The 144,179-nt window shown below is 41.1% G+C and overlaps 1 protein-coding gene, 1 non-coding gene and 1 pseudogene across 2 annotated transcripts in view; all 3 read right to left on the bottom strand.

The window, feature by feature from the left end:
- The window catches only part of SLC28A3 (solute carrier family 28 member 3), a 55,404-nt gene extending 12,296 nt beyond the window's left edge, over window positions 1-43,108 (bottom strand). The window contains exons 1-11 of the mRNA XM_047830531.1: window positions 42,957-43,108; window positions 20,616-20,699; window positions 15,707-15,789; window positions 12,510-12,601; window positions 10,900-11,089; window positions 9,667-9,811; window positions 8,319-8,432; window positions 7,156-7,233; window positions 4,679-4,759; window positions 3,119-3,199; window positions 1,043-1,168 (exon numbers count right to left, since the gene is read on the bottom strand). Of these exons, the coding sequence (XP_047686487.1) occupies window positions 1,043-1,168; window positions 3,119-3,199; window positions 4,679-4,759; window positions 7,156-7,233; window positions 8,319-8,432; window positions 9,667-9,811; window positions 10,900-11,089; window positions 12,510-12,601; window positions 15,707-15,789; window positions 20,616-20,699; window positions 42,957-43,034 (1,152 nt within the window). The 5' untranslated portion in view covers window positions 43,035-43,108. The remainder of the gene's footprint in view (window positions 1-1,042; window positions 1,169-3,118; window positions 3,200-4,678; window positions 4,760-7,155; window positions 7,234-8,318; window positions 8,433-9,666; window positions 9,812-10,899; window positions 11,090-12,509; window positions 12,602-15,706; window positions 15,790-20,615; window positions 20,700-42,956) is intronic.
- Window positions 18,705-18,809, bottom strand: LOC125151026 (U6 spliceosomal RNA). Its single transcript, XR_007146587.1, has one exon. It is a non-coding gene; the product is annotated as a U6 spliceosomal RNA (small nuclear RNA).
- An 8,672-nt stretch (window positions 43,109-51,780) lies between the features above and the next one.
- On the bottom strand, window positions 51,781-134,871 carry LOC125149882 (dual specificity protein phosphatase 5-like; annotated as a pseudogene).
- Window positions 134,872-144,179: the final 9,308 nt, after the last annotated feature.

Here is a 144,179-nt window from a genome sequence, read left to right as displayed (position 1 = left end):
TCCTGCACATTTTTGCTGGCAGCATTCCTACGGTTGTGGCAGAGTGGACCATCCAGGGATTCAGTAGAACTGCTATTCTAAGATCACTTTCACCCTTTTTCTCTTCCCTGTCCCTGTTGGTTGGCTCTCTGAGGCCTGGATGAAATTGAGGAAAAAAAGCCCATCTATCTTATAAGAAGTATAAGTCACCTGGGTCACAAAGCTGCATGTTCTTCCATTTCTCCACTTATAAGCCACATGGCTTATAAGCTCTGTGCTTGGGACACATGCATCAGTTGTGTTCTGCAGCCCTATGCCACAGACCACCAGCTCTCAAACTGGCTGTCAATAATATAATATATATTAATAATTAATAATTATATTAATTATTATATTAATATTAATTATATTAATTAATATATTAATATATTAATACATATTAAGAGATTCTGGTTTAATTACTCTGTGGTATGGGCCTGGGCATCAGATGGTTCTAATGTGCAGAAAGGTTTGAGACCCACTGCACTAGCCACAGGTCAGAAAACTTTCTCTATGAAGGGCCAGAGAGTAAACATTTTTGGCTTTTTCAGGCCACAGCTACTCAACTCTGTAGCATGAAAGCTGCCAAAGAGAAGTGAAGAGAAGTAGCTGGTTTCCTGTCAAACTTTAGTTACCAAAAAAGGGAGCAATTGAGTTTGTCCCAGGGGCCATACCTTGCTGACCTCTGGTCTACACTGCCTTTACTAGAGACAGTAATAGGGTTTTTTTTTGTTGTTGTTTTTACATATTTGAATGTTCAGCCAAAATAAGCTCATAATATGATTTCATTCTGCCACATTCGGATATAATGCATGTTTAGGTGGCAGGGTTTTGAAAGTGAAGCCACAAAGCTCCTCAGGGTCTCTCCATTCAAATGCCAAAGGAACCACGACCAAATATTCAGCAAAAAGGACACTCTTTTGGCCTCCTTATCCAGCAGCAGTGGTAGAGAAAACACAGAAACAACAGCAGCAAAGAAAGAAGAGGTTGAATTTTCCATAAATTTATCTTCAAACATTCTTACCCCGAAAGAAATGTATGCACCTAACACACTTCCAGCAATGGTAGAGAACCCAGCGGTCATGATTGCATGGAGTTCAGACTTGGTGATGTGTGGTAAGTAGGGTCGGACCAGCAGTGGAGACTCCGTCTGGAACAAAGTGAGACCAGGTTAAATGTCCCCTTTTAAATCTTAGGAAGGTGTTCCAATCTACTCAAGATTCCATTTTCTAAAGCAGTATTTCTAAGAGTGAACCACAGACCAGCTCCATCAACATCACCTGGGAACTTGTCAGACATGCAAATTCTCAGACTCAATCGCTTCAGCAACGCTGAGAATGGGACGAGCAATCGTGTGTGAACAAGCCTTCCAGGTGGTTCTGAGGCATGCTCATTTGAGAACCCATACCATCGATGTCTGGGTCATTGAACTCTGTCAGTGTGCATATAGAGTTATGTGTGAGGTTTGCAAAGTTTGCAAGGCCAATTCATATACGGCCCCCACCAACCTAGGATTGGAGTCTGATGGCCAGGTACATTTTTCTAAGGTTGGAACACTATTGCCCAAGTAACTGTGCCCTGCTCTTGTGAACTGGTGATTTCCACGTTACTGTGATCTCCCATCTTCCAGCTTCATTATGACAGACCATAAACCTCTTTGCTTAAACCACAGGGAAGTAGAGACACAAGTATAAAAAAAATACGAGCAATAGCAAGGGCAGGTGCCCAGAGGCGCTTTCCTAGTTGAAATTCAGAGGCCCCACGCTTCCCCATGGGTGGAAAGGAATTAGAGAGGGTGTAGTTGTAAAGGCTTGAATCCCATTAAGGAGGACAGACAGCCCACAATGTAGGGCTCTCCATAAATAATAGCTGTACTTTTAGCATATTAAGTATAACATTGAGCACCACAGAAGCATGTGTGCAATTTTACAATTTTCCCCTCATTATTTGTAATTGTTCTGTAAGATTGAATGTATTGAGCTTCACTTCATGGACTAAATAGAAACTCAGTACATGAGTCCTGTGACCCCGCAGGTAGGAGTAATCAAGTCAAGATGGTGTTCTAATTAGTCCTGAGAGATTTTATGACTATAATTATAATAATTTCAACTCCTGGGGAAGGAAGTCTGGGCCCTGCCCTAAAGACTATACTCCAGGCTAGCATGCTGGGCTTACCAATAAGGCTCAGCCTGCCTGGAACAATTCTAAGCCTCAGACTTGGAGCCATGTGCTTCTCTGGGTGACTTGCTTTTTGCTTCAAATCCAATTTCCTTGGGTAGCTGTGCTGGCAAGCATTCATACTTTGGTTCCTGGGTGTGTGATTCCATTTTTCCCAAAGCCACATACCCTGAGCATTGAGGATGATTACCATATCTTACTTATTCTCCCCATAGGAATGCTGCTGTTTTGAAGGACACCCCCTAGCAGCATACTTCCTTGCTTAAATGGGCTTCAGGCAAAACACTTATCCATGTGATGGATCAGAAGGATGAGAATGCTTTTGCTCATCAGCATTTTTCTTCAGGCCCAGCCAAGACAGACTGTTGGCCAGTTCAGACAAGTTGAGAATAAACTCAAGTATTTATACGGCTGCAGGGTTATTGGTGAAAAGTCTTTCTTGGTCTCTTTCATTACCACAAGCATTATACCACAGAATGTGAGGCTCCCTGTTACATGTTTGCAGCTTCAGAATAAGTGGTGAACTCCACAGGAGTGGGTGACCTGTTAGCCTCTGAAGGGTGGATCAGAGACCTCAACAATTCAATTAATTCAGAAAAGATTGGTTGAGAATGGGAGGAGCCCAGTGCTTTGCTAATTCGATAAAATGATTTTCCGTCTTTCTTCTCCATACACTTTCAAGAACCCAAATTTTACACTAGTGCACTGGGACACTTGGAAGGGATCATTCTCGTACACTCTTTTTTCTCGCTGGAATCTGGACATTGTCAATGCTGAGGGCTCCTTATTTTGACACCCTTCTGCTGACACATAAAAAAAAAATAACACCAGTATATTTATAATGTTATATTTCTTACTCTAATTTCTGGTAAGAGTATCCATTTCAACAGGTGTTTTATTTTGTTTTGAGATTACAACTTACCTGTCCAACAAATATATTGCCAGCAGCAACTACAGATTCAATAGGAGATGATCCCATAGTAACTAGCATTACCCATCCAACCTGAAAAGAGATAAGGGACAAAGTCAGTGAAGAGTTGTTTGTATACACAAAACTTCAAAGTAGGGATGAAAATCTTTGGAGGAAAATGCCTTCAACAATTGTTGGCAGGCCAGTGATGGTGCTAAGTGTGAGTATATCTTATCTAGAGTTTACAGAGTAGGCCCATCAAATCCTCCTATTTGAGTGGTAAGGCTGAGTCATTGTATTTGCCTTGAATTTATACATTCACTATAGAAACAAATCTGTACTGAAACACTGTATGAGAATAATAAATTCTAATAATTGCTTACATTCTTGACAGGCTTTACTGCATTCCAAGCACTGTTTTAAGCTCTTGATCCATGTAATGCATTTAATTATCATAATACCCCTTTGATGGAGGTCCTATAATTATGGCCATTTTATAGAAAAGGAATCTGAGGCATAGAACAGTTTAGTTGTTTTGTCTAAGATCACCCAGTTAATAAGTAGTGGGATGAGGTTTGGCCCTTTCTACTTAACTCTCAAATGAACATGGTTTATGGTCCTGCTTCTCTACTGGCCCTTCCAACTAGAGACTGTGGTGCCCACCTCAGGATGGAAACTTCCTGTTGCATTCTCTCCTTCCTTTCTGCTTAGACATGAGCACAATAATGCTGCGTGTTCAGGTCAGCAATCAGAAAATCACGGGTCCTGGCACACTCTTGCTGACATTCTGGATTCTGCTGGTGTTCTGTTGTTTTCTCTCTCTCTCTCTCTCTCTCTCTCTCTCTCTCTCTCTCTCTCTTTCTCCCTTCTTACCTCCCTCTCTTTTATTTATTTACAAGGATCAAAGGAGGGCAATGGCTGTGCCCAAACTCTGTATGCACTGCCCCGTTTGTGTGTGTGCATTTGAACTAACTTGCAAATTTCCTCATGTTGCAATTTAACACAAGTGTAGAACTGACGCTGGGGTGGCAGAAATGAGATGAAATTTTCAGACCTTGTGTGTGTGTGTGTGTGTGTGTGTGTGTGTGTGTGTGTGTGCGTGTGTGTGCTTATAAAACTTCCTCAGAAACAAAAAGTAGCTTCTCTCTTCTTCCTTTGATCCTGTAGCCACTCCTAGACCAGGAGTCTCCACTTTTGCAACGTCCTGAGGATAAGTAGGGATTCTGTGTAAGGCACAGGGTAGACAGCCAGGACGAAGGAAGGATGCTGTTCTCTCCACAGGTGTCAGCTCTGCTGGAGTCAATTATTTGGCTAAAGAAGTAATTACTGAGGTTTTATGAAGATAGCCGGTAACCACTGGCTGCAAGTCAAAGCCCCATTAGAAATCCCCAAGATAAAATTCCCTCTGTGGCTACATGTAAGATTTTTTGGTTTGAGTCTAATACCTTGGGGTGGAGGGGTGGTGGTGGTGGATCTTGGCACAAACAGAAAGGCACTTTGGAAAATCCTGGATAAAAGGCATCTAAGACTTTGTCCCTGAAAGAAGCAGCCAGTCCCTTCAAGACCCAGTACCTTTCTAATGATCCACTGCATCAACCCGAGGTAGTAGAGCATGGACATGACCGTGCTGAAGAAAACCACGATTGGCAGGACCTGGGGGTGAGATGGGGGTTTGAGAGCAATCCAGGGTTGATGTTGCCTCAGTTGTGTTAGTTAAGTTTCAGATCAGGTCTCTTTTCTGCCTCCCTCTCCCCAACCCTGCCCCACCTGGAAACATCATAAAACTACTAGAAACTCCTCTTGAACTTTTGACTAAATGAACTAAATGACACTTGAATGAACTAAATGACACATTTAGTTCACTCCTCTTGAACTAAATGACACTTTTCTCAGGCAGCTTCCCCATCTACAATCTTTTATTTGAATTTGCTCTGGATCAGCTTGAGGATATTTTATAGGAAGCATGACTTGTTTGTTTGTTTGTTTGTTTCTTGGCAATGATAAGCTGCTGTTACTTCAGTTTCTCAGAGAAGGAATGAAGTTCGATGAGGGGGTAGTTTGTAATAACTAGATCCACACACTGAGGGCCACTGGCAGATATTCTTGAAGTTCTGATATTAAATAGCCTCATTAGCAGAGAATCCTGGTCAAAACAGAGTGTGAGCAGCCTCAGATCTTTATTTGTAGAAGTTGTAGAAGTTGCACAGACCAGATACAGCATGGTGGGTGCTTACCCAAACTGCCTCCCGTAGGGTAAGCATTCATTCACTTAGCTCTGAAGAGAATAATTATTGTACTCATGGAGTTTTTGAACCGCTAAAAAATAAACTTTGGAAATAGTTTATTGCGTGATATCACAAGCGTCTTTTTCTGAACCCTATTTCCCTGAAGCTCTTTGGGTGCCTTCAAGATAGCCTGTTTCTACAGTGAGCAGTTTCCACCCTGCAGAGAACACACAGAGCTGTGGGCTGGGTCCCCCCACACTCCTACCCCTCTGTAACCCTTCTCCTCTGTTCCCCAGCTAAATGGCCAGGGACATACTGCCACCAGAGGCACAGAATGACTGAGGACAATTTGTACAGGATCTGGTCTAGAAAAATTTATTAATAATATATATCAAAAGACATTTTGTGCCATTATGCAGAGCTCAGTCACTTCTGTGCTTTTATTGGCTTTAATGGGCAAGCAGTGCCTTCCTGAAAGCTTCGGGGAATTCAAGGAGCTTATCTCTTGAATGTTCCCACAGGGATTCTGCTTTGGCTGGGAGGACAGAGGCCACCTCTCTGGGGGAGAGGGAGGTGGTGGGTGCGTGGGTGGGTAGGTAAAGTCTAAAGACACTGGTGTAGTCTGGGCATCAAGGTATGCCTTCCTTGTGACTTTCTTTTTCCAATTCTGGGTTCAATTCATGATATGAGCATATTTCTGTCTCAGTTTGTAAACACTGGGCCTTTGGGAGATGGCTTTGTCATCTTAGCAACCAAAGCGTCAAATCAGCATTTAAAAAAAACAAAACTCAGCAATTAAAAAAAAAGATTCAGGGGGCGCCTGGGTGGCGCAGTCGGTTAAGCGTCCGACTTCAGCCAGGTGACGATCTCGCGGTCTGTGAGTTCGAGCCCCGCGTCAGGCTCTGGGCTGATGGCTCAGAGCCTGGAGCCTGTTTCCGGTTCTATGTCTCCCTCTCTCTCTGCCCCTCCCCCGTTCATGCTCTGTCTCTCTCTGTCCCAAAAATAAATAAACGTTGAAAAAAAAAATTTAAAAAAAAGATTCAGCATAAAAGTTGGCCTAACTGAAGATGGGGTAGTTTGGAGGTAAACTTAGAGACCCTAAGTGAGAAAACAATTTAGATGTGTAGGAACAATAACACCACAACAAAGAATGCTGAAGGCAAAGCCAAATTTATCTTTCTGACTCATCAACAAGTATTTGTAGGGGCTTCGCTGGGGACAGTGAGCTTCCTGGGACTTGTGGGAGCACTGGCAGGCCAGGTTGCCTTTCCCTTGGAGAATAATGTCCCTCCTTTGGTTGGGAGAAGGCCCAGCCTCCAGGCTTGCAGTACTGAAGGAAAGACACAAAAGGTTTAGCACGGAGATGGCTCTGGAAGAACAGAGGTTGATACGAGTGAGCAACTGTCTCTTTTTGGGAAACGGGGTTCCAGAGCACAAGGCTGTCTCTGATCCCTGGCCTGGAAGCTATCAGTGGCCATATGCCTGTTCATTGCCAGGTACCAAATGTTCTTTTCCCTGATGCTTCAGATGCTGTTACCCCATATGATTTCTCAAAAGTATCTCAGGCAATGCTATGAGCCCCCTCAAAAGTTTTTGTATATTTCTAGATGTTTCCCTCACTGCTATAGTAACAAAGTAAAATGTTTACAATCCACTGACTTCAGATAAAATCAGATAAATCAAAAAAGGTGGTGATGTGCTATCCATGTAGGACATGCCCAGCAGGTATATATCTGGTTTCGGGTCAGATTCTATTGGAACATCTACAAAGATTGAGAAGCTATTGACAAGGAAGTAATACTTAGAAAAGGGGTTTAGCTTTACCTTAAATGCAAAGAAGTGGTCTGCATATGTCTCACCAAAGACAAATTCAGCCCCAGCGTTAGTATACTCCAAGAAGGTCTGAGTTAAAGAAAGGAAAAAGGCACATGATCATTACAACCATGGAACTGGTGGCTACAGTCCACAGGACCTCCCAGGCTCTGCAGAAGGGGAGCCCAGCAAACTTGCTGGATAGAGGTGGAAAGTAAATTTTTACAAACTTTCTCCCCCTCCAGTGGATGGCATGGAAGTGTATTTTTTTTTAATGTTTAAAAAATAAAATAAAGTAAAAGGGGCACCTGGGTGGCTCAGTCGGTTAAGCATCCGACTTTGGCTCCGGTCATGATCTCGCGGTTCATGGGTTCGAGCCCCACATTGGGCTCTGTGCTGACAGCACAGAGCCTACAGCCTGCTTTGGATTCTGTCTCCCTCTCTCTCTGCCCCTCCCCTGCTCATGGTCTGTCTCTTTCTGTCTCAAAAATAAATAAACATTAAAAAAATTAAAAAAAATAAAATGTTTATATATTTGTTTTTGAGAGAGAGAGAGAGAGAGAGAGAGAGAGAGAGAGAGAGAGAGAGCCAGCAGGGTGGGGGGCAGAGAGAGAGAGGGAGAATCCCAAGCAGGCTCTGTGTTGTTGAGATAGAGCCTGACGCGGGGCTCAAACTCATGAACTGTGAGATCATGACCTGAGCCGAAACCTAGAGTCGGATGCTTACGTGACTGAGCCACCCAGGTGTCCTAGGAAGTGTATTTTTGAACTATACCTGCATACAGATTTCCTGTCACTTGTGACATTTAATCTGACTCCAGGATACTCAAAGGAACCAGGTGTGGCAATTTGTTCCAGCAAGTCATAGATGGGACATAGGTGGCACTAGCTATCACTCCATGCAAAGAAAGCTTGTTTCTCTATTTGTGGAACCATCTTAGAAGTGTGACACCCCTGGGCCAGGATGAAGGGGCAATCAGGATGGGGAGTGATGTAATGGATGATTGGGCGAGGGACAACTGTAATATTAATAAACTAGACAGATTAACATATTCTACACAAAAATGTGGGTCAACTAATGCAGACAAATAAACCTATTTCTGACATGTCTTGAGGATTATATCCAAATGTTAAAAAAGAATTTACAAGCAAGGTGTTCATTTAAACCCAACTTACTTGAACTTGTTTACCCAACCAATCGAAAGCCATAAATCCAGGTTCAGTTCTTAGGATTAAGAGCCCAAGAAGAAACTGTAACCCAATTCCCCAAAAGACAGGCCTCCAGTAAACCTATACAGAAAGATGAAGAGATAGGTGTCACTAGAAAATGAATGGCTAAGCTCAGCATAAACACCCAGAGGATTACTATTTCCTCGGAAGCTTCTCACACATGGCCTGTGATCCATCTTTGAGAGGCCAAAGCACTTGTGAGCAGAGAATCACGGCCCCAAATCTTGGCGCTGCATTCCATCATCCCAATCCTGAGTTCGAAGACTTCAGTCTCCGGAAGGTATGCAATTATCATTATATCACAACAAAATGACTTAGACACAAAGAGTAGTCTTAGAAGGACAATCAAAGGAGGAAGGAAGGATCTGGCCCTCTTAGTTGTGCTGTAAATGTGAGAGACATATAATTATTTCCCCTGTCTGGAAAATGGAAAGGCAGAGCATGACTTCTCTGTGTGCCCAAGGTTTGTTCATCTGACAATTTGTAAGTGAATTAAGTGAAATTCCTCCCTGTTGAGGGGCTCTCATTTCACTGTAAAAGGAACCAATTAACTCTAATGCAGACCCAGGGAGTACAGCAGTAATGGACAATCATCTGCCTTCATTTTTGGTGCAGAGACGAGTGGGCTGCCGAGAACTGAAGAACTGGAGGCAGACCAATCAGCAGCGATGCTGACCCTAGCAGGGCAAGGACTTTGGATCTTATTACGTGACCTTCTTCTTGGGCCAACCTTTCAGCCAGTAAAGTCTTCCAGAGTTTGCCATTCTGAGTCATGTGTGAAAGCCTGGATGTCTCCAAATTCTTGCCCATTTAACAGGTTACAGGCTGTCAGAATGAGGATAGGGATTGAATTCAGTGGGAACAAATCTGGTCTGTTTAAGGACAGATTTTTGCAGTAAAATAACCTAAATTGCAAGTGGAAATATGATAAACTACAGAATCCAATGGTAGAATATTAGATTATTTACTGGTCCGGGGAGATCGGGATCAAAACAGATGAATTTTCTTAGCATGTTTGAAGGAGGGAGGTGGAGGACATGAGTAGAAATTAGACTTGACAGGAGAGAACCCCTCACTGGTGATGTAACTGGAAAATTACTGAGAATGAAAAATGAGAGAGTACTAGTACTAAGCAAGTTCGGGAAGGAAGGTGCCCTAGCCACTTAAAAGAGCATAACAAGGTAAGACTAATATTGAGTAACAGTGAAATTCTCTCACACTCATTATTTTGAGCAATTTAGACATGAGGGAAAAAAAGAGGGAAAAAGCTGAAAAAGATTGATTTCATACTTACTTTGGTTGGGTGCTTGGAAAATATAAATACCAGGATAATGTACATTATGAGCCCACCAAAGGACACCAGCTGCTGTTGGCCCAGTTTGGCGGTGTCCAAGATGAGCCAGAATATAACACCCAGAATCAGTAAGCTCCAAATCACCCTAAGAAAATTGGAAAGGGGGCATCAACATCGTTTGCGCTGCTAACTTGAAAATCTTAAAATCAGACTTAAACTAATAAACAAAAAATTTATTAAGAGTAACACCCTGGCACCAGGAAGTTATGCTTCTAGACATGGCACAAACCCTCTTTGGTTGTGGCTATCAAGGCAGATAGCCAAAAATTAAGCACTGGATTAAGCACATTCCAAAACTCTTGGGCTCTTCATTCGTTCAGGATCATACAAAGGGGCCAGAGATGAGAAAGGGTGTTTAGAGAGGGAAGTCTAGTGGTTTCTTTGGGAGATCTTCTGTGAGTTCTCATGTCCATTTTGGGAGATGGGAGAGATGTAACCTTCTGCCCTTTAAGGGAGAACTTGAAATGTGCTCTCTGAAGTTGGAGGACTACAGCTGAGCCTCACAGAGTAAGTTAGACTTCAGGAAGGGTTATGACTCCTTGGAAGATCTAGTGGGCATGACAAGTTTGACTCACAGCTTGGATGGCAGAGCCAGAAAGTGTGCTGTGTTGGGATTGAACAATCCTACATTGTTAGGTCAAGGATATGTGAACTTTCCAGGTACATCCCTTGAGTGCCATTCTGGGGAGAACCTGTCTTGTGTCTAATCCACTAGGGTCACCTGGAGGAAGAGGAGGTCCCATAGAAAAAGGCTGAAAGAAAAGCTCTGAGCAGTCACTCATCGGATATGGATATGGGGTCTTATAGGAAAGAGTCAACTTTTATATTCACAGGGTCTTACTTTCAAAGAGGCCAGCTTCAGGCCCAGATCAGAAAGCCACCTCCCCAAGTAAGAACTGTCCTTTCTTTTGGGCAATATTTTATCATTTAGTGGCACTTGGAATTAAAGCAGTTTGCAGGGACATTTGAACATATCTTGAACGAGTCATTGCCCTATCTAGGCTTTGATTTCCTGTTTGTAAAATGAAGGTATTATAGCAGATTATTCCCCAGGTTATTTCTAGTTTCAATAGCCTGTAAATGAGGGACCAATTTCAGAACACGTTTTTGGAAACAGTTTTGGAAAAGACTAACATTTCTCTCAAATGCAACAAGGGAACGGAGTGAGTTTACCACTTCATCCAGAACCAATGGCTGTTTAGGAGCCTTTTGCCAGGAGATAGGCACTCATTGATTCGATGCTCATATTTGGTCATAAAGTAATCCCAGACAACAAAGAAGATGACAGCCACGGTGATCACGAAAAGGGGAAGGGCTCTATGAAAGTTCAGCGCACAAGCTGCAATCACCATTGCCAGGTAACCTGTCGAGAAAGCAAGCACAGACAGGGGGCATCACCAATACCAGGTGCAGACCAGCCTCTAGCACTGATGGGGCTCAGCCAAGGAGAGGTTCAATCAAGAAACCACTGAATGCAGGATTGCTCTTGATAGGGCTATTGACTCATGTAATTATCTGTACTATATATTTTTAGGATTTTGTTTTTTTCACAAGTAATTCCCTAACAGTCTCACCATGAATGCAGGAAGGACAGAGTGCTAGGTCTGTTTTCTCATAGAACCTCAAGTTCTTGAATCTTGATGCTTGATTGTTGGGTCTCTCAGTACTAACTCCTATTTTTGGGTATTCAAACTCAGCAGGGGAGTTTCTATCAGAGAAAGACTAGGTGTTGAAGCAACCACTGGCAAAAAGGTATTGATTCTCCTGGTTTGCAGCTCAGATTTGGCCTATGCTTCAGTGAGAAAATAGGCCTTCCAACCATCTCTGAGTTCCAAAGAATCTCTAAAGAAAGGGGTGAGGGATAATTACCAAGGTGGCTGCTTTTGAAGAGGAGATTCTAGGATAAGAACAGGGTGTCCTAGAAAGGTCAGCCAACATGGTCTGCAGGTTAAATTGGGCCTACCACTTATCTTTGTAGGTTGCAAGTACAGTTGTGTTTGTATACTTGTGTCTGAATCTACAAATAAAATTGCATGGAAACACCATCACGCCTGTCTGTTTACTTTTGTTTTAGAAGGACAGAGTTGTGTGGCTTTCACCGCATGGCCTGAAAAGCCTAAAATACTACCTGGCCCAGTGTAGAGGAAGCTTTAAACCCTGCTTTTCCTTGTTTCAGATATCTGAGCACCAACAAAGCCACTGACCTTGGAGGTGCAAGAGTCTTGGGTTAACGTCTATGGACTTGGGTGCAACGGTTCACATTTTATAGACAGGGGTGTTATTCAAAATGGGCTGCAGAACTCTTTGCTTTGGAGGGAGTAAAAATAGGGGACCTGCTCATCTATGAAGATAGTGTGGTCTTGCTTTCAGGCAGGAGGGGTGACCTGCATGACCCTAGGCTCCTGCTCATATTGCATTTGCATGAAGTATTAATTGCTTATATTGTCCCCTGTGATTAGGTCCCCATCTTGTGTTTATCACCATGTTTTCTAGTTTTCTGTTTTCTGGATTTGCATGAACTAGCCCTTAAATCCATATCACAACAACCAAGGCTGTAGGAGTAGGGAACCTAATTAGATGCTAGCTACATAAACCAAACAGGGAAACAATCTGCATAGGCAACCACAGTTGAGACCCACCACTCAGGAACTTCTGGATTAACTTCTCTGGATTCACCAAGGTCCAGGGGGAACAGAAAGATTTATTTTTTTTTCTATAGAAAGCTACTATTTGGAATATTCTCAAACAAAGACATTGGCATCCACCCCCCTTTTGTTATTTACCTACTATTAAGATGCCCCAGAGGATGTACTGAAGGGTGGTTTTGTGTTTCTTATAAAAATCACAAACTGTATCATACTTCCTTTCCAGATACCTGTAACAACACAAGAGCAAAAAGGCAGGCAGAAGGTAACATCAAAAACATGAAATAAACTGATATACTAAGCTAGATGAGGCTTTGTAAATCAAGCAAGCAAACAAACAGATGGATGAAGTGGATGTCCTACAAAATAGAAATGGGATACTCATATCCTTTTAGACTATAATCAGCCATAGCTTGGATCAGTGTTTGCTGCGTGGATGTGCCAAGCTCTGAGGGCTTACAGAGATGCAGAAAACATGCTTCTGAAAACAGAGCAGGGGAGATGGATAACTAACCAAAAGCTGGAAATAAATGGTAGGAGAAGACTGTTTCTCACGGGACTATGTGGGCCTCTGATAGCTTTTAAGCCACGGATATGAAACGTTGATTTAAGGAATTGTCATCCCTTTTGGCCTCACAAAGTTTGAGTAAGTTGGTGGTTCCCTGTCCTGGCTCACCATGTTTTTTAGTGGGAGACTGACAGATTTCACTGGGTGCTTGAAATATAAAGGAGGATTTTGTGGATTTCAGAGCTATTAGCCAGCAAGTTGTAAGGTAGCTTTCTCAAAAGTTCTGGCATTGTTGGCACATCTTTGTTCCTGTCCAGAGCTTTGTTAGGGGGTGGTGGGTAGTGAGTGAGCAATATGGGGATCTGGGCACTTGTGCTGGGGGGATGGTGGCCATCAGCAAGTGACTTTGGAGGGGCCCAGGCCCATACCCACAATGACCATGCTCTGCTTCTCCCAGGGTTCTCCTGGTTCCCTCCGTGCCTCCCCTGAGGTCTGGCTTCATACATTTGCCTCTTTTCTCACTGCCCCTTCTAACAGAGACCTCTTCTCCCAATGGAGGAAGGAATTTATTCACACAATCATTGCCACTTCTAGGTCACTTCTAGTCCTATGTAGGAGATTCCTCATCTCTGGGATTCCAAAGGACTCACTTGCTAATGCCTCCACTTGTCCATTTTGCAGCAGCTGTGCATCCATGTCCAAGTCTCGGCCCCTGTGCAAGTTTCAGGGCACAGCCCAAGCCTCTTGCTCCTACAACACCTTCTTGCATCTCCTTGAACAGAGTCATTCCTCTGTGCTTTACTCCTACTGTCTCCTTTGATTTCATTTTGTGATAGAGGCTTGACTGGCTAACTTCCTGGAGAGAGATGTGAGCCCAATGGCACTAGGACCTTGGACATTAGTGTGCTTGATGGGCATTTGTTGCATTACTAGATAAATGAAGTGGGAGTGTGTGTTGCTTATTTGGAATAGCATGCTACAGCTGTGGGTTAGGACCCATTAGTGGGTTGCGAAGGCACAGTGTGTGACACTCATCTTTATTTTATTTTATTTTTTATTAAAAAAAATTTTTTAAACATTTATTTATTTTTGAGACAGAGAGAGACAGAGCATGAACAGGGGAGGGGAAGAGAGAGAGGGAGACACAGAATCTGAAATAGGTTCCAGGCTCTGAGCTGTCAGCACAGAGCCTGACGTGGGGCTCGAACTCACGGACCGTGAGATCATGACCTGAGCCGAAGTCGGCTGCTTAACCAACTGAGCCACCCAGGTGCCCCTTATTTTATTTTTTAAATAGATGTACAGCTTTTATTATTTTTTAAAGTTTATTTATTTATTTTTAGAGAGAAAGGGAGGAGCAGGGGCAGAGAGGGGAGGGTGGAGGGAGAGCGAGAGCGGGAGCGAGAGCGAGCGAGAGAGAGAGAGAGAGAGAGAGAGAGAATACCAAGCAGGGATTCTCCACACTGACAGTGCAGAGCCCAACACAGGGCTTGAATCCATGAGCCATGAGATCATGACCTGAGCAGAGATCAAGAGTCAGACGCTTAACTGACTGAGCCACCCAGATGCCCTGACACCCATCTTTAATAAGAAAGAATAGGACTGATAAGAGCATATCACTCACAGTAATGATGTCTTATTTCATGAAAACTTTGGTGTTGTGTATGTGTGTGAATACATGTACTGAGAATTGGAAACACTGATCCAGAAGATCAGTAAAGACTAAATTTTCATCGTCTAATTTAGGAAAGGTTGATGATGCATCATCTTCAGTTTCTGATAGTGTTTCAAAGTGGCAGCGGTGGAGGGCGACATTTCATTGGACACATTCATATACTTTGGGTTGGACTGATCAGATTCTTTAATTGCAGGGAATATGTGTGGTCCATGACAACTCACACTGCATAAAATAAAGTAGCTAGAAATAGAGGCTTCGGCCATTTGGTTATCATGGCTAGGCAACTCCCAGCCTCTTGGTGATTGCTTCCATCCCATTAACAGTAGTGAAACCTGACCACCCAAGAGAATTACTCAGCCCCTGGAGTCAGAGGTCCGTAAAGCATAATGAAAGATGGAACAAAGCTCAGGTTTCTGAGGTAGTAAATATTTTTGATGATGTAAATGTGACAAGAGCTTTTAATCTTAATTCTGACCAACTCCAGAGATATCTTCTGATGCATAAAAATAAAGTTCCTCAGAGACATAGAAATTTAAACAAAATTTAAATAGGAATTTAGAAACTTGATAAATACTTGAGTGTTATGACAGAGTACCAGACAATCTTGGGCTAGGAATCAGAAGCTGACATTAAGTTATCTTTGTTCCTCTCTAGCTAACCTTGATTAAGTCACTTTTCTGAGCTTCATTTTCCTGGTCAAAAAAATAAAATAATTTGCCTCTCTTACCTCATGGGCAGTAAGAACTTGGAATACCTTCAGGATACTACAGTCAGAGCAAGTTTGTTGGGACTTAATGTGGATTGGGTTTTGAGAAATCAATTGCTTATTGATTGACACTGAGAAGATGAATTAACTACTTTTGCAGGGACTGGAGCAATTAGTTAGTAATTTATGCCTTTAATTAGAAGACTGTCCTGGATATTGGGTTCCCAGGACATTAGCAGTTTGAATTTACCATGGTGATTATCATAGAGATCCATTAATTTTTCTGGAAATGGTGTTGGGCGGGTAGTGGGGAAGGGAAATGGGTGGTAGTGGTGGTAATATCCAATAAATAATAATAAATGTTTAAAATTAGATGAAGATAAAACAAAGTGGCAAAACCAAAAAGGAGGTCAGTATGGTTATTTCTCCGTTTAAACCTGTACCCTTTTTGATGTGCCTCTGGATCATCCTCCACATCTTCTTTGTTTCTTAAAGAATCCTGCTCAATGGTGACCTGCTCTTCGTCCTGGAAATCAAACATTGCAGCAGAGATGGAATAATGAGAATTCTGGGCATAATGAACCCTGATCTCTTTTTGCTTAGAATTTTGGCAAAGGACTTTTTTTATGGACTGCATTTTATTTTATTTTATTTTATTAATTTTTAAATATTTATTTATTTTAATATAATTTATTGTCAAATTGGCTAACATACAGTGTGTAAAGTGTGCTCTTGGTTTTGGGTAGATTCCCATGGTTCATCGCTTCCATAACAACACCTAGTGTTCAACCCAACAAGTGCCCTCCTCAATGCCCATCACCCATTTTCCCCTATCCCCCAACCCCCAGCCCTATCAACCCTCAGTCTGTTCTCTGTATTTAAGAGTCTCTTATGGTTTGCCTCCCTCCCTCTCTGTTTGTCACTATTTTTTTCCTTTCCCTTCCCCCATGGTCTTCTGTTAAATTTCTCAAGATCCACATGAGTGAAAACATATGATATCTGTCTTTCTCTGACTTATTTCACTCAGCATAATATCTTCCAGTTCCATTCACGTTGCTGCAAATGGCATGATTTCATTCTTTTTCATTGGCAAAGGACTTTCTAAAGGTCTTTTAAAATTATTATGCAAGAAGATAGCTCCTATTATCTACTTGCGCATTTTCCCCTTTACACAAAACCTACAGGATCACACTTCTCTCTCCTTTTTCTTCCAAAGGAGCTGTTGGTATTTTCTTCTTTCCTTTAGGGAATAGGCTCATATCTATGCTTTTTGCTCCTTTCTCTACTGTAATCATTCAACCCCTGCTCTGTTCTCAGGCAAGTGCTAAATGAAGTTTATATCAGAAGCTGTATAAATCTCCTTTTAAACTCTGTCAACCCTGTTTCCCAAAGGACTGAGACCAAGGCTGGCTTTATTTTCCTGACAGCCCAAAGCTTGGCCTGCAGATGTGACCACTAGCCTAGTATCATCAAGAGCTGATTAACTTTCCCTTGGGAACTAGGGTCCTATCAGTTGGGCTAAAGGGAAGTATTTCCCTTTGTTAGCTAACCCTTGCTCTAATTAATGAAGTATATACCTGGGCTATCTTTCTAGATACTGTTTGAACTCAAAAAAATTTTTTTTCAATGTTTATTTATTTTTGAGAAACAGAGAGAGAGAGACAGAGTGCGAGTGGGGGAGGAGGAGAGAGAGAGAGAGAAAGAGAGGGAGACACAGAATCCAAAGCAGGCTCCAGGCTCTGAGTTGCCAGCACAGAGCCCGACATGGGGCTTGAACTCACGAGCTGCGAGATCATGACCAGAGCCAAAGTTGGACACTTAACCGACTGAACCACCCGGTGCCACCCCCGCCCCCCACTGTTTGAACTTTTAAATATCCATGACCCGTCCTGTTCTCAGCATAGCATAGAGGATTTCCTGCCTTCCGCCACTTTGCAATAATATCTCAAATAGGTCCAGCTACCATAAGCAATGGTAAGGGAAAGTGGCAAAGAAGTATGCAAATGCAGAGTGGTTTGAATGTGCTGTAAGACAGATAAAGTCATATCTCAGCTTTTATTTTCTGTCATAGCCCAGGTGGCCATTGATTGATCTGGACTGTAAGAGAATTCCTCGAAATAAGTCACAAGCATGTCTCTGAGCTGAAAGGATTCTCAAAGATCATAGAGTCCTTTGCTGCCAAACTCCATTATACTTTACATTTAGACTAACTTCATTTTCTGGTGAAGGATAACAGAAGGAGAGACCAGTGGGGTCCAAGCTGCAGCTGCTGAGGATAGGGGTAGAGATAAGCCTTATTCATTTCATTCCCATCTAACACCTAGCTTAGCCAGTAGTTAAAGTTTGACAATTATTTGACTTAAATAATCATGATTATTATTTTCTTACAGTGAAATTGTCTCAAGTTACCTACTATCAATGGAATGCCTGGCATTAACTATTCTCTTTTATTCCCACACCCATTCCCATCTTTATTTGTTTGTTTAATTAATGTTTACCTATCAGACTGGTAAAGATTTTTTCTTTTTCAAAAATCGTAATTCCAGTATAATTAACACACAGTGTTATATTAATTTCAGGTGTATAATATAGTGATTCAACAATTCCAGTGCTCATCATGATAAGTGTAGTCTTAATTCCCTTCACCTATTTCACCCATGCCTCACCCACCTCCCCTCTGGTAACTACCAGTTCTCTATAGTTAAGAGCATGTTTTTTGGCTTGTCTCTTTTTTTTTTGTTCATTTCTTTTGCTTGCTAAATTTCACATATGAATGAAATCATATGGTATTTGTCTTTCTCTGGCTGACTTATTTCAGTTGGCATTATACTCTCTAGATCCACCCATGTTGCTGCAAATGACAAGATTTCATTCTTTTTATGGCTGAGTAATATTCCATTATATATCTATGTATCTGTGTATCTATCTATCTCACCTCTTCTTCAACCGTTCTTCTATCAGTGGACACGTGGGCTGCTCCCATAGTTTGGCTTTGTAAATAATGCTGCAATAAACATAGAGGTGTATGTATCCCTTTGATTTAGCGTTTTCATATTCTTTGGGCAAATACCCAGTAGTGTAATTACTGGATCATATGGTAATTCTATTTTTAAGTGTTTGAGGAAGCTCCATACTGTTTTCCAGAGTGGCTGCACCAGTTTCCATTCCTACCAACAGTGCATGAGGGTTCCTTTTTCTCCACATCTTCGCCAACACTTGTTGTTTTTTGTGTTTTTAATTTTAGCCATTCTGACAGGTGTGAGGTGATATCTCATTGTGGTTTTATTTGCATTTCCCTGATGGTGAGTGATGTTGAGTGTCTTTTCATATGTTCATTGGCCATCTGTGTCTTTAGAGAAATGTCTGTTCATGTCTTCTGCCCATTTTTTAGTTGTCTTTTTTTTTTTTGTGGGATTTGTGTGTGTGTGTGTTTGTGTGTGTTAAAAATATGGGAGCTTCATGAATTTGCATGTCATCCTTGTGCAGGGGCCTGCCGGTCTTCTTCCTGTCATTCCAATTATATATGTGTGCTGCCACAGTGAGCACCCATCCTCATCTTTAAAACAAACCAAAAACAACAACAACAAAATCTCCTTGACCCCATAGTCATAGGACATCTACCCTCCCTCCTTCTCTTCACAGCCAAACTGCTGGAGAGAGTTGCCTTTACTTTTAGTGACCCTCACATCCTACTCACTCAGTCCATTGTGATCAGGCTTCTATTGAGATGGCCTCTGCCGAGATCACCCAAGGACCATTGGTGCCCAATGTGGCGGATCCTCCTCAGTCTTTATGTTCTTGTGTATAACAGTAAATTATCTAAATTTTTTTGTTTTTGATTGTTTTGTGAAACAATAAAAAAAGACTTCATTTTTTTAAAGAGCAGTTTCAGGTTCACAGCAAAATTGAATGATAAGAAGTTCCCCATACACCTGTGCCCCCACTCATGCATAGCCTCCCCCATGATCACTGCCTCTTGTTGCAATTGATGAACCTACAGTGACACATTATCACCCAAAATGTATAGTTTACATTAGGGATCCCTCTTGGTGTTGTCCATCTTATGGGTTTGGACAAATGCATAATGACATGTATCCACCATAATAGTATCACATAGAGTAGTTTCACTGCCCCCCAAATCCTCTGTGCTTTGCCCATATATGCCACCCTCTCCTCTTGGTAAACACTGGTCTTTTTACTGTCTCCACAGTCTTCCCTTTTCCTTTGTCATATATTTGGGATCATACAGTATGTAGTCATTTCAGACTGCCTCTTTTAATGAGTAATACATATTTGATGTTCCTCCATGTCTTTTCATGGCTTGGGGGTTCATCATATCTTTTTAGTGCTGAAGAATATTCCATTGTCTGGATGAACCACAGTTCATTTATCTATTCACCTGTTGAAGAACATCTTGACTGCTTCCAAGTTTTGGCAATTATGAATAATGTTACTATAAACTTCTATGTGCAGGTTTTATATGGACAGAAGTATTGTTTTCTCTTGTTTTGTTGCATAAATAGGGAAATGGACACTTTTTTATAATATATTAAGTAAAATAGACAGTAAGAATATGGATAGCATGATCCCAATATAAGTGGCATGTGCATGGCAGTGTATATTTGCACTAAAAGGCCACATTTTAAGATGTTAGGCACTGATTTTTTCCTGGAATTATACAGGTCACTTTTTCTGTCTTCCAAATTTTGCCGCAATAATTTCCCACATATTCTACTTTAAACAAGTTATTCTTTTTATCATGAGAATAACTCCCTCCAATAGATGGCTTGATATTAGGCACCCAGAATTACCCAAAAAAGGATGATCTACATGAATAATCTGCTTGATTTTTAGCAACAGAAGCCTTTCTCCAAATGAGAGCCTACCCAGAATTCAATATATAAAAGAAATAAAAGTAGCCTTGTGACAGAGTGCCTCAGCCTGCTGTAAGCTTAGGCATCACTGAGGAACTCGAGAGGCTTGATGGATAGTGTTAGAACCACATCTTAGAACCTTCTTCATCTGCCTCACTTACTTTAAAATCGAGATGCTTTGGTTTAAGCCAGTGCTTTTTGCTTTGCGATGGGAGTTTGGCATCTGTAATAGTGACGTGTCTGAGAAAGCCTATGTACTCTCGCCAGCAGAAAACTCTGGGGACAGGTGTACAAACACAAAATCTCTTTGTTTGAGCACGTGTGTTTTCTTCACGACTCTGCCTTACACATTCTAATTACCAGTTAATTCATTCCTCCGAGTGCCAGCTGAGCACATGCATTCTGTCCCCACAGCTGTCCGTCCCTGTTGCACAGCAGTTACTATGGTAATAGATTCACTCAACCATCGCCGCCCTACCTGCTGGGTGTTTTGCACAGCTCTACACCTTAGTGAGTTGTTGTTTCCTGATGTGTTCTGTTTTTCATCGAAGTCATCTTCATTCTAAGGAAAAAGTACAGATTGCAAAAATACAATTTCAGAATCAAGAAACTCAAATGTTCTTTTTATAAAATGGTACCAAAAGAATTTTGAGGGATGGGACAGCAGAGAGGAGGTGTTTAGATGAGTCAGCTGAAAAAAGAAAGGACCAGTGAATCTCAGGCTTATAAAGAAACAGATGATCTCTATTCTGTTCTGATGGAAGGAATGATGTGGTCCAGCTTGAGGAAGAGAGAAAGGAGGACCAGGTGCCTCCATCTAAGTCATGTGACTTTATAATAAGCAGAGAAGAGGCTAGGGGGCATCACATACCACAGGTTTCCAACTTATAAGATAAAGAAAAATGTAGGCCAGGTAGTTTTCTTCTTAGATGTTAGATTTTTGAAATGCTAAAATGTGTTTTGTTTAGCTTAAAGCAATCTCTCCTAGTAATGAGAATCAGAAAATGCCTTCTTTTGTCAAGCTGTCTTGATTTTACATTTTGGATGGGAGTCAGCTGTTCTCTTGGAGGAGTGTCCTTACCCCTGAGCTGCAGTTTTGACATATGACTGACACCCCCTGCTCATTGCTCTTTTACCTGTTTTGAGGGGGTCCAATCTTTCTCCCATCTCATCCCAACTTGCCTTCATAAGGTAATTCATTCCACGTTAAGGCAACAAGGTAGATAAACCGTGTCAGGTAGGTCCCCATAGCTTTTCAGGAAATGTATCCTGCTTGGCCTGTCGGGTGTGATCTTGTCTTTGAAAGAAGAACAAGTGTATGACTTTGATATTAACTTTAGATCTGTCTGGCCCCAAGGATCTATAAAAATTACAATTCCAACTCGTGTTGCATTTTCCACCTATTAAAATACAAGAGTGTATAAAATGTGGATAAAATCTAACTTGCAGCGTACATGTGATTTATGCATAAAAGCCTGGTTGCCACAGTGCCTTTTTGTGTCACAGCTGCATATCTTACTTTAGCCCAGTGCCTCCCACACATCATTAGTTGCTGTTGCTAATGATTAGTTGTTGAATGAATGAACCACAGAAATTTTGATGTTGCATTAACTGGTACGGCATAATACATCTGAGTATTTGGTAAAAAATATAGTAGGGGCTCTGGGTATGGTATGGAAAGATGACAAAGCTTGCTGATTGGGGTGGACTGGTGGGCACTCAGGGACTCATTTTACTATTCTCACTTTCATGGATGCTGAAAATTTTAAAATAAAAATGAATACATAAATAAAGCTGAAAAGTTACAAGTACAGCAAAACCTTGGTTTGTGAGCATAATTCTGGAAACATGCTTGTAATCCAAAGCAGTTGTATATCAAAGCAAATTTCAAGAACCATTGGCTCAGTTGTGATCATGTGACGTTTGGCATCACATACTACTTTTATTGCAAGACATCACTCGTTTATCAAGGTAAAATTTATTAGAAATATTTGCTCATTTGTGGAACACCCACGAAAAAAGCTACTCACAATCCAAGGTTTTGCTATAAAACCCAGTGTAAGTTGGTAGAAATACAGGGCACAGGTAACAGAGGGTGTTGGTCCTTGGGGTCCCTAATTCCATGTGTGATGCTTTGCAGCCTCAGTTTACCCATCTATACCACAGTTTTGATTCAGTGTTCTTATGATCCCTTCCAGAATTGTGACATTTTCTGGGACCTTCTTGGTAATTCCTGCTAATTCTTGATTACTCCTGCCACCTGGTGGCGGGATCTGAAACTTGTGGAACTCAAGGATGAAATAGGAAGTGGTGTGTGTGTGTGTGTGTGTGTGTGTGTGTGTGTTGTGTTTGGGGGTGGGGCAGAGTAGATGTAAGTGTTGAGAAGGGCACCTGTGGACGTATTCTGTAACATGTAATGGATTGTTTTACCTCTGGTAGAGTGTGCGCCTTGGCTTTTTAACGTTTTCAGGAAGAACAATGTCTATCATTTGAGGATTTCCAACAGAAACGATGGGGGTGTTGTGGGTGTTGATTGGAGCTAGAAAAATAATCCTTAAGACATTGCTTTGCTTTGTCTTATTGCTTCTTGTCAAATTGGAGTCATAGGGCCTGAATGGGTGGTCGGTCCATAATTACTTCTTGGCCTGTTGTTTTTGACCATCTACTTAGCAATTCAGATTACTAGATACATTAGTATAGATTACTAGATATCTTAGTACACTGAACTACAATGAATATTGTGTTCTAAATGCAAGCTTGTCACTCCACTGAATGGGTGACAATATTGTGGTGTTGTGTATGAGTATTTGTAAGCAGCTTACAACATGCCATGTAATTTCTCTTGTTAGTGTTAGTTGCTGGGTGTACTCCATTCTGGCTTGAGATGCTCTGAATGGCAGATCCTTGAGCCTGGGGTTCCATCCTGAACTTTCCATGCTGTTCGAACAACTATAGGTCCACAGTGGGTGTTGCAGTGAATACAGATGGAGAGAGGTGTTTAAAATTATTTATTTATTTATTTATTTATTTATTTATTTATTTATTTATTCCTTTCAGTTTCTAAACCATTCAACCTCTAAAACATGAGAAATCACTGAAACCATTTCCTCCCCATCTACTTAAGGTATTTCCCTTCTATAGAATTATAGCTGAACATGTAGCCACCCAGAAAAATGGTGACATTTCCACTTATAATTAGATTCTGGCCAATGAAGTACAAATAGATGTGGTGCCCTGAGTGGGGCAGCTCAGGAATATGCCTTAAGAGATGGCTGGCAGGTGCTCTTTGTCCCTTACATTTTTTCCTACACCATGCTGCCTTGTGTGTGGATGGCTCCAGCCAGGCCATGAACATGAACACAAGAGCCCCATCCTGGGGATGTTAGAGCAGTGAGTGAGTTGTAGGGCTCTTGGGTTCCTAAAACCCAGAGTAGTGCTTCCACTCCAGCTCTATACTACCTACTTTCCGACCTTTATCTGCAGGATACAAGCTTCTCCCTTGTTACTTTTGGTTTTGCTTTTATTTGCACCTGGATTGATATAATACATAGTAGGTACACAACACAAGGTTAAACTCTTTGAAGTCCTGTGATCCAATGATCTCCATTTTTACAGATGAAGAAACTAAGGCAAACGTAAGTGCATTGCATGACTCAGGTTATATAACCAGGATAGCCAAGATGGGATCTGAACTCAGACCGTCCAACCCCAGACTATCATGCCTGTAGAGTTTAGACCTCAGGGCAGGACCCTTTGGTCTTGGGAATGTCTAAAGAGATAGTGGTAAACCTTAGAGGAGAAAGCAGGAAAAAACCTCTCTGACCTCAGCTGCAGCAATTTCTTACTTGACACATCCCCAAAGGCAAGGGAATTAAAAGCAAAAATGAACTACTGGGACCTCATGAAGATAAAAAGCTTCTGCACAGCAAAGGAAACAATCAACAAAACTAAAAGGCAACCGACGGAATGGGAAAAGATATTTGCAAATGACATATCAGACAAAGGGCTGGTATCCAAAATCTATAAAGAACTCATCAAACTCCACACCCGAAAAACAAATAATCCAGTGAAGAAATGGGCAGAAAACATGAATAGACACTTCTGTAAAGAAGACATCCAGATGGCCAACAGGCACATGAAAAGATGCTCAATGTCACTCCTCATCAGGGAAATACAAATCAAAACCACACTCAGATATCACCTCACGCCAGTCAGAGTGAACAAATCAGGAGACTATAGATGCTGGCGAGGATGTGGAGAAATGGGAACCCTCTTGCACTGTTGGTGGGAATGCGAACTGGTGCAGCCACTCTGGAAAACAGTGTGGACGTTCCTCAAAAAATTAAAAATAGATCTCCCCTATGATGCAGCAATAGCACTGCTAGGAATTTACCCAAGGGATACAGGAGTGCTGATGCATAGGGGCACTTGTACCCCAATGTTTATAGCGGCACTCTCAACAATAGCCAAATTATGGAAAGAGCCTAAATGTCCATCAACTGATGAATGGATAAAGAAATTGTGGTTTATATACACAATGGAATACTACGCAGCAATGAGAAAGAATGAAATATGGCCTTTTGTAGCAATGCGGATGGAACCGGAGAGTGTTATGCTAAGTGAAATAAGTCATACAGAGAAAGACAGATACCATATGTTTTCACTCTTATGTGGATCCTGAGAAAGTTAACAGAAGTCCATGGGGGAGGGGAAGAAAAAAAAAGAGATTAGAGAGGGAGGGAGCCAAAGCATAAGAGACTCTTAAAAACAGAACAAACTGAGGGTTGATGGGGAGTGGGAGGTAGGGGAGGGTGGGTGATGGGTATTGAGGGGGCACCTGTTGGGATGAGCACTGGGTGTTGTATGGAAACCAATTTGACAATAAATTTCATATTAAAAAAAAAGAGATAGTGGTGTACCTACAGATGAAAGTACCCTTCCACGAAGAAGGCCTGATTTGAACTATAGATATCAAAAGACCAGTCAGAATGGCTAGAATGAAAAGATAAGAAATAACAAGTGTTGGTGAGGATGTGGAGAAAAAGGAATCCTTGTGCACTGTTGGTGGAAATATAAGTTGGTGCAGCCACTATGAAAAATAGGTAGAAGTTCCTCAAAAAATTAAAAGCAGAACTATCTTAAGATCTAGCAATTCCACTTCTGGATATTTATCTGAAGAAAACAAAAACACTAACTCAAAAAGATATATGCACCCTTATGTTTATTGCAGCATTATTTACAATAGTCAAGACATGGAAGCAATCTAAGTGTCCATCGGTAGACAAATGGATAAGGAAGACGTCATCTATATCTATAGCCAACAGAATATTATGCAGCCATAAAAAGGATGAGATCATGCCATTTGGGACAACATGAATGGACCTACAGGGTAGTATGCTAAGTGAGATAAGCCAGACAGAGAAAGAGAAACTGTATGATTTCACTTATATGTGGACTCTAAAAAACAAAACAAATGAATAAGTAAATAAACAAAAAGCAGAATCAAACCCATAAATACAGAGAACAAACCGATGGTTGCCAGAGGGGAGCGGAGTGGGGGGTTGGGCAAATGGGTGAAGAGGAATGGTGGATGCAGGCTTCCAGTTATGGAATGAATAAGTCATGTGCATAAAGGTACAGCATACAGTCAATGGTAGTATAATAGTATTGAATGGTGACAGATGGTAGTTACACTTGTGAGCATAGCATAATATAGAAACTTGTAGAATCACTATGTTGTATACCTGAAACTTATGTAACATTGTGTATTATTGTGTAACATTGTGTATACTCAAAAAAAAAAAAAAGAAAAGAAAAGAAAAGAAAAGAAAAGACCAGGTAGACTTGACAGAGGTGCTGAAAGATTCCTGAAATGCTCGTGGCCACTTTTAAACTATATTTAGACTTTGGTGGTCATTTCCCAACCCAGGATAGTGGGCCTCTCACCCTATAGACTGCTTTTAAGTAGATGCTATTCTTTAAAGACACAAGCGGGCACTTCTGCATTTGTGGACATGTCTGTCTCCGTGATTAGTCTGACGCTTTCTCTTGCAACGATGTCTGCTTTGCTTACTTGGTCTCTCCCTCCCACTGTGGCCCTGATTGCACAATGTGGCTTCCATTTCTCAGTTTTTGTGGCAGGGGTTTCTCTGCTGCAGACTGAACATCACTCTGCCAGGGGAGACTTTCTTCAACCTTCTTTCCAGAAACTACTCTGGCCTGGTGTGCTCTGACAGTATGGTTGGTCTTGCTGAGGGGGGCACTGATGGGCTTGAGCCTGGGGCAAGAACAGACACCTTCATCCCTGGAGAGACTTTCATCCTGAGTTCTGGTGGGACATACATCATGTTGGTTAATGACAGATGGGAATGGCTCATCAGGCAAATATGATGTTGATAAGGACCCCGAGGATTCACTAGGAAGATATTTTTTTTTGTTTATTTATTTATTTTGAGTCGGGGTGCAGAGAGAGAGAAAGAGAATCACAAGCACTTGTCAGCACAGAGTCCGACTCAGGGCTCTGCGAGATCATGATCTGAGCTGAAATCAAGAGTTGGATGCTTCACCTACTGAGCCACCCAGGCACCCCACTATGAAGAGCCTTAACTGGTTCTAGAGCTTGACACTTCACAGCAAGTTTTGTAAAGTGTTTGCTAAAATACCTTGGTTGGAAGGCTTTATACTATCAGAACAGATTTAGGTTGGTGACCAGATTTGCTTATTTTGTTATGTGTGTATGTGTGTGTGCCTATCTATCTACCTACCTACCTATCTATCTACCTACCTACCTATCATCTATCCATCCATCCTACCTATCTCCCCATCTCTGTACATCTTTAAAGCAATCTTCCTAAGAAACAGTCAATGTGATACTTTCTGAGGAGTGATGCCTTAAAATATTGCTATGGATGTCATTTGGAAAACTTGGAACTGTGTAAATATGTAAAAATCTATATTATACCCATTGGACTTTAAGCTGAGAAGCCGGATTCTCTGTCCCCTGTTCTCTGCTGAATACCATGTATATAACACAATGGCAGCACAGAAGTGCTTGGTGACTGTTTTTCAGTGGAAAGGTATTCCTACAGGCTTATTATAGTGAAGCTATAATTGTGTCTGTACAACTAAGTAGAGAAAAAATGGTATGGGACTGCTTTCTCTACTTCTCCAAGAAGGTTACTGTATGTTCTAATATTCTATGCCTGAGATGCCTGAATGAAGGTACCAGAAATACACCTCCAATTTTTTTTTTTTTTGAGTTTCAAGTGACTGATTTAACTTTTCTGTCTCCATTTCTATGAATATGGAATGGGACTAGCTGGAGCAACTGTTTCAAATAGTAACTTAAAATTCCAAAATGCAACATAAATAGATCATAGGAAGTGGCTCACCAAAAACCTGAAGATGACTGCTTTCAGGAATATTGACAAATTATCTATACTAATTGGTGCTGTATTGTGATAAAGGCTTGGGTTCCATCGCCATTTCTGGGTTCAACTCCAAGCTTAATGTCTTGAAGCCATATTCATCACCATATAGGAGTGTAACATTCATTACCTACCTAGTGCCATATATGGCAATTGACTTTTGTCAATTGACTTTTATATTAGTTTTACTGTTGAGTTTGCTACCTACTTGCTTCTCTGGGGCATTTATAGTCACTTTGCTCTCTATGGTTGAAATTCGGCATATAAAAGTCAACATCTGTTTCATGAATCTAATCTCTTCGCATTGTTTGGGAATATAGCTCCCCTTTATTTACGTTTTACTTAATGTCAAACATTTTAAGGCCATTTACTCTATAATGTTCCCTCTAAATTGCATGGGCTTTGCCTTGGAATGATGGCATTTTCCAAGGTGGTATTCCAGAAGCCTTTGATCTTATTGTATGGCATGTGACCCTTTTGGCTCAGGTAGCCTTGTGCCTCAAGTCTCTGGTTTACAGAATCCTTAATGTAGTTCATGGGCATTAGCTAGACCATTCCTTCCTGAGATGTTCCTGTTTTTCTCACCAGCCTGTGTGGGTTTATGGACTGGATTAAGGAGCACCAGTACGGCGAGAGGGGAAATGCCTGCTCAGCCTGTAGTTCGTCATCACATTTCCCTGGCATAATTCTCTGTCACTTCTGAATGATCTGAAGGGAGCTTTGAACTGGGTGCAAGGAAGCAGGACCACAGAACATTGATAACATTCTCCCTTTGTGATCTTTGTGAGCCAGGAGCTAGTGAAACCCCTGAGTACAGGAAAGTAGGGAAAAGCAGGGCTCTGTACCCAAATGAGAAAAATTAAGAAGGTTTAGAATGATGAGATTTATAAAAATAAATTTAAGCCTGCAAGTACTCCTAGAAATGGCTTCCATGGTTTTCTTAGAGAAACGTCTAGGGGAGAAACTTCAGCCAAACAAAAGATTAATGAAAAATTATGGCAAAAGGAGTGACAGTATGTTGTGAATCTATTTAATGAATTAAAACCTTAATCCAGGGATTAAGATTCCAGAAGAAATTATATACATTTTAACCCCTCACAGTGTAGAAAAGATACTCAGAACACTTAGCTGAAGAAAGAAAATAAAAGAAAAGGTAGAAGATAGGGTGAACAGGCCAATCTTCTTATCTTTTAATTTCTGAGAGCTGAACGACATTATAAGCAGCAGTGTTTGGGAAAGGTAAATGCTAAAATATATATATTCCGCTAAAAGCAAGTGGTAGAAGAGAAGGAAAAAAAAACCCCAGAAATTAGAAAAATATACTAATTTTGTGATTACTTATAATGTTAAGCTCATTATAAAAGGAACCATTAAGATAACAACAAAAAAATACATCTTCAGAAGAAAACGAACAAAAATAAAGAATATGCAAACCATATGTGAAAAGATTTTTACAAAGCACAACATAAAATATGATGAGAGGAGCTAAGAACAAATACACCCATCTGGCAGATCAATGGATTCGATGGAGTCAGAGGGGGTAATAAGGACACGTAACCACACACAGACACCTTCTGATGTCTTTGAGTTTTATGATGGTGCGTAAGAGACATGCATTTACTACAGTACAAACTGTACATTGAACTTTAAATTTTGACCTCCTCTGGGGCTAGCAATATGCAGTATGATCCTCACACGTGATGCTCGGCATTGCCTAGTCAGCCATGAGATCACTAGCGTCCACAATCAATTCTGTGCCCATTCAACCACTGTTTCTCACTTCACAGTATTCAATGCATTACAGGAGATATTCAACACTTTGTTATAAAATAGGCTTCGTATTAGATGATTTTGCCCAACTCTGGGCTAACATAAGGATTCTGAGCACATTTAAGGTAGGCTAAGCTATGTTTGGTGGATGAAGTGTATTAAATGCATTCATGACATACAATATTTTCAATTTATGATGGATTTATTGGGACATAATCCCATCATAAACTGAGGAGATTCTGTCCTGGAAATGACTCAGGGACTCAGAAAGATAAAACGTGGAGTGGTCAGGATTGTAATTGACCAAGGCTGAGTACAGGATTAAAAAAAGCAATTCAGGTGTTCCAAAAGAAACAATGGTCAGAGTACAATCTAATGCTCTGAGAAGCCTGGCTATCTGTGTACAAATGGTGTAGATTAATGTAAAGGGAACCGAGGAAGAAATATTTAGAAACACATTTTGAAAGAGGTTGATAGAACTCTTTCAGTCTATGACAGATCAAATGGGCAAAAGTAAGAATAAGGAAGACCAAGATGACAATAAATAATATGAACCTGATTAGCATCTATTGAATCATATAACTCCAATAGAAAATATATTGTGGCCAAGACTGCTAGGTGTCCATGATATCTATCTTTCTCTATTTCCTTTAAATATAGGGCTCTGAATTTTAGCTGGGCCTGAGATTTCACAGAATAGAGGTACATTTCTGACCTCTCTGTGGCTCTCGTTGAATTCTGCCACTGTGATTGAAGCTACATGCAGCTTCTCAGAAGTGTCCCAAAGCAGGACAGTTGATGGAGCCTGTGGACTCCTTTATTATATTAATTAAATATAATATTAAAAATGAAATACTTTAATGAAATCTAGTTATTAAAGTATTAAAATTAATTTGTGATAGTGCATATACATCTTTTTCAACACTTTAAAAAACAACAAAAAAAAACCCAACAAGGTCCTGTGGCAAGTGTGAATGACTGACTTAATTGCAATGCCATGGATGTAAGTTATATTTGGAGATATTTGAAACAGATATCAATTCTTTTTTTCTATTTGTATATATTAACTCAATGTAGTGACAGTTCTTTTGCACCTTTCGCATTCATTTCAAACAAGCGGTTCTACCTCCTCTTGGTCTGTGTGATGGAGCATATTCTTCTCTGTCAGGACCACGGAGAAGGCATCCCCACTCATCTTCCACCTTGTGGATCTCTTAGTTATGAAGCAACCATAAGTACATCTGGGAGAATATGGACCTTTATTCTTACTTGCACTTGGATATCTTGGTTTTACTTCTGGGTCTGTCCCTATTATCGTCCAGAAAATCTACCAGTGGGGGAAATCAAATAATACCCAGGAATAAAGGCTTGAAATAAGCTTTGCTTTGAAATAAGCAGCAAATGAATGATGTTTAAGTATCCTGCTTAACTGGGGCTGATGTCATATGCTTTTCTAAAAGTAGTCGTTTTTCTATCAGAATTCATTAGAGTCTTGGGTTATGTTTAGAAGATGAAATGCAGATTAGCTTCCAATGTAATTCTGGTGTCAGACCAGACACGTTCATGTAGGCCAGACACTAGCAGTTGCTGCATGAAATGTCCACTGGGTGGAGCCCCTTAAGGCTGTAAGATACAGGTACCATGAAGGCCAACGCTTGGCCCCACTTCTAATTCTGGCCATCTGTTAAAAGCATTCATATGCTAAAACATGGCCACAATTTTATATACTACAAATGTTTACTTCATATATTGTCTAGAATGGTTGTATGTAATAAATAAATTGAATCCTTATCAAAAAGCATTCTGTGATCACTGGCCAAGTTTAGGACAAGTTGAGCACTAAAAACTGGAAAATATGAATAATGTCTGCAACTTACATGTGTCAAAAAATAAGATGGACTAATGGGGGGATAGAGGGTAGATGAAAAAATACATGAGAAAGCAAGTATGGTAAAATATTAATTATGGACTGTAGTTGGCAGATATATAGGTGTTCGCTATGAAATCACTTCAACTTTCCTATATGTTTAAAAATCTTCATTATATAATGTTGCAAGAAGCAAAAAATGTTGGTAATTGATTATAAAATATGTAATAAAAGAAAGGGAATGTTAATCCAGATAGACAAATATGATCAAAGATAAGTCTATTCTTTTCAGAAGAATGTCAGGGAAGGAATATTGAAGAAATGAAAACTCCCATTTTGCAATTCCCTAGTACTAATTGATTCAGGAAAGGGTCATCCATGGATGCGAAAACCATTGGGTGAAATGTGTTGGGAACCTGGATATTCACATAGCCTTAAATGTCATCCCGCCTCCCTACCCCCCACCAACAGATTACTTACTAATTAATAAAGAGGGAAACATGCCTTGGTAATGGAGTGCTGTGCTCATCACCATCCTAACCAGGTCATCACCACAACAGTGGAGTTAAATTTCTACAAATGCATTATGTATATTTTTAATTTCTTTTTTTACATGCAGTATTTCCAGAGCTGAAGCTACCTAAAAGTCATATAAAGATAGAACTGTACATTCCAAGACACCACTGACCTCCTGCCTGGTTGCCTTTCACTCTTATTGTAGCTTTGATATTTGTGTTGATAATTTGTGTTTGGTAAATGTGTGATTTCAGCCCGGACAAGCTGTTCTTAGAGCAATAATATAACAATGCCTGGACTCCTTCCTTACTGGGCCAGGCACAGTGCTCTGCACTTCCTCACACACTGCCATACTTAACCCTTGCTTCTCTGGTATTTGCATCTCTATCAATTCATAGATAAGCATCCTTTCTCCTTCTACTAAAAACCAGTCTTCCATCTGCACTTGCTGGCTGCTATGGTCAATGTTTGTGTGCCCCTAAAATTCACCATGTTGAAATTCTAACCTCCAAAGATGATGGTTTTAGGAGATGATGCCTGTCAGGGCTAGGAGATGGTGTTTAAGTCATGAGAGTGGAGCCTTCATGAATGGGAGTAGTGCCCTTAGAAATGAGGTCTCACAGAGATCCCTGACCCCTTCTACCATATGAGGACACTGTGAGAAGGCATTGGTTATGAACTGGGAAGAGGGGCCTCACTAGAATGAGCCCATGATGGTGCCTTGATCTTGGACTTCTAGCCTTCAGAACTGTGAGAAATAAATGTTTGTTGTTTATAAGCTTCCCAGCTTGTGGTATTTTGTTATAGCAGCCCAGATAAAGGCACTAGTTCCATTTTCTTGCCACATTTTGTCTCCCACTCATTCCAATATGTATTCCATTCCTACCACTCCATGGAAATCACCCTTGCCCAAGTCTTTGATGGCTTTCATGTGCTTAAATCCAGTTTTCATCATCCACAAGGGATTATTTCCTCCTTAAAATACTCTTGTCCAACTTGTGATATCACACATTGCTAGTTTCCTCTTGTCACCCAGACTCTTCTCTATTTCCTGTACCATATCAGCCTTTCAACTCAACCCTTAATGTTACATATAGTTCCTTGGGGCTCTGTCTTAGGCATTCTCATTCACTCCTCTAACAAATATTTTTTGTGTACCTACTATGAACTAGGCAATAGTTCCTATGCTGGTTGCTGGTCTCTGTTCTCAGGGAATTTAGAAGATGCCAGCCATAATAATAACACAATTAATTATTTTCTTACAATCATGATAAAGACTTAAAAAGTTCAAGTCCTGCACCTTATAACGCTTTTACAGATTGATTAGAATGAACTTGTCTGTGTCTGAAATTCCAAAGATGCATGAGGGAAACAGAAACGCTCTTAACAGCAAAACATCTTCCTATAGTTGAGAAAAAAAATAAAGAAACAAAGATATAATCTCTTTGACTCTGTCAATTGAAACTAAAATTCTTCTCATTCTCATTTCCTTCTCTGATTTGTTTTTCATAGGTAAATCGCCAGTCTGCTTAAAGGGATCAAAGGTTATTATAGATTTTTTTTTTTAAATGAAAATGCATTTCATGCCAAAGCCTAAATCACCTGCAGGATGAAGTCTTATTTGCTCGGGCTTGCCTTATTCTTGTGTTATTTTGGGAAGTCATGGTCACTTCCTAAGTATTGGTCTCATCAGACCATTATCAGACTTACCAAACTGTTTCATGCCACAATAGTTAATAGTGAGGCATGAAAGAGGATACATGCACCATGGACATTTGAATTTGCTTACGTTTGGAAAAACATTGCTTCTTAGCGACTCCTAAAATCACCTTGGTCATCAAGCACCTTTTCCCAAAGAGCACTGACTAAATAAATATAAATTAATTATAAATACATGGATAGAGCCCATACAATTTTTTTTAAGAGATGCATTTGAGTAAGTAAGATATGGATCATAATGAACCAAAGTATTTGAAAAATAACTTTATAAAAGTCCTTTGGAAGAGACACAGATGCTGGGAGGGAGCCAAGGTCTCTCAGTCTGGCAGGGAACCAAGGGGCTTGACGTTTATATTTGACAGCCATTAAAACAATTCAGAGTTGCCTGTTGGTGTCTTCCATAGTTATCCATCAGTAGATCCCAGTATCTACTATACAAAGAGGCGGCCTTCATAGATGGGTTTCAAATTTTGGTTTGGCCCCTGCACCAAAATAGCATCCCCAACTAAATGGTTTGGTTAATGGTTGCTGATACTTGAGCATTTGCTAGGTGCTAGTGCCTTCCACTAATCTCCCCTTAGTCCTTTGATACAGTGTGTTATGGACCTATTTTTGAATGGGGAAGTAGATGCAGAAGTTAGGTAACTGCCTAATGGCAGTCTGGTTCTGAAGCCTCAACTCTTCACCCAAAGAATTTATGTTTTACTCTCCTCATAATGATTCACTATGTGACTTTTAACCTGTGCCCTGCTAACCCCCACCCCTTCCCAGTCTGACTTTTCTCAGAAGCTCACCTCTCTCTTTCCTCTCCACTTCCTCCTTAAGAAGGGGCCCCTTGTTATCTTCACCCAAGATCAAAGTCACATGCAGTACAGTCAGTTCTTGGACCATGATAGACCACGTCTTCTTCCACGTGTGCTTTCAAAATGCTTCCACTCTTACTTCTTTCTTCCCTCTTCTCTGACCTCAAGACCTCATGTTCTACAGGGAAACAAGGAAGTAGCCATCTGAGTCAACAGGAAGCCTAATGTTTTCTGGCTCCTGGAAATGTCTCTGTTGGCTTTGTGTGTGTCTTTGTCTCTTTTTCCCTTCCTTGCTGGATCCAGCATACCATGTAACAAGACCTTTGCTCCCACCTGCTCTATCTGCATGGGTCTGGCCCTTAATTAAGTAACTTACATTTCAAATCCTCCCCCTGCACAAGTTAGGCCACTGCCCTCTAATCAGCTTCCTCCTTGCAAAATGTTTTCTGAAGCAACGGATTCAGGTGTATGAGAAACTAGGACACAGTAATTTGAAAGTAGAAAAATAAAAACTTTAAAAGCTAGACATGTTGTAAGAAGTGATATAATCCAAAGGGAGGGACACTGAGAGGCAAGTAGGACCCACTGGGGGACAGCTGCATAACTTTATAGATTGTGCTGTTTGGAACTATGTTATATTCCCACAGTTGAGCAGGTGGAGGGAGTAAGGCAGCTGGAGAGTCCACAGGGAAGCAGGTATGCCTATCCTGGCTTCTGTTTAACTATGACTGACACTTTCTTATGGTGCAAAAAGCCTCACCTCACATTAATGGGCTATTTTCTGACCATGTTTCATGGAGGAGTTTATACCATTACTTTGCTTACAACCCCTTATCATCTGTCTGGCTAGTTTACTGTAGAATGTTCCCGAATCTGCAGAGAATAGAAATTCAGTTTTAAACCTAAACTTATCATTGGTTTCGGATTCTTGGGACCAAGATTTTGAAATCAGTGAAGAGTCTTGAGGTGAATCAGAACTGGCCTCTATTCCTGTCTGTCTCTCTTTACTACTTTTCTGTTTCCCTGTACATATGTTGCATACCTTCTCATCTGGGGCCTTGACTTCTCCACATAGTGCCATATGGAAAAAAGTAATTTTTGATATGGTAGCTTGTGGAATTATTTGTGTCTTACTGGTTATTTTCCTTATGCCTAGCACCCATTGAGTTGGTGCTCACTATATATTTGTTGAATGAATTAATGAATTAAAGCCTGGAAGTGTTCACTGGGAACATTTGGGAAATATTCCCCAACTCCCTGTCTAGATGAGACCAACATCTTGTGTCATGAGTAACACTTTTTATAAACTGTGTTGTGCTGATTTGCCATTGTGAACTAATTTTAACCAAATGGTAGCTATTTCCTGCTTTTTGCATAATGCCTGGCACACTGTCAATAAATTTTCATTGAGTCAATAAATGTCATGCTTTATGTCAATGGGTTTTGGCTTTTGGAGGAAAAGCAAGCAAAGCCTTGAAATCACAGAACTAGGGGATTGAAAGGAACATTGAGAAGTCTTCAGTTACATTTCCCTGTTTCTCAACTGAACCATTCCTGGTAATCATCTACTTTGTTCCTGAACACCCACAGGAAGCTCTCTAACCGTGTGACTCATAGTGTTTTCCTAAGAAACTTGTCTTTATTTACTTCCAGAAGACACAAGGCATGCATGTCATCTTTCTCTTTTCTTTCTTTCTTTCTTTTTTAACTTTTTTTCCTTTCCAGGAAAAAGAAGGAACAATTGGGCACGCCAAGGCTCTAAGTGGCTTCTGGGTCAAATACCTTTGCCCACGTGTGGAGTAGAATTAGATGCCTCCAAATCTAGATCCCGGCTTTGAGTGAAAATCATCTACTACATCTGCCTACATCTACAATCTGAGGACACAGTTCTAAACTTCTGTAGCATGATAGAAACTTGGGGCTCCTGCTCACAATAATCTGTTCTCTATAAAAGTCCAAATACTCCCACTTCTGATTTTTTTTTCAGTTTGACACATGACAGTTCAGCTCGTGTCCAGGGCCAGCTTCTCATCAACATCAACAATGTCTAGATGAGATGGGTCAGTTGGTGCCACCACCTTCATTTTAAGTTAAGACACCGTGAAAAATAATAAATTCAGGGACTGTGGAAGAAACCAAATCCCTAAATCTTTCCCCTCTAAGATGTCATGGAAGTGCCTTGAGTTCCTAGTCATCTAGGCTGTTAGAAATAAGTCTAGGTATGACCTGATTTGAGGATAGAGGAGAGAATTTTTTTTTAACCTTCTTCACAAAGACAATTATTGTCATGTGTTTTCTGTGTTTTAACTCACCTGTGGAAGAAACACATCTAGATAGTTGTAGCCAAACTTGTCCTGAATTAGTGGAAACCCCTCATCCACCTGGTGTGATTCATGTTGACCTCCCTCAGGGGATTAGAGAGAAACAATGCTCTTCCTCTTTACTTTGCATAATCGCCACCAACCTTGAATTTCTCTATTCAAATTATTAGGCCAAACATTCTTGGACTTAAATGACCTCCCAAATTTTGACCTCCATTTAACAAACTCTTTAAACCCCACTGACTCACCAGGCATTTTCTGGAATAGGTCAGCTTTTCTCTGTGTGTGTGTGTGCAGAGTGGAGACGTATTTCCCATCTAGTCCTGTCTTGAACTTTCATAAGTGGGTCCACACCCAGCTGGCTTAAGAGTGAGCATGGGTTCTGTGGCTCTGAGGGCCACATGTGGTACAATCGATACTTACTCATAGGCAGAAGGAAACTTCATTTGGGATTCTAAGAAACATCATTTAGTAAAAGTATTCTTTCAAAAATTGCCTGAATTTTCACCCTTAGAAATTCTGAGCTTTATTTGGACTCTCTTGCTTTCCTCTTTTCCTCTTCTCTGGATCCTTCTCCTTCCTTTGACTTTGCAAAAATCTTTTGGTTGTCCTATTCTAAAAAGACTTACCCTAAATATGGACACACGATAAATGTGGTATTTGTCAAGTGGGGAAAATATATATTTTTTAAAGCAACACTGAAATAATTGGATACCCATGTAGAGAAAACAAACTTTTTTTTGCTTTTAAAGATTTTATTTTTTTAAGTAATCTCTATACCCAGTGTGGGGCTTGAACTCATAACTCCAAGATCAAGAGTCACATGCACCACTGAGTGAGCCAGCTAGGCACCCCCAAAAACAAAAACTTGATGCCTGCCTCACACTATACATAAAAACTAACTTCAGGGAGAGTAGAGTCCTCAATGTAGAAGGAAAATAACAAGCTTTTGGAAAATATGGGAGGGTATCCTTACGATCTTGCAGAGTAGAAAAAGATGTCTTAAACAGGATATATAAAACAGACACACCTGATAAATGGACCCCAAATAATTAGCTTTTGTGCATCTAAATATTAAAGAGTGAAAGACAGGGGCACCTGGGTGGCGCAGTCGGTTAAGCATCCGACTTCAGCCAGGTCACGATCTCGCGCTCCGTGAGTTCGAGCCCCGCGTCAGGCTCTGGGCTGATGGCTCGGAGCCTGGAGCCTGTTTCCGATTCTGTGTCTCCCTCTCCCTCTGCCCCTCCCCCGTTCATGCTCTGTCTCTCTCTGTCCCAAAAATAAATAAACGTTGAAAAAAAATTAAAAAAAAAATAAAGAGTGAAAGACAGTTTCAGTGGTTGAAGGCATTTGTAAACCATATAATTGGAAAAGGGCTTATATTCAGAACATTTAAAGAACTCTTTCAAATCAGTAGGAAAAAGACAGAATCCAGTAGAGAAAACGGGCAAGAGACATGAACAAGCATTTCACAAAGTTGGCATCTAGTGGCCAATAACATAGGAAAATTAAAATGAAATCTCAATGTTACACTACTCACTACACATCTACCAGAATCACTGAAATTAAGAAGCCAGATAACTATAGGTGAGGCTATGGAGTAATAGGCACTCACACTCTGTGGATGGAAATATAAATTAGCAAAACCACTTAAGAAACCAGTTTGGCATTATTACTAAAGTTGAAAATATATATGCATTCTCCATGACCTAGCAATTCCACTCCTAAATGTAACCCCAAATAAATTTGTTACATATGCGCCAGGAGACATGTCTAAGAGTATTCATAGTTGCATTTGTTTCTAGAAGCTCCTAAAAGCTCCAAGGATAATGGCACAAATGTCTACCAACAGGAAAACAGATAAATTGTGTAATGTTTATGGAGAACACCATATATCAGTGAAATTGGATGAACTCCACTTACATGCAACAGTATGGCTAAGTCTCAATAATACAAAACTGAGCAAAAGAAGTCAGGTACAAAATGATTTGTCTTGCCTAGTTCTATATAAATGTTTAAAATTTTTTTTCAACGTTTTTTATTTATTTTTGGGACAGAGCGAGACAGAGCATGAACGGGGGAGGGGCAGAAAGAGAGGGAGACACAGAATCGGAAACAGGCTCCAGGCTCTGAGCCATCAGCCCAGAGCCCGACGCGGGGCTCGAACCCATGGACCGCGAGATCGTGACCTGGCTGAAGCCGGACACTTAACCGACTGCGCCACCCAGGCGCCCCTATAAATGTTTTAAAATAAGCAAAGAATTTTCCTGTAACTTTCTATTTATATGAAGTTCAAAAATAGGCAAAAACAGTCCTTGGGGATTCGTAACTACACGTTAAGGTATAAAGCAAAGCAGGGTAGTAATTACCATAAGGTTGGGGTCATTGTCACCCCTGTGGGCAGGGGCAGTTGTGACAGACGTGCAGGATTGGTGTGTCAGAGCTGAGGGATGGCAATGTCCTATTTCTTGATCTGGATGGCACTTTATAATAAGCTGTCTAGTTGGCTTTGTGTGTTTTTCTGCATGTTATATTTCACAATGAATTTTTAAAAAATAAAAAAGCCCCCTGCCTGCAGCCCCAATCTTGCCTCTTCTGAGCCTCTCTTCCCTGCTCTTCTCTCCACCAGGGGAACTTCCTCTCTGACTTCATTTTCCCCAGTTTCCCAGCTCCCACTCATCACACAAACTGCCCCCCATCCCACCCCTGGTCACCAGTGACCTCCTGGTTGAAAAATCACATGAACTGTCTTTGCTGCTAACCTTGTAATTCTCTTTTCCCTTGGCTTCCCCAGACCCTTCCCTCTCCTGGTGCTGCTTCCATTTCCCTCCTTGTGGCTTCTCTGCTCCAACCTCTGACTGCCCTAACCTTCCAGCTCCTGAAGTACCGGGGCTTCCTGGGTTTCCTTCCTCCTGGTGTCATCCATGCCACTGGCTCATTGTTGTGTGATCAGCCCCCAAATGCATGATGTTCCCTTCTAGACTCCAGGTGCCTTTATCCCTAGAGCTTCCTGCCTCCTCTCCATTTTCTTCTAGGGGTATTAAATCACCCTAATTTCAACCAACAACCTCAAAATGAACTCATGGTCTTCCTTGCTCCAGCCCTATTTCTGTCTTTCCAGTCTACATAAAGAAAATCACTTCTAAGTTGAGATCTCAGGCTAGAAATGTTGACTCTCTTTAATCTGCCCCAGCACTGAGACATACTATTATTTATGTTCACACTGCATGCTAGGCACTTGCTATGGTCTGAATGTGTCCCCTTACCTACCCTCCCACCCCCTGCCAAATTCCTGTTTGGAAAATCTAATGCACAATGTGACAGTATTAGGTGGTGGGGCCTTTGAGGTGATTAGGTCATGAGGGCAGAGCCCTCATGAATGGGATCAGTGCCCTTATAAAAGAGACTCCAGAGATCTCCCTTGCACCTTCTGCCATGTGAGGACCCAGCAAGAAGATGGCTGTCCATGAGGAAGTGTGCCCTTGCCAGACACTGTTCTGCTGGTGTCACAATCTTGGATTTCCAGGCTCCAGAATAATGAGAAACAAATTTCTGTTTATAAGCCACGCAGTCTGTGGTATTTTGTCATAGCAGCCTGAATGAACAGTAGTTTTTTAAAACATATGTTACATACTTAAAAAAAATGTATTAACTCACTTAATTCTCTCAACACCAGGATATGGTATTATTATCCTACTTTAGAGAGGAGAAAATGGAAATATTCATTGCCAGAGCATCTCTTAACTCACCCTGACTCAATGCTAATTGCATGGCCAAGGGGGCCTCCTACGAGTATTGGTACTTCTGTCCAGTGCTGGTTGTTACCACCTCTAAGCTACAATCTGATTATCATACCAACCTCCTAAATGGCGTCCCAACCACACATAAATCTCTTTCCATTTTGTCCACCTTCAATGGGGGTATCAATAATTTGATAGTGTAAATTCTTTTATTATTTTTTTTAAGTAGGTTCCGTGTTGGGCCCCATGCCCGTCTTGGGCTTCAACTCATGACCCTGAGATCAAGACCTGAGCTGAGATCAAGAGCCCGATGCTTAACCGACTGAACCATCCAGGCACCCCTTGATAGTGTGAATTCTGATCTATTCTTTCCTGATGCCTTAGCCATTTGGAGGCCCCGTGATCTGGGGCCAGCCTGTCCCCTGTACCTTCCCTGGAGCCCCTGCTCCTCATCTCCTCTATCCCCAGCATACATATTCTTTCAGGCCCCTGGGCCTGTGCAGACAGTTCTCTTTGCTTGCAGTGCTCTACTGACACCCCTCCCTGTTCAACCAGGAAATCCCTGCCCACCTCAGAGACTCCCCAGTCAACCCAGCTCCACCTGCTTATTTATTTATAATGTACTTGGTGCCAACTTCCAGCATTGTTTTTTGTTTTTGTTTTACATCACACGTAATTGCTTATTGGTTTCTGCCTGCCTTGTTCCTGGAGGGCAAGAATAGTGTATTATTCCTTCTTGAATTGGTATCCTTTTCCAGCAGTGGTCTTATCTAGGGGGCAGTTAATGGTTTTGCTGAGTAAATATGTGTCTCTGGAAATTCTTGTCAAGCAGCAGGCATTGGAAGAAATAACCTTGTTTCTGCTTGTTGGTGGTGGTATGTGGTATTCTGCTGGGTTTGAGATACCGTGTTCTGCACCCTAAGACCTAGAGGTACTTTTTTCTTTCCTTTCCTTTTCTCTTCTTTTCTTTTTCCTTTCCTTTCCTTTCTTTTCCTTTCCTTTCCTTTCCTTTCCTTTCCTTTCCTTTCCTTTCTTTTCCTTTTCTTTTCATGGAAGAGAATGAGGGATAGAAAAGAGGACTATCTTTGGTGGATGTGTGTCCTCCTCACTGACTGGGCTACCAGTTGCTGGTGACATGGACCTGCCTCCCTTGCAGACATCTTTGTCTTGCTGTCATACTCACTTTGACTCTATTCCATTCTAGCCCTTCTATTCTTTTGAGCCATAAAAGGCCCTCTGCTTTATGATTTTTCTCATTTAACCCTTATGAGGGGAATCAGAACATGCTGCCCCCAAATCTACCACTTTGGCATGAGAATTATCTTGAGCTGAAGGCAACTGAGAAAAAACAAACACAGAAAGAGCTCTTCATTTTTCCTCTCTCTATCTAGAGCAGGGACGAACTTTCCCTTGTGTAGGTGTCCCATAACAGGCAGAGGAGAACAACACTTGTCACTGGAAACAGAGATGGTGCTAAGATTGCATAAACCTCACTGCCAAACCTTATCTCCCATTAGCTGCCCCCATGTCTTTCCTCATCACTTTCCCATAATTTCTTGGCCCTAAGAGCTTAACCTCTCTTTTTTTGGTCTAATCACTGCTCCACAATTTTTTGTCCTTTGTTAAAATGGTACATAAGACCCTGAGTCTTAATATTTCTTTGAATTTTTCATTTATTTTCTGTGAGGCTGCATGAATATAAAATGAAGAATATTAATAAAATTTGTATAGCTTTCTCTGGTTAATCTGCCATTTCTCAGTTTAATTTGCAGATCTCAGGTGCTGAATCTAAGAGGGTAGAGGAAAAGACTTCTCCTCCCTTACACTTATGATCTATGAGATGAAGTTCAGTGTGACCACTGTGTAGACAACTGAACTGAAGCTCAAGGAAGTTACAGTCACATGTGGGTAAAAGATTTAGGACTTGGGCCAAAGCTCTTTTACCTTCCTTGTTCCCTCCTTTGTTAGTGCCTAAAAGTTTGTTTTGCCTTTTTAGGTGATTCTGAATCCCAACAGATTGCTGACACCTGTTTGTGTGGGCGCCCAAGTCAGCTTAGGAAAGGAAGCACAGCTAGGGACATCCCTGAAAAACTCTCATCCCAGAGCCAGTCAGAACAGGCTGGTGTTTCCCTGTGACAGGACTCTTTCTAGGCCTCTGCAGCACCCAGTTCCAAGTTAAGCAGCATTAATCACTCAGTGAGTTTTGGTTGATGACATGAGACTGGTTTGCATAACCCGGCTGCACTGGGATGGGCACCCAGGCTCCCATCTGACAGGTGCTTTGGGAGGTGGTGTAAGAGAAAGAAAGCCTGAAGTGCTCCCTACATCCAGGATCTGGAGTCTCTCCATTCTTTCCTTCTTACCAGCTCTTTGGAAAATATTGGCAGGGCTTGTGAACCTGAAACAAAAGCCTGAGAAGACAATCTTGTTTCTAAGTGACAGGGCAAGTTAGGGATCAAAACAAGTTGTACTAAAAGAGACTTTTCAGGTTTGTCAGCCCAAAAGGAAAAAATCATAGGTTTAAAGAGTGTCATGAAAAACTCTTATTGTGTTCCAAGAACCCCACTGGTTTTGTCTGGGAATTTGCCAAGGTTGCGAGAAATGAGCACTGTGTCCATTTACTTGGTCTCAAACACAAGATAAAACTTCCGCTCACCTGGAAGCCAGTGTTGCTGTAGCCCTCCGCTCTGGCGGCCGTCCTACTCTTCAGCTCCACGAAGTCTTCGCTGCTCATGGCATTGGTTGGGCTCTGAATTCTTTTCAGGTGTCTGGTCTAGAGTTTCCTCCGTACCTGAAGGAACATCAGCCTCTGCTGATGTCAGAATGCCACCTGCTGTTGTAGGAACCTGGGCACGGCTTACATTTGAAAACTTAAGAATCTGTGGGGCGGAGCAGGAGTGATAGGTGGGTGGGGTGTGGCCTCCAGTTCAGGTCCACCCACCTCATTAATCTTCCCGTTTAGGATTGCTGGCCCATTTTTACTTTGGAAAACTCAGTACACAGAGCAGAAAAAGACACTTTCTCAACAGTCACGAGTGAAATAATCTATTTCCTGTGGGTGGTATTGGGGACTAGGAATGGTGTGGGGTGGCAAGGAACATAAGGGCTGGCTGCTACCAATTGACCACTATTCTCTGCTAGGTCCGTGCTCAGTACTTTGTATACGGTTGTTTTGGTTTATCTTCAGGACAAGCAAAAACTGAGATGTGATAAACTAAAGTCAACAATTTGCTCAGGGTCATTTGGCTAATAAAGGGACAGTGAGAAGTCAAATCAAAGTCTTTTTACTACATCCCTGTCTACAGATCGGTTTGCTTTTAAAAAACCAATTCCTAGAAATGCAAATATGCAGCAGATAAATGGAACGTGACCAACTGCTCACTTAATAAAAGGATTCTTCACTTTAGGAAATTATTAGCTATAAGATTCTTTCAAATAGCAGTTTCCCCTAGTACATTTAAAATGAATATAGTTGTGTGGCCTCTGAGGAAATGTGAAAAATGCTAATGATAAGTGAAAAACTAGAATTAATAAATGGAATACTGCATACAGTAGATAAAAGAATAGAAGAAAATATCAAATGTAATTATGATTATTTCTGGGTTGTGGTTTTTATGCCTGGTTTTTATTTGCTCTTTCTTTGCTGAGTTTTCTATAAAGACCATGATTTATTATTATTATCATGATATAGACTATATAATAATTAAAAGCTCACTGGAACCACATTGCCTGGGTTCAAATCCTGGCTCTACAACTTACCACAGCTCAAGAGCTAAACCCAGCCAGCTGTTTATTTTTAGTTTTTATTTTTAAAAAATTTTTTTAATATTTATTTTTTGAGAGAGAGACAGAGACAGAGACAGAGACAGAGCATAAGTGGGGGGAGGGCAGAGGCAGAGGCAGACACAGAATCCATAGCAGGCTTCAGGCTCTGAGCTGTCAGCACAGAGCCCCGGCACAGCAGGGCCAGAACTCATGAACCAGGAGATCATGACCTGAGCCGAAGTCGGACGCTTAACCGACTGAACCACCAGGTGCCCCGCCAGTGACATATTGTTAAACATAAAGCCCAAGAGCTAAGAATGGCTTTTAGATTTTTAAGTGGTTGGGAAAATTCGAAAGAACGAATATTTCATGACACATGCAAACTATACAACACATGCAAATTGCAGGCCCCAGAAATAAAATTTTGTTGGAACACGAACATGCCTATCCCCTTGTGTATCATTTATGGCTGCTGTTGCCCCACAAGAGTAGAGCTGGGTGATTGTTACAGAGACTGCATGGCTGGAAGTCCAAGATATTCACTACCTGGCTCTTTACAGAAAATCTGTGTGGATCCCTGACTTACTAACCACGTTGAATTTGGGCAAGGTACTGTGTTCTCTGTGCCTCAATACCTCATCTATAAAATGGACATAATAGTTCTGTTTCACACTATATATATCACTGAGATGACAAAATGGGATAATAGACTTAAAAACACATGGAATGGTGCCTGGCACATAATAAAATTGTGATAAGGTAATGCTTATCTTAAAACGTTAAAAAGAAAAGGCACAATGATCTCTGAACAGTAGTGGGTATGTGCTTTAGGTACAGGCTTTCTCCCTGAGGCCAGGTACACCTGTTGTTGAGCAGGTGATATATTGCACCCTACATAGGAAGGCATAGCACCCTCACCAGACTGGTGGTCAGGTCAGTCTCTCCCCAAATCCCCACCATATTGGCAGCATGGAAAAGGTGATCTCTGACTTCTCACTGTGTGCTTGTGGAACCCTGGTCGAAGTCCTCACCATTTATCAACACCATCGGAGCTTTCTTTATGCTTTCCTTCTTTAATGATTCTCACTGATGAATGGAGACTTAGGAATTTTTACCAGTTCTCCCCCATAATTGTGATATGCTGTAATAAGTTGTTGCCATGTAACCCAATGCAAAAAGTCCCATTGGAAGTGATCAAGAGGGGTGCAGATAAACAGAAAGTAGATAACATGGGAAGCTTTCTTTAAAAATTCTTTTTTAATGCTTATTTATTTTTGAGAGAAAGAGAGAGAGAGCAGGGGAAGGGCAGAGATAGAGGGAGACAGAGAATCTGAAGCAGGCTCCAGGCTCCAAGCTGTCAGCATAGAGCCTGATGTGGGTCTCGGACCCACGGACTGCAAGATCATGACCTGAGCTGAGGTTGGATGCTTATCCGACTGAGCCATCCAGGTGCCCCGATATGGGAAACTTTCATTGTAAAGTTGTTGGAAAAAGCCAGTTGCTGCAGTTAGATATCAAGAACTGTCGTGAACTCAAAGACTCAATCTGGTTCAGGTTTACAGAAGATTTTTACTCTCTGGAGGGGAAAAAAAGCCCACCCGTTTATTGTCACTTACGGTTATAAGTGCAGAAGCTTGGCTCAAATACCTGAAATTCCTGCCGATACGCTTTTATGAACCTTTTAAAATGCACAAACCAGTGTTTTCTCTGTCCCTAGGCTGTTAAGCCCGTTAGTTTGAAGAGTGCAAGAGTATTTGAGAACACGTCACTGTGCAAGCAAGAGCACTGTATAGTGTTGATTAAAAGACACAGTGACCTGCCCCTTCCATACTCCATCTACACCAGTGAAAAGGAAACATGGAGACCTACTTAGAATAAATTATACATACAACTGTGATGCTAAAACATAAAAATGATGGTCAGTTACAGGGAAGTTTGGACTTAAAATGCTATCTATCTGAAACCTATAGTTAAGATCTTTAAGAACTAATGAAAATTCAGACTTTCTTTGCAGCCTAAGAATTAACTTGAGTTATGGGGCTATCGCTTAAAATGATTGCTACCTTGGTAGAAGTGATGGCTCATTTTTCCCAATTTGGACATAGAAATCATGATCAGAAAATGAGGTGAAGGACCCTTTCAACTTTACAAGACTACATTTTAAATCATTCCCCAGTCATGCAGAATCATTATTTGTAAGGAATAAGTTGTGCCAAAGGCCGAAGGAATGATCCCTTAACTCTTCTGAGTCTCAGCTGTTTTCGTAGTGTCCCTCAAACTCAATTTTAAACTTTGAAATCATTGTGTAGCGACCAAATTACTGGGATTTTTAATCAAATAATTTCTATATTCCATTCCCCAAGAGTTGGCTTCCGAAGACTGAAAACCCACGGGTTGTGTGGACAAGCTCATTCAAGAAAAGCAAATGAAAATAACCTCAAGCTCCTCCAAATTTATTAAAAATATGAACGTAAAATGGGGTGCCTGGGTGGCTCAGTTGGTTAAGTGTCCGACTTCAGCTCAGGTCATGATCTCGCAGTCTGTGAGTTCGAGCCTTATGTTGGGCTCTATGCTGACAGCTCAGAGCCTGGAGCCTGCTTTAGATTCTGATTCTCCCACTCTCTTTGCCCCTCCTCTGCTCATGCTCTGTCTCTCTCTCTCAAAAATAAATATTTCTTAAAAATTAAAAAAAAAATGAAAGTAAAAAGAAAATGAAATACATGACAGTGTATCTTGCCTTGTGCATGAAATTCTATACTAAGGTCACTCTTTTGGTGACAGTGCTTCCAAAAGGAGTAAAATTAATTGTTAAAAATCGTGTGTAACATTTGTCCCATGTTAAGAATGATGTATAATATGTTATAGCATGAGTTTTATCTGCTCCCTGCTGTTCTCCCCCAAGGAACATTTCATGTATTACAGATTAACATTTGTTTATACATTTTATAGTTTAATAAACCAAAAATGTAATCCTGGGATGCTTACAAAGCTTAACCTAATTAACCAACTCTAACTATTCAGATCATTCATGAGAAAAAAACCCAAAACAATAACGTATACTTGAGATAAGAAATACTTCGGGACATTTTCCAACAAAAAAATCCCTTTTGCTTTTCAACACTCCCACTGTTCGGGGTACTAGAAGAGGCCAGCCATAGCATTTATAGTAGTCAGAGATCGGTCAGAAGATATGCAACCTGAGTAATACTTGTGACTTAAGATTGTTTGGCTGTCTATATCACTTTATTTTTTAATTTATATTTGTATTTGTATTTTATTTTTTAATGTTTATTTATTCTTGAGACAAAGAGAGACAGGAAGAGAGACATAGAGAGCATGAATGGGGGAGAGGCACACAGAGAGGGGGACAGAGGATCTGAACTGGGCTACTGACAGTAGCGAGCCCATGTGGGGCTTGAACTCATGAAGCATGAGATCATGACCTGAGCCAAAGTAGGAGGCTCAACTGATTGAGTCACCCAACCAGGCACCCTATTTTTATTTTTTTAACTAATCTCTATGCCCAATGAGGGGCTCAAACTCATGACCCCAAGATCAAGAGTCACATGGTCTCCTGACTGAGCCAGCCAGGTGCCCATGTCTGTACCACTTTAGTTAAAATCCTGGGAAGGATGACCTTGGCCCAAGTGCAGACCAATAAAGAAAGGGAGAGAACTAGTGTCTGTGGAGCACTGCCATGTGCCTTTTAAGTACTTATGTTGTTTCCATTTTGTCTTCAGAACAACTCTGCAAATGAGGTATTAACATCCCCATTTCACAGATGAAACACCTGAGGCTCAGGGACACAAATTGATTTTTCCAAGAACATTAATAAGTGGCAAAGTCTAATTCGAGCCCATGCCTCTATTGAGAGTTCTAAGTTCTGTAAAGAAATAAAACTCAGGGGAAGCACAACCGAGTTAATACCCAAAAGTGCTCATTCTATCAGTGGGGAAAGCAAACCACAACCATGCTAAATGCAAAAAAGTGAATAAAATGGAAAAATGATACGGTTGTCATGATAGCAGAGTTTCATCCATCTGTGTACTTTGAAATCCTCAAAAAATGTGCCAATGCTTAGTTGAGGAGATTTGTTAGAAGGCCCAAGTATTGGTCTGCCATATTGATTCCACTGGAAATGAATGTTTGGGCTACAAGCTATGGGAGGGCTTTAGCCATCTTAGTCCCTGCTCTCTCTTCAGTGCTCTGGGACAGAATAGGCTCAAGGCTAAATAGCTTGTCCATTGCTCAAAGGAAGAAAACTGAAATCTTTACATTCCGTGTAGCCCAGAGATACTTGTGAGTTGCACAATGAGTTGTCAGTGAGATGAGTTCACACTGGCCAGCTCTCCCCAAGAACCAGGGCTGGGAGGGGGGTGAGGTAAACAAAGAGCCTAGGGTACAAAGTTTAACAAGCCACTCCTCTCAGTGCCTTGCAAGTGTAGGATCAACACCTGAGAGTAGTGACAGCCTTCTTAAATTTGGCATCCTAGGCACCTTGCTCAGCTCACCCTGCTTCTGGCCCCACCAAGAACAATCTATGAGTTTATTTTGGACTAGTATAACATAGGAGTTAAGGGTACAGACTCTGGGTGTGCCTGGGTGGCTCAGTTGGTTAAGCATCTGACTTTGGCTGAGGTCATGATCTCATGGCTCGTGAGTTCGAGCTCCGCATCAGGCTCTGTGCTGACAGCTCAGAGCCTGGAGCCTGCTTTGGATTCTGTGTGTGTGTCTCTTTCTCTTCCCCTCCCCACTTGTGCTCTGTGTCTCTCTGTCTCTCAAAATAATAATAATACAACATTAAAAAAAATAGAGTGCAGACTCTGGACTCAGTTCAGCTTCCAATCAAGACTTTGACTCTTACTAATACTAACTAGCTAGAAGTTCAGGCAAGTTACTTACCAGTAATCTCTCTAAACGTCTGTGGTTACCTGAAAAATGAGGTTTATAGTTCTATCTATCTTACAACAGGCCTGCTGTGGAAAGTGGTTCACATTGGAGAGTAAGAGTGTACATTCTCAAGATTCCAAGGAAAACTTGCCAGTCGCTTCCCAGAAAGCAACTCAGAGTGGACCTCTAGAGCCTGCTAAGTGTCTAGTAGGGTAAGTGGTTAAATAAGGTTAACTAAGAGAGTGACGAAGAAGCAGTGATTTTTGCCTGGGTTATGGTAATGGCAACGTAGCCCTTGCGGATGACCAACGGCTCTCCAGGAAGCCCATTCTTGAGTCTAGGATTCTTGAGTCTTGAGATTTCCAGAGATAAACATCTTCCCGTTTATTCTGTTTGTTCAGAGAAAGACACAGCTGTGTGAGTGGTCTGCAGAAAAGCTTCATACTGGGCTGGGTCTGTGTGTAAAATTTCCCCAGTTCTCATCCATAAGAGTGGTTGGTGGTAGTGCCAGCTGCATTCTTTTGATGTGATCAGGTGAGTTGATCTTGTGTGATTTAAAGGTCCATGGAGCCAGCCCAAGGTTTGAACACTTAGGTATCACTCTCTAAGGACCACAGTGCTGGTCATTCTCTTGTGGGAAACACTCACTGTCCCTTTTCACAGATGAGAAAACAAGACACAGTTCATGAGGGAATGGTGGGTGGTTTGGGATGGTTAGCTAAACAAGGCTGTTATGGGGGGGGGGTGGAAACATTGCAATTTCTGGAAAAGAAAACACTCAAAAGTGTTTTCTTTATCATTTTGTAACCATGATGGCAAGAATCATGAACAGGTGTTAAACCTAGCTGGAAAATTTTGATGAGAAGAGCATTTATAATGTTGAAATTTAATAATTGTGACACCTGAAAGATGCCATCTTAACCAAATGGTCATCAAGAATGGGACAAAGCAAAAAAAAAAAAAAAAAGAATGGGACAAAGCTACATCACGTGCCTCCTGATAGGCTGCACAGAAGACAGATCACTTCTGTGATACTTCTGCCCCAAATGTATAACTTGAATCTAATAATAAGGATGTTATAATCAATCACAGGATATTTTACAAAATAACTGGCCTGTATTTTTAAAAATTGTTAAGGTCTTGGGAGGCAACGAAGGCAGAGAGGCCATTTCACATTATAGGATACCAAAGATACAGGGTGAATAAATGCAACATATCATCCTAGAGTGGGTCCTAGACCAGTGTTAGAAAGGACAATACAGGGACAAATTGACCATGTTTGAATTTTGGTCACAACATGTGTCAGTGTTAAATTTCTTTATCTTCATAACTATATTGTGTCATGTAAGAGAATGTCTTTAGGTAGACATTGGATCTTTAGGAATAGAAGGGCACGATTTCTGTAATTTATTCCTGAATGGGCTTAGGAAAAAAAGCAATGACAGGTAAACGTATATGAGTATATGAGAAAATTTAAAAAAGCATATTAGACAATGTGTTAATGGTGAATCTGATTAAGTTATGGGAGTTTTTGTTATTCTTGCAACTTTTCTGTAAGTTTGAGATGAGTAGTAAAAAGTTATAAAAAATAGATGTTTTATGAATTATTCATACATACAAATGTATAAATTTAGCCTCAGTTATGTATGTAGACAGTGAAATGGTTAATTATATATATGTGTGTGTGTGTGTGTATATATATATATATATATATATGTATATATATATATTTCCTCTTTTACTAGTTTTATTTTGCATATGGAAAACAAAAACCAATAACAGTGCTTTTCTTCCCATTCATATGGATTTTAGGAAATGACTGCCTTTTCCCCTGGAGAAATAGCCCACAGACAAAAAAGTAGCACCACACTGTGAGATCTGTGAGTGCTGGAGTCGGTAGCTTGAAGATGACCCCCAGGGGCAGGGAAGAAAGCAAGTGTGTCACAGGAGATGGGACAAGCACATCAGGACCATAAGCTGGGGAAACCTGTCATTTCTGTCTTCAACACCACTGACCCGGAATACACAGTAGGTACCCTTTTTCTCTTGGCATCCACCGCCGCCACCTCAAAGGGATCGTTTTTGGTCTATGGTCTGAAGAATGCTTTTCAAATGACACAAGAGTGTCTTTGAGGAGTCGTGCAAAGAGAAATGCCCAAATGTGAATAAGAACTATGCCAAAGTTCAAGTTCAGGAAAGAGCCTCTAAGGAAAAGGAAACTCAGCATGTCAATGTCTTGCTACTTCAACCAACTGCCTCTGTTGGACTCAAGAGGGAATCTCAAAAAATTTGAGGGGTCAAATCAGCATATATATGATGTCCCTATAAACCCTGTAGGATTACTTTCTTGGATGGTGATCATGTTATGTCCTGAAGCAACAGAGACTGATACCGAGGCTGCCAAATTTGAAAACTAAGATTGAAATTATGCTTCCTTCAGAATGAATTGTTCTTGTGACTGTTTTTTTTCTCCTGGTCTAGCAACTGCTTTATTCCCTGTTGCTGCAGGTATTTGCTACCTTATGCTTGGAGTGAGAAGGTAACTTTAGGTGCAGAGATTAGGCAGCCCTGAGAATGCAGGGGGCTGGAAGAACAGGAATCAGTGCTCACTGTGCTCTTATAGCGACTTGGCCCTTCCTTCAGCCTTGAGGACCTATCCCTGAGGTTAGTCTGAAGTTTGACTGCAAGCCTGGTGACTGCTTACTATCCCACTGGGGCAGGGGAACAGAGTGAGGTCTTTAGTATTGCACAGGTATGAAATGTACATGAGTGAGAAAGAAAATCACAGTTGCTCTTGAGGCTGGGCTGGTCCCCCCATCCTAGCTTTAGCAGGATGTGTCTGTGCCCATGGACTCCCATTGAGTGGGTGGGCACTGCTGGAGCACCGAGGTAGGGTGTGTGTGGTAGGAACTCTGCACATCAGGGCTCAGTGACTGCAAACGGTCTATAAATGAAGAGCCAGCTCTCTCCCCTTGGCTGGAGGGAGCCTGGGGTGGCTGTGGAAGGCAGGATCCCAGATTCATACTGCAGGACCTGGCCCATGAGGCCAAAGTTGGGTGAGATCATACTTCTCTGCTTGATATAATGTAAGGCCTCCTTCAGGCAAGTTACTTGGTCTTCGGGAGATAACCCATGCAGAGTTGAGTGAACAGGAGATCCTGGCATTGCAATGGACACGAACCTTGCCTCCCTTTCCCCAAACACAGTCCAATGAAGTCTATGCTTCTTGAAAGTGAGAACTAACGTCAACCACATAGCTGTCTTCCTCAGGGATCCATTTGTAGTGTAGGTGGACCATGCTGGCCTCAGGGCTCTGTTGTGAGACATTCAGTAAGACTGTGATGTGGGGGATGGTGTGGACCTTGCACTTGGAGGCATGGTAGTCAGGTTAGTGTGGACCTTGTACTTGGATGCATGCTAAGCAGGTTGGTGAGAACCTTGCCCTTGGATGCATTGGTAGGTACTTTTGAGGTTGAGGAAAAGGCAAGAGTGCAAGTAGGCTGCCCTTCAGCTGATGTTGACCACACTGGCTGATGAGGTCTCTCTTGTTGCAATCTTCTCTTGTGAAATGGGTTGGACATCCACGTAACACTGAGGATATTCTGAGTAAAAGGTCTCACATCCCACTTTGAGGAAGTCCTCAGGGCTGCAGCCAGTGGATGGAGTTCAGTGCTGCCTGGCATATTCAGCTACAGGATGTGGTGCCTGGCTGGCTCAGTCAGCAGAGCACACCACACTTGATCTCAAGGTCATGAGTTTGGGCCCCACGTTGTGGGTAGAGATTACTAAAAAATAATAAGGAAACACCAAGGAGACTTGACATGTTCAGCTACTGACTAGCTGCTCACCACACCTAGAAGCCCTGATCTATATATTTTAAGACTTTGAATCTATACATTATCCTGCATATTTCTTCCTATGTGGTTAAATGCAGATTCCATGCAAATTTTATCATTCTAGTTCAGAGTTGGAATAGACATATTAATGACAACATCAAAAATTCAGTTATTAATGGAGGTTAAGATTTTTGGTATGGGGTTTCCTCTTACATAAAATATCCCTGAAATGGTAATATTTGTCATTACTTGGTCAAGTGGTATGGCTCATAATTCTAGAAATGCCAACAGTGACATTAAATTTCAAGTTGGTGGCATTGAATTTAAAGAACTTAAGGGGGTAGCCCAAATGCAAGTTGTTCTAACATTTTCTCTCAGTGTAAAAGTAAATGTTTAAATCACATCTTGAGCTCAATTACATTTTCAGCCATACCTATCACTACCCAATTATTTCATGTATTGGCAAAGCTTGAGATAGTATTGGAGCTCTTAAACCAGGTAGTAGAACATCTGAAGTTGTATTATTATTTGGGGACACTGTGAAATATTGATATTTTATTCTATTTGACCTGCTGTGCTAGAAACAATGTATGAGCAGAAAAGGACTATATTCTACATATGCATTGAAACCATCACAATCACAAATTGCCAGAACTATGTAAACTCAGGCGAGAAAACCTCGGTTTCTGAGTTTTTCTGTTAACTTTAGTCTGTTACTTATAATGTGCTTTGTTAACATTCATTAGCAGGATCCAGAACTTATCAGAAATTCCAGGTAACTTCTACTCATTCATTCGGTGTAGATTTTAATGACTAAACTGAAACAAAAGTAATCCTATTCCCTGCTTCCTCTTCTGAGGATTGCACACACTGAGATATTGTTCACCACTGTTTTCCGCTGGTGGAGGAACAGGGCAGAAACGCCTGGGCCTTGACTTGTCCTTGTTCTATTCTCATCCTTGCTTACAAATCTTCCAGGCCCTCTGGACTCTGTTCTGGTCTTGGAGCATTTTCACCTGAACTTGGACTGGTTCTTTCACATTGCTGGGTCCTCAGCTCCCCAGTGGGCTGTCTTAGACCTCTGAGTCCTCTAGGTAGCCCACCTCTAGTTGAGGACTCAGACCGTCTTTTGCACTATAGAATCCCCTGTCTGGGCACCCAGCCTGGGGGCAGCAGAGAGGAGCTATATAGCAGCTCTGAAGGCCTGGATCTTGACTCCTTATGTTATCCCCCTGAAAGGAACCTGACAGGTGCACCTAAAACTTGTGCTGGAAACAAGGAAGCTTTTAAGCCTGGCTGATGGTGTGGCTAAAGGAGTGATCTGCAAAGGGTTCCAAAAAAGTCAAGTCAAGGCGATTTTAACACCAAAAAGAGCAATGTTTATAGTGGAAAGACATCAAATACGTGAAAATTCATGAGTCCATAATGATTCTTTAAAAAGAAAACTCTAGAAAACACCTCTCATATTTGCTGTGACTTAAGCGGGATTAATTCCTTACTGTGAAAGTAGTTAAGGGGAAAAGGAAGGCTTTATATTGTCTGGTAGGAATTGCATTTCAAGGTAAGTAACCAAATGCCCAGTTGAGCTATACTTTACATAACAATGCAGGCATCATATATAAGAGGAATGGTAAGATTCAAAAGGTGTGATTTGGAGATTCCTTGAGTAAGGATGATCAGTTGGCATTAAATTATTTGGTGGATAGTTGGTGAAGTGCTGGACATTGTATGGAGCCAAAGTCTCGACGTGCAGGTGACATAGTGGCACAGGGGACCATGAAGTAGCAGAATAGAGCTCAGGCCAGTTTTTTTTTTTTAAATCAATGTTTATTTATTTTTGAGAGGCAGAGAGAGACAGAGCATGAGCAAGAGAGGGTCAGAGAGACAGGGAGACACAGAATCTGAAGCAAGCTCCAGGCTCTGAGCTGTCAGCACAGAGCCTGACACAGGGCTTGAACTCATGAACCATGAGATCATGACCTGAGTCGAAGTCAGACACCTAACCGACTGAGCCACCCAGGTGCCCCGAGCTCAGGCCAGTTTTGATGCAAATGGGTCAATCATTTTTTTAAGTGGGTCTGCCAGCTATTATGAGCCTTTGATGTGGGATAGTGTGAAGTGTGTATTATCACTTCTCTTTTTGCATATGTATTTTTTTTGCATTTTTTTTGCATTTGCATTTGCATACGGTTTCTTTTTTTCTCAAGAGCTCTGAAATGAGACTGCCTGGTTTTTCTCCTGATGCTCTCACTTCTGGGTTGGGATCTTGAGCAATTTATGCAACATCTCAGAGCCTCAGTTTCCTAGACTTCATAGGGTTTTGTGAAGATCTAATAAGAATATTTATGAAAGAGTGCCTGGGTGGATCAGTCAGTTAAGCATCCAACTCTTGATTTCGGCTCAGGTCATGATCTCATGGTTTTTGAGTTCGACCCCTGCATAGGGCTCTGTGCTGACAGGGCGGAGCCTGCCTCAGATTTCTCTCCCTCTCTCTCTCTGCCCATCCCCTGCTGGCACATGTGCTCTATCTCTCTCCCTCTCTCTCAAATTAAATAAATATACTTAAAAAAAAGGATATTTGTGGAATTGTTGGACTAGGGCTGGACCCTACAACACTCAATAAATTAGCTTTATTATTATTGTAAATAATTATTTCCTGAATAAGTGAATACTGTAGCCATATGTACCTATGTACCTATGTACCTATGTACCTATGTACCTCCCCTCTCCCTTCACCCAACCCTGTCCAGCCCATGAGATTCTAGACTTCTAGCAGGGGATACTTTGAGAACCTATGAATGTGTCAGAACCCAGGCTCCATATTCTTTCATCACTAACCCACCTGCAGAACCTGAGTGAGTCACTCAGTTTCCTCATCATGAGCCTAGAAAAGAGGTGGGCAGAGTGGACGATGTGTCGAGCATGTGGCATGTGAGGGAGAAAGAAGACGCAAACCTGGTAGGAAGGTATTATTCAGCATGACCCAGGGGACAACGTATATAAGATAAAATGTAATGTTTCCCCCACTCAAGGGACAGCACACTGACCTTACTTTTCTTAAAATTTCCAAAATAAAACTGAGGGCTGCCTTGATTCTATCCCTTCCAGGATTGAGTGAACAAATATTTGTTTACTAAATTCTTTAAATTTGGGGCGCTTGTGTGGCTCAGTTGGTTGGTCGTCCGACTTCAGCTCGGGTCATGATCTCACAGTTCGTGGGTTTGAGCCCCGCATCGGGCTCTGTGCTCTCAGCTTGGAGCCTGCTTCGGATTCTGTGTCTCCCTCTCTCTCTGCCCCTCCTCGACTCGCACTGTGTCTCTCTCTTTCAATAATAAAATAAACATTAGAAAAATCCTTTAAATTTTTAATGATAATTCTTATTCCAGAATAAAAATTCCCTTGCCCTTATCCCCTTATACAACAGTACAAGGACTACATTGATTGCCTGCTTCTCCTACTACACTGTAACCTCCACGAAGGCAGAGATCTTTATTTTGCTGGCTCATACATCCCCATACCTACAGCGGTACCTGGTGTATAGGTAATCCTTTGCGTATATTATCTTAGTTGTTCACAAATCCTTACTAAGTGATTAGCATGGGTATTGATTGCTCTTATAACATATGGGGCTTATGTCTGCAGCCTGTCAAATGGGTATATTCACTTGTCTCCACCCAAGACTGTTTTGAGTCAGGGAAACAACAGAGCTGTTTAAGAGTGTGGGTGAGGCCTGATGTAAGTTATGTGTAATACGTGTCACACCACAAAGCAGGTTGGGTTTTGCCCAGACAACCCAACTCAGGCTGTCTGCCTTGAAGACTTGGGCTTTTCCTGCTGTTCCCTGTCTTCCTTTGGCATCTCCAACTCCCTAACGAATATTTACTCAGAACTTATCATGAGTTACTCACCATTCTAGACCCCTGGCAGTCATCAGCGAGCAAAACAAAGAAAGATCTCTGACCTGAACTGTGGGACATGGACTTTGAGACAAAGAGCTGAAAGGTCATGCAGAAAATTTTGCCTGAGCTCCTGAATGGAGTCACAGTTGCCTGAGATGGGGAAGTCTGTGGCGGGCAGCCTTCAGGGCAGAGACGGGAGTCCAGCTCTTTAAACATCTGTAGAAGGACTCCTTGCTTTCCCCCTGTCCCACCAGAATGTTCTACCACACAATCTGCCTCACCATTAAAAGCTGTTCTCCAGATGGAGCCTTATCTATCAGTCCTTGTACTTCAGTTCGATCTCAATCTTTGCTTCAAGAATGGCTCTCATTTTTGGTTGGTTCAAATGCAATCCCAAGTGCAGGAGTTTTGAGTGGGAGGGGTTGCAGTGTAGTGGTCTTTAAGCAATAGACAGGCAGCAGTCAGGTGAAAATAAAGGGGACCATTTCACCTGTAAGTTCCCGTGGCACCACTACCAATCAGATTGGAAGAATATGAATTAAATTTGTGGCAATAAGTGCAGAGCACGAGAAGGAAGGATGGGTCCGTGGCCAAGGGGTCCTTGACAACAGAATTGTTTGTGTGTTCAATTCTTCCTTTCTTCCTTCCTTTCTATTTTTTTTTTTGTTTCTTTATTTATGAGAGATAGAGACAGCATGAGTGGGGGAGGGGCAGAGAGAGAGGGATACACACAATCCGAAGGAGGCTCCAGGCTCTGAGCTGTCAGCACAGAGCCCAGTTCAGGGCTTGAACTCACAAACTGTGAGATCATGACCTGAGCCAAAGTTGGACGCTTAACCGACTGAACCACCCAGGCACCCCACTGTTTGGGTTCTTTAGAAAAGGAATGTTATAGTACCAACTGGCTTAAATGTTAGTAGCCAGTTCTGGCTGGTGGGAACACGGGTGTTTATTATTTTACTTTTGCACTTTCTGTGTGGTAAGCATATAGATTAGAACAGGAGGTAGTGGTTAAGAACAGATTACCTGGGTTCAGTTCCAGTTCTGTTACTTATTAGCTGTGTGACCTTGGCCAGTGACTCAGCCAGTCTCTCCTTTTTCATGTTATAAAGATTGGGCTGAGGTTATACGGAAAGTGCCCAGATGAATGCTTGGCACATAACTAAGGGCTATTGAAGTGTTAGCTGTTATTGTTCCTAGAATTAAGAATGTAGTTATAAGTAGGGGCCCCTCCGTGGCTCAGTCGGTTCAGCGTCTGACTTGGGCTCAGGTCTCGATCTCAGGGTTTGTGAGTTGGAGCCCTGCATGGGGCTGGCTCTGCGCTGTCAGATCGGAGTCTGCTTCAGATCTTCTGTCTCCCTCCCTCTCTGCCCCTCACCTGCTTGCGCATGCACACTCTCATTCTCTCTTCCTCTCTTTCTCAAAAATAAACATTAAAAATTTTTAAAAAAGAATATAGTTATAAGTCATTATAAATTAATCAACAAAAGATTCATAGGATTTTATAATTGCAAAGAAATCTTGCAGTCTTGATCAAAGGAGTTCTGCTGTGTTCCCAAGACTCCCTCAACGTGGGCCCATGTGTGGAGTGTACTGTGAGACCATGAGCAAGAAGGAGTACAGGGGAGACCTGCTGTGTGGATGCGCACAGTGTTCACATGATTCTCTCAGTGACATCCCAGAAAAAAAAGAGCCCTTCCTTGCAGTTCTAGGAAGAATTAATAATTTATATGCGGGAAGCTTGAATTCCAGGAAGCAAGACACAGGCTTTTTCACACCTTTCTATACAGTAAGTTCCCTTTCTTCCTTCCTTCCTTCCTTCCTTCCTCTTTCTTTTTTCTCTTTTTCTTTTCCCTTTCTTTCTTTCTTTCTTTCTTTCTTTCTTTCTTTCTTTCTTTCTTTCTTTCATTGTTTCCTTGCTGCCCTTATCCATCTTTCAGTAATCACCCTTGCCATCTATGTATGCAAGGATGATTAGTGGATTAGCCTCACTACAGATGTGGATTATTTAAATGAGTGTGTATCTTAAAAAATTTTTTTAATGTTTTTATTTATTTTTGAGAGAGAGAGACAGACAGAGTGTGAGCAGGGGAGGGACAGAGAGAGAGAGAGGGAGAGAGAGAAGCCCAAGCCAACTCCAGGATCTGAGCTGTCAGTACAGAGCCCAATGCGGGGCTTGAGCTCATGAACCCTGAGATCATGACCTGAGTCAAAGTCAGATGCTTAACCTACTGAGCCACCCAGGTGCGTCTACATGAGTGTGTATCTTGAAGCTGTTTTTTCCTCCTTCAATTAGTTTGTAAACCAAATGTGTTTCTACTATGTTTGCTGAGAGGAAATTACATCTTATTTGTATATTGTCTCTGAAGTTCAATGACACCTCCAAGCATGTTTATTCATTTCTGATTTCACATTTAGAACAGGAAAGCAAAGAGCTCAGCTTTTAGTCTTTAGAGGGAAAATACTCATGAATGCACATAGACTGAGTCATAATTCCCTCTGTGACTCATATCTCTTTGTACCTTTTGTTTTTCTTCTCCACTCACTGCTCTCTGTTTCCTCACTATTTCTTCAAAGTATTCTCACTTTAAACCTGACTTTCATTTCCTAAGGGGCTTGAACTGTTGAAATTAACATTGGTTACCGGTCATGTGTTGCCGGTGGAAGCAGTTAGTGTGCAGGGTGCTCTGTGCCGTTCTGTGAATAATGACCTCAGATCTAATCAGACGCCAGCTGAGAGAAGAGTCTACACTCACTAAACCCACTTCATCTGCAGGTCACTTCTTAGTTCTTTGTGCCTCATCACTTTACAGAATCTTTACCAATGTCCCCAGCGACTTCTCCTTGCAAATCTGTGAAGCCTTGGCCCTCCCCGGCCTGATACTGGCTCTCTGCCCTCCCTGGCCCAGTTGCCCTGCACTTTGGCCACCCTTCCCTCGGTCCTCCTCCCTCACCACTCCCTCTTAGTTGCGTTTGTGACTCCCCTTCCCCTACCCGCCCTTGGGGTGTCCCTAGGGCTGGGTTCCTTTTACTCTGCCATCGGTGTGTGACTCAATTTCTTAGATGAGATCAATGCATGGTATCTCCTGAAATCATCCAAACATTTGCATGCATGCTGTGATAAAAATGAAAATAAAAATGCATCTGGTCTTTGTTCCTATTCTTGGCACAGAGCTCTTGAAACCTGTGTAAATTTCTAAGTGATAAGGGCACTAGGACTATCTTTTGTTCTATGGAGGTGACTCTGGGTGGGCTCCTGGATGGCTCCTGGATGGGGCCAGTCACCAGAAAGACCTGCCATGATTAGAAGCTTGGGATTTTCATCTCCAACTCCCATTCTCCAGAGAGGGAGAGGGGCTGGAAATGGAGTAATTCATCAGTCCTGCATATGATCATGCCTCCATAAAAACACCAATATTATGGGGTTCAGAAGGCTTCTGGGCTGGTGTACACATAGACATACACGGAGAGTGGTGTGCATGGGGAGGGCGTGGAAGCATTGCACCCCTTCCCACATACCTTGTTCTATGCCTCTCTTCTTTCTGGATGTTCACCTGTATCTATTATCATATCATTTCCTAATTAACTGGCAAATAGTAAGTAAACTGTTTTCCCGAGTTCTGTGAACCTTCTGGCAAATTAATTGAACCTGGGGAGGGGGTCGTGGAAACCTCTGGTTTAGAGTCTATTGGTCAGAAGCACAGACGACAAACTGGACCTGTGACCGGCATCTGAGGTGTGTCTGTGGGGGGCAGTCTTGTGGGACTGAGCCCTTCACCTGTGGGATCTGACACTATCTCCAGGTAGATGGTGTCAGAATTGAGTTAAATTGTAGGACACCCAGCTGGTGTCACGGGATTGCTTGGTGTGGGGGAAAAGCCCCCAGATCCAGTGTCAGCAGTGTTGTGAGCTGATAGTTTTGTGAGTCAAGGGGAAGCACAGGCAGAGAACAGGTGTCTCTTCTGCGTGTGTCTGACTGATGTGTTTTCCTGGGGAAAGGGTCTCGAACTCTCATCATTCTTAGGAATCGATAAGAAGTGGGGTGGGGAGGGAGGAAATGAGGGAAGGACACAGGTGGAGCCCAAATTTGCAGGTGGCAGGCGCTCCACACCCATATTAGGAAACTGCCCCTTGGACATCTCCACCTGATGATCCCACAGGCACCTCCAACAATGTGACTAAAACGGAAATCAACCCCCCAAACAGGTTCGGGTTCCTATTTTTTTTCACCTGTGCCTGGCATTGCCATTCACTCTGCTTCCCAAGTCAGAGCCTGGAGGGAGAGTTTAGCTTGTTAATTTGCTCTCACATCTCATACCCAACCAATCACCAGTTTTCCCTCTCTGTCCCCTGTTTTCTTTCCACCCTTCAGCACCTGCCCAGTTCAGATACTCACCTAAACCATAGCCAGAGTTTCTTTGCCAACATCTTGCCTCTCATTTGTCTAGTTATCTTCACGTGGCTGCCCAAGAAGTATTTCATACATGGACATTCATTCCTGTCATTCTCATGTCCAATATTCTTCAGGGTCTTGCCATTGCTCACAGAAAAAGACACTTGAGCCAGCTAAGGAAGGCCTTGGCCCTTGCCTACCACTTTCCATTATCTTCCATTCTCCAGCATGATTTGGTCAGCAATGCTGAACTCCTTGTGGCCTCCAGAACATGCTAAGCTTTCCTGCTCTGCTTTGCACATGGAATTTCTGTCGGGAACATCACCTCCATCTTCTTACTTCCTCCTTCATTTTCTATATCCAATCCAGGCAAAGTTCCCCTCCGCCCCCACCTTTGGAGCCTCCCCTTCAAGGGATGTGTCTTCTGTTATACATCCTGGCTTTCCCAGGTGAATTAAGCCAGGATCCTGGGATCTGCCCACTTCCCAGGTAGGCCCACCTAGGTACCCACTCCAAGTTTCACACCCCTCTTATACTGCATTTTCCTTTTATACTGGAGTGAGGCTCTACATCCTTAAATGATTTACATAGGGCAGCACTCTGGCTCTACGTATAAAGAACTGAAGCAAGATTAATAGAAGGATCAAAAAGAGAGCTGATATGCAGAGGTCTGGGCATCCACATCTTCCCAAGCTAAAAGGGAGTGAAGGGGGTGTGTGGCGAAATTTATAATTCACAGGTGGTATTCACTCATTTTATTTCATCTGTATCATCCATTGCACTGTTACATATTGAGATTTATTTATTTGTTACATGTTGAAATCCCCCGTTGCTTGTTTAATCCCCTGGATTAATCCCCTGGATTAAACAAGATAGCAAAGTGGTTTTCTACCCAGATCTTCCTTAGAGCACAGCACTAACTAGGAGGAAAACTCCAGAAGTTCTCCATCAGTGAAGAAAGAATTCTTAACAACAGGCAAACTAGGTAATACCTTTCTATTGTTAAGAATTCAGTACTTTATTTATTTTTTCTTTTTCAACAACTGGAAGCCTGCATCTCCTACTCTCCTTCAGGCATTTTGCCCACTCCCACCCCTCCCCAACTCTGGCAACTACTAGTTTGTTTTCTGTATGTATGGGTCTGTTTCTGCTTTTTGTTTGTTGATGTATTTGTTTCATTTTTTAGAGTCCACATATAAGTGAAAGCATATGGCATTTGTCTTTCTCTGTTTTATTTTACTTAGCATCATAAAGAATTCAATACATTTTTTGAATGAATGTGCAAAATAAGGAACCAAAAAGAAGACATTTTCTACTAAGTCGTATAAAGATGATTAATTCATCATGCCTTTGAGTAAGTAAGGTGCCCGTCAGGCACTAGCTTCTCTCCTAACAGCTGGAGACAGAATGGCGAGTGACCGCAAACACTTTCGTGGTGCTGTGTGCCAGGCATGGCTCTAAATGCCACCGCCTACTGGATCCTTACAATAGTTGGCGGTGCTGTTCATTATCCCATTTCATGGCAGCTGAAGTACAGGCGGGTTAGATTGCTTGCTTGTTCTCTGTTAGAGCGGGATTCAAACCCAGACAGACATGATCCAGAGTCTGTGCTCTGAGCGCCTGCACCACACTGCCTTTCCATCCAGTCCCCGGTATCCACCACCTCCAGCTTTGGTTCATCTATGAACAGGGTTCTCGTAAGCTCACCGCGTATATTAACACCTGTAATCCTCGCAATAACCCTGAGGCCGGTTCTATTACTTTCCTCTCCCCTCAGCCCTGCTGGTTGTGGGCGTGGCCCAGAGAGGGTGTGCCCGGTGGGCGTGGTCTGTGTGGGTGGCCGGGATGGGCGGGACCTGAGCCGCAAGTGGAAAAGCTCTGGAGGTCCTGGATACCACTTTACACCCTTGCTAGAGGGTGGGGAAGACTATAGCCAACTCAACACTTTTGGAGTTGGGATCTTCTGAGTTAGTTCAGGGGACACACGCGGCATCCTGTGTTGAGGGAACACTGTGGTTCAGAAGAGGCTTCAGGCTCTCACCAGCTGTGTGATGGATGGGGGGGGGGGGGGTGGGGTCCTTGACCTGTCTGTCTCAGGGCTGGCTGAGAGGGCTGGAGGGGTAAACAGCCAGTAAACCGTACCCGTTTCTACGTTGGCGATCTCAGACACATCCTTGGGAAGAATTCAGACCAGACCACTCTACCGAAAACCCTCCTGGCCACTTGGAAGCGTCTTTGGTCAGGTGTTGTTCTTCTCCCGCTCCTGGCTCCTCTGCTGACGCGGCTCTTGGCCGGGTTCTCTTCGTTCCCTGCAGAGCTCCTCTTCCCCTCCAGACCCTGGAGGGCGCTGCTCCTCTCCACGTTGTCTCTCTCAGGGCGAACCGTCCCTCCGCCACCAGGGGGCTTTCCAAATCGCTCCTCCGAGCTCTGTTTTGATCTCCAGTTCTGCCTGGCCGTTTTTGTTCCAAAGTTTTCTTCTCGGGTTACAAAGCACAATGGACCACATGCTCTCTAATACTTGAGGTTAGGGCAGCTAGACCAATAACAGATGAACATTTAAAATGCGCTTTTCATATACTTTCCAGCATTCCACTTGTGGAATCTTACAGAAATACTTAAGTCCTCAGGGACACATGTACAGAGATGTGCACCGTAGTATTAATAAAAGAAAAACATTAGAACAGCTTATAGGGGAAATGGTGAATTATGGTACACTCCTACCAGGAGAGAGTAAGCTACAGAAAGAATAAAGCACATCTATAAGGACCATAAAAGGATTCTGCAAAAAGTAAGTTGAAGAACAGTATTTGGACTGTGATCCCATTTGTGGGTGTGTTTGAAGGCATGTGTGTGAAATATAAATCAAGGGGCGCCTGGGTGGCTCAGTGGGTTAAGTGTCTGACTCTTGATTTTGGCTCAGGTTATGATCTCACGGTTTGTGAGATCGAGTCTCTCTATGCTGACAGCACTTGGAGCCTGCTTGGGATTCTCTCTCTTTCCCTGTATCTCTGCCGCTCCCCTGCTCTCTCTCTCAAAATAAATAAACATTAAAAAAAAAAGAAATATAAATCAAGGTTTATTTTAAACCCTATTTTAGGGTTTTTAAATAGGGTTTCCAAATTAAAATGTCTTTGTAACTAGGCTGAAAGCTATAATGAATATCAGAGCCTAAGAACAAATGACATTAAATTGCAAAAACTTTCAAGATTAGTCTCATGTTGTATGTCTATGGATGTGGAGGAGATAAAGATCCTGACACAGGATGGAATCCGGAACCTTCGAGGCCCTTGTGTCTAGAGCGGCAGAAAATGAAGCCAGAGTCTGAGGTGTCCCCTTAAAACCTCTAAGCAGTATGGTTCTGAGTCATTCTGGGAGGTTTTGAGTGAAGGAGAATGGATCTGGTAAAGGGGACAGACTGGAAGCTGGGATACCAATCGGAAAGATTTTGTGAGGCCAGCAATTTTGGTGACTGGGGCAAAGGGTAGTGGGAATGTGGAAAAAATATGGAGTCTTTAAAGGTCATCTGGAAATCTTTTACTTAGATAAGTAATCTTAGAGATTAGCAGTTTGATGAGGTGGACTGGGCAGGACATGGAGAGTCCTGGGAATATTTAGGGTTCTCGCAGGGGATCTGAGAAGTAGAGGAGGAAGTTTGAGTTAGTTCGGGCTTGCCCTTAGATGCCAAGCTGGAGATGGAAACATGAACTCACAGCAGGTAGACACGTCGAGTGAACAGGAGACAATGGTCCAGGATTAATCCCAAGAGCTCTGTCATTTCATTGAGGATTACATGATACCACACGTTAAAAACCCCCAACATAGGGCCTGGAGTGGAGCACATGCTCAGTAAATGTCAGTTTCCCTTCCCTGAAGAAACATTTGTTCAATGAGCCCATAGTCAACAATTAATCCCAAACCAGGCTGACCTTTAAGGATAAACATGCAAAGAAGGTCATGAGGCTGATTTAGAATATGAGCCATCACACACTTGTTGAGTTACACAAAGAAAACCATTTCAGGGAAGGAAGTTTTGTTCTCTGTATCACCACTGGAGCCACAGAAGGTCTTTACACTTTCTGGAGCCTCCTCGCCAGTGGGTCTGCCTGGAAGGCCAGATGCCAGGTTTGCTCCCCAGCTCACCTATGACAATGACTTCTACCCTCTGAGAATGCCTTTTATGAGTCTTGCTGGCTAGGTGTGGATAAGCCCATTTTAAAGGATCTGTTTGTTTTCACCCTCCCGTCTGCCCCACACATCCTGAATTGGCCCACCTGAGGGTAGACCTCAAAAGGATGGGCAGTATGAATTTTCGACTCTGGGTATACATTCATCCCTAGTAATTACTAAGGGAAGTTTCTGGTTCTGGAAATTCTCTGTAGAGGCTCACCCTAGCAATTCTAATACTTTTGTGCTCCTTTCAAAAGTAAAAAGTCGGGGCGCCTGGGTGGCGCAGTCGGTTAAGCGTCCGACTTCAGCCAGGTCACGATCTCGCGGTCCGGGAGTTTGAGCCCTGCGTCAGGCTCTGGGCTGATGGCTCAGAGCCTGGAGCCTGCTTCTGATTCTGTGTCTCCCTCTCTCTCTGCCCCTCCCCCGTTCATGCTCTGTCTCTCTCTGTCCCAAAAATAAACATTGAAAAAAAAAAGTAAAAAGTCAATTTGCCTTTTCTGGGGGACATCTGGCTTGTTATTTTTTCCTGAAGCTTATTGACTAGAGACTTTCAGGTGCTGTTCTGCAGGTGGTCCTGAACTTCTGGCGATGTGAGGGGGAGACTGGGAGAGGAGCTAGTGTTTTTTCCTGGTCCTCATATTGAGATGCCTACTGGATGCCCATTGTGAAGGGGTCAAGGAGGCAACTGAATTTATGAGGCTGCAACTAGTGCGAAGTTAGAGCTGAAGATTGAAATTTAAGATTATTACTTAAATCAAGAGTGATTCACTTTTTTTATGCCGTTGGACCCCTTTGGCAGTCTAGTGAAGCCACTAGACTTTTATCAGAATGATATTTTTAAATGTGTAAAATAAAATGCATAAGATTACACAGGAAACCATATTAAATACAAACAAGTTTTTAAAAATTGTGATACAGTAATATAATGTGCTCCTGTATTAATACATTAAATAACAGATCTAGTAGGATGATGTGTTAAATTAACAACCCGAGGTCTGAGAAATTAATGACCATAATTTAAGGTACTAAAAAAGTAAGTGATATCTTTGATATCTGGAACAACTCTAATGTAATATGAAAATGTTTGTGATTTCTATTGGTGACAAATTCACAGTTATTTGTAACACTGTGTGCTCAGCTCCTTTATTCATGAATTAAAAAATGTTAAATTTCAATTAGGGATTAGTGAAAATAGGATATTTTCCCCGTCCAGTTCATGGATCCCCTGACTGCTATTTAAAGCCACAGAACACAGTGAAACCAACTAGCATATAAATAAAGAAGAACAAGTTTCTTAAGACGAATACCTGGGAAATTCTGACATTAGGAGGTTGAGCAAAGGAGGAGCTCAAAAGACACTGAGAAAGTGCAGGCAGTGAGGTAGGAGAGGAGGCAAGAGAGGGTAGAATCCAGAAGCCAAGAGAAGAAAATGTCTCTGGGGGAGCCTTGTTTATAATCCTGTGATTGTAAATTGGGATTTACTGTGTACAACAACATTTTAGACTCTTCTCTACTGGACTATTCCCAGTATTCATCCATCCATCCATCCATCCATCCATCCATCCATCCATCCATCCATTTTTGTCAACTCCAACAACATAGCAAGCAAGGTGTTCTAAGGCTGGGAATACAGAAGCAATGGCCACTTACTCTGTGACAGACCCTCAGTATTTATACTTTTAATTATTACAGCAACTCTTTTATTGTTACTCCTGTGCAGTAGATGAAATTGAGGCAGGAGAGGTTAAATAGTCTATCCAGGGGAAGGGATATTAGCCTGAATTTAGACCTGGCTCCTGAGCCCTAGATCTGTTTTGTTTGTTTGTTTGTTTGTTTGTTTGTTTGTTTTTAAGGATCTGAAAGGTTGTTCATCATTCTTTTAAAATTCTTTTTACCTCTGCTTTTTTGAGATATAATTCACATATAACATTGTATAAGTTTACATGATGATTTGATATATGTATATATTGTGAAAATATTACCACAATGAAGTTAGTTAACAACATCTATCACCTCATAGAGTTTTGTGTGTATGTGGTAAGAATATTTAAGATCTAATCTCTTTGCCAATTTCAAGTATACAATATGGTGTTGTTAATTATAGTCACCAGGAGGTACATTAAATCTCCAAAACTTATTCCTCTTATAACTGGAAATTTATACACTTTGACCAACGTCTCACATTTCCCCCACCCAGCCTTGGCAATCATGAAATCTACTCTTTGCTTCTATGAGTTCAACGTTTTTAGATTCCACACATAAGTGATATCATACTTTATTTATCTTTCTCTGGCTTCTTTAACTTAGCAGAATGCCCTCGGGCTTCATTCATGTTGTCACAAATGGCAGGATTTTCTTCTTTTCCTTTTTTTTTAATAGCTGACTAATATCCCATTGTCTACATACACCACATTTTATCTGACCATTCACCTGTTGAAGGACACATAGGTTGTTTCCATGCCTTGGCTGTTGTGAATAATATTGCAGTGAACATGGGGGTGCAGATGTATCTCTTCAAGATATTGGTTTCATTTCCTTTGGACACATACCCAGCAGTAGGATTACTGGGTTATATGGTAGTTCTATTTTTAATTTTTTTGAGGAGCCTAGATACTGTTTTCCACAGTGATTGCACCAGTTTACATTCCCATCAAAGTGCATGAGAGTTTCCTTTTCTCCACATCCTCCCCAACATTTGTTATCTGTTGTCTTTTTGATAGTAGTCATGCTAACAGGTGAGGTGCTATCTCACTGTGGTTCTGATTTGCATTATCCTGAGGATGAGTCATGTTGAGCACCTTTTCATGTACCTGTTGGCTATTTGTATGTCTTCTTTGGAAAAATATCTATTTAAGTCCTTTGCCCATTTTTAATCAGATTTTTAAAAAAAGTTGTCTGAGTTTCTTATATATTTTAGATATTACCCCCTTATCAGAAATATGATTTGCAGATATTTTCTCCCATTCCTTAGGTTGCCTCTTCATTTTGTTCATTTTTTATTTTGCTCTGCAGAAGCTTTTTTGTTTGATACAGCCCCACTTGTTTCTTTTTGCTCTTGTTGCCTTTGTTTTTAGTGTCAGTTCACATTTTATCTCTTCTCTCTCTCTCAACTTCCACTTCACTTTTTGAAGCACCTTCTTCTGGTTTCTATGACTCAACACTCTCTTGGTTTCCTTCCAACTCACTGCTCTTTCTCTCCTATGCTCTGTATGAATAATAATTATCAAATTTAGCCTGCATCAGAATCATATAAATGTTTTTGTTAACTAAGAAAAAAAAAGATGACTGGGTTCTGGCATACACATTCGGAGTCAGAATGGGGGCAGGAGGTGCCCATGTCCCACTGTGTTTCAAATAAATGGCACAAGTGATTTTGGCATAGACCAAAGTTTGAAACCTAGCACTAGCTAGGATTTAAAAACTACTTTTTCAGGAGTGCCTAGGTGGCTCAGTCGGTTAAGCATTGACTTCAGCTCAGGTCGTGGTCTCACAGTTCATGAGTTCAAGCCCCGCGTTGGGCTCCGCACTGAGTTCGAGCCCTGATTCGGGCTCTGTGCTGACTGCTTAGAGCTCGGAGCCTGCTTTTGATTCTGTGTCTCCCTCTCTCTCTGCTCCTCTCCCATTTGCACTCTGTCTCTCTTTCAAAAATAAATAAAAACATTAAGAAGAAATCTTTTTAAAAAATTACTTTTTCATACATTAGTTTTAATAAAATCAATAAAGTACTCCTTTCATAGTTTCGGTGTTACGATAATTCCATTTCTAAAATGAGGTCATTTGGTGATATCAGTCCAGTTATCAAGGATGGAAGGAAGGACACATTCTAAAAATCAATCATAAAGATAAATTCTCTTGTTTCCATAATATGCCTAAAGATAGAAGCATCAGCAACACTGGATATGGGGTTAGAAGACCCAAGTTCAAGTCCATTTTACAGATGTGATTTTCCGGTCCTGGACGAGTCATTTAAACTTTTTAGACCTTAGTTTTGCCTCATTCACAATATGAGGATTGCCATAATTCCCATCTAGACATGATTCATTCCATTGGCTTTCCTCCTTTCCCACGTTAGAATACTTTGTTGTTTCAGAATTCCCGAATGACTGTTGCAAATATATCCAATCATCAGTTTCTATTCCTGGAGGAGTCAGAATCTTAATCTAGACACTGTTTGATACCTATAGTTGTCTGGTGTGGTTATTTGAATATACTGAAGGATTACTTTGATAAAAGATGAAAGGCCAGATCATAGTTTTATTGTTTTGGGGCCCAGACTTTTTGCAAGACTAGATAATGAATAGATAAAATGCAAACTGAAAAAATTATGAATATGAGAGAAAAGCAAGATGAGGATTCATCTCTCAGTAATAGGTCTAACAGATCCCCAAATCCTATGCTCTTGTTCTTTTGTTCCATTTTTCTTTGTGTAATAAAACTTCTCTGCAAGATTCTGATTATGGTGTAGCATGTGGCTGGATGGAAACAGGTACATAAATAGTGAGCCCCTTTCTAAAAACAGGGGAAGAAGGGCGCCTGGGTGGCTCAGTTGGCTGAGCACCCGACTTTGGCTCAGATCATGATCTCATGGTTCATGAGTTTGAGTCCCTGTACTGGGCTTGCTAATGTCAGCACAGAGCCTACTTCAGATCCTCTGTTTAAAAATAAAATAAAAAAATAAAAACAGGGGAAGGAAAAGGGTCTGGACAGATCTGGTTGGAGTGGTTTTATTTTTACTTCTTTTCAGTCTATAAAACAAATATTTGGTAGCAAGGTGCCATAAACTCAGCTTGTACAATTTGTTTGGCACCTTTTAAATACTTAAAATTATTTTAATGTTTATTTATTTTTGAAGGAGAGGGAGACACAGTGTGAGCAGTGGAGGGGCAGAGAGAGAGGGTGACACAGGATGTGAAGCAGACTTTAGGCTATGAGCCATCAGCACAGAGCCTGATGTGGGGCTTGAACTCAACAAACCGTGAAATCATGACCTGAGCCAAAGTCTGACACTTGGCTGAGCCAACCAGGTGCCACAACTTGTTTGGAACCTTAATGAAGTCTCAGCTTTCTCTCTTTGTAGACGCTCTGGCCACCACCTTCCATGAAGGATTTATTCAAGGCAGATATGATATATTCTAGAGCTGTGTGCTCCAATGTGATAGTTGGTTTTTTGTTGTTGTTGTTGTTTTACAGATTTGATAGAGGTTTATTAAGCTCTCCTTTGCAGAGAGAGGGCCAAAGTGCCTCCTTTTTACACATATGATATGTTAATTTAAATCTCAAAGTTCAAGTTCTTTTTTTTTTTCTGGGTAGGGATTTTTTTCACTATTTTTTTTTAATTTTTAAAAATTTTAAAATTTACATCCAAATTAGTTACCATATAGTGCAACAATGATTTCAGGAGTAGATTCCTTAATTCCCCTTACCCATTTAGCCCATCTGCTCTCCCACAACCCCTCCAGTAACCCTCTGTTTGTTCTTCATATTTAAGAGTCTATTATGTTTCATCCCCCTCCCTGTTTTTATACTATTTTTGCTTCCCTTCCCTTGTGTTCATCTGTTCTGTGTCTTAAAGTCCTCATATGAGTGAAGTCATATGATATTTGTCTTTCTGACTAATTTCGCTTAGCTGTAATACCCTCTAGTTCCATCCACATAGTTGCAAATGGCAAGATTTCATTCTTTTTGATTGCCGAGTAATACTCCATTATATGTATATATAATATATACACACACACACACACACACACACCACATCTTCTTTATCCACTCATCCATCGATGGACATTTGGGCTCTTTCCATACTTTGGCTATTGTTGATAGTGAGCTACAAACATTGGGGTGCATATGTCCCTTCAAAACAGCATACCTGTATCCCTTGGATAAATACCTACTAGTGCAGTTGCTGGGTCATAGGGTAGTTCTATTTTTAATTTTTTGAGGAACCTCCCTACTTTTTCCAGAGTGGCTGCCCAGTTTGCATTCCCACTAACAGTGCAAAAGAGATCCTCTTTCTCCACATCCTCACCAACATCTGTTGTTGCTTGAGTTGTTAATGTTAGCCATTATGAAAGGTGTGAGGTGGTATCTCATTGTGGTTTTGATTTGTATTTCTCTGATGATGAGTGATGTTGAGCATTTTTTTCCTGTGTCTGTTGGCCATCTGGATGTCTTCCTTGGAGAAGTGTCTATTCATGTCTTTTGCCCATTTCTTCACTGGATTATTTGTTTTTTGGGTGTTGAGTGTGATAAGTTCTTTATAGTTTTTGGATACTAACCTTTTATCTGATATGTCATTTGCAGATATCTTCTCCCATTCCATCGGTTGCCTTTTAGTTTTGCTGATTGTTTCCTTCGCTGTGCAGAAGCTTTTTATTTTGATGAGGTCCCAATAGTTCATTTTTGCTTTTGTTTCCCTTGCCTCTGGAGACGGGTTGAGTAAGAAGTTGCTGTGGTCAAGGTCAAAGAGGTTTTTACCTGCTTTCTCCTCGAGGATTTTGATGGCTTCCTGTCTTACATTTAGGTCTTTCATCCATTTTGAGTTTGTTTTTGTGTATGGTATAAGAAAATGGTCCAGGTTCACTTTCCTGCATGTCGCTGTCCAGTTTTCCCAGCACCACTTGCTGAAGAGACTGTCTTTATTCCATTGGATATTCTTTCCTGATTTGTCAAAGATTAGTTGGCCATATGTTTGTGGGACTGTTTCTGGGTTTTCTATTCTGTTCCATTGATCGGAGTGTCTGTTTTTGTGCCAGTACCATACTGTCTTGATGATTACAGCTTTGTAGTACAGCTTGAAGTCTGGGATTGTGATGCCTCCTGCTTTGGTTTTCTTTTTCAAGATTGCTTTGGCTATTTGGGGTCTTTTCTGGTTTCATACAAATTTTAGGGTTGTTTATTCTAGCTCTGTGGAAAATGCTCGTGTTATTTTGAAAGGGATTGCATTGAATATGTAGATTGCATTGTAGTATTACAAAGCAATCCAGTATACTACAAAGCAATCTAGTAGCATTCAATCTGTAGTATTCATTGTAGTATTGAAATTTTAACAACATTTGTTCTTCCTATCCAGGAGCATGGAATATTTTTCCTTTTTTTGGTATCTTCTTCAATTTCTTTCATAAGCTTTCTATAGTTTTCAGTGTATAAATTTTTCACCTCTTTGGTTAGGTTTATTCCTAGGTATTTTGTGGTTTTGGTGCAATTGTAAATGGGATCAATTCCTTGATTTCTTTTTCTGTTGCGTCACTGTTGGTGTATAGGAATGCAACTGATTTCTGTGCATTGATTTTATATCCTGCAACTTTGCTGAATTCATGAATCAGTTCTAGCAGCTTTTTGGTGGAATCTTTTGGGTTTTCCATATAGAGTATCGTGTCATCTGCGAAGAGTGAAAGTTTGACTTCCTTCTGGCTGATTTGGATGTCTTTTATTTCTTTGTGTTGTCTGATTGCTGAGGCTAAGATTTCCAATACTATGTTGAATAACAGTGGTGAGAGTGGACATAACCTGTCTTGTTCCTGACCTTAGGGGGAAAACTCTCAGTTTTTCCCTATTGAGGATAATATTAACGTTGGGTCTTTCGTATACAGCTTTTATGATCTCAAGGTATGATGCTTCTATCCCTACTTTCTTGAGAGTTTTTATCAAGAAAGGATGCTGTATTTTGTTGAATGCTTTCTCTACATCTATTGAGAGGATCATATGGTTCTTGTCCTTTCTTTTATTGATGTGATGAGTTATATTGATTGTTTTGCAGATATTGAACCAGCCCTGCATCCCAGGTATAAATCCCCCTTGGTCGTGGTGAATGATTTTTTTGATGTATTGTTGGATCCGGTTGGCTAATACCTTGTTGAGGATTTTTGCATCCATGTTCATCAGGGAAATTGGTCTATAGCTCTCCTTTTTAGTGGGGTCTCTGTCTGGTTTTGGAACCAAGGTAATGCTGAATTCATAAAAGGAGTTTGGAAGTTTTCCTTCCATTTCTATATTTTGGAATAGCTTTAAGAGAATAGGTGTTAACTCTTCCTTCAATGTTTGATAGAATTGCCCTGGAAAGCGAGCTGGCCCTGGACTCTCGTTTTTTGGGAGATTTTTGATTACTCATTCGATTTCTTTACTGGTTATGGGTTTGTTCAAATTTTGTTTCTTCCTGTTTCAGTTTTGTTAGTATATATGTTTCTAGGTATTTGTCCATTTCTTCCAGATTGCCCATTTCATTGGCATATAATTGCTTATAATGTTCTTTTATTGTTGTTTTTGTTTCTGCTGTGTTGGTTGTGATCTCTCCTCTTTCATTCTTGATTTTATTTATTTGGGTCCTTTCCTTTTTCTTTTTGATCAAACTAGCTACTGGTTTATCAATTTTGTTAATTCTTTCAAAGAACCAGCTTCTGGTTTCATTGATTTGTTCTACTGTTTTTTGTGTGTTTTTTTTTTCTCAAAGCATTAATTTCTGCTCTAATCTTTATTATTTCCTGTCTTCTGCTGGTTTGGGGTTTTATTTGCTGTTCTTTTTCCAGCTCTTTAAGGTGTAAGGTTAGGTTGTGTATCTGAGACCTTTCTTCCTTCTCTAAGAAGTCCTGGATTGCTATATACTTTCCTCTTATAACCACCTTTGCTGCATCCAAGAGGTTTTGGGTTGTGGTGTTATCAATTTCATTGGATTCCATGTACTCTCTAATTTTATCTTTAACTTCTTGGTTAGCCCATTCATTCTTTAGTAGGATGTTCTTCAGTCTCCAAGTATTACCTTTCCAAATTTTTTCTTGTGGTTGATTTCAAGTTTCAAAGCGTTGTGGTCTGAAAATATGCATGTTATGATATTGATCTTTTTGTACTTGCTGAGGGCTGATTTGTGTCCCAGTATGTGGTCTATTCTGGAGAATGTTCCATGTGCACTGGAGAAGAATGTATATTCTGGTGCTCTAGGATGAAATGTTCTGAATATATCTGTTAAGTCCATCTGGTCCAGTGTGTCATTCAAAGCCACTGTTTCCTTGTTGATTTTTTGATTAGATAATCTGTCCATTGTTGTAAGTAGAATGTTGAAGTCCCCTACTATTATGGTATTATTATCAATGATAATAATGTATGTATATGATTAATTGGTTTATATATTTGCATTCTTCCACATTTGGAGTGCACATGTTTACAATTGTTCGGTCTTCTTGGTGGATAGACCCCTTAATTATGATATAATGCCCTTCTGCATCTCTTGATACAGTCTTTATTTTAAAGTCTAGATTGTCTGATATAAGTATGGCTACTCTGGTTTTCTTTTGTTGACCATTAGCATGATAGATGGTTCTCCATCTCCTTACTTTCAATCTGAAGGTGTCTTTAGGTCTAAAGTGGGTCTCTTGTAAACAGCAGAATGATGGATCTTGTTTTCTTATTCATTCTTTTACCCTATGTTTTTTGATTGGAGCATTTAGTCCATTGACATTTAGAGTGAGTACTGAAAGATATGAATTTATTGCCATTATGTTACTTGTAGAGTTGGAGTTTCTGGTGGTGTTTCTGGTCCTTTCTAGTCTCTGTTGCTTTTGTTATGTATGTATGTATGTATGTACTTATTTTTTCATCTTTCTCCCCTCAGAGAGTCCCCCTAAACATTTCTTGCAGGGCTGGTTTAGTGGTCACAAACTCCTTTAATTTTTGTTTGTCTGGGAAACTTTTAATCTCTCCTTCTAGTTTGAATGACAGTCTTGCTGGATAAAGAGTTCTTGGCTGCATATTTTTCTGATTCAGCACATTGAATATATCCTGCCACTCCTTTCTGGCCTGCCAAGTTTCTGTGGATAGATCTGCTGGAAACCTGATCTGTCTTCCCTTGTAAGTTGAGGACTTTTTTTCCCTTGCTGCTTTCATGATTCTTTCCTTGCCTGAGTATTTTGTGAATTTGACTATGATATGCCTTGTTGATGGTCAGTTTTTGTTGAATCTACTGGGATTCCTCTGTGCTTCCTGGATTTTGATGTCTGTATCTTTCCCCAGGTTAGGAAAGTTTTCTGCTATGATTTGCTCACATCACCCTTCTACTCCTTTTCCTCTCTTCATCCTCTAGGACCCCTATGATTCTGATGTTGTTCCTTTTTAATGAGTCACTGATTTCTCTAATTCTTAAATTGTGCTCTTTTGCCTTTGTTCCCTCCTTTTTTGTGCTTCATTATTTTCCATAAGTTTGTCTTCTGTATCGCTGATTGTTCTGTCTCATCCATCCTTGCTGCCGTGGCATCCACTGGAGATGGCAGCTCAGTCATAACATTTTTTTTTTCATCCTGACTAGCTTTTCTTTCTTTTATCTCTGCAGCAAGGGGTTCTAATCTGTTTTCGACTCCAGGTAGTATTATTATTATCATGATTCTAAATTCTGGTTCAGACATCTTGCTTGTATCTGTGTTGGGTAAGTCCCTGTCTGTCGTTTCTTCCTGCTCTTTCTTTTAGTGTGAATTCCCTCATTTTGTCATTTAAAAAAAAATTTTTTAAATTTATTTTTAATGTTTATTTATTTTTGACACAGAGAGAAAGACAGAGCATGAGTGGGGGAGGGGCAGAGAGAGAGGGAGACACAGAATCCGCAGCAGGCTCCAGGCTCTGACTTGTCAGCACAGAGCCCGACGTGGGGCTCTAACTCACCGACCACGAGATCATGACCTGAGCCCAAGTTGGATGCTCGACTGAGCCACCCAGGCTCCCCCTTCATTTTGTCATTTTGAAGGGAGAAAAGGAATGAATAAGGTAAAAAAGATATAAAAGTTAAAGTTGAAAAAATTAAAATTAAAAAAAATTAAAATTAAAAAATTGAAGCAATCACACAGACACAAAATCGAATAAATGATGCTAGATTCTAGGTGTGTTTTGGTCTGGGTGTTGAAAGGGTTTTGACTGGGGCGCCTGGGTGGTGCAGTCGGTTAAGCGTCCGACTTCAGCCAGGTCACGATCTTGCGGTCCGTGACAGCAGTACTTGACAGCAAGTTTGCTCCCTCAAGAATATTTGGTAATACCTGGAGATGTTTTTGGTTGTTAAAAGAGAGGGTTGGGTGCAGGGTGCTGCTGGTAATCCTACAGTGCTTAGGATGATCTTCCACAAAAAAAGAATTATGTGGACCAAAATAACAGCAGTGCCAATGTTGAGAGACTAGGCTATAAAGGTAGGATTCTGTTACACTGTTGGTTGACATCAGGTAACCAGCACACTCTGAGATTATGGTGGGATTTAGCTTAGGACATTGTCCCTAAGATCACAAGTGACAGATCTCCCTGGATCCTTTTATTCTGTTTGGGCTATATTGATTGGGTGGAGTCACTGAAATATTTGAACCAATTTACATATCCTGAATACCATTACTTTCCCTAAGTAAAAGCTCATTTTAAACACCTCTTATGCTGATTACCAAAGCTAGTAACTTCAGCAATGAAAATCTATCTGTGACATTCATTATGCTGAACATAATAGCTCTCCTATGGCCAAGAAACCTTTGGACTGGGACCTTTCTAATAATAAGTGGCTGACTACTTATCCCTGAACCTTGGCTCAACCTTGGCTGCCTAAGTAAAAGTGTTCTTTAATGACTTCAGTTTGGTATCCAATTCTTAACTCTCTTCTTGGATAAAACCAGCCGGAAGAACATAGCTTTTGCAAAACCTGCCACCTTAAATTATAATGATTTTTCAAAGTATGCAAACATGAGTATATCACACACCAAAACACTCAATGTAGGGATATCTGGTGGTCTCCATCTTTCTGCTACTTCTTTCTCTTCTTTGACCCCAAAGCCCAGGGCCCTAGTTCCTCAAGCACACAAAAGTACCCAGCCAGGGTGATTCATTACCCTGTACAGCACTGCCTGCAATGGGTATCTTGTCTTATTTAACTGGACCAAGGCCAATTATGCATTCTGTCCACCTTCTCTGCAGCTCCTCCCATATCCTAGTGTCTTTAGACTGACTTCAGTACTACTGGCTCTCCCATAATGAGACTTGTGATACCCTTGATTTTAGGACTTTGTTTCCTTTGTCTTATAAAAAGAAAGGGGTCAGCCTGGTAATCCTTTATCTCCCTTTTAGTTCCAGCTTTCTGTAGCTCTCTACACTATTGACTTCATAGCAACCTTCCATTTACACTAAAATCAGAGAAGTTCAGGTGATTTTGCTGTCTCCTTAAAGCTCCTTACAATGGATTTTAATACAACTGAAGTAATTAAAGATGAAGTCTTGATGTTCGGAAGTTCTCAGACAAAAAATTATAAGGGAGAAGAAAGCAAGTAGCAAAATGTCAGTGAATCTAGGTGAAGGATATATAGGTATGCATTGTCAGATTCTTGCAACATGTATGAGGAGTGACTTTTTTTTAAATAAAAAATTAAAATAAAAACAATATTAAGTGAGTTTCTAACTCTCAGTGTGGCTGTCCAAAGGGATTTTTTTGCTCCCTACTAAAGTCAAATTCAGAAATGTCTCAACTATCCTAAGAAACATATTGTGTCTTTACAGGAGCTGTTGACACATGTGAATGAAAAGACCAGGCACAATGCCCCACACTGGAGAATGCTATGGTCCAATCCTTAGATTTTTCTTTTTAACAAAAAAAGAATACAACACTTATCTTCTTCCCCTCAAACTTGAAGATATGGACATAAGACTTTTAAAACATCTTGAATTACAGCTTTGAACATGATGAAAACACATGAGGGTTTTACTGTTGACCCTTGAACAATGTGAGTTTGAACTGCATGGGCCCACTTATATTTGAATTTTGTTTCAATAAATACAGTACAGAACTGTACTGCAAGTGTGTTCTCCTTATGATTTAATTTTTTAAATAAGTGTTTGTTTATATTCTAGTTAGTTAACATACAGTATAATATTAGTTTAAGGTGTACAATTTAGTGATTCAACACTTGCATACAACACCCAGTGCTTAATCCCCATCGTATATTTAACTCATCCTCCCATCTACCTCCCCTCTGGTAACCATCAGTTTGTTTTCTATAGTTAAGCATCTGTTTCTTGGTTTGTCTCCCTTTTTTCCCCATGATTGTTTTGTTTCTTAAATTCCACATATGAGTGAAATAATATAGTATTTGTCTTTCTCTGACTGACTTATTTTACTTAGCATAATACTCTCTAGCTCCATCCATGTCATTACAAATGGCAAGATCTCATTCTTTTCTATGGCTGAGTAATATTCTATTGTATATATATACCACATCTTTATCCATTCATCAGTTGATGGACATTTGGGCTCTTTCCATAATCTGGCTATTGTTTATAATACTGCTACTATAAACTTTAGGGTGCATGTATCCCTTTGAATTAGTATTTTTGTATTATTCTTTGGGGAAATATCTAGTAGTGCAATTGCCGGATCATAAGGCAGTTCTATTTTTAACTTTTTGAGGAAACGCCATACTTTTTTCCAGAGTAACTTCACCAGTTTACATTTCCACAGTGTAAGAGGGTTCCCCTTTCTTGACATCCTCACCATCACCTGCTGTTTCTTGTGTTGATGATTTTATTTATTTATTTATTTATTTATTTATTTATTTATTATCAAGCAAATAACCCTGTTTTATACAGTGAAGTGGAAGAGCCAAGGCTCAAATCCAAAATTTCTTTTTTTTTTAAATGAAATTTATTGTCAAATTGGTTTCCATACAACACCCAGTGCTCAATCCCAACAGGTACCCTCCTCAATGCCTATCACCCACTCACCCTCCTCAGTTTATTCTCAGTTTTTAAGAGTCTCTTATGGTTTGCCTCCTTCCCTCTCTGTAACTTTTTCCCCCCCTCCCCCTCCCCCATGGTCTTCTGTTAAGTTTCTCAGGATCCACATAACAGTGAAAACATATGGTACCTGTCTCTCTCTGTATGACTTATTTCACTTAGCATAATACACTCCAGTTCTATCCACGTTGCTGCAAAAGGCCATATTTCATTCTTTCTCATTGCCAAATAGTATTCCATTGTGTATATAAACCACAATTTCTTTATCCATTCATCAGTTGATGGACGTTTAGGCTCTTTCCATAATTTGGCCATTGTTGAAAGTGATACTGTAAACATTGGGGTACAAGTGCCCCTATGCATCAGCACTCCTGTATCCCTTGGGTAAATTCCTAGCAGTGCTATTGATGGGTCATAGGGTAGATCTATTTTTAATTTTTTGAGGAACCTCCACACCATTTTCCAGAGTGGCTGCACCAGTTTGCATTCCCACCAACAGTGCAAGAGGGTTCCCATTTCTCCACATCCTCGCCAGCATCTATAGCCTCCTGATTTGTTCATTTTAGCCACTCTGACTGGCGTGAGGTGATATCTGAGTGTGGTTTTGATTTGTATTTCCCTGATGAGGAGTGACATTGAGCATCTTTTCACGTGCCTGTTGGCCATCTGGATGTCTTCTTTACAGAAGTGTCTATTCACGTCTTCTGCCCATTTCTTGACTGGATTATTTGTTTTTTGGGTGTGGAGTTTGGTGAGTTCTTTATAGATTGTGGATACTAGCCCTTTGTCTGATATGTCATTTGCAAATATCTTTTCCCATTCCATCAGCTGCCTTTTAGTTTTGTTGATTGTTTCCTTTTCAGTGCAGAAGCTTTTTATCTTCATGAGGTCCCCGTAGTTCATTTTTGCTTTTAATTCCCTTCCCTTTGGAGATGTGTCAAGTAAGAAATTGCTGTGGCTGAGGTCAGAGAGGTTTTTTCCTGCTTTCTCCTCTAGGGTTTTGATGGTTTCCTATATCACATTCAGGTCCTTCATCCATTTTGAGTTTATTTTTGTGAATGGTGTAAGAAAGTGGTCTAGTTTCATTCTTCTGCATGTTGCTGTCCAGTTCTCCCAGCACCATTTGTTAAAGAGACTGTCTTTTTTCCATTGGATAGTCTTTCCTGCTTTGTCAAAGATTAATTGGCCATTCTTTTGTGGGTCCAGTTCTGGAGTCTCTATTCCATTCCATTGGTCTATTGTATTGCTGATTTTAACCATTCTGACAAGTGTGAGGTGATATCTCATTATAGTTTTTTTTTAACGCTTATTTTATTTTAAGAGAGAGCGTGGCAGGGGGAGAGGGGCAGAGGGAGAGAGAGAGAAAATCCCAATCAGGCTCCACACTCAGCATGGAGCCCAATGCAGTGTTCAGTCGCACCACTGTGAGATCATGACCTGAGTGAAACCAAGGGTTGGATGCTTAACTAACTGAGCCACCCAGGTGCCCCTCTCATTGTAATTTTGATTTGTATTTCCCTGATTATGAGTGATGTTGACCATCTTTCCATGTGTGCATTGGCTATCTGTATGTCTTATTTGGTAAAAGGTCTATTCATGTCTTCTATTGTTTAATTTGATTATTTGTTTTTTGGGTGTTGAGTTTCATAAGTTCTTTATATATTTTGGGTACTAACCCTTTATCTGATATGTCATTTGCAAATATATTCTCCCATTTTGTATGTTGCCTTTTAGTTTTGTTGATTGTTTCCTTTGCTGTATGGAAACTTTTTATTTTGACGGCATCCCCTTGCCTCAGAAAACATATCTAGTAAGAAGTTGCTATGGTTGATGTCAGAGAGATTACTGCTTGTGTTCTCCTCTAGAATTTTAATGGTTTCCAATCTCACATTTAGGTCTTTAATCCATCTTGAATTTATTTTTGTGTTTGGTGTAAGGAAGTGGTCCGGTTTTGTTCTTTTGCACGTAGCTGACCAGTTTTCCCAACACCATTTTTTGAAGACACTGTCTTTTTCCCATTGAATATTCTTTCCTGCTTTGTCAAAGATTAGTTGACCATGTAGATGTGGGTTCATTTCTTGGTTTTCTCTTCTGTCCCATTGATCTATGGGTCTACTTTTGTGCCAATAACATACTCTCTTGATCATTATAGCTTTGTACTATAACTTGAAGTCTGGAATTGTGATGTCTCCAGCTTTGCTTTTCTTTTTCAAGGTTGCCTTGGCTATTCAGGGTCTTTTGTGATTCTATACAACTTTTAGGATTGTTTATTCTAGTTGTCTGAAAAATGATGTTGGTATTTTGATAAGGATTGCATTAAATGTATAGATTGCTTTGGCTAATATAGACATTTTAATGATATTTGTTCTGCCAATCCATGAATATGGAATGTTTTTCCATTTCTTTGTGTCCCCTTCAATTTCTTTCATCAGAGTTTTATAGTTTTCAGAGTACAAATCTTTTTACCTCTTTGGTTAGGTTTATTCCTAGATATCTTACTGTTTTTGATGCAGTTGTAAATGGGATTGATTCCTTAATTTCTCTTTCTGCTGCTTTATTATTGGTGTATAGAAATGCAACAGATTTCTGTACATTGATTTTATATCCTATGATTTTACCAATGTCATGTATCAGTTCTAGCATTTTTTTTGGTGGAGTTTTTTGGATTTTGTATATATAGTATCATGCCACCATTTAGTGAAAGTTTTACTTCTTCCTTGCCAATTTGGATGCTTTTTATTTCTCTTTGTTGTCTGACTGCTGTGGCTAGGACTTCCGACACTATGTTTAATAACAGTGGTAAGAATGGATATCCCTGTCTTATTCTCGAACTTAGAAGAAAAGCTGTCTTTCCCCATTGAGGATGATATTAGCTGTGGGTTTTTCATATATGGTCTTTATTAAGTTGAAGTATGTTACCTCTATGCCTACTTTGTTGAGAGTTTTTATCATGAATGGATGTTGTACTTTGTCAGATGATTTTCTGCATCTATTGAAAGTATCATATGGCTCTTATCCTTTCTTTTATCAATGTGGTATATCACGTTGATTTGAGAATATCCAATCACCTTGCAACCCAGGAATAAATGTCGCTTGATTGTGGTGAATGATTCTCTTAATGTACTGTTGGATTCAGTTTGCTAGTATTTTATTGAGAAATTTTTTTTATTTTTTTTAACGTTTATTTATTTTTGAGACAGAGAGAGACAGAGCATGAATGGGGGAGGGTCAGAGAGAGGGAGATACAGAATCTGAAACAGGCTCCGGGCTCTGAGCTGTCAGCACAGAGCCTGACGTGGGGCTCAAACTCACGGACCGCGAGATCATGACCTGAACTGAAGTCGGCCGCTTAACCGACTGAGCCACTCAGGCGCCCCGAGAATTTTTGCATCCATGTTCATCAGGGATATAGGCCTGTAATAATAATAATAATAATAATAATAATAATAATAATAATAATAATTCTTCTAGTGGAGTCTCTATCTGTTTTTGGTATCAGGGTAATGGTGACCTCATACAATGAATTTGGAAGTTTTCCTTCCTTTTCTACTTTTTGGAATAGTTCCAGAAGAATAAGTACTAACTCTTCTTTAAATGTTTGGTAAAATTCACCTGTGAAGCCATCTGGCCTCTGACTTTTGTTCATTGAGAGATTTTTATTACTGATTCAACTTCTTTGCTAGTTATTGGTCTGCTTAAGTTTTCTGTTTCTTCCTGTTTCAGTTTTTTTTTAATGTTTATTTATTTTTGAGAAAGAGAGAGAGAGAGAGAGAGAGCAAGCAGGGGAGGGGCAGAGAGAGAGGGAGACACAGAATCCGAAGCAGGCTCCAAGGTCTGAGCTGTCAGTACAGAGTCCAGCTGGGGGGTCGAACCCACGAGCGGTGAGATCATGACTTGAGCTGAAATCTGACACTTAACTGACTGAGCCACAAGGTGCCCCTTCCTGTTTCAGTTTTGGTACTTTATATGTTTCTGTTTTGGTACTTTATATGTTTCTAGGAATTTATCCATTTCTTCCAAGTTGTCCAGTTTGTTGGCATGTAGATTTTTATAATATTCTCTTATAATTGTTTGTATTTCTGTTGTGTTGGTTGTTATTTCTCCTCTCTCATTTGTGATTTTACTTATTTGCATCCTTTCTCTTTTCTTTTTGATAAGTCTGACTAGGGGTTTATAAATTTTATTGATTTTTTCAAATAACTTTCTCCTGATTTCATTGATCTGTTCTATTGTTTTTTAGTTTCCATATCATTTATTTCTGCTCTAATCTTTATTATTTACTTCCTTCTTCTGGCTTCAGACTTCATTTGTTGTCCTTTTGCTAGCTTCTTCAGGTGTAAAGTTAGGCTGTTTGAGATTTTTCTTGCTTCCTGAGGTAAGCCTGTATTGTATATACTTCCCTTTAGGACCACTTCTGTTGCATCCCAAAGGTTTGTGACTATTGTGTTTTTTTCACTTGTTTTGTTTTCATTTTTTTCCATTTATTTTTAAATTTTCTTCTTTGATTTCCTGGTTGACCCATTCATTGTTTAGTAGCATGTTGTTCAACCTCCATGTTTTGTGGTCTTTTCAAATTTTTTCTTATGGTTGACTTCAAGTTTTCATAGCATTGTGGCTAGGAAATATGCATGATATGATCTCAGTCTTTTTGTACTTCTTGAGGCCTGATTTGTGACCTAGTTCTTCTTTATGATTTTCTTAATAGAATATTCTCTGTAGCTTACTTTATTATAGGAACACATTATATAATACATATAATGTACAAAATGTATATGTTCAGCTATTTATGTTATGGGTACGGCTTCTGGTCAACAGTAGGCTATTAGTAGTTGTTTCTGGGCACTTGGAAGTTATACTTGGATTTTCAACTGCACAGGGGTGTCAGTGCTTCAACCCTCTGCACCACTCAAGGGTCAACAGTACTTTGGCTCTTATTTAGAAACAAACAAACAAACAAACAAACAAACAGCAATACTTTTATTAGTATAAATGTCATTTATTCATCCCACAATATTTATTGAGAACCAACTATATGCTATGCACTGTTCTGGGGGTAAACCAAGGAATAACAAAAATTCTTGTCTTTGTGTTCTTACACTCTAGGAGGTGCAAATAGAAGAGAAAGAACAAATATAACACAGTATGTTCATTATATTATGCTAGACAGTGATCAGTGGTATGGAAAAAAAAGGAAAGCTTAAGTAGAGTAGGGGGCATTGGAATACTAGGGGGCAGGAGGGCTGGCTTCAGTCTTCACAGGGTGGCCTCACTGCGAATGGTGTGAGGAGGTGTCTGGCAGAAGAGTGGTCAAGGTACTGACTCTATGGCAGGAGTGTGAAATTTTGTCAGGAGATCTGCAGATTGGCCAAGGTGGTGGATCTGTGCAGAAGAGGGTTGAAGGTGAGGTGAGAAGGTGAAGGGGGACTGAGGAGGGTCCTGTAGGGTGTGATATGATTTGATTTACTTTTTAAAAGAAATCAGTGTGGCTGCTGTGGAGAGTAGACTAACTGAACCCATCCTCTCTGGGTTGATGTGCTTCTAGGGCCACCTTCTGCTTTTGATTAGGTTCAGCAAATCTAATGAGTTCTAAATACTGGCCCTGTCTGGCCTGGTTATAGGTGATGTCAGATCTTTATTCTTCCATGGTAGCTGCCATTTATCTTTATTTTTACTCCTGTCACCCTCAGCTCTAAACTTGGCCTTTCTGGTAATTTCCAGTTAAGGCTTGTTGTTTTCAGAAAACTTTCACTCAATTAGTTACAGTACATCTGTTTCTTATTAAAAATGGATTTCATGCATCTTTAAATCTTTGAAAATATGACTTTGCCCTATGTTCTCTTCCACCCCTGTAAGTCTGATAAATGCCTTAGAAAAACTGCATTCTGACGGCATAATTGAGGCATACTTTTATTGTGTTTTCTTAACCTCTGCCACTCAAAGAGGAAGCAAAGTAGAATTGATGTGGCTGGAAGAACGAAGTGGCAGTGATTTATTTATTATGTCAAGATGGAGGAGGATATTAGTATTTAGTGGAATAAAAAGGAAAGACAGTAAATAGTCTTCTAATGAGAACCTGGTTAGCATCATGCACGTGGGAAGGTAGGGTAGTGACTGGCAGTGCGCTGGAGTTGCTTCTAATTCAAATACAAGGGATAAAGTGTCAAGAGGAATAATTATGTAGGAAAAAGAAAGCTTTCTCTTACTTAGCACAGGCTGGTTGCTGAACTCCTGGGCTGGATCCAGGAGCTAATGCCCTGTATATGGAATCATGGCTAAATTCCTAACTACATTCTTCTTTGTCCTCTACTCCCTTTGCAGACTGACCTTGGGAAGTAGGGCATGCTTCAAGCATCTTGGAATCCCCCTAACTAGCCTCTGTACCCTCTCCAAGTTGTTGCCTTTTCCTGAGTCCTAAGTCTCTAATTTTGTCAAAGTTATTCATCCTGGAATGCCCAAGAAGTAATGAATTCATTCATTCATTCATTCATTCATTACTTCACTATATTCCCATAGCACTTTGTAATGATGAGAACGCTTCCCCTATCAGGTGCCCACAAGTGCACCACGCATGGAAGCATACTCTCTACATGTATGTTTCATTTGTTCCTCTTATTGACAAGAGAAGTATAAGTTTTATTCCATTTTTCAGGTAAGAAGAGGGACACCCCGAAAGACTAAGTCACATGCTAATGTTTATACAGAAAGACTCTTTGCCTTCAAGCTTCTCATCCCTGAGTGAATGGTTCTCCTCATATTATAACTTGTACTATTGTTACTTGTTTACCTGGTGGGTTATAACCTCCTTGAGGAATAAGACAATGTCGTGTTTGTCTTTATCTTCTCCATAGTTCCTGACATGGCACCTTATACGTAGTAGGGGGCGCGCTGTGTTATGGAGTCCATGATATTCAGAATGCCTAACATTCACACTTTGAATTCTAAAGGTTATTCACATCCTTTGACAGTGAAGAAGGATATTTTATATATAATTGGGAGAAAACTTAACTGAAAGCAGAATTTGCCAAGACATCAGAAAAGAACATTCAGGTTGTTTCTGAGGCTAAGTTACATGGCAAGGGAAGAACAAAATGCCCTGGTAGGGAGAGGTATCTCAGGAAAGGTTCTATTACAACTGATTCAAAGCAGAATTCTGTTCTTGATGAAGTCCTATTCTCAGGGCTGAGATCAAAATCTCCATTTATGGATAAAAATGCTGCTAATACTGGGAATCAGCAGCAAATTGGCTGCCTGGAGAGGATATGCTTTGTCAATCCAGTATCAGGCTGTACTGGGAACTATTGAAATCCAACCTGGGAAGGGCTCTTTGATCATTACAGACTGGACGTGGAGAAGGTTGGGCCATATCTAGATGCCCTTTGCACTGCACTTTTACAAGTTATTGTAATTAGCGGTCTTAGTAGTTCCATGTTGATGAGCTAATGAGGAAATAAGGTTGGCAAGCTTTCTTTGCTTTGTGGTCCAAGGACACAAGTTGTCCTTGACAGCAGATGAGGTCCAGCAGATGAGAAAACATGAATTCATCAGACCTGGATACATACAGGAATTTGTTGCAGGAAAAGGTGGCATGTCAAATTAGCAGGGAAAATATGACTTATTTAGTGCATGGTATGACCATTCAGGAAAAGAAATAGTGAGAGTCTAATTTCACTTTTTATGCCTGTTAAAAAGAAACAACAAGCCTGAAATGGAGTCACTTTTGCTAAGCCACAGAAAGATTTCATACCTAACCTGATTATAGTTTCAGTCTCTATAGGAATGGAATTTTAAACCAATCAGTCAGGAACTTTCTCATATTAGGGAGGAAAATTTTTCTTCTACTGTGTTTTTGGCTGGTCTAAGATTTAAACTAACATGAAACAGGTTAACAGGAGAAAATCAAATTTAATTATGTACGAATAGTGGTTCTATAAGAATATGAGGCCCACAGGCAGTCAGTCAATTAAGGCCTAGAAATCATCCAGAGCTAAGGAAAAGAGGGGAGGGGTCTGGGACTTCAAAGGGAAGGAATGTAATTCAAAGGAATTTGAAAGAATAAAAGGTTGGTAAACAAATGCCTGTTGGGCCTTTCAGAAACATTGGAATTTAGGAATTTGAATAAACAGACTTTGCTAAGATCCTCCCTATCTACCACACCTAGTTCATATTATACTATAGTTATCTATGGTGTTAGCCCCTTATCTACATTCTTTTATGTAGTTTGGGAGAATACCTAGGGTATTCCCTGAGCTTTCTGTTTCTTAAAAATAATCAGCCTATCTTGCCATTTGCATCAACATGGATGGAACTGGAGTTTATTATGCTAAGTGAAATAAGTCAGCCAGAGAAAGACAGATATCATATGTTTTCACTCATATGTGGAACTTGAGAAACTTAACAGAAGACCATGGGGGAAGGGAAGGGGAAAAAATAGTTACAGAGAGGGAGGGAGGGAGGCAAACCATAAGAGACTCTTAAATACAGAGAACAAACTGAGGGTTGATGGGGGGAGTGGGGGAGAGGGGAAAGTGGATGATGGGCATTGAGGAGGGCACTTGTTGGGATGAGAACTGGGTGTTGCATGTAAGCGATGAATTATGGGAATCTACTCCCGAAACCAGGAACACACTGTATACGCTGTATGTTAGCCAACTTAAAAAAAAGAAAAAAAAATCAGCCTAAAATAATTCACATTCCAGAGACATATTTTATGTTGGCAAATGTTGCTCGCCTGTACTGATCAGCACTAGTGAGATAATCTGTCTGATGGGGCCCTCTCACTTCTCTTAATGGAAGGTAGCGTTATCTGAAATAATCCACTCTTAGCTTCCTTGATCCATCTTGCATATAAAATCCTTCCATTTTGTATAACTCCTTGGAGCTCCTTTTTTACTTGCTAGGTGGGATGCTGTCTGACTCATGAATCATCAAATAAAATCAATTAGATCTTTAAATCTACCTGGTTGAATTGTTTTAAAAATTCTTTTAAATGTTTATTTTTGAAAGAGAGAGAGAGAGACAGAGCACTAGTGGGGGAGGAGCAGAGAGAGAGGGAGACACAGAATCTGAAACAGGCTCCAGGCTCTGAGCTGTCAGCACAGAGTCCAACGCGGGGCTCGAACTCACAAACTGTGAGATCATGACCTGAGCCAAAGCCGGACGCTCAACCGACTGAGCCATCCAGGTGCCCCTTGTTTTGTTTTTTAATACACCACAAGAAATTGCAGTGATAAAAAATATTAATGTTAAAAATGAATCCATAAAAGTGTCAGAAGAAAATATGGGAATTAAAAGTTTGAACAGGGAAAGGCCTTTGTAAGCATGAAGAAAACCACAAACAAACCCAGAAAGAGTCTGATGAGTTTGCAATATTAAAAGGTAAAAGTTTTCTGTGGAAAAATATCAACAAAATCGAGAGATAAAAGACAAGCTGAGGAAAATGCATTTGCAGATGAAAAAGCTATTGAAAAAAAATAAAAGGAGTTCTTACAAATAAATGAGAAAGAGCTCAACAACTAAATAGGAAAACAAAATGGATGTAGAATGAGACAGTCTAATACATTATAATGGAACAGTCTACTCCAGGATACAGAAGGCTGCATGTACCATGGTGCCATATGTACATATGTGCATTTATAATTGTATATGCACAGCATGTCTCTGGAAGTGGTGTCCTCTGGGGATTGGGGCACAGGGGGAGAGGGAGATATGCTTTCTCTAAATCATTTAAGTCTTGCTAACTTCATTTGGAGATCATGAAATATTTTATACCTCCAAAAGAATAAATAAAATACCATGTGTGTTATGAGATGTAATATAAAATAAACACCTATAAGCCAATCCCTTGGCATGGAATACTCAGCATTCTCTATGGACTTCTTTCTATCCCATTACTCTGCCTCCCATCCCACCTCCTCCCTTGAGGTGCCCCTTATCCTAAATTTGTTAGAAGGTCATCCCCTTGCCTTCCTTTATAGATTTGCCATATAGGTATGTATCCTTAGATGACATGTTCTTGGTATTGCTTATTTATGAATTTTAGAAAAATGGTATAATACTTTGTATATTCTTCTGCAACTTGTTAATTTTCCTTTTTTCCCCCTGAAATGTAGCAGAATATGCCACCCCAAAATATGCCTTTTTTGGCATAAGGATTATTTTGAGAAATAGACACAGGAGAAGCTCTGAAAACAGAGTAGAAGTTATCCTTCTGTAAAAGATGTTTATAATTGTAAAACAAATCTCCATTTGTGAAGGTGTCTCCTTTTCTATACCTGGCAGAGAAGAAAGTCTCTATATTTCCAGGAACTATTATCAGTGGAGGAGGCTCAGACTTAAATCTGCACAGCAAACTTTACCCTCATTTCTATGCTTTTCCTGGTAACCACCAGGAAACTGGCCTCCCTCTCTGAGGATCTTTCTTTTGTCTTTAGCTGAAGATGGTATTTAAAGTGCTGGCTTGGGCCATCTCTGGGAGAGTTACAGGTTCCCTGGGTATCTCCCCTGTAGCTGGAAGTTATATATATTAATAAACTTCCATTCATTTTTTTCCTTTGTAACATGGGAATCTCAGTTAAGAATTCAGAAGGGTAGAGACAAAATTACTTTCCCTCCTTACATCCCTCCACATTATTTTTTTTCTTTCTTTCTTTTTAAGGTTTTATTTTTAAGTAATCTCTATACTCAACGTGGGGCTCAGACGCACAACCCTGAGGTCAAGAGTCACATGCTCTACCAACTGAACCAGCTAGGCACGCCCCTCCACATTATTTTCTAAGATTCATCTATGTTTGAAGCTTATGGCTATGGTTCACTTATTTTCATTGTTGTATAGTATTCCTTTGGATCAATATACCATCACTTATTTGTTCAGTTTTTTGCTGATGGACATTTTAGTTGTTCTGTTTCTTTATATCACAAACAATGTTGCAGAGAAAAATTCTTTTTTTTCTTTTTTTAAAAAATGTTATTTTTGAGAGAGAGAGAGAGTGAGAGAGAGAGAGAGAGACAGAGAACTAGCATGAACAGGGGAGGGACAGAGAGAAAGGGAGAAACAGAATCTGAAGCAGGCTCCAGGCTCTGAGCTGTCAGCACAGAGCCCAATGTGGGGTTCGAACCCACTAACCACGAGATCATGACCTGAGTTGAAGTTGGATGCTTAACCAACTGAGCCACCCAGGTGCCTCAGAGAACATTCTTGAATATGTTTTAGTGAAAGAATTCTGAGGGTGTGTATATATATATTATTAATATATATATAATATATATATAATAATATATATATTAAATATATATATATATTTAGGAGAGAAATTGATATGAGTGTTTATTCTGTCAAGATAGTGCATCTTTTCATATGCTTGTTGGCAATTCTGAGAAATGCCTGATCATGTCTCTTGCCCATTTTCCTCTTTGGTTTTTGATCATCTTATTAAATAGTAAGAATTCTATAGTTACATGTGGCAAGCCACCCAAATCCTATTGCACTATTGGAATTTTTTTGCATTATGAGGGTATTAATTATTTAAAATATTAAAAATAGCTTACTAGAAGTCTTCAGTGTTGGTCTTCTTGAGAATTTCAGGAGAGGAAAAAAATCTTTCTCGAGTCTCTTAGGGTACCTGGCTGGGACTAAAAATTAAATTGACTGAGATAAACAGGAGAAAGTCATACAAATTTTATTGAATTTTTACATGTTCATAACAGAATGAAGATGGCAAGACATGACTAGAGCAGGAAGCTTTTATACCTTTTAGACAAGGAAACAATATATTTGTGAGGCACTGATAAGACAAAGGGTTTTGGGCTAAAAGCAGTTCAACTAGGGCTAGGTAGTTTGTCTTTCCTTAACTAAGAAAATAAGGGTTCGTTTAACAAGATTTGTTTGCAGATTCCTTTGGTACCAGCTCTGGGCTGATATATATCTCTGCCCAGTGAAAGGAGAACTTTTTTCTGGTCTTTAGGCAGAAATGAGGGAGCTTTTTCTGTGTTTACTAATTGTGTTCTTAATAGTCTTTAGTTAAAAATAATTTTTATGTCCAAGAGGCATATTTTGGGGTGACATATTCTGGTTTTCTTCAGAATCATCTGGAAAGTTAAAAATGCACACAGTTAATTCTTGAGCAATGCAGGGTTTAGGGGCACCAACCCCCTGAATAATTGACAACTTGAGTTTAACTTTCCAGAAACTTAATTACTAATAGCCTGCTGTGACTGGATGTCTTACTAATAACATAAACAGATGATTAACACATATTTTGTATGTTATCTGTATTATATACTATATGCTTACAATAAAGCAAGATAGAGAAAAATGTTATTAAAAATCATAAGGAAATCAGAAATCATACATTTACAGAACTGTACCCAATGAAAAAGATCTGTGTTTAAGTAGACCTGTGTAGTTCAAACCTCTGTTGTTCAAGGCCTAATTGTATTTTCTGATCTCCACTCTAGAAAGGCCAACTCATTATGTCTGAGGTAGGACATAGCACTGTGCATTTATAGTAGTTGATGGGGTTGATCTTGACTATCCTTGGAGAAATATAGCCTCTGTGGGCATATAAGGGAGATGGGAGGGTGGGTAAAATTGGGCAAGAGTGGAGGAAAGAAGAAGTGAGAGAATTGAGAGAAATTGTGTGGTGAAAACAGAGAAGACTGGGGAGCTAAGGTTAGAGGGCACATTCTAGTTCGATATGAGGATAGCTGAGTGTTGAATGTGAGAAGATCTCAACTGCAAGAATGAGGACAGGAGGCAAAGTTTAAAGAAATGCCAGGAGGAATAAGTCAGGAATCAACTACATGAGAAGTAAAGTTGGCTCAACAAGAAGTGAAATCTCAACTGAGAAGTATTCACTCTTTCATTCGTTCATTTTATGAATAATTGCTGAGCAGTTACCATGTGTCAGATGCTGAGAGAGATGTTGGGAATGCAAAGATAAATAAGAAAATGCTCCCTATCCTGAAAGGGGTAGGGAAAGTCTGCACAGCAGAGCAGGGGTAATACAATAAAGCACACTAAGTGCTGAAACAAGGGTTAAAAGTGCTATGAAAGTAATAATCTTTATTGGTGGTGTGATCATCAAAGACATTTTTGCAAACACCTCCTCTACCCTTACATGATTTTGCTTCATTCACTCAACAATCCAGATTGCTTGCCTATTACAAGCCAGGAGTGGGGAACAAGACAGAAAGTCCCTGCTCTTAGAGAGGAAATATTCCAATAGGAAGAGATAGACAATGCAGTGATCAACGAATAGATGAACACAAAAAATAGTAGGTGGCAATATGGGCTAGGTATAAAATTAAAGCAGGAAGGTCAGGCCTCTCTGAGGAGGTGACATTGCAGTGCAGATTTGAGTTGGGAGACAGCTTGCAAGTATGGAGGGGTGGAGTGGGGAGGTGGGGGGGTAGTTAGAAGGGAGGGCAGGGAGAGAAGACAGAAGGAACAGGAAACTACACCCACTCTTAGTGGACTTGAATTTAGCTGCTCCAATTGTCAATGAAATAGGAGAGGAAATCAGTATGATCCTAAAAGCCAGGTTAAAGAATTTTATTTTGCTCAATGCCATGGGAATGTACTAGAGGATTTTAAGGTGGGGAGTGAAAGAAATTTGATTTACATATCTAAATAACATTCTGGCTGCTCTGTAGAGAGTGGCTTGGGGTTGGAAACAGGAAGAACACTAGAAGCCTTTGGTAATGTTCCACGACCAGGGACTGAGTAGTGTAGATGGTAGTAGTCACAGCATATGTGGGAGAGCCTAGGGGTCTGATTACTCCACAGTAGAGAAGGTAGGACCTGCCATCAGAGTAGTTGTGGGCTGTGAAGAAAGGCAGGAGTCAAGGCTGGCTCTTAAGTTCCCAGAATTTGTCCATGTTACCTCCTAACTTCTTCCAGAATGTATGTTTCCCTTCTGTGTCCATCCCACTCTCTCAGATCTTATCATCTCTCTTCATTGAGCACTGCAAGAAGCTGTCAACTGAACTCTTCTATCCATCTTCCCATTGCTGATTAAATTATTTTTTTAAATCAATGATTTTCTAAAGGAAGCTAATCACATCACTCCCCTCCTTAAACTTCTTGGTGACTTGCCTAAATGCCCTTAGACCCAACCCAAACTTTTTAGAGATAGGAACGGAATTATAATGTTAGATATTTTCCCTACATTGAATCCTCCTTTAATCCTTCCCAGAATCTCATGAGGGAGTGATCATCTCATTTTATGAGTAATAAACTAAAGTAAGAGGTGAAGGAATTTGTCCAAGGTCACAGAGTCACAGAGTTGTTAAATGGCAGGGAGCAGTTCATTTACACCAGTGGTTTCCAAACATGGATGTAACAGAACTTGTACTGGGGGATAGGAGAGCCCCCCAGGATGACAATATCTAAATATTCTGAGAGGAGCTGAATTTTTTTTAAAAAAAAATATAACAGAGGTTATATCCCTGCCCTCACACATGCACAGCCTTGCCCATTATCAACATCCCTCACCAGAGTAGCACATTTGTTACAACTGATGAATCTACACTGACACACTATTACCACCCAAAGTCTATAATTTATATTAGGACTAAATCTTGCTGTTGTATGTTATATGGGTTTGGACAAATGTATATTGACATGTATCTACCATTATGGCATCATACAGAGTAGTTTCACTGACCTAAAAATCCTTTGTATTCTTCCCATTCATCCCTTTCTCCTTGGAAACCACTAATCATTGTACTGGTCCCTTAATTTTGCTTTTTCTAGGATATCATGTAGTTGGAATTGTGTGCAGCCTTTTAAGATTGACTTCTTTCACTTAGTGATATGCATTTTAAGATTCCTTCAGATCTTTTCATGGCTTGATAGCTCATTTGTTTTTAGTGCTGAATTAATCTATTCACCTACTGAAGGGCATCTTGTAAGTATTGGCAATTATAAATAAAGTTGCTATAAAATATCCGTGTGCAGTTTTCTGTGTAGACATAAGTTTTTAACAGCTTTGAGACGATACCAAGGTTGCATGATTACATTTCATGTAGTAAGAGTATACCTCAGTTTACCTCAGTATACCTCAGACCTCAGTTTTCTCAAGGGTATTATAGCTTCTATCTTAGGGTTATATGTAAAATTTAGCAAATTTTAAGGTTAAGAATTCAGGGACAGTGGGATGGCTCACTGGTTAAGCATCTGACTCTTAGTTTCAGCTCAGGTCATGATCTCACAGTTTGTGGGTTCGAGCCCCACATCTGGCTCCAAGATATTGGCCCAAAGCCTGTTTGGAATTCTCTCTCTCTCTCTCTCTCTCTCTCTCTCTCTCTCTTTGCCCCTTCTCTGCTCTCTCTCTCTCTCTCAAAATAAATAAACTAAACAAAAAATCTTAAAAAAATGGATTAAGAATTCAGTAACTTGTAAAGGAACCAATTTTTCTTTGCCTACATTATACTAAAGACAGGATAAGGGGAATACATTTTAACACGGACATTTCCATTACATACTATCAAAAATGTTTTTGTTGGGGCGCCTGGGTGGCGCAGTCGGTTAAGCGTCCGACTTCAGCCAGGTCACGATCTCGCGGTCCATGAGTTCGAGCCCTGCGTCAGGCTCTGGGCTGATGGCTCGGAGCCTGGAGCCTGTTTCCGATTCTGTGTCTCCCTCTCTCTCTGCCCCTCCCCCGTTCATGCTCTGTCTCTCTCTGTCCCAAAAATAAATAAAAACGTTAAAAAAAATTTTTTTTTTAAAGTTTTTGTTAGTGAAAAGAAGGTACAATTCTTTCTTGGAAGTCTGTGAGAATATCTCAGTTTGTATTCCTTTTTGAAAATTTATCTTGAGAGAGAGAGAGAGAGAATAAGGGTGGGGGGAGGGGCAGAGAGAGAGGGAGAAAGAATCTCAAGCAGACTCCATGCTGTCAGCCTGGAGCCCAAGGGAGGGCTCGATCCCATGAACTATGAGATTATGACCTGAGCCAAAGTCAAGAGTTTGACGTTCAACCAACTGAGCCACCCAGGCGCCCCTCAGTTCGTGTTCCTGCAATGATCTTGCCAGGCAGTCAGGAGAGAGGGGGACTGTACTCTGGTGCCTAAGGCATAGAACTTTGCAGCTCAATTTTCCTTGTCTGCAAGATGAGGGCAATAATCTCAGTCATTGCTCTTAATCAGATGATGCATACAAAATGAATAAATGGAAAAAGTGATTCAAAATTGTGATACCAGGACTGTCATCCACAGGCCTGTCTGAGGAGTGAATTGGAGAACCTGGTGGTGCTTTGCTGCTGGTGTTCTCTTGTAACAGCCTTCTAGTAAGGCAGTAGAGTGGTGCAATGTGGAGGGCTACTCGCCCCTCTCTCCTTTTCTTTTTTCCAATTACATGGTTTTTACTCAGCCTGGACTGGAAGAGCTCACCCGAGTGAGACTATTTCACACACTCTTGGTGCAAAATCTCTTCCTCTTAAGGGATTTCCTGATGGGTTTAAGTGTTGCTGAAGCAGTGATGTCCAAGAGCAAACTCTTGTCTTATTATTGTTGCTTGGTGTGGAGTGTTAAGGGACTGTGCTCACTGCAAGTTGGTCAGATACAGTCTAGGAAATGGTGTTAGAGCATGTCATGATTCTGGTAAGTTTCTGAGACCAGCAGGATTAGGGAACAGAAGAGAGGCAATCAACTGAAAAGAAAAGAATTCTGGACTTTAATTTTTTTTTTGAGAGAGAGAGAGAGAGAGAGAGAGAGAGAGAGCAAGCGAGAACAGGGGAGGGGTAGAGAGACAGAGTCAGAAGCAGGCTCAAGGCTCTGAGCTGTCAGCACAGAGCCCGACAGGGGACTAGAACTCATGAACTGCAAGATCATGACCTGAGCCAAAGTCGGACACTTAAACGACTAAGTCACCTGGGCACCCCTAGAATTCTGGACTTTAAAAGCATCACTAGGTACATGAGTTATGCTTTCCTGAAAGCCAGAAAGAATAAGTGAGATGGGATGAGAGTCACAGAGAGACAGAGCATGAGCAAGGAAGGGGCAGAGAGAGAGGGAGACACAGAATCCGAAGCAGGCTCCAGGCTCTGAGCTGTCAGCACAGAGCCCCACGTGGGGCTCAAACTCACCAACCGTGAGATCATGACCTGAGCTGAAATCTGGTGCTCAACTGACTGAACCACCCAGGTGCCCCTGAAATGAATCTTTTAAGAACACTACTTTATCTTCTTTCTCACGGTGTTGGCAGCACAGCTCATTGCTCTGAAAACCACTCTGAAACATCACTTTCCTGCATTACCTTCCGTGTGAGTACTATGGGAAGTGTGTTCTGTTCAACTCAGTATCATATTCACTTACTGAGGATGAGGGAACGTGACAGGCACAGGGCTCGGTGCCTTAAACTTATTGCATCATTTAAATGTTGTAACAACCCAATGAGGTAGGTACTCTTGTCATTTCCGTTTTAAAGATAAGGAAATTGAAGCTTAATGAGGTTGAGTTGTTGAAGCCCAAGCCTTGTAAATGATGGTTCTGGGTTCAAATTCGGACGTCGGGCTCTAGGGGTTCTCTCTTAACCATGAAGTTCTGTGGCCTGGCAAGACAGGACCAACTTTCTAACAGATGAAACTGGCTACTGTAGGGGCAGAAAAATGTCTTTGTCTTCCCTTCTAAATTCTTTGGTTGGTCTAATAATTAAATTGACATAAATTGAATCACTGCATTCTACTTCTGAAGCCAAGACTCATGGCACTTTTGCCAAGTCATTTGTGGACATGTGCAGACTGGAGAAAAGTTTGAGCTGTACGTTCCCAACTGAGGTCGGACAAGGTGACAAGGCTGACTTCTTGTTTCAGCTCCCGTACTGTAAATAAGGGTCCTGTCCCCAATCTATGTAGTGCTGCACTTTTTGCATTTTTGTGCTTGTTGTTGGTGATTTCACTATTTGAAATAGTCTTCAAGCACTGTACTTAAATGCTGTTTAGTGTTTCCTGTGGCAAAAAGGCTATGATGTATCGTACAGAGAAAATATGTGTTAAATAAGCCATGTTCTGGCATGAGTTACAGTGCTGTTGGCTGTGAGTTCAATGGTAATTGATCGGCACTATATGTTCAGTAAAGGGTCTTTAAACAGAAGCACATACAAAACAAAGCCATGTATTGATCTATTGACAAAAATGTGACCAGAGTTTTGCAGGAACTGGACCCTGCAGTTTCCCTAGCAACAATGGTTCAGTGCTCATCATTTACATTACAGTGAATTTATAACATAACTACATGAATAACAAGAATTGACTGTATTCAGCCTAAAGCTGAAAAATCTACATTTTCAGTGGCAGTAGGAGGAAGCTTACAAAATGTATTGCATCACAGGGAAAGTGTGCTGACAATCTGGTGAATCTTTGTGACTATAATAAGTATGCAGGACTAACTTTACTTTGCTACTCTGGACAATTTAGAAAATGTTTCTTTCTAGGACATCAAAAGATTTTATTTCATTTGACCCCAGATAGCAGTTGTAAAATTTCACTCATTACATATTTTCTTTTGCTCATATTTTGGAGGAAAATTCTGATGATGGTAATCCAATCTTAATTTCCTCTTTGTGCTGAAAGTGCGTGTAAATTACTGGTGGGCTTAATTCCCCGTATTAAAGTGATCTCATTCATTCATTCATTCATTCATTCATTCATTCATTCACTTTTGAGAGAGAGTGAGCACGTGCGCCTGCACACAGACAGGCATGTGAATGTGAGTGGGGGAGGGGCAGAGAGACAGGGAGAGCGAATCCCAAGCAAGCTCCACGCTTAGGATGGAGCCCAATGGGGGGTTTGATCTCACAACTCTGGGATCATAACCTGAGCTGAAATCAATAGTCGGCTGCTTAACCAAATGAGCTGCCCAGGCACCCCTAAACGGATCTTATTTAAATCTAGTCATGTAGAGAACACAACTGGATTGCAAAAGCATTTGGAAGACAACTGGGTGTGAAGGACCAACAAAGTGGGAAGAAAACCAAGTAGGCTGGTCTGAGGAGCCTAGGGTTGACTTCTTTGTCCTTTATTCCTTGGGCTAGCTTGAAACTTCAAGGAAAAATGCTTTTCCCCACTTTTTCTCTTCCATTGTTACTTAGACCACCCTACCGGCTCTACTAGTCATATATTCATTGTTTTCTCTTGTATCAGTATTGATTTATGGCCTGTTTGAAACTCTTGCCCTGCCTTTTTTTTTTTTAACCAAACTTCTGAGGTTCAGTCTAGTAAGAGAAGCTTTGATGGGCCTGGGGCTAAGATGGGAGTTCTCTCTCCTGCATCCCCTCCTTCCTTCTGTGCATACCACCGTAGGCTCTTTTTCCGGTTCCCAGAGAAGGGCCTTCCATGGCATGGAATCACCTTTAGATCTTGGCCCTGATTGGATCTCCACAGAACAGCAGACCTGAATCTCTCAGGGCTTCTTTTCTTCCCAGCTAGGTGAAGCCAGGGTTCTTAGAATCTGAAGTGAGAAAGTCTTTCAAATTTCAAGGACAAAATCACATGATTGGGAAATAATCTTGAGTTCTGTGAAGATTACCTCTAAGGCTGTGACTTTATCACCACCACTCTTATGTTAGTATAAGCATTGAGTAGAAGTATTGCTTTGGTAGGTCTTCCAGTCTTTCTACAATGTTCCTTGTGGACACAAATGGTCTCTTCCTCAGAAATTATCACTCACAGCAGGTGTTAAAGGGAGACACCCTGAAGCCAGTTAACTGGGGAGGCTGGCTATCAGTGATTCACATTTGTAAGGGACATGGAATTAAATTGAAATAAATAATGAATAATATATAGTTAGCAATATTATAGAGAAAGGCGAGCTTCAAGACATTGTGACCTGAAAGGCCAAAACCAACCTACCAACCTAACAAATGAACCAGAATCCCCCAAAACCAAAACACTAAAGTGAGATGAGTGTGTCCATATATAGGGGAGTGGAGTGGTGACTGGGACGGGGGTTAGACTCTAATTATTCTGCCCAGACAGATACATCTAGGAAGAGTGATTCTCCCCTCTCTTCCCGTGTCTGTGTCCCACAACTGTCTTGTGAGTAAGGAAGCCACTTCCTCAAGATCAAATGGATGGGAGGGTAGAGCTTAAAATCCACCCCCCGCCCCCGGGAGGTCATATTGCCCCATTGAGAACACATGAGTCCTTCAGGGGGAATAAGAAGATATTAGCTATCACAATAGTTTGGGACTCCCCAAAGAGTCACAATATTACAAACAGATGTAAGTATATGGGTTGTACAAAAGTTTCACAGGAAGGGGATGATCGGGGGAAAAAATGTCTAAAAAGGCTCCTTAAGGGGGACAGTAAGACAAAAAAAATTTTGACAAGCCCTGTGACAATCACATTTCTCAGGCAGCACGTTTTCATCCATGGAAACATTATTTCAAACACCTTGTGTGAAATCATGAACCTCCTGGTGCATATTTGACTCCCTCTGGAGTGTTATAACATAATTTTCCTACAAATAGATAGAAACCGGGCGTCAAGACTTGATTTAATTCTTTAATGAGGGAACCAGCAGGGAGACCAAAGTGCTGGCTCAGAGCATTTGAAGGGGAAGGATTTGTGGTCTTTAGGGAAATGGATACCCAATCAGGCAGCCAGGTTATATATATGACTGTAACTTTCTAAAGCCCGGGGAAACTGCAACAGCTTTGGGGCTCACTTTTCTACCAGGTCGTAAAGTCAAAACAACTTATCGATTTCTGGAGGTTTAACTTCTAACCTGATGGACCTAAAAACTGCCTGCCATCTTATCACGGATTGTTAGTCAAACATGCAGTGACAGTCTCTGGGGGAGTCAGGTGAGGGTCAGACAGGCTTATTGGGAAGTGCTCCAGCAGGACATAAAATGTGAAGCGATTATCCCTCTACCTTTCAGAGGCTTGGTGCATGGTTTTCCTTTAATAGGAGTATGGATTTATGATTGCTGCTCTTCTGAGTATCACTAATTGAACACTTCTGCAGTGTGGAGTCCTGATTTGGGGTCTTCAAATGATGACCAGCCTTCCTAGATGAAGAATAATCTTGAATTACATGTATCTAAACTCCTCAGACTAATGCTTAGTATGTGCTAGGCATAATTCTAAGTGTTTGCAAGTATAATTTCACTTAACTGTTACAATAATGCTATGAAGTATGTATATCAGAAATAGAACCAATAGGATATGCACCTATAGAGAAAGAGGTTTATTACAAAGCTGGCAAGTTCAGATCTGCAGTGTAGGCTGGAGGACTTAAGACCTAGGAGGGCAGTTGGTACAGATGAAGTCCAAAGTCAGTCTCCTGGAGAATTTTTTTCTTACTTGGGAGAGGGTTAGTCTTTTTGTTCTATTCAGGCCTTCAACTGGTTCGACAAGGCCCACCCACACTAGGGAGAGTGATCTGCTTTCCTCTTCTGTTAAAATGTTAACCTCATCCAAAAACACCTTAGCAGAAACACCCACAATAACGTTTGATCACATGTTTGGGCACTCTGTGGCTCAGTCAGGTTGACATATAAAATGAACCATCACAGTGCAGATTATTGTAATTTCCATTTTTATGAGGAGGGAAATGGAGGCTCAGAGTATGGCAGCAACGGGCCCAAGGTCACATAGCCTGTGGGCTGGTGCTCTTAACCACTCTTGTGTCAGCCCTTTCAAGTGACTCTACAATTATCCATGTGCCCAAATCCTCCTGGTTTTCTTCAAGGGCTTTGAGCCCCTTGCCCTTCTTAGACTGAATCAACTTCCACACCCAACAACCTTTCTTTCAGAGGCTTGTCCCTCACCACCCACCCCTGTTCTTTCCATCCGCCATCACCACGCACATGCCACCCGCTGAGGGGCCACCCCCCTGCGCCTGGCATGTCAGGCCATGCAAACCTTGGCCCACCCTCTCTTCCCTTCTTGCTCTTGCATCCTGCTAAGCCAAAGCCATCACCTCTGCTACCCTTCCCTTCCTGTTTCTCACTTCTCTTCACTGGCACTTCCTTTTCCCTGGGGATCTATACAAAAATCCCACTCATCCTTCGAGGTCTTCCTACATGAAGGCTTCCTGCTTTCCTTACTTTGGGAGGAATATATCCTTCCCGAAAGCGTGTCCGGATGCTCCGAGTCTTGTTTGGAAGCAGGATTTGGTTCTCCAGGATGTTGGGTCAAGAGCAGACAGAAGGAAGAAGGGGCGATGAGACCAGATGAGCAAGAAGGGACACAGATGAGTTAAAGTAAGTTAAAGCAATTATTTGGGAGAGGGTGAAAGGCATGGAGGTTTAAGGTCAGAGGAAGGAGGGCTTCTGCATCCTATCCTCATGCTGGGTTTATTATAAGTAAGAAGCCTTTTCCCCAAAGCCCTGGGCAGAGTTGATCTCTCACTCCCTGTACTCACCCTACCCCAGACCCCACCCCCACCCATCACCACTTCTTTGAATGTAGTGTGCATTGTGCTAAATCGCCATGCCACCTTCCTGTGTGGGACCAAGTCATCTTCAGTGGGTGCTGTCCAAACCCAGCAGTGCTGATATATAAGGCACTCAGCGATGCTGGGGTGTGATGGGGTGAGGACATCTGTTGTAAGCATGCATGGAGTTATGATCAATGTCTTCAGTGGCTCTTAGAAACAGACCATAGATGAGGATTTGTGTGCAATGGACATATTAGAAGTGTGCTTCCGGGAAGACCGGTAAGGAGCCCTTCTGGGGAGGAGGGCATGACAGGGAGGGAGGAAACCAAGTGAAGCAGCAAGGGCACATCAAGTCCGGCTGGGGTGGCTTCAGCCTGGTGGCTACCAACTCTGCAGGGGAAGTTACATCTGGCTGCAAAAGTAGACCTGAAAATAAAGGAGCTGGGCTTTAAAGCCCACCTCCCCAAGTCACTGGCTAGTGATCTCCCACGGGGAAGGTGAAGAGTACAGAGATGGTAAAAAGGGTCCGAGGGGTCTGGTTAGAGCACCAACATCATCCACCAGCGACACTGACCAGTGCGCTCTAACCAGAATTGTACAGTAATGCAGTGAAGTGTTATTTGGGACCAACCCGGCAGAAGTCATCAGACATCAGGCTGATCTGTTCACTGCTGAATCCTCAGTCCTTAGTGCGCCTGGCACATGGTAGTGATTCTATTGTGCGTTGGATGAATGAACCAGGGAGACAGGTACAGCAGGAGATAGCATCATTTTTGCATTCTATACTCCCTAGGGAGTTTTTAAGAGTTCAGAAAGTGTGGGTAAGACACGACTGATTTTTCCTGGAGTTCTGGAAACTTCAGATCTTGGGTGCTTCTTGCCTGGTAGAATTGCTCTCCAGAAACTGCAGGTTTGTGAGCAGCAGGGTTTTCCTGGGGCCCCTCCACCTTCTCCTGGCCCCTGCATCTTTCTTCTCATGTTGAAGAAATGACCCTTTGTGGGGTCATGCACAGGGATTATATTCTTTTTTGGTATATCATGGTAGCCACCAGTAGTTAAAGGTACATTACATGGACCCAGATCAAATTTTGCCCTATGTAGACATGTATTAAACACACATTTGTTAGCAAGCAGGCACAGATCAGTTCATTCTCTGTCTGTGAGCTCAACAAAGCCCCAGCTTTCCGAGCCTGGGTTCAGAGGCACTGATGCAGTCATAGTAGAGGTCAGATTTAATTAATTTTGTATGGATCATGCAACTAGAATCCTCAAAAACTGACTGGATATGGGACCGTTTATGGAATGGCCTCAAGTACCATTCCTAAAGGGAAGGGCCACTGGACCCACAGTAAACTCTTCTCTGGGTCAAGGCTGTCATGTCCGTGCACTTTTCCTCTAGGTCCTTGTCCAGGGTCTGCATGAGGGACAGGAGCGGCCCTCACCCTGCACAGCTGGCAAGGGACAGCAGGTGCTCAGCACTGAATGTGCTCTCCGCAGGGCCTGCAGGGAGGACACAGGGAGGCATGTCCAGGGTTTCAGGGAAGCAGAGCCCCTGCTGGCCTCTGTGTGTAAGCTCTGGGAGAAAGTGTCCTTTCTGCACTGATGTAAAAACTCCAACTACAGTCCTGGGAAATGCAACTTTGGAGCAGAAGTCACTTTTGCGCACAGAAAAGTTGCTGCTCACCCTCCCATCCCCCACCCCCCATCCCTCTCACCACAGGTGCACTCTCCTGGCTAGGGCACGGGGCTTGGAGCAGAGTGGGGTCTGGGGGCACCCCCCTCACTCACACTGCATATCCTTGCTCGGTGGTTCACTTCTCTCCGTTCTCCACCTCCCAGTGGGCCATCCCATTGATGACAAAAGTCCATGGGCAGTCGGGACCTCTCCCTGTCTTGGGTGGGATCATGGGTGTCATTCTGGGCCTGTTCAGACCTTGGGGAGGACTCCTTACCTTTTTTTAAAAATGTTTTTATTTTATTTATTTAATTTTTTTTGAAGTTTATTTATTTTGGGAGAGAGAGAGAGAGAGAGAGAGAGAGAGGGGGTGGGGGGGTAGAGAAGGAGGGAGAGAGAGAATCCCAAGCAGGCTCTGTACTGACAGTGCAGAGCCTGACACGGGGCTCCATCTCACAAACCTCGAGATCACGACCTGAGCTGAAATCAAGAGTCTGATGCTTATCCAACTGAGCCACCCAGGTGCCCCAAGACTCAGTATTTTTTTTTAATGTTTATTTATTTTTGACACACACAGAGAGAGAGAGAGAGACAGAGAGAGACACAGAGAGAGAGACAGAGCATGAGTGAGGGAGGGACAGAGAGAGAGGGAGGCACAGAATCCGAAGCAGGCTCCGGGCTCTGAACTCACAGACTGAGATCATGACCTGAGCCGAAGTTGGAGGCTCAACCGACTGAGCCACCCAGGCACCCCAGGACTCAGTACCTTTAAGTACCTGCTCCCCCAGGGAAACCAAAGACCCAGGGTAACTCTGGTGACAGAAAGTGGGTTCCTCCCAAAGGATCTGGTGTTTCACATTTGCCAGTTACTTTTCCAAACCCATGTCATTCAGGCACTGCTTAGCAGGAGCTGGCATTTGAGCCTCTCAGCTATTCATGGACAATGTAAGCAAAACTATCAGGAGATGGGGCTGGTGGTCAAAGCTTGGAGGGAGGTGTAGGGGTGGGATCTGCGAGCAAGGCAGGGAGGTGAGGTGGTGGGAGCTGGGAGGAGGGTCACTTCACATGCCGGGGGTGAGAAGACACAGGCTCTGAGCTATTCCAGGTGTGTTTGCTTCCATGTAGCCGGCCAGGAAGGTGGTGAAATATCCTGCTGTTCCCTCCCTGGGAGCTTACCAGGGACCCATAACACAGCCAGAGTGGCTGAGGCAGAGGTTAAATTTCCCCCAAATCTCTCTGGATGCCGCTGACCTACAGGGAGCCAGGACCTGCCCAGTGGCTGGCCTGCACCTTTGAGTTCATTTCTGGGTCTGGGGGCAGCATGGACTCTGCCTGGCCTCTCTTCCCCTCCAATGGTGGTGGCTGTAACCCACATGATGACAAGGGCTTCTGAATATATCTCCAAATATCTCCTAGCAAATTACTTGGGGAGGATGATGTGGCCTGCCGCAGAGAACCTTGCCCTTGCTCCCAACCGAGACCTGCCGCTGGGAAAGCAGCGTGGGGTCAGGCACGGCTGTGGAGAAAATGGCATTAACACAGCGGCCAGACTGATGAGAAGTACGGAGTGCGGTGGACGGAGCGCCCCTGCTGAAAACCAGTGCCGGCAGGCTGTGGCTGGTTTTGGTTTTACAGATGATGTTGCAGATTTGCGTGTGAATTTAATGCTTAGTTTTATGAGTATGGGAGGGGTCTTGCGGGGGGGGGGGGCGCTGCATCATAGATGTCTTCTCATCTGGCCTCATTATACTGATGGGGAACTGAGGCTTAGAGGGAGTAGGTAATTTCTTGGGAGTTCACAGCCACGTGGCTGCAGAGTGAGAATGAGAAACCAGAGACCCCGCCCTCCCAGCTGCTGCCCAAAAGAGAGGGCGTGTGGTGGAGTGGTGACGTGAGTGAGGGGCTTCGGGCAAGCCATTTAACAATCTGTGCCTCAGTTTCCCCCTCTTATTAAAACACGGGTGTTGTGCTAGGGTTCCCTCTCTCAGACACCAGATTCCACAATTCCGATTCCTTCCATACACATTCTGGCTTTTCCGTTTTCCATTTTCATAAAGCACAATGATCTGATCAATTCCTTAAAACCAACTACCAGTTAGCATTTACTTCTAACAGCACATCATTAGAAAAAAGGATACTTTGTTGGGCAATTTCAAACGATTCATTATATAATAAACCAAAAAGTTAAAGCTTGCAATGTACCCAATTAATTATGAAAATATCAATTAAGGAAAAACAACTAATGTTTGGGTTCCTTTCTCATGAAATGTAAATGTAAACATTTTGTCTGATAATCTTCAAGTTAGCAATGTTAAGAGCAGCTTGAAGTGTGGCACATACAGGTCACCTAATCGCCTAATTAGGTGTATAATATACATACCTTGTATGAATTAATAAAGTATTCATAGCAAAATGCATACTGTCATTGCATGAGGAGTTTCAAATGCAAGGCAGTCCTCAGTGTCTCTTACTGTTTTACCTCACGTTTTATGGCATTACAGATTCATTATTATACACAGCATTCTCTTGTAACTAATTGTAAAGATCTTTGGAAGGGATTCTGTTAGTTCCCTTGGCCACCCGTTTCAGGATTATAACCACTTGGCCCATAGAAGGTTTTTGGGGGGGTTGTTAAGACTAAAATTTCTCACAAAGCAGGACCACTTGGGCTCTTAGGGCAGCTGAAGCTAATCTGGTCTGGCTCATCTTGTGTGCTGGTGCCCAGGAGTGTTCAGGACCAGAGAGGGTCCTTGGAGTTGCAGCATTTAGCAGCAGACCATGGGTGCTGTGGAATCAGCCCAGATTTCTGCTAAATGCTGGCAGGAGGCTTAGAGCTGGGCACTTGAGAACAGGTCCCTTAGGGCAGGGACAGGGAGCAATGCTGGTGAGACACTGGACTTGAGGTTAATGACGAGGTATAGATCCCTAAGTATTCAGGTGAATCTGCATGAGCCCAGGAAGCAAGTGCTGTGTAATCTCACAAAGGCCCATTCCTTCTCTGTTTTCTAACCTGTAAAATGAGGTTGGACTAGGGAGTTTCTGAGACTTCCACCAAGGGTGGTCTGAGATGATTTTATGTGGGCAAGAGCAGCCATTTGGTTAAAATTCTGTCTGTGATCTATTATTTACCGTTTTTTCCTGTTGTATTTGTGAGAGATGGGATTTTGTCAATTGCAAGAGAAAGGGACTGTGCATGAGCTACAGTAGGTGAAAAAAAATCAAGCTGCAGATGGGGCAGGGCGTATGTTTATTCAGTGTCTGCAGCGAGCCAGGGATACAGCAGTGAACACAATAGGCAAACGTGCCCTTATTGGTGTAGACAATGAGGATATCCGTGTGTGTGCTTACAGCACCTCCCGCAGGCTTAGACAAGAAATGCTCAGGTAATTAATGCCTCTGGGGCCAAGGTGGGGAGATTGACGTTCCATTGTGGAGCTTTTGGACCCTCTGAGTTTTGTGCCATGTGATGCATTTCCATTAATATAAATAGAATAGTTTCAAGAAGAGAAGGTGCCTTCCATCTCGCCGCCTGTGCCTCACGCGGGTACTGGCGGCGCTGGGGAAGGGGGCGAGATCCTGTGATGACCCAGAGTGGCCATGTGGTGGCAGTGTTTCACTTTGGTCGGCCCAAGGCAACCCGCCCTCGTTTTAATGAACTCCCCACTGCGGATTTCTGGGCTCCTCCTTCTAGGGTTTTATGGGCCTCAAGTGAAGATGCAAAATAGTATCCTGAGTGGAAAATAATGGCTGTAACAGATATCCTCTGGCTCCTCCCTGTCTTCTGTTAGAACATTTCCCGGCTAAGAGCCCCTTAGCTGCTGGCAGGGGGTTTGTATTGCAGAAAGGAATCCAAGGGAGAAGTTGGGCTGATGTGTGCCTCGCAAGAGAGCGAGGTCACATCAACCCTGCACGGGTGCCAGGGACAGTGTGAGTCCCCCAGAGCCTAAGGAAGTGACTGGCTTTCATGGGGAGCTTGGGTTTTACTTCCACCTACCAGCCAGAGCCCTGGGGCCCATTCTTTCTGAGGGGTCTGGGGGCAGGGGGCACAGTCCTCCACACAAGACCTCCAGAGGGCAAAGCTGTCAAAAGTGAGGGAAATGCACAAGAATGAGGACCTCGGGCAGGTTAGGGGATGCTTGTTGACCAAGTTCCTTTTTGGGGAGATTTGGGTGCTGATTCACTTTGGAGGTTCCGGGTACCCCAGTTCACAGCTGCCAGAGGATCCCTGGGGAAATGAATAAACACCCAGATTCTGGGGCTCTGCCGCTGCTCAGTCTGTTCTGTGCGTCTGGGTTGGAGCCCAGGAGTGTGGGAGTTTAATAAGCTCCCAGGAGAACCCACGGGACCCTGGGGTCCAATGTCTAGGGATGCTTTTGCATTTCCTTCCAGGAGGAAATGTGTGACTGTGGAAGTGATAGCTCCATGCGGAGGACATGACCCTGGAATCCATTTCTTAAAGCTCCTGAGTTTTGTCTGCATTCATATTCTCAAGATGCTGTTGGACCTTCCCTGGACAGAAAGCAGATTCTATGCCTGGTGAGGCCTGTCCTTCCATTCCAGGCTTTCCCACCTCAGAGGGTGATGACTCCCAGGAGGGCCTCTTGGCTCTCATCTCATAATGGGGTGGGGGGGGGGGGGAGAGGCTCAGCTTTAGACTTTAAATTCCTTTTGTTATGAAAAAATGTAAACATATACAAAAGAAAAGCAAATAGTTTAATGAGTCCTTATTTCTCCATTATGTAGACTCAGCAATTATTAAGATTTTGCTATATTGTTTCACCTAATGATATTTTTTGGGTCTTTGTTTTTGATAAGATACTTTCAAGCAAAAACAAAGCATCTAGTCATATCTCCCTTTATAGGGGCATTTTCTCCATAATTTCTATGCCATTGTCACATGTTAATAATAGCTTCCAGGTGTTATTAATTCCCAATCTATTCTCAAATGTCTCTAAAACTGTCTCAAAAATATCTCTTGAGGAGTGTCTGGGTGGTTTAGTTGGCTAAGTGTCTGACTCTTGATTTCATCTTAGGTCATGATGCAGGATTGTGGGATCAAGTCCCATGCTCAGTAAGTAAGGAGCCTACTTAAGATTCTCTCTTTTCCCCTCTGCCCCTCTCCCCTGCTTGCATTCTCTCTCTAAAAAATAAAAGTAGTTTTACTTAAAAAAACTTTTTTAATGTTTATTTTATTTTTGAGAGAGAGAGCGACAGAGTGAGAGCAGGGGAGGGGCAGAGAGAGAGGGGGACACAGAATCCGAAGCAGGCTCCAGGCTCTGAGCTGTCAGCACAGAGCCTGACGTGGGGCTCAAACTCATGAACCGAACCGTGAGATCATGACCTGAGCTGAAGTTGGATGCTTAACCAACTGAGCCACCCAGGCACCCCAAGTCTTTTTATATTGAGTTTGAAGTCTAGACTTTGACACGATGTCCTAAAATCTCCTTAAATGTGTAGTTGCAGAGGTACACTGATGGGGTGTTTAAAACACAGCACAATGTTTTAGTCCCAAACACAAAGCCCTGGTGAGGCACCTCACAGGGTCAGAGTTGGAGGGGTTTTGGGGATCATTCAGCTCCCACTCTCTCTGGTTGGAGTTTTTCGACAGGTTAAGAACTGCTGTGCATTCAGCATTCCCCCAGGCTCTTCCTGGGTCCCCCAACGGTCAGGGTGTAGACTTGGAATAGAGAAGCCCATTAGCTGTCTGACCTTGGGTGAGTTCCTCACCTCCCTGGAAGTCAGAACACTCCAGCACTGAAGGTAGAGGAGAAGCTTGCTGAACAGATCTCCATTTAACCATGTCTCCCGCGTGGCTGCCCTTTGTCCACTCCATGTGCTGACAGATGCCTATGGCTCAGCTGGAGACACTTGTGGAGCTTGGACACATCGAGCTTGAGAGGCAGGCCTTCCCACGAGCAGACATGTTCTCCCCCAAATCTGTCCATGGAAGCTCTCCTTGATATTATATGCACAGAATTTAATCAAATATCATAAAAATAGCTGAAATACAGATGCCAAAAAGAAATAGAGGTGTCTCTATCTTCTCTGTAATGGTTGGATGCAGTGTAAAGACTTGGGGAGGCAAGCTGATAAAAAACTGGCCTCCTGATCCTCAACTTCGTTGAAACAAAATTGACATACAAACACTGTAAGATGTACAGTGTGATGATTTGATATATGCATGTGTGAAATGATTACCAGAGTAAGTTTAATTAATACACATCACCTCGTGTAGCTACAATTTTGTGTGTGTGTTGAGAACTTTTTAAAAGTTATTTTTTTGGTAAATGTGTAGTTATTTATCCTGAGAGAGAGAGAGGGAAAGTGCATGCACACGTGAGCAAGCAGGGGAGGGGCACAGAGAGGGAGAGAGAGAGAATCCCAAGCAGGCTCCTTGCTGATAGTGCAGAACTGTGAGATCATACCTGAGCTGAGATCAAGAGTCAGATGCCTAGCCGACTGGCCACTCGGGTGCCCCAGAGAACTTTTAAGACCTATTCTCTTAGCAACTTTCAAATATACATCAGGATATTAACTATCATCCCCATGCTCTACATTAGATCTCCAGAACTTACTGTATAGCTGGAAGTTTGTACCCTTTGACCAATATTTCCCCATTTCTCCCACCTGTTCCCCCCAGCCCCCTGGCAAGCACCATTCTACCTTTTGCTTCTATGAGTTTGATTTTTGGATTCTGCATGTAAGTGATATCATACAGTGTCTTTCTCTGCGTGACTTATTTTGCTCAGCATATTTCCTTTTTTATGGCTGAATAATGTCTTTCTATCTATTTATCTATCTAGCCAGCCAGCCAGCCAGCCAGCCATCTCATTCTTTTAATTCATTCAACCATTGATGGACACAGGTTGTTTCCATGTCTTGGCTCTTGTGAATAGTGCTGCAGTGAACATGGAGGTATAGTTATCACTTCAAGATAGTGATTACATTTACTTTGGCTAGATACTCAGAAGTGGAACTGCCAGATAATATGGTAAAAACTGGCTTCTGAATCGGGTGTAGAGGAGATGGTTGTAAGACCTGGGGAAAGTCCAGACTGCTTCTTAAGAGAGTTTAAGTTCTTGCTCGCTTTAAGGAAATGGAAACTGGAAATCAGTGTCAACACATAGAGGTAGAGTTTACGAAAGATAGACCAGGTAGATCTAATCAGCAGATTTCTTCACAGAAAAGCCTTGGGTCAACACCAGCATTGGGGAATGAAAAAAACGTATGTATTAAGTTGAAATTAAATATTTAAGGTATGTATGTACCATCTTTTATGATTCTCTGCTTTAACTTATTTTTTTTCAATTAACCACCCATCTACAGGGGATAATGTTGGATATAAGGATGCTGTATTAATAATAAATGCTTATCTCAGAGGACGAATGTGAGGAAGAAATGAGGTTACACAAATTTTCTACTCCAGTGTCTGGCACACAGCAGGCACTCTAAATACGAATTCTCATTTTCTTCTCTTTCTTTCCAGTGGTAAGGAACCACAACTTCCCAAGAGAGCTGATTCCATTTCTAAAAAGCTCTGGATTGTGAGAAGCTCTTCTAAAGCCTGCTTATAATTTCTACCTCTTAGCCCTAGTTTTGTCTTGTGGGTATACACAGAACCAAGGCCATCTACGTGTATTTGAAGACACCCATCTTGTCCATTCAGGAGCCTTTTCTTCTCTACACCCAACCCAAATGTTTTTGTTTTTAACTGTCCCTCATATGATACTTTTTAAATATTTCCCATTCATTGTTTTGCCCATTTCTCTCTGGGGTCACTCCACATGACTTACATAATATCCCAGATGAAGGTAACATTCTCTACATGGCTCCATAGAGCTACTCCACCACCTTGCCCTTATTCTGGACACTCCCTTCCAATGGGGCCACCTGCCTCTGCATGGGTGTTCTAATGGTGTCAAATGTTGCAAATACAGGCCTTGCTTCCAATGAAAACTTTCCGGTCCTTTTCTTTAGACACTGCTGTGAGGCCAGGCCTGCTTCATCCTGAAATTGTACATTTGATTTTTTTCAGCCCATATGCAGAAATTTCTATGAATTACATTTAATGCTGTTGGTTTCAGACCAGTTTTTAAAAAAATGTTTGTTTTTGAGAGAGAAAGAGAGACAAAATGCAAGTGGGGGAGGGGCAGAGAGAGAGGGAGACACAGAAACTGAAGCAGGCTCCAGACTCTGAGCTGTCAGCACGGAGTCTGACAGGGGGCTTGAACTCATGAGCTGTGACATCATGACCTGAGCCAAAGTCAGAGGCTTAATCCACTGAGCCACTCAGGCACCCCTCAGCCCAGTTTTCTAACTCGAGTCCTTTTTTTCCCCTTTGGAATTTTGATGCAAATCATCCACGAGTCTTTTCTCCACCTTGATGTTGGCTAACTTGGCAAAGGGACTTTCTAGGTCTTTCCTCAAGCTGCTGGTAAGTATATTGGACAGTAAAGGGATTGGGTGACAGTGATGTGACACATTATAAGAGGTCCTTACCTCCCTCCAATTCATTTAACCTTCAATTCATTCAATTTGTTATGCTGCATATGCATTGTGCTAAATGCCTTGGGACATAGCAGCGGACAAGCAAAAATTCCATCTTTACGAAGCTTACATTTTAGTGGATGTCATTTTGGCTAGTAAGTCTTGCCACCATGACATATATGCCTTTGTATTTACTTAATTCAGCTCACGCTTAGTCATAATAATAATTTGTTGAGTGTTGAAACTTGTTTCTGGTCTTCAGGCACATAATAGGTGGCAGCTGATACAGAACAGATAAGCTCAAGTGTTCAACCACTAGATTGGCAAGAAGCTTATTATTATACTCTTGGAAGTTCCCTCTCCTTTCTGGGTCATTCATGAGCCCTTTGAAAAGTTTGCCGTCTAAAAGGAAATTTCTCCAAACTTCCATTTTCAGGTACGGAAAATCTTCCGTTGATCAGCCCTTTGTAGTGGCTGTTTCTTGCCACTTGGGGGCGCTGCTGAACAGATTGTCCTGGTCTCAACCCGTTACCCTCCCCCCAACCCCCTTTCTAATTGACCGCCTGATACCTGCTCCACCAGTACAAGCTTGTACTCTTCAAAGGAAGGCGATTTCGCTTTCTCTGGGCCTCAGTCTGGAGTTTTCTCAGTTCTTGGTCATTCTCCTCCGGGGGTGGTGTTCCATAGGTGGCTCAGGGGACCTCCCCCTAAGACCTGTAACCCTGCTTTTCTTTACTTTGGAGAATATTGTGCGTAGGTAGGTGGAGAGATTGAGACTAGGGTTGAGATGTTTTTCCTTTGCAATCCTCAAAAATCTAAAAAATGTATTCCATTCCCTTCTTGAGATCATGTGAATTGGTCAAAGCCTTCCCAATTCTTTTTCATGTAAAGTGAAAAGAATTGGATTTTTTCCTAAGGAAGGAATAGGTGATGAGGTGCCACCATAGGGGGTGCTGCTGACCACTGATTGCTCTCCATACATACATCATCGGGTAGTGGGGTTTGTAGCAGTAGCACAAAGGAGGATGGGCAAGATACGGTGGTGGGGAAGAAATTTCTTTTTCCTTTTTCTTTTAAGGTTTATTTATTTTTGAGAGAAGGAGAGCACGAGAAGGGGAGAGACAAAAAGAGAGGGGGGGCATAGAGGATCTTAAGCCGGATCTGCTCTGACAGCAGCAAGCTCTATGTGGGGCTCAAACTCACTAACTGTAAGATCATGACCTGACCCGACTGAGCCACCCAGAAGCCCCAGAAATTTCAAAACTTAGTGTATGGGTTGCCATTTCTTAGAGGCCACTGTGCATCTTTAAATATCAGGGGGATGCATCATATAATTTGATCCCCAGAATAGCCCTGTAAGGTAGCATCATTTTAGCCATTTCACAGATGGGGAGGCAGGTTTGGAGAAGCACAGTGAGGAGTTTGGATGTTGGGTCAGTGGGGCCCTGAAGTCTGATTTGGTCCATCACACTATTCTCTGTGTGGCTCACAGGTTCCTGCTCTCTGTATTGACCTGGACCTCCCTGCACCATCGTTTAAGCATAGAGGGATTGCAGGGGGCCTGGAGGCCCAATAGGTTTCCTGTGGACCAACAGCTTCAGAGAGGGATTTCCCTTTACAAAGAACTGCTGATTTGATCCCTGGAGCAGTACATTTCATTAACCCAATTACATAAAAGGACAGAAGGACCTTCATGTGCTGGAGCTAAAAGAGACATTCATGATCATGTAGCTTAGCTTAGTGTACAGAGTTGAAAACTGAGATTTAGAGAGCTTAAATGACAGCCAGGCAGTGAAGGAACTGGGGAAGTAACTGGTTTTTCTCCTTCCCAGCGCAGAGCTTATTTTAAGCTGGTGTTGCTGACTTTAGCTTAGAGGTCTTTGTTATTCTTAGAATAATGAAAATTATTGATGTGTTAAAATACATAGGAGTTTCAGTTCTTGCCAAGACAGAGTAACAGGCTTATTTTTCTACCATTAACAGCTATAAAATTGGGCAAAATATATGAACAACTAATCTCAGGCATCCCAGGGCTGCAGTTCCTGAGGGAGAGAAACATACAAGGCGAAGTCCACTCCCATGCTGGCTTTTTGCCTTAAGGCATTTTTCCAAACGGTAGGGAAGTGGAAGCAGCAGTCTGGTTGGGGAAAAGACACAAAGATAGAAAGTCAGAGTTACTAAGGCTGCTGGAACTTGCAGGTTTGGGTACCAGAGAGGAGGAAGCTGAAGAGAAATTGCCACAGAAGTCTGCCTAAGGGTTTCCTTCAGATTCTTGGCCAGACCTTTAGCTGTATATGTACTGAATGGGACTCTGCAAAGTCAGCTGAGAACAGCTTCTAGGGGACTGAGAGGTGAACAGTGACTTGAGAAGTTGCCATGTGAGAGAGCTGTTGGAGTTCTGATCCAGCCAAGGTGGAGCTGGATGCTTATCTGAGACCCTGGAAGGGTCCACCTCAGGAGGAAGGACTATGTCCTAGGAATAAGGGGCATTCCATAGCATTGAGAACAAAGATGAAACATATCTGCCTTAATAAAGCCAAAACCCAAGACTCAATAAGATCAAGATGACCTGTTAGTAATTCAACTGCTTGTTAGGACAAAATGTCACACTCCTTAGAGGAATACAACAAAATCCAGAGTCTCTGCAATATGTCATTCAAAATGTTTGCATGTCTAGACATGTGAAGAATAAAGTTCAATATATAGACCTTCCTTATAATTTGAAACTCCAAATACTCTCCCAGTTGGCTCTTTTTTTTTTTTTTTTGGAGTGTTTTAGTCTGGCTTAAATGATTAATGGAACAAAGAATGTCTGGGCTTTGACAATAAAACTGGATTGCTTTCTTTTTCAAATTGAGATATAATTGACATACAACATTATGTTAATTTCATGTGTACAACATAATGATTTGATATATGTGTATATTGTTAAATGATCACGACAATAAGTTACAATTTTTTTCTTGTGATGAGAACTCTTAAGATCTACTCTCTTAACTTTCAAATATGCAGTGTGGTAGTATTAACCATAGTCACCATGCTGCACGTTAACTCCCAGGACCTATTTATTTTATAACTGAAAGTTTGTACCTTTTGACCCCTTCACACATTTCTCCCACCTCCCAGGATTGGATTTCTGATCTAAAGTCATGAATTGTTTTCAAATTGCTCTTAATGTCTTGGTTTATGTCTGTTCTGCCTATTTATGGAGAAATGTGCCTTTATAGATAGACTGGCCTCCCTAACTGGATCTCAGCATTTTGTGGTTTGGTTTAGGGATGCCATTTTGAAACATCTAAGTACCAACTCTTTTTAAAAAAATATTAATTATCATGTTGGTCTTGGTTGTTGTTCCATAAGGGATTTGGGGGGATTGAGATGAGGTAGTGGTGCAGTGCATGACAGAAAATTTTATGTATTTGGAAGAATATCCTAGATTTCATGGAGCATCAGGATGACTGATAATAAAATAAGGAGGAACTGTAAAATCTGAGCAAAAATTGTAAAACCTTTGTAAGAATTATTTTTAGTTCTTCGATTCATGACAGAACTTATAAGCATTTTTCTTAGACAACTTCAACTTGTGTTCTGTGTCCAACTAATTAAATTTTTACCTATAAAAACTGATTTTTAAAATTTTGATTGTGGGGGCGCCTGGGTGGCGCAGTCGGTTAAGGGTCCGACTTCAGCCAGGTCACCATCTCGTGGTCCGTGAGTTTGAGCCCCGCGTCGGGCTCTGGGCTGATGGCTCGGAGCCTGGAGCCTGTTTCCGATTCTGTGTCTCCCTCTCTCTCTGCCCCTCCCCCGTTCATGCTCTGTCTCTCTCTGTCCCAAAAATAAATAAAAAACGTTGAAAAAAAATTAAAAAAAATAAAATTTTGATTGTGTGAGAAACCTGAGAAAGCATGAAGAAAAAAATTTGCAGTTTCTGTTTTTAGATATAATTAGTTGATCAGTTAGCATTTTTAGTAAAAACAGACCTTAAGATAGATTTTTACTTTCCCTAAAAAAATAAAGTTGCTTTCTAATCAGGAAGGAAGCAGAAGGTTTCTGTTGGAGACCTTTTCATTCTGGTTGCTATTGAACTCGGGAGATTTACTGTTCTTGGAATAAGTACATTTATTCAATAGGGAATAAAATCAACATTATTAATTATTTTAAGACGGAAAACATCTTGAATCATGAAACCTTTAATTCATGGGTCTTAATCTTTCTCTTTGTTTCTAATGGCTGATAACTCATCCTGCAGAATTATGCCTCTGTGCCCTTGGAATGCTCTGTAATTAATTAATAATTTATGCTGGGGGAAGTGATACATAGTACAGGGACGGGCGTTCATCCCTTGCTGGGATTGCTTTGGCTGCTTCACTCATCAGAGAGGTTTTCCCAGTGGAAAGACTCTGCAGAGTATGGCCCAGAGGCTGAAGGGCAAAGGCTCACAGTGGGGACACATTTGGGCAGCCTTTTCCACTCACAGCTGTGGGTATGACAAGGTCTCTTACAAATCTATCAGATGGTGTTTCGCAGACTCTGACTATCCCTTGGACCGTGTGGACTCCAAAACATTTTATAACTTTAATTTTTGAGAAAAGGCCTTTATTTGGGCATGGGGAAATTAGCATGCAGTTGAGAAATAGATTTTAAATGTGTGAGCAGGACTGATTAGCTTTTCTTTTCTTTTGATTCTTGGGCCACTTCCATTTTAGTTTCAGTAAATGAGGAATCTTTTAATGAGTTATGTGATATTTGCTGAAGGTTGTGATTTTGGCAACTGCTAAATAGAAAAAAAAAATGTTCTCCCCACCCCTGCCTTCCCCTACTCATCCTCTTATTATTTGGATGGGGTTCTCAAATTGTTTGCCAAAGCCAGTGACACAACTGCCTTCTTCAGATGGGCACCTGACAAACTGGCCCAGATTTCCATAGCCACCAGCCAGCTTTGTGTTGAGTCTTCTCCACAGAAACACCAGCCTCTCAGGAGGAAAGACTCTGCTCTAGAAGGGAGTGCGTGAAGCTGTAGGTGAGCCAGAAGGTCACTTAGCCTAAATCTCACATATGGAGGCTAGTCTTTTTTTTAAATATGAAAGTGGTTTTCAGGCACCTAGGTGGCTCAGTCAGTTGGGGGTCTGACTTCGGCTCAGGTCATGATCTCACGGCTCATGGGTTTGAGCCCCGTGTTGGGCTCTGTGCTGACAGTTTGGAGCCTGGAGCCTGTTTCAGATTCTGTGTTTCTGTCTCTCTGCCCCTCCCTCCCTCACACTCTGTCTAGCTCTCGGGAAAAAAAATACCCATTAAAAAATTAAATATGAAAGTGTTTTCATAGCTTTATTTAAAATGACAAGTTTTCATTTTTGATTAAAAATTAAATTTAAATGAAAATCCTAGGCAATATAACAAATAATAAAAAAGAAAATAAAAACCTAACCTCAAACACCATACCCCCATATCCCACCATCTATGTGTGGGGGTCATCAAGCTTTCTGTAAATGTCTAGACATTCTGTAAATGTCCAGAGTAGTAAATATCTTTGTCTTTGGTCTCTTTCACTATAATTGAACTTTGCTGTTGTAGCAGGAAAGCAGCCATAGACAATATGCAAACGAACAGGTGTGACTGTGTTTCAATAACACTTTATTTAGGGCCAGATTTGGCCTGCAGACTGAGGTTTGCTAACCGTTGATGGAGAGTAACCCTCATTTATATTAGGTGCAAATCACTTCCTAAATCTTTTTTTTTCTTTCCTTCTCACTTGTGTCTTTGGGAATATATCCATAAAGGAAAAAAGAGAAAGCTAATTTTATACAAATGAAAGCATCTTTATAAAAATGAAAGCTATATTTAAAAATACAGTAAATTTAATTTTACATGCATTTAACAGAAGGGATGAACTGAAATAAGATTGTAGGAGCTACTGAACTTCAGACACACATTTCTTCACCATGGGTGATAATAGTTCCTGAATTAGTTCCTCTGAAATTAGGAGGGAAAAAGATGATGAAAAGATTGGGCATCTTTTTGCTTTTTAAAGTCCAGTTTTCAATTTTGGATGGAGTAGTTGACTTCCTACTCTGACAGATAAGGAAATATGTGTTCTTCCACTTCTACTTGAATTCCCTTTGCTCATTTGATTGATTTTAAATTGTCAAGGCTGATGATTTACATTCTATGCCATCACCATAATTACCTGTGAGTCCTTTGGTCTTAGATGTTCAGTAGATGGGCTAATGCCTACCACCATTTTTTTTTTTAAATCAAAGCTTCTCCATTTCTGTGTTGTTTTTTTTTCTTTCTTTCCAGTTTTGATTCACATCTTATTGAGTTGGATTTACTGCCTGGTAATTTTTTTTTCAAGAAGGACTTATAGGACTTTTAGTCTCTGATTTTCCTCTTAGCTTCATACTCAAAGGACAAATTGTGTACACGTACAGTTCATGGGTCACATTTTCTACCAAGTATTGTGAAATTTTTATTTTTATTTTAATTTTTTTTTGCTATAATTTTCAAGTCACAGCTTCTTTATGCATCTTTTGGCTGGTTGGATTTTGTGGTCAAGAATCCCATTTCCTCTGTGATGTAGAGATGTTACATTTCTCCTGTTCTTTCCTGTTGGAAAGTGTCCATCTTGTATTCATGCTGGAGGGCTTACTTGGCTGTGTCTGTCACACTTGGGGTGCTCTCTCTTTGCCTGGGAACCTTGTAGGCATTGCTCCTTTTCCCTTCAGGCATTGGATATTGCTCTCGGGAAACCCAAACACAGCTTGATTTTTATCCATTTTATTTGTTTTATCCCCTTTTACCCCCCACCCCCATGCCTGAAGGAATCTTTCTTTATTGTTTGAATTAATATCTTCTTGAGAACATGTCACAGTATTAATCTTTTGTATCAATTTTGTGCCCTTTTTGTGCTTTAGGTTTAGTCCTTCCTTTATGTTATGGAAGTTTTCTTCTATTTTGTTTTCTACTATCTTTTTTGTCTCATTTTTTGAGCTCTTTATATTAAGGACATATATCACTATCTTTGTTCCTGCATATCCTCTCAATTGCTTTTATACCTTTGCTTTCACTTGCTATTGAAAGAAACCAGAATATGTCACCCCAAATATGCCTTTTTGACATAAAATTATTTTGAGCTGAAGGCAATTAAGAAGCATTGAATGAAGAAAAAGCTCCTTTTCTACTTAAAAGCAGGAAATCAATTTTCTTTTGACTGGAGACTGACTCTTATCAGCCCACAGAAGGCACCAGAGGAAACTGCAAATAAACCTTGCTAAACTAATCTTTCTCTTCCAGTTAAGGAAATAAGGACCACCTAACTCTAGTTGGACTGTCCTTAGCCCAAACCTCTTTATCTGGTCAGTTCTTCCCAAATGTATCGTTTCCTTGTCTAACAGGTGTAAAAGCTTCCCGCTCTGGTCACTTCTTTGTGTCTTCATTCTCTTGTGAAGTCTCCCATGTACCTGTAACAATTCAATAAAACACATATACTTTTCTCCTGTTAATCAATCTTTGTTGGTTTAATTTTCAGCGCCAGCCAAAGACCCTAAGAAGGCTGAGGAAAACTTTTTCCTTCCCTGCACTGATTAACTCAGGCTTTGTTCTATGTCAGTAATTAATTTTGGCTGTTCTCTTCTCCTCACGATTTTTACTTATTATTTCTATAATGATGTTGTTTTGATCCCTATTTGGTTTCCTTCGTTTCACAATCTCCTTCTCATTTTGCTTCATTACTTATTCATTTTGACTTTGGATTATTGTTTTGTTAAATTCATGTTTTTCTTAAGGGTTCTTTCTTTCTTTCTTTCTTTCTTTCTTTCTTTCTTTTTTGTAGCAAGAAGCACTCAGGGAATTTGTCCTCTCTTCCTTGAATTATATTTACTTTCCTTTTTTCTGATTGTGTCCTTTATCTGCTGCTCCCTATCCCTTTCTTCCATCCTCCTTCCATTCTATCTCTCCCACTCTTTTTACTTTTTTTCTTGTGTTTTACTGTTTCCTTAGCTGCCATGCCATTTCTTTTTATCTTGATCCAGCTTGGCATGAGTGACTCTGCCCACTTTTTAGTCAATATAATATAGTGCACATGAATTTTCTCAGAGTCTCTAAGACCTGTTTGTCTTTCTGAGTTGCAGCCTGAAGGCTGAGTATTGTATTCTGTACACTCTTGTTACTTTTATAAAACCAGAACACGTGCAGTTGGAGGTGTGTGGCGGGGGCAGTGGAGGAATGTTCTGCTGGGGTTATGGGAAGCCTTTCTTGGAGCCCTTGGCTTATCCTCTACCTCAGTGTGTTCTACTCTCAAAGAGCATGGAAGCCCAGGCTTTAGAGATCCCCTAATTTAGCCCTCATGGTTTTGTTTTTGTCTCCTGTGAGATCTTGACCTCTTATAGGGACAGAAAAATTCTTTTCCTCTTGAGGATTTCCTCTCTGCACTTTCCTGGGCTGCGCTCAATGTGCATCTCTTCACATTCGTGGGTAATGTGCACATTTGAGCATTTTGTCTACTCATCTTCCCTTAGTATTGCTTCTAAGAGGTGGTGTTTAAGTTAGGAGCCTATAATAGGTTTTTTTCTTGTGCAAAAAAACTGGAAGATCTCAGTGGCTTACAGCAAATATTTATCTTAATGCTCAGGTATCTGCAAGTAAGCCACAGTTTGTCTGATCTGGGCTGGGCTTGGCTGGGCCAGGCTGGACTCTAGGCTTGCAGTTGGTTTCAGGGATGCTTCATATCCTCACTTTGGAGATGGAAGGGACTTGCTACCTAGTGGGATCCTAACAGCATAAAAAGCCAAGTCGCATTACACGAACAAAGACTCTATTCGCATCGTGACTGCTAAGTAGTCTATAGACCCAGAAAAGGCACATGGCCAAATCTAACTCTAGTGGGGGTCAGCAACATCACATGACAAAGGGCAAAGATATAAAGACTATAAATGGGAGGAAGTAAAGAATTGTAAATCTTTTTCCAATCTATCCTGGAGACTTCCTAAGTCTGTTAAGAATCTTCTTTCTTTCATTTCACTTTTGAAATTTAAGGCAGCATTACATCACTTATCCTTGACTATATTTGGGTAAAATATTTTTTTAATTAAAAAAAATTCTATTCTATTTAAGAATTAGAGAAAAAATCTTTGATCTTCACCTCAGTCTGATGTCTTTATTCAGAAATCCCCTTATAGTCTCTGTGGGGGTTTTCTAAGCTTCTTTAGAAAGTAAACTGTTTTTTAATTACAATAATTTCCTTAGTACAAACCAAGCTCTCTTCTGCTTTAACTGGGACTCTAGTTATATGCATCTCTCTGGGGATGCTTGACCCAAAATAAATCATTTTGGATTTGGCTTTTCACATTTCCTCTAGACATCTTCTCTGTTTGGCCACAGTCTTTATATTTTAAAACAAACACTAGGCATCTGCAGGGTGTAAATCAATTAGATTGCATTAAAAGGAGAAATTGGGTGAAAGTATTGGCTGTCAAAATTTTTTATTTCATAATGAGTCACTAAAAAAGGTGTTTAGAAGTTCTGAATGCAGAGTAGACTTGCCAGCCAGTGGGTTCTACTGGTGATAAGGCCCCCAACTGGACTTTTCCATGGAGGGATCCTCAAGATCTTGGGTTGATGTTGAAGAGTCTGGTATAAGGAAAACATATGGTATGTGAATATTTAATTTGTAGTATATCTCAGAAGATATGGCATGTCCACTGATAGTCTGGAGAATCTGGTTCAAAATCTTTACCGAATAACACTCTAGTGTCCTGCCAGAGTTGGGGATGGTGGTATTTTGGTAGGAATGGATGGAGGAACGGTGTAGGCTCTAGAAGCTCTATATTCAGACTTAACCCATCTCTGTGTTTTCAGGTTGGTGATAGCTGGTCTCAGATCCAAACTCTCCTAGGCATGCATTTCTTTTTTTAATTTTTTTAGTGTTTATTTTTGAGAGAAAGAGAGCACGAGTGGGGAGGGGCAGAGAGAGAGGGAGACACAGAATCCAAACCAGGCTCCAGGCTGTCAGCCCAGAGACTGATGGGGGCTCAAACCCATGAACTGCAAGATCATGACCTAAGCCAAAGTCAGATGCTTAACCAACTGAGCCACCCAGGCACCCCTCTCAGGCATGCATTTCTAAGTCATGAATTTCTACTGCTCTTTGGCTTGACTTTCTAGGCATTTGGTCTTCATTCTTTGCAGCTGCATTAACTCCACATCTATTTCCCAATTTCCCAAAATGTTCTCATATCTCTAGTGCTGTCTATTCTGTGACTTTATAGTTTCAAAAAAGATTCCTTAACTTTCTCACATTTCAGAAGAGAGTATAGATAAGTGCATTTATTCAGGCCACTATATTTAATCAGTCCATTCCTCTTATTTTTTGGGTCTCTTGATCACATCATAACCATAACCTCACAATCTGGTAGAAATCTTCCTCTTTTCTCTCCTTATTTGTAGAAACTTTGATTAAGCATCAACTGTGTGGGGCACCTGGGTGACTCAGTTGGTTAAGCATTCGACTCCAGCTTAGGTCATGCTCTTGCAGTTTGTGAGTTTGAGCCCCGCGTCAGGCTTTGCGCTGACAGTTCAGAGCTTGGAGCCTGCTTCAGATCCTGTGTCTCCCTCTCTCTCTGTCTCTCTCCCACTAGTGCTCTGTCTCTCTGTCTCTCTCTCTCTCAAAAGTAAAATAAACATTTAAAAAATTAAAATAACACATCAACTGTGTGCTAGTTAATGTGTTGGACATTGAAGCATTGATGTCACACAGATAAAAAGACACACAGCTTCTATTTTTGAGGCTAGTTTTCCATTTAATGGGGAGACTGTCCAGTGGATAAGCATTTCTTAGACGATTGGATAATGGAATTAATTGAGGAAAGTGCATGAGAGCAGAGCAGAAGGATCTGCATGTCTGGAAGAGTCAAGAAGTCTTCCTGGAGGAGGTAGCATTGGGTAACCTATACGAAGGTGTTTTATCAGAGGGAGTAGCATAAGTTAACAATAGGAAAGCAAGAGAAAGAATGGATGCTGGGTCATCTGACTAGCTCAGAGTTATAGAATGTGAAAGCCATTCCCTTCCTTTGCATGCTGCCTGTCATCTTAAAATTTATTACTTTACCGTTTTTATGTGTGAAACCCAAATGCCCTCTGTTCTCTGTTTTTTTAATATTTAAGCACAGTCTTCCAAATACAACTTCTAAGATTTACATATCTTGGGCAAAAGGGCACTGTTTGTCTTGCTGACCCCAAGGATTGACCCAGCCCTTTTCTATTTTTGTTCCCAAGCACTTTGTTGAGGGTTGTTGTGCATTGTAGACTTTTACTGAAAGTTTGAGAAAAAATAGGAGGTGAATTACGGCTCAGTCTGTAAGCCTAGAAAGAGTGTTTTCATTTTCCGGGGGCCTCTGCCTGCTGCCATGTTTCTGGGAGTCATTCACCCTTCTATGTCACTTCTCTCCATTTCTTGTCTTCTCCAGTTCCAAGCATCCCCTAAATTTCCTTTTTGAGCTTCTAAGGGAAACCACCTTAATTCCTACTAATTTATTAGGCAGCCTATTCTAGTTTTCCTGGTCGAAATTAATTGTTTCCGCCTGTGGGTTTCTCTAGGATTGTCGCCCTCAGTTAAGCAAACTTCATCCCCCTGCCTTTTAGCTCTGGACTTGCCAGTCTTCTTCACCAGAAATAAGCCCCCTGAGGTTGGGGACCTTGACTCATTCATGTTTATATAATAAAGTATAATGTTTCACTCATAGTAATTATTCAAATAAATCATTCTACATGCATTGCCAAACGCTCAGGCCTTTGCAAACATGGGGTTGCATTTAATCCCTGCGTGACAGTTTCTTCAGCCTCATGCAAGCCAGTTTGATTCTTCAGCTGTTCCTAATTGAGATTCTTTCAGTCAGTGACAAATGATGGGGTAAATGCAGCACGAGACCTGAGACTTTGCCGTCCACAGTTTAGCATCTGTGGAGTCCCTGGCTTCCTTTTCCTGTAGTATCCATGAGAGTCACAGGAGGGGGAAGGGTAAAGATCTCCCTGCCTCACCCATCAGAGTGGCATTGGCATTGGGCCAGGAAGCACCATTTGTCAAGGGCCTGCAGAGGTTGGTTACCTCAAGTGGGATGGTGTCAGTTTTTTGGTGCTTGTGAGGCTGAGTAAAGGAGTGGTTGGTAAATGGGTGTGGACAGTCCTTTTCTCAGGGGCCCTTCACCTATATCCTGGTTCTCTTTGATCTTTTGTTCTTACTAATGACCTGAGGAACTTTAAAAAAAACTTCACTTCATTATTCATTCATCAGTGTCACCAGGATTCACTTTCACCAATTTTGCCAAGAACCTTTCAGTCAACTGGGGCTGGCCAATGGTTTTTCCTTGGAAAGACACCAACAACGGTTTCTAGTTGTATCTCCTGACAAGTTATGTGGTAGGTGGAGTGACCTTATTAGTAATATTTGTCATTAGTGAGTTTTCAATCAGTAACAACTCATCCAATGGTAATAAGGATTATTTGTAGGTATTTTTCTATTGGAAATAAGCCAAGTTTTATGTTGTTCTTTCTCTTCCTTAAGAATTTTGAAGAAAAGGACTTTCTTAGAAATAGAGAAATAACTGTTTGATAAATGCTTGAATTTCAATTTGGGGGTTATTTTCTTTCTTCCATATGGGAATAAGTGGTATATCTCTACAGGACATACACTCAGTTCTGAGTAGGGGGTTTAGATTTCAAAGATTTGTAATTTTTTCCCTTTGAAGGCTGGGAAGAACATGGCTTCTGCTTGCCTGGTCACATGTTATGCAGAGTTTTGAGAGAAAGTTGGAGACATACTTGGTAACTGGTGTACTCGTGGGGAGAAGCAGTATATGTCTGACCTGGTTCTAGGTGACAATTTAGCGGAGAGTCCTTAGTTGATTCCATTGTAGATATAGGAGTGTGGGGCGAAGCTCCAAAGGTCCACCTCCATGCTGGTGCAGGCCAAGCCTGTCCCAGTCTGCTCTGGAGCTGCACCTGGTTTTCTCACCGTCTTTAGGATTGAGGAAGCTGGTTTGGATTCAGATGTGTTCATCTTTGCAGGGTGAAAACAGTCTTCTGGTTGAATTGCCACCCTTTCTAAACTGAGTAACACAAATCTCCGTGTTGGCTTAGAATCAAGTGTTGGAAAAAATTGTTCTAATTGGAAGAGTTAAAGAAAAGAATATTCAGTGACACTTAAAGATGGAAAGGTATTATTCAGGACTATCATGATAAGGACAAGGACCATTGCAATGGGATTTTACAGTGGGGAAGAGAGGTTGGGCTCAACTGCAGGTACAACAGGGGCAAATGGGAATTCATAGCTAAGGAGCAGAGTTGGGGGTCAGTGCTCAGAAAATTACTAAGAGGAAACATTAAGGGTGGGGGGGGGGATGGAGAGGGGGTTGTGGTTAAACTGGCATAACAGGATTCTTGCTGGAGGCAGGCTAGGGTGATCAGACATCACCCGGGGGATGACCAAAGGTGAGGAATCCTGGTTACAATGACTCAGCAGGTTCTTGGTAAAACTAGATTTTTGCACGGGAGTGTACAGATGGGCCTAGGAGAAGGTTTAGGAGTCTGACTAAAGTTTGGTCAAGCAAAGTATCTTTGTCAGAAGCCAGTTTGAAAATGATAACAATCTCTATACAAGCTAAAGCTCCCCTTCCATGAAATACTAGTATATAAATTTTGCTATGGAATAACTGAGATTCCATTTCTAAGATGAATGACCTGTGAGTCCTTTGTTTTGAGGTAATTAGCGGGGGTAGGAATAAAGAAAGAAGGAACATATGTGTATCGGTCAGAGCTTTCCAGAAAAATAGAACGGTTTCTCTTTCTTTCTTTTTCAGCTTTACTTTAAGGAATTGGCTCCCACAATTGTGAGGTGGAGCCTGGTAAATTCAAAATCTGAAATCTGCGGTCTAGGCCAGCAGGCTGGACATTCAGGCAGGAGCTAATGCTGCAGTCTTTCGGGAGAATTTTTTCTCCTCTGAAAAACCTTACTTTTCTCAGTTTTCTCACAAGGACTTTAACTGGATTGGATGAGGCCCACTCACATTATCTTGGGTGACCTCCTCTAATTAGGTCAACTGATTGTAGATGTTAACCATGACTACAAAATACCTTCATAGCAACACCTCAATTAGTGTTTGAATGAATAACTGGGCACTATAGCCTGGCCAAGTTGACACATAAAACTATCACAGTAAAGTTGGAGATTTTGCCATGAGGTGGAAGGAATCAGAAGGAAAGGAAACATGGATTCCCGAGGTGGACTCTTGCTGTGTGGTGAGGAGGCGGGACAAAGGAGTACGTGATATTCAGGCTATCATTCTGGAATTGGAGAGGAATGAAGAACAATTTCCTCATCTGGGATGCATAAGCCAGTTCAGGTATTCTAAGATGTTTCTCATTTGAAAGAAATCCCTGCATCTCTGGGACCAAGGCAAGCAGTCTTTTGTGTTGGTTTTGGAGTGGGGTGGGAGAGGGAGGTGGTGGCCACAGCTGTGAGTTGTAAAATACAAATTGTAGAAAGATATTTGGCTGGAAAACTAACCATAGGAAAAGCTGCCTCAGCTTGTAGTTTATCTGTAAAGATAAAATGAATTCACTAGCATCTCTTTGAAACTTGAGGGATGAAGATCTTATCTTAATAAATATCCATGGAGTCAAGAGATGGGGGATGAAAATTGACTGTATAGAGGCCACTATTACTAATTTAAGATGTGTAAAATGTCATTATTGACTCACAATGTGCAGGCTTTATCACTGTATATTAGTAAATATAAAAATATTCGTCAAAGATTCACTCAGGACCTTATTCCCTCCACCTTGCTTTTCTCTTAAGGTTACTCTCTAGAGCCACAGATTCTTCTACCAGGAAGATTCTTCAAGAACCCCCCCAGTCTAGATTAGGGAGGAATTCTGCTATGGGTCCCTTTATATAAAAGCAGAAGCATTAAATTCATCATCGTGTATATGAGAAAGCATGTCTAATGGGGCAATGGAGAAGGTCTGTGCTTCAATTATTAATAAGTTAGCACTATCGATACATTTAACAAAACTCATTCCCCTTCAATAAGAGACAAACCATTAACCTCTTCTAAACCAGGCACACCCATTTGGGTAGTTTAAGTAGATTCATTTAATAATTGCATAATGTTGCACCTTCTAGGGTCTTCCTGTTTAGTGTCTCCTCCCTACTCCTCGACCCCAACTGTGGAAACATTTGGTTTTCTTGTCTAATGAAAAGGAGAGAAATAGAATGTTTTCTGTCTTCATCTTCTTCTATAACACTTCCTGAAAATGGCCTTTAAGTCAGAAAACATCATGTACTTGCCTATAGGTAGTCACCAGACTTTGGTTTTTGCACTTGTAATGGGCAGCAAATACCTGTGGGACCCCCTAAATTCTGTAAGCTGCCTTGTGAAACTGTCTCCTTTGTGTAGAAGAGCGTATAGTTTCCTGAACGTATGTGTTTTTCGTAAACTTTTATTCTGGTTAAAAATTTAAAAGGGAGCTACTTATAATGTCTTTAGCATTAACTTAAGCTATAGCAGGTCTATAAAACAATCATTGTGATGCTATTAAAAGTATATGAATAATAAAACAGCTACAATAAGAAAATCTTTAAAAAGGTAACTTGGCCTTGGTATCTCCCCCTTTTCAGAAGGCCCTGGGGTGGGGCGGGGAGTAGGTGAGGGACAGGAGTACTCTGGCTATGTCCCAGGTGGTTAAATGTTATTTGGGAATCAAGGAATCTGTACCTCCATTTTTTTTTTTCTTATTAAGAGTGAAGGCTACAGGGGCACCTGGGTGGCTTAGTCGGTTGTGTCTGACTTCAGCCTGGGTCATGATCTCACAGTTCCTGAGTTCGAGCCTCACGTTGGGTTCTGTGCTGACAGCTCAGAGCCTGGAGCCTGCTTCGGATTCTGTGTCTCCCTCTCTCTCTGCCCCTCCCCCATTCTCTCTCTCTCTCTCTCTCTTTCTCTCTCAAAAATAAACATTAAAAAAAATTTTTTTTAAAAAGTGAAGGCTATGGGACATTTTCAGGGTTGTCAATGGCAACAGAGTGTAAAACAATAATATTTCTAGGAAATCACCTCAGGGTAGTTTGTTTATAAGAGATATTTGTGAGGGTACAAGTTTTGTGAAGTGGTTTTACTGGTAAAAGTCAAAGGCAGTAATAGCACAGGGCCATATGGGGTGTGATGGAAAAATCTTGAGGGTTTTTAGAGCAGAGAAATTCTGGATTTGAATCTAGGTTCTGCTGTTTAGAACCTTTGCAACCTCAGGCAAATTACTTGAGTTCACTAAGACTTAGTTGCTCCTTTTATAAAATAGAATTAATAATAATACCTGTTGTGAAGGGTTACTGAGAGAATCCCTGGAGATAACATACATGAGGTGCAGAGCACATCTCTGAACCCTGTCCCCTTCTGTTGTTTTGAGACTATTAGGGATCTACTATGATGTCTATGATATTTTTGGTATCAGTATCCAGTAGACATCTTTCTAGCAGTGAAATGGAGCTGATGTTTGGGATCACAGTGAATGAATGTCCTGTGGTGTTAGGAAGTTCAAGAAGGCTGCATGGATTAAGAATCTTGAGATCCTTAGACTTCTACCCAAAGAGCTGCCTGCTGCTTTCTTTTAAAAATCTTTATAAACGGGGCTCCTGGGTGGCCTGGTCCGTTAAGCACCTGACTTCGGCTCAGTTCATGAGCCTTACAGTTTGTGAGTTTGAGCCCCGTGTCAGGCTCTGTGCTGACAGCTCAGAGCCTGGAGCCTGCTTTGGATTCTGTGTCTTCCCTTCTCTCTGCCCCTCCCCCGCTCATGCTCTGTCTCTCTCTTTCTCCCAAAAATAAGTAAACATCCAAAAATATTTATAAATGATTTTATTGAAAAATAGTGTATGTTTAGAAAAGTACACGAATGACAAGTATTCAGCACAATAAATAATCACAATGTGAAGACTTCTGTGTAATCACCACTCAGAAAGACTCAGCTGTCTACCAGTGCCCCCAAAGACCTCCTTGTGACCACTCCCATTCATTCCCACCTCCTTCTCTTCAGAAATCATCCCGGTCCTGACTTCTCACATCATTAATTAGTTTTGCCACCTTTTGAAGCTTATATAAATGGAGATAATTTGTTTTGTGACTGGCTTCTTTCACTCAACATTTTTGTAAGACTCACACATGCTGTTGCCTATAGCGATGCTTCCTTCATACTTCTGCATTATATATGCATTTATGAATATACCACCATCATTATCCATCTACTGTTGATGGATATTTCAGTAGTTTCTAGTTTTGTCTATTAAACATAGAACTGTTGTGAACATTTTAGTGTATCTCTTAGGTGAACATATCTGCACCTTTCTGGTGGGAGTTTACCCTGAGGTAGAACTGCTGACTTAGCAGGTGGGCACATGCTCAATTTTAGTGGAGATTGCTGCCCAATTTTCCAAAGTAAATGCATCACTCATTCCAATATCCAGTACTTATAGCCCTCCAAGTGACATATGAGAGTTTTAGTTATAACCATATGTGTACCACATTTAGTACAGTCTTTTAAAAAAAATTTTTTTTAATGTTTATTTATTTTTGAGAGAGGGAGAGAGAGAGAGACAGAGAGACAGAGAGACAGAGAGACAGAGAGAGGCAGAGCACGAGCAGGGTAGGGCAGAGAAAGAGGAAGACACAGAATCTGAAGCGGGCTTCAGGCTCTGAGCTGTCTGCATAGAGCCCAACGTGGGGCTCCAGCCCATGAAACCATGAGATCATAATGTGAGCCGAAGTTGGACACTTAACTGACTGAGCCACCCAGGTACCCCATGTCAGTCTTTTTACTTTCGGCTATCCTGATAGGTGGAGAGTGGTATCTTCCTGTGATTTTGATTGTGGTTCTCTGATGACTAATGAGCTTGAACACTTTTTTTAATTCATCCACTGGCTATTAGGACTTTCTCTTTTTCTCTTCTTCTCCCCCTTCTTCCTTTTTCTCCTTTCTTCCTATATTCACTGGTCACCCCTATTTCAGGTTTTGTGCTACTGCTCTGTAAGTCTATGTGTTAGCTCAAACTCGGGCTATCCATTAAGATCGAAAAGAACTGACTCAGAGGGCACCTAGTCCCAGGCAGACAGCACTGGCCTGAGAGCTGCTGTGTCTGGGTCCTCCTCTCAGATACTCTGTCCTTGTGACATTGGTCATTGTTGCATTATGTGTTGTCTCTCTCTCTCTCTCTCTCTCTCTCTCTCTCTCTCTTTTTTTCCAGTTGGTAAAATAAAGAAACTTTAAATGATTTATAAGGGCACTTTCATCTCTGGCATTTTGTGATTGCACATAATTTGGCAGAACATTTACCATGTCCTCACTGCCTTTGAACATTCTGCCCTAAAGTGATCTGGAATAGTGATGGTAAGAAAAATTGGGCCCAAGAATCAGTTTAATGCAGGTATAGCTTGTCCCTTGATCTTACAAACAAAGAGAATGGGGGAAACAGAAGCTGGCGACACCGAGGAACTTGTAGTTTTTAGCAAATTGGGGAAATCTCTCAGTGATAATATAAATCTGAGGCCACATGGGCTGAAGTAAAAACTGGAAGGCCCTAAAGATGGTCAAAGTTCAAATCTTTCTTGAGAACCGTGGTTGTATTTATTCAGGATGCCCTAGGATTTTGAATGACCCATTTGACTCCACCCTCTTCCTTATGCAACCTCTGTACATTCATAGCATGACTAGAGACTCTCAACGTAGAGCCAGAACGTGCCTACCTAAAGTTGCCTCTGATCTAGCAGATGATTGAGGGATCAGTGATGGGTGGGGGGGGGATCACTGGGTGGTTCCATGGGCTCTCCCCTCCTTTTGGCACCCCCACTATGCTTCTTCAATCAAGGGGGGCCAGCAGGGCACTTACACTGCTGGATTCAGTCACTGACAGAGCAGAATTTACTTAGATGAATTTTTAAAAAATGCACAAGTTTTGTGGCTTTTTGTTTTGTTGCTTACTAACAATTTTATTTTACATCAGCTTATCAGACCATAGGCTAATGTTACCAGCATCATTCTTTTATGCAATTTAAAAAATACATGTGAACATATTGTATATCTGTAGTGATTGATTTAACCAGTTCCCTGTGTAGACATTTAGATTGTTTAGTTTTCCTGTATCAGACACTATAAACATCCTTTAAGCTAATTCTCTATGTAGGAGTCTAATTTTTAAAAAGTTTTTTATTATGGAAACTTTCAAACATATACAAAAAGGCAAGGAGAAGTGTAATAAATCCCCTTGAACTCATCATTTAGCTTCAGGAATTATCAACATACGGCAATCTCATCTTATTTGTACCATTGCATTGTCCCCTCTCACTTTTTGAAGCAAATCTCAGATATGATATCATTTTATCCTTAGATAATTCAGTATGTACTTCTAAAAGATAAGCACTCTTTATAAAAACTGTGGTTGTCTCATGTTTAAACCATATGTGTATTGTAGAAAAAATTGGGGATAGTAGGTAACTGTGTTAGTTTTCTATTGCCGTGTAACAATTTACCACAATCGTAGTGGGTTAAAACAATATGCGTCTATTATTTACTAGTTCCCATGGGTGAAGAGTCAGGATTTGGCTTGGAAGTATTCTCTGTTTCAGGGTCTCACCAGTCCTGTGTTGGCTGGGGCTGTGGTGTTCCCCATTGCTTAGAGCCTTCTTTTAAGCTCACCTGGGTGTTGGCCAAATTTAGTTCCTTGTGGTTGCTGGACTGGGGCCCTCAGCTCCTAGAATCCACCCACAGCTCCCTGCCACATGTTTCTCTCCAGAGACCCTCTCACAACATGTAGCCCACTTTTGTGAGCCAGCAAGAGAGAGAAATCTTTGATGGTAGCATGGACCCAGTCCCTCTTTTTAGAACTTTCCCTTGATTAAGTCAGGCCCATCTGGGATAATCTCTCTTTCAATTAAATAAATATAAATGGATCTGTCACCCTAATTACATCTGCAAAATCCCTTCTTTCTGTACTGTAAGGGGTGGAGACTACATCAAGACATGAACAGTAACCAAAAAGAAAATAATACCTGGAATTCTATTCTATTGCTAATTTAGAGGAGGAATTGACACTTTGTTTTCTGTAAAGGGTCAAATAACAAATATTTTAGGCTTTGTAGGCCAGATGGTCTTTGTCACAACCATCCAACTCTGCTGTTGTCCCAGGAAAGCAGCCATAGACAGTGTACAAATGAATGGGTGTGGCTGTGTTCCAGTAAAACTATTTATAAAAACAGGTGGCAGACCATAGTTAGTCAGTAGGCTGTAGTTTGCCAACCTCTGACTTAGGATACGTGACATTCTAATATACTTTTTCCTCCTTAAAAACAGCACCTCACACAATGCCACAGAACTATGATACTGTTTTATAACCTGCTGGGTTGGAGTCGTGTCTTATGACCACTCTAAGAGTAATGATTTAAAATCTGTTCATTCATTTCCTGTGGCGCCACCCCGAGGACATTATTCATTCCATCTCTCAATAATTCCTACCATGAAGCTCCATGTGAAGAACTTCCTTTGGAACTTAGTGGCAACAGAAGTTTTGCTTCCCCTGACTAACTTATTTTTTTTCCTTTAAAACAAATTATACAATTCTCATATTTCCCCCTTTGTTTGGCCTCTAGGAAGCTCAGAGTCTCACTTGAGACTCAATTATCACAACTATAAAGACCCGACAGATTGCCTATTGTGCTTTATCCATCCATGCATTGGTATTTTACCTTATTTTAATTTTCTATGTCTTTCTATTTTACTGTTATTGTATAAACTGTGTGGAATAACATTGAGTAAAAATATGAAATTCTATTCCTTGGATGCAAAGGAACACTGAATCTGTATTAAAAATGGCTCCAAATTAGAAATAGCCCTCACATGCATCAAGAGGAGAGTTAATAAATTGTGGCATCATCATATAATGGAATTTTACACAGAAACAAAAAGATGAAACTGCTAATACATACTACAGCATGGAAGGATCCCCACAGACATCGTGCTGATTAGAAGAAGACAGACACAAAAGAGTAAATACAGTACAATTCCATTTATACCAAGTCCAAGAATAGGCAAAACAAATCGAAGGTAATGGAAGGTAATCAGAACATGATTGCTGTGGGGCAGGGGTGATTTTCTGGGAAGTGGCAAGAAGAAATCGTATGAGGTGCCGGAAATGCTTTGTATCTGGGACTGAGCTGTTGTTATGGAGTGTAGACACATGTAAAAATCATTGGGGTGTAGACTTAGGATTAATATACTTTATGCACTTTACTGTGTAAAGATACCAGCTCCTTCTCAAAGAGCACTGCTAATAATGCAGCGTTTTGCTTCTTCTTCTGCGTCTATGCCCTGGTGTCTATTGCAAAAGAACTTTAAAATTGATGATCTCAAACCTCCATACCTTTTTTATTTTCTGAAGTTCATAAGTTAGCAGCAATTTTACCCTTTTTTTTTATACCATCTCTCTTAAATGCAGAGCTGAAAAATAAGTAAAGATAGCTTTTCAACCCCACTGTCTATGGTTATGCTGTTTGTCTGCGGCATGAGGAGCTTGAGAGGGTTGAGTGGGGCTGGAATCCGGCCCCTGGGTTACTTGCCAAGCTCAGCTCTTGAAGGCAGTGTCTGCCTACAGTGGCACCTTGCTTATTTGCACCAATATACTTTTTCTAATTTGCACTTAACGGCACAGGTCGGTAGCAGATCTACACAAAGATGACGCTTAGGGCATAATATTAATACTTAGGACTAAGGGTATATTTGGTGATCTTTAGAATAGAAGCCAGTCTCTGCCTGTATCTTTGCAACCTAAGGAATGTTTTATAAAATAAAATAGGAAGAATCAATATCAATTCACGTGTACATTTACTTAAGTATGTTAAGAAGACAACCTCTAGTTGGCCTAATATAATGGCTTAATGGGGTAGAGCCATATAGAATTTGGGGAAGAATGAGTTTTTGCTGACCTAAGAGATCCATACTTTAGGCTGAGTCCCCTTAGAGAGATAGAACTCATCTTGACTTCTAAAGAGGTCATCACTTAGAGGAAAGCATGTGAGCAGAAGACGGGACGAAGCATCTAAACACATCTGTCTTAGCTGACACACTGATGTCCAGGAAAGAACGCAACAATGAGAAACAAAAGCAGATTGAGGCCTAAAAAGACCCTTAACATTTTTAAGTGCTAAGATACAAATTTTACGTTACATTATCAACCAGATATATAGACACCATCAAGACCTTCATCTTCCTAGCTCTTCCAGTATGTAAAAATAAAGCTAAATCATAATGAAATATTAATGCATGCTGGAGAGATGTTCAGATTATACTGGCTTCTTCTTACTTGGTATGAGATAAACTAGAATTATTGGTAGCTGTGAGGTTTCCTCCACCACAATAAGAAAGTCTGTCCAGAAATAATGATGGTAGAAAAACAAATCTCAAAGAACACATTTTAAAAAATATTTTAATTCTAGTATAATTAATACAATTAATAAGTTTAATTAGTGATTGCCCATATGACTTTAATTTTAGTTTAATTTTACTAAAAATATAGTATCTACTTTGGGTACCTCAATATATATTTGGGTAATATTTGTATGTAAACATATATGTAACTTTCCTCTGGAAAAGGAAAGTTGTAGCACTGTTAACTCAGCCCTTTTGGAGGAATAGAGAAATGTGTCTCTGCTAAAAATTCCAGATGTTAGGATCACTTCCTTGACCAGCAACACAATCTGAACACTCTCTCACTAACTGAGAGCTTATTTGACTTTTGTTCTTTGAACACCCCCGTGGATTTTTTGATGGACTCCTGACATGGTCGCGTTCCCTTTGATTGAAAGTAACAGAGACCCACTTCAAATCAATAGAAGCAGAAAAAGAGATGTCCTGAGAGGATCCTGGCCATGGAGGCTGGATTCTAGTTTCAGAATTCTGGGAGAGAGTCTTGGTTGCCCCAACTTTGTCCATGCGTCCAGCCCTGAGCTCATTAGCTGTGGTGGGTGGCAGAGTCACACAGCTCTAATGTGGCCCTGGGGTCCACTGATGGGAGGGTGAATTTTCAGCAGGGCAGAGATAGGCAAGTGTTGGGAAGATACTTCCGAAGTGGTTCACTCTAGCTCTCAGGAGTTGTCTGCTCAGCTCACCCTCCTCCTTCACTGCAAGAACTGTATAAAAGCTGCCCAGGGCTTCTGTGAGCCTATTGCTCCTTGAAGTGACATTGGACATAGCTCCTGATGGCATTGCAGCTTTCAGATTTCTTCTTTCTGTCTTCATTACGGCAGCTCCCGGCTTGAGCTCATGCATGGTGAAGTTATTGCACAGGAAGTCATGGGCTGGAGTAGGTGGCCAATCCTAGACTGAAACCCCTTCCAAATTTTGGAAGCATTTGTTTTTCATTGCCTATGTGGCTATCTTTCTCTGAACATAGTTTTCCTTCCTTAAATTTTAAATCTTGCAAAGAGTGGTGAGATTTTGTGTTTATATTTGAATCCAATCTTCTTTGTGGACGTGGAATTAAAAAGAAAACAAAACTGTTTAAAATTAAATGAGGGGATGACATGGCTCCTGAAAATAGACTGATAGTGTTTAGACCAGCTGGCTCTGTGCTCTCTCAGGGATTTTGAGTAACATTTTTCATTTCTAAGAAAACTTGATCCTTGACAATGACACTGACAGGGACTCTTCTTTTTTTTTTATTATTAATTCATAATTTTGGCTTATTTTGTTGCGCTCATAAAAGAGCTCCTGGGATCAGATTGCTTTGACATGTAGAATTTAGAGGCTTTCTAAACTCTTGGTTTCTACTTTCAGATCTTAAAATGGAATTTAGATTCCCATAGCATTCTTACTTATTTTGCCCAAAGGACTTCTCTGGCTAATGTTCATAAGACTCAGATGGCACTTATTTAGTGCCTATAGTTTGCCAGGAAGGGTGCTAGACACACAAATGGCTAAGAAGTCCCTGGCCATAAAAGGCTGTGGGAATTGACTATGTGAACACGTGATTGCTCTATACTAGGAGAAGAACTCCATGGTAGTACTCTGAGGCTATGATAATAATACAAAGGAGGGAGGGTCCACTTGGCATGAGAGGTGGTCATGAAAAGCCTCAATGAGGCTACAACACCATCTCCTGTCTTGTCTATCTCAACCCATGTAATCACCAACTGTGTTTTCAGCCTCCCCTCTCTTCATCTTGTGTTGGGCTCTTGCCTTGGAAGCTCTCCTCTGATGCTTGGTGCTAAGAGCCCCTTCTGTTATGCTTGGGCAGACTGAGGAGGGGGGCTCTGCTGTGTTTGGTTCTGGTTGGAGAAGTTAAGGCCAGACCTCCCTGCACATTCCTGCAGCATCCTTGAACCTGAGGCAAATCGATCAGGCGCAACTCACTCTTACTCAGCTGAGCTGACAAATAAAAACCACACAAACACAACAGAAGACCTCCAATCAACTTAAAACACAGTGTCAGGAGCCTGTCACAGCTGTGATGAAGCCTCATATGATGTTTTTGTGCTAATCCTACCTGATTCAAAAGTCACAAAATCATTTCCAGCCAGAAGGCCTGAAACTCAAGGGCACCAGACAGAGGTGTTTTTCTCAGGGATTTCGAGCAATATTTTTCAGTTCTAAGAAAGCTTGATCCTTGACAATGACATTGACAGGGACTCTTCTCTTTTTATTATTAATTCATAATTTTGACTCGTTTTGTTGAGCTCTTAAAAGAGCTCCTGGGATCAGATTGCTTTGACATGTAGAATTTAGAGGCTTTCTAAACTCTTGGTTTCTACTTTCAGATCTTAAAATGGAATTTAGATTCCCATAGCATTCTTACTTATTTTGCTCATATTCTTACTGCATTTGTGGGACAAAACTGCAGTGAAGTGTAAGAACAGGATGGGTCTCTGAGCTGGCATGGTTACTATAATGAATCTGGCAAAACTCCAGGCCTCTACCTTTGGGGAAGTTGTAGAAATGGCAGCTGCAAAGGTGAGCTAATGTCAAAGGCATTTATACTCAGGGACTTTGCAAGTCTTCCTGGCACCTCCCACCCTTATTTGAGTCTTAGAGGGTAGAGAAATTTGTACATGCTTATACCCATTCTCATCTTTATTCAAGCCTTATGGACAAGACCATCAATGAAAGAAAGCCCTCCTTGGTCACTGGTACTGGCCATGTAGTATAGAGCAAGTGCCTAGCCTCACTGGCTTTGGTTCCCTTATCTTTAAAATGGGGATAATAACTTGGGAAAGCAAGCTGGTGCAGTCCCTCTGGAAAACAGTATGGAGGTACCTCAAAAAACTTAAAATAGAACTACCCTATGAGCCAGCAATTGCACTACTAGGTATTTATCCAAGGGATACAGGTGGGCTCTTTTGAAGGGACACATGCACCCCAATGTTTATAGCAGTGCTATTGGCAATAGCCAAAGTATGGAAAGAGCCCAAATGCCCAACGATGGACGAATGGATAAAGAAGATGTGGTATATATATATAATGGAGTATTACTCGGCAATCAAAAAGAATAAAATCTTGCCATTTGCAACTACATGGATAGAACTGGAGGGTATTATGCTAAGTGAAATTAGTCAGTCAGAGAATGAAAAATATCATATGACTTTACTCATATGAGGACTTTAAGAGACAAAATAGATGAAGGGAAGGGAAACAAAAATAATATAAAAACAGGGAGGGGGGCAAAACATAAGAGACTCATAAAAATGGAGAACAAACAAGACGGTTACTGGAGGGGGTGTGGGAGGGGGGATGGGCTAAATGGGTAAGGGGTACTAAGGAATCTACTCCTGAAATCATTGTTGCACTATATGCCAATTTGGATGTAAATTACAAAAATAAAATTTAAAAATGTGAAAAAAATGGGGATAATAACTTCAAAAGATTAAAGATAACAAAAGTGAAGTGTTGAGTACAAAGCTTGGAACACAGGAGATGTTCCAAACCTGGTAGCTATTGTCTTTATATCGTCAAACAAAGGCTGACAGCTCTCTAGGTCAGTACTACCCTTGCTATAGTCCACAGACCTGCATTAGTTGGTAAGTTGTTACCAGTCCCTGATGACATAAGGACTGAAATGGAGAGTGAGTGTTTAGAAACTTTGATAATTTGACAGAGTAATTTTGTGTCTATTGAATCTAGTGATGAAACAGTTGGTCTTATATTTTGTTTGTATTTGTGCTTTTTAAAAAGTTTTAGTTTGAGGGCAATTTATTTTTGTAGTATTTATAAATTCTGAGTTTGTAAAAATTTGGAAATGTAAGAAACTCATTCTTCTGCACAGATTGTTTGAGATGCACTGGTCTAGCTCATTCCCCACCAGCTAAATTACTGAAGCCCCAGCCGGCAAATGCCTCACCTCCTGTATCATTTGGGGAACCTTCTAGGGGCATCTCCTATAGGGAGGCTCATGCACACTCCTTTTGGCTGCTTCATCTCATCTGTCCTATCCACTGTGCTGTTGTTACTTTTCCTGGCCAGGATGAGCCCATCATTGTGGCTTGATCTCTTCTTTTGTTTGTTGGGCCAATTATTCTTCCCAATATGTATCACTAGTGAAAAGCTCTCCTGCTCTGCAGACTCTGTTATGTGCTCATTAAGCATAACTTCTCTGTCACCTCCATCGTGTAGCTTCTAGAGATAAATTTTTTAATCAATTCATTGAAGCCACTCTCAGCTTGGGAAACCTGATAGGTTTCCTAGGCCCTAAGACCAGAGGAATTTGAATTTCATTATATTATACAGAACTCAAAGCGATCCACCTTGGTCTCTTCCTAGCCTGATCACTCTGGCTGTCCTCCCTTGGGGTGTATCTTTCCTTCCCATTGGGCTCACTCTTTTCTGGACTGAGTAGTGGGAGTCTCTTCCTAACGGCTGGGAGGAAGGGTCTTGCCCCCGAACTCCATTTACCAGCCTTGGTGTGGCAGGAAATGATGTCTCCTATATTCTGAGCCAGTCTGCACCTAAACAAGCCAGGGCTGACCTTAGTTCTCACTTGCTGGACAACACGGCAACTCACCCCCTACCGTAGGGTAAGTGACTAGAGTGGAAGGTTTAGGGCTGGAGTCATTTTGGGGCTAAGTCTGCCCTGTATTGCTTATCTCTAGGCATGGCAGACTGAATACACAGATGGACCCAATTTTTTTGCATCTCCCTTTACTGAAGCCCTTTGGTAGGGTCTTCCTACTTGGACTCTGGGCTTAGTGACATGACTTTAGTCAATGGGACAAAACAATTGACACAAGCAGAGGCTTGAATAAGTACTTGTGTACTTCTTTCTCTTTCCTCAGACCCTGCTAAATTTGGAGGGTAGTTTGTTACAGAACAATGACTAACTGATATACTAGGTATTTTTATTAAGTGAAATCAAGTTCAAATGACCATTCATTAAGAACACCCAAAAGGTTGAGCTATGGAGGGACATGTGAGAAGTGGAAGGACAAAAAACCCTTTCCCTGGGACTGGTTTTCTCTTGAGAGTATTTTGTATTGATCTTATGAATGGACTGTAAACATCTGAACCCCAGAGATTTAAAAGAAATGTTTGAAATGAGCTCTTTCTTCCTTAACTTTGTTACTGCCTTGGGTCCTTGACGATTGGGAGATGTGGACAGATTAGTATATATTTCTTTGGCAGGTGATGCAATCTGTGAGATCCTAGAGCAAGATTCTGCGTTGTTAGAAAGGTTTTTGGATGGGAATGAAAAAGCACCATGAATTTCCTTGCATAAAGAGTGAATTTCTTGCATTAAAATGTTGAGCTTCTCTTAAACTACTTGTGCTGGGATTGACATCACATGCTTAGGGCTATTTAATCTGTTTTAAAGCCTTGCCTATATGTGGAGGGGAGACATTTTTAAGTTAAAACAAGTCCTCACTTTATTCTTTTCTGAATGACCAAATTTTATTCCCTCATTAAGCGAACTGAATGACCCATAGCAACACACGTGGATGTGGGAGTTGGGATGGCATTTACTTTTCATGGGATTCCATGAAGACTTTTGCCGAACACTTTTGCTATTCCCTAAATGGAATGACTGGGTAATTAAGCATTTTTTTTGGAGAAAAATTGAGTCCCTTAGGAGAATCTTGAGGATATCTAATGTGGATATGAACTTGTTAGAGGGATATGAGAAGATTACATAGAAATAACAGTAAAGAACAGATACAAACATGGCTGAGATCCTAATAGGTTATTATATACCTGGACGTGCTAAGCTATATACCTGGAAGAGAAAAATTGAGAAACAAGCTTGGGCTAATAGTTATTTTGTTACTATAACAGTTTCAATGTTACTTTTTTATGTTTTCAATTCTGAATAGTATTCCCTCAGAGAGCTCCTAATATCTGATTCCCTACTATTTACTTTATTTCTTACGGTTATCTTCATTTTCATCCAAAGCAATGTTATTTTCTCAGATTCAGTCTAAACACAAACATGACATAGCTTTGCTGAATCTGCAGATTTATGTCAAATTAATCACAGATGGAAGAGCATCCCATGGATGGCATCTAATTCCTGTATTCTTCAGGCAAATTACAATGTAATTATAAATGCATGATTTTTTAAATTTCCTGATTGTATTTATCAGGATAAATTATTCCATTTTAGGAAGTTTTGGATTCTAAAGCTGATTCGAGTATCTTTTAACAACTTCAGAGGTTTATTCTGTTTCCATAATGTGGTTTGTTCATTTCGGCTAAAATGATTTAGTTCTTTGAAAACATATCAAGTATGAATTATAAATATTGAATGATCCTTTTGTTTTGTTTTGTTATGTTGTTAAATTCTGTATGAGCTATTACTTTTAGTTCAACAATTTAAGAAATATTGAATGGAGGGCACTGTGCCAGACCCTGCAGGGAGATTTAAGGGCAGATGTCATTTCAGTTTATGGGTATGGTGGAACATGAATAATTTATTTCTCATTTTTTAAATATTTTTAATTATTATTTTTAATATGTTGTCCGGGATAGATACTAGTTGCACATAATACAAAATTCAAAAGATACATAGGTAAAAAATAAGACAAATTCCCTTTCCCTGTCCATCAGGTACCCAGTTTATCTCCCTGGAGGCAACTACTTTCTCCTTTCCATGCCCTCAAACATGCACGTGTATGTGTGTTCTCACCTTCGTACAAAAGATATCATACCATATTATGCTGTTTTGTACCCCCATTTTTTCTTTAACTTAAGAATATGTCTTAGAAATCTTGCCATATCTGGATATGTAGAGATGTCTCAATTTTTCTAACAACTGAAAAACATTTTGTTGCATGATGATGTCATACTTGAATTAACCAGCCTCTGATGGCATTTAGGTTTTTCTGGTCTTGTGCTATTATAAACAGGTGGTTGTGAGTTCTTTTGGAAATACATTATTTTTCCCTGTACTTAACTTATTTTACATACAGTGTCATATAAAACTGTATCTATATTCCTTAAAAATTTCCACAAATAAACACTGGACCAACTCAGAATTTCTTTTCACTCTTTTGGGTTTTTTTTTTTTAACGTTTATTTATTTTTGAGACAGAGAGAGACAGAGCATGAACGGGGAAGGGTCAGAGAGAGAGGGAGACACAGAATCTGAAACAGGCTCCAGGCTCTGAGCTGTCAGCACAGAGCCCAACACGGGGCTCGGACTCACAGACCATGAGATCATGACCTGAGTCCTCACTCTTTTGGTTTTAAAAAATTTTAGCTTCTCAGTTTCCCTGCACACAGATACTTTATTGAATTCTTTTTTTTTTTTTTTTTTGGTTTTGAATACTTTGAAAGTTTAACTCTAGTATTTTGAAATTCTGGAAGCCCCAGAGTGTATCAGAATATGGACATCTAACCAATAGCTTTGCAGGCCAGTGGTTCTTAAACTATCTGTGGTGAAGGACCAGTTCTTTTTCTTTCTTTTATTATTATTATTTAAAAACTCTCCAATCCATTATAGACCAGTACCACTATGTTCCTCACACCACATTCAATCAGTCCTCCACCTTGTCCCAAGAGACAAATTGCTAATCACATGCTTGGATGCTGTATCCATGTTAAAATTTTTAGGTAACACTCTTAAATTTCCTTTGTAGCACTGTCGTAGGACCCAAGATTCAATTCCTGCCAATCATGGTTTTTCCCAGCCTCTAGTAGAAAAACACTGTTTTGATGGAAGAACATCTTTCTTGAATAGGCAAAAGCAACACTGAATAAAGAACAAATTTTGTTTTCATTGTCTTAAATGTATTCTTACCTGGCACTTCATTCTCTAAAAATTATGTTCACTGGGAAAAGTCCCTTGGTCAAATATATATTCATGATGATGATCATTAAGGCTTCTTATTCTATCTTTAAACAAACTCAGAATTGTGATTGGTCACAGAAAGATATGGAGACTGAGTACTGTTCTTTATTTTTTTTCTTTCCTTCCTTCCTTCCTTCTTCCTTCCTTTTTCCCTCCCTCCCTCTTTTTCTTTCTTTCTTTCTTTCTTTCTTTCTTTCTTTCTTTCTTTCCCTTCTCCTTTCTTTTTTTCTTTTCTTTCTGTGTGTGTGTGTGTGTGTGTGTGTGTGTGTGTGTGTGTGTGTTTTGCCACTCAGAGGCCAAAGGCCAGATTCTCACAATTTTCTGACTTGTCTGCCTCCATCTCCAGCAGGGAATGACTTTTTGCCACTTGACTCTTTACACAAAACTGCTCAGTGGGAGTCTTTCCCCCAACGGAGAAAGAGAGTTGTTAGAGCTGGAATATATGTATCTACAGTTACTTTAAACTTCTAAATGTATACTCTTCTGAAAGACTTTTCTTGGAAGGTAATTTTTTTTTTTTTTGAGGAAAGGAATTTTAAAACATTGGATAAAATCCAATGCTTGAAGAAAAATAAGGAAAATTGGGGTGGGGAAGGAATTATGCCTTTTTGAGAGGCATAAGTAAATCAAATATATATCTACCACACGAGTTTCAGGAGTGAAAAATCACCTATCTACTAATCTAGCCAGTAATCTGGATGCAGAAAGGTGTGAGCTGGTAGTAATTGTCCAGTAGCCTGTCCAGAGCTGGGCATTGGGCCAACCTGGACTTTTTGCCCCAGGATCAGTCTGTTGCTCAGTTGGAGGCTAATGAGGCTTCACTCTGAATTCCTAGCACCTAGGACATTACCTGGCTCATAACAGGCACTCTTGACTTTTGAAGGAATGGTCACAAGTCTTCCCTTGTCTTTTCTCTTACCATTCAGTTATTTGGCCCAGTGGATGGAAAGTGCATTCATTTTTGCTCCTGCTAATCACCAGCATGGTGATGACTCCTGACCCTGTATTTCTATTTGCTCTTTCAGTTGAGTCCCACATCTCCAGCTACTTACCAGGAATTTCTGTTAGGATATTTTACATTTGCTTCAAACTCAACATCTCTAAAGGAATTAATCTTCTTCCCCAAACCAGCCCTGCCTCTTCAAATTTCCATTGATGGAATATTACTGTCCTAGTTATTCAAGTGTGAAATTTTGTAAATGGAGAAATCTCTGAATCCAACCAGTCACCAAATCCCTGAAGATGTCTATCATCCATTCTTTCCTCTGAAGTTTTGTCACCACACTAGTTAATTTTCTTACCTCCTCATTCTAAAATTCTTGCCATTGTTTCTTCCTGCTCCTTTCCAACTAGCGTTGATGCCAAATGTATCTTTTTATTGTTGACATCACAGCTCTTACCTGCCCCAAATCCATTGTCATGATGTTCTACAGTATTGAATTAATTTTTTTCCTGCTGGCTTTCAAGATCCTCCATTTATTATTTCCCAAAATATAGATACCTTTAATTCCAGGCAAACTGACTTCCTCATCAACCATTGTGATATTGTGACTTATAATAAGAAATATATATTTGGTCTTCAACCCCTAGCACAGAGCTCCTAAAACCCTTGAAATTTCCAAATTGATGAAAGTGATCATGGTGTCTTTTGTTATGTTAATGAAGTGACTTTTGGAAGAAACCTAAGGGTGGGGCCTGGTTGCTAGGGAACCAATCTGGGGATTTAGTCCCTCACTCTGGACCTCCAGGGAAGGGAGGGGGGCTGGTGGTTGAATCAATTTCCAGTGGCAAATGATTTAAACAATCTTGTCTGCGTAACAAAACCTCCTTCATTAAAACCTGAAAGGATGGGGTTCAGAGAGCCTCCCAGTTGTTGCTAGGAGTATGGTGTTCTTAAAAAGAACACGGAAGCTCCTTTCCCCACTCCTTGCTTCCATCTAGCAGTTCCTGAGTTTTATCCTTTTCTAATAAACTGGTGCTCTACTACATAAAATGTTTCTCTGAATTCTGAGAGCTGCTCTAGCAAGTTAATCAAATCTGAGGAGGGGTTGTGGGAACCTCTGATGTATAGCTGGTTCATCAAAAGTACAGGTGACAACCTGAATTTGAGATTGGCATCTGCAGTTGCAGAGGGGATAATCTTGTAGGACTGAACCCTTAACCGGTGGTATCTGACTATAACTCCAGGCAGACAGTGTCAGAATTGAGTTGGATTGTAGAACACCTAGCTGGTATTGGAGCATTGCTTGTTGATATGGGGAGCGTCCTACCCTGTCCTATGGTGGAATTGGGTGTGAGTCCCTCT

The sequence above is a fragment of the Prionailurus viverrinus genome, chromosome D4, assembly GCF_022837055.1.
Source record: "Prionailurus viverrinus isolate Anna chromosome D4, UM_Priviv_1.0, whole genome shotgun sequence".
Lineage (NCBI taxonomy): Eukaryota > Metazoa > Chordata > Mammalia > Carnivora > Felidae > Prionailurus > Prionailurus viverrinus.
The sequence above is the reverse complement of the archived record's forward strand: the minus strand, read 5'-3'. Positions and strand labels throughout refer to the sequence as shown.